This window comes from Amblyomma americanum, chromosome 5 (assembly GCF_052857255.1).
Source record: "Amblyomma americanum isolate KBUSLIRL-KWMA chromosome 5, ASM5285725v1, whole genome shotgun sequence".
Classification (NCBI taxonomy): Eukaryota; Metazoa; Arthropoda; class Arachnida; order Ixodida; family Ixodidae; genus Amblyomma; species Amblyomma americanum.
In genome coordinates this window covers 140647086-140791264 of record NC_135501.1, presented here as the reverse complement: position 1 = coordinate 140791264, position 144179 = coordinate 140647086, and the positions used below count along the sequence as shown (strand labels likewise).

The 144179-nt window shown below is 47.2% G+C and overlaps 3 protein-coding genes and 1 non-coding gene across 7 annotated transcripts in view; 1 reads left to right on the top strand and 3 right to left on the bottom strand.

Annotated features, from left to right (window-relative positions):
- LOC144134236 (phospholipid-transporting ATPase ABCA3-like) overlaps positions 1–8592 on the bottom strand; it is a 58407-nt gene extending 49815 nt beyond the window's left edge. Inside the window, exons 1-4 of the mRNA XM_077667193.1 lie at positions 8577–8592; positions 5238–5518; positions 4186–4452; positions 748–1051 (exon numbers count right to left, since the gene is read on the bottom strand). Of these exons, the coding sequence (XP_077523319.1) occupies positions 748–1051; positions 4186–4452; positions 5238–5518; positions 8577–8592 (868 nt within the window). The remainder of the gene's footprint in view (positions 1–747; positions 1052–4185; positions 4453–5237; positions 5519–8576) is intronic.
- Positions 8593–13535: 4943 nt separating this feature from the next.
- LOC144132787 (amine sulfotransferase-like) lies at positions 13536–20080 on the bottom strand. Of its 2 annotated transcripts, none has more exons than XM_077665441.1 (4): positions 19982–20080; positions 18466–18536; positions 15059–15459; positions 13536–14144 (listed from the first exon to the last, which is right to left on the bottom strand). In XM_077665441.1, the coding sequence occupies exons 2-4, from the start codon at positions 18502–18504 to the stop codon at positions 13586–13588; spliced, it is 999 nt and encodes a 332-aa protein (XP_077521567.1). In that variant the 5' UTR covers positions 18505–18536; positions 19982–20080; the 3' UTR covers positions 13536–13585. The 2 variants fall into 2 exon arrangements, with proteins under 2 accessions (XP_077521567.1, XP_077521568.1); XM_077665442.1 differs by lacking the exon at positions 19982–20080 and adding an exon at positions 19734–19965 and having other exon boundaries at positions 18466–18534.
- Positions 20081–50892: 30812 nt separating this feature from the next.
- On the bottom strand, positions 50893–140014 carry LOC144132785 (uncharacterized). Of its 3 annotated transcripts, XM_077665438.1 has the most exons (7): positions 138352–139998; positions 135417–135452; positions 123221–123283; positions 112708–113068; positions 111803–111945; positions 109129–109350; positions 50893–52152 (listed from the first exon to the last, which is right to left on the bottom strand). In XM_077665438.1, exons 1-7 carry the CDS (start codon positions 138774–138776, stop codon positions 51735–51737), a joined length of 1668 nt encoding a protein of 555 aa, XP_077521564.1. In that variant the 5' UTR covers positions 138777–139998; the 3' UTR covers positions 50893–51734. The 3 variants fall into 3 exon arrangements, with proteins under 3 accessions (XP_077521564.1, XP_077521565.1, XP_077521566.1); XM_077665439.1 differs by lacking the exon at positions 135417–135452 and having other exon boundaries at positions 138352–140014; XM_077665440.1 differs by lacking the exons at positions 123221–123283; positions 135417–135452.
- Positions 66813–66896, top strand: TRNAL-UAA (transfer RNA leucine (anticodon UAA)). The gene has a single exon. It is a non-coding gene; the product is annotated as a tRNA-Leu (tRNA).
- Positions 140015–144179: the final 4165 nt, after the last annotated feature.

The following is a 144179-nucleotide window of genomic DNA, read 5'->3' as shown; positions in this document are numbered from 1 at the left end:
AGCGCGATTATATCGTCTACAAATGGAAATTGCAAGCCATTGATTCCAGCCTGAATGTAACCATGGAACTGGCAACTTTTTTTTCAATGACAACTATCGGTGAGCACTAGAACGAAGCTGATTCAGCTGGCGGAAGCTTCAACAACGAATCTAGAGCAGTCCAGGTGTCTGAACAGACGGCAGTGACTTGATGCACCAGGGTATGGATGTGGTGGAAATTTCGTTTCGAATTGTTTAATTTCCGCCTACATTACTACTCGTTCCCACTACTTGTTACGATACACCTGATGATGCAAGACTCACCGTGCTTGCTCATTGGCTATGGCTTTCTGAAGTTGAGGATTAGGTCCTGGGATTTAATCCCGGCTCTGGCGGCAGTATTTTGACGGAAGCGAAATGCAATAGACGCCTGTGTGCTCTCTGTTGTGAGTGCCCGTTAAAGAAGCCCTCGTGGTGTCGAAACCATACCGGAATCCTCTATTATACCTACCATCTGTTTATACAGCTTCCTAAGGACGTGGCGTGGGTGTCCATCGTGAGTGTGGCAATTACTGCTCCCTTCTTATTTTTGTAACCGTCTGGCAAGGAACTTCCATCACCGTTGTCTCTATGAAAGGTACAGTTGGGGACCGTGGCGGCAGCGAGAATATGAGCTCTGAGGAAAGTACCTATAAAAAGGCCCCACTAACATTTGCTTATTTCCACTTACTCGATCGCGTCCTTATCTGTTATGCCTTCTTTCCTCACCGGTGGCTTTCTCGTCGGTGATGTTGGCGACGAGGACAGTGAAGGGGATGAGTACGCCGAAACAGAAGCGGGTCAGAACCAGGGCGTAGTTCTTCAGGTCCCTCTGCTCAATGTAAGTGGGGAACGGGAACCGCTGCAGCCGCAACTCCTCCACCGAATGCTCGTAATGGAAGCGTTCGGCCTGCAACTCCAGGTGGCGCTGTTGAAGAGCCCCGATGATTGGCAACAGGGTGTGGATCTCTGGGAAGCGCTCCTCGGCCACGGGACCCTCTGGTTGGGCGATAAGCCGCTGCCGGTAGTCCACCTGGCCAAAGGAGCGCGACAAGGAAGCCAGGGGAAGCTCATAAACTTTATCATTCTTATGTTTTTATTGCATCCAAACAGACGCGAACAAGCGCTGGTTCCTTTTCTGTCGGTCTGCGTCGCGGAACAAACTCGACAGGAGAGCCGACTTTACCGAGAAGAGTGAGTGACTTGTGTTTTGTTAGGTGGAGCTTTGAAGCGCATCCCATCAATAGATTAGCGACGTATTGAGTGCGCTTGGTGGTAACAATTTCGCGTCCTATGCCGCTGCTCGTTAAATGCATTTCGTTTTGCAGCATTGTCCACAGGTGGCGCCTTTGTCTGTGAGGAGTTTTGGTGGTAGGAAAAATGCACAAAGGAGCGCTGGTGAATAAATAAAGGGTAGGGGGAGAGCACAGCAATGCGCACATCCTGTGGTGCCAGCGTGGCAACATCGCCTTGCTTTAAATGCATTGAGTTCGTTGGAGTAAGCGCTCCTGACTAGCATTATCCTGGTGGTGGTATTGGTATGCTAAGAGCTCTAGCAAATACGAAACTACAGCAAAGTGCGACTTTCATTTTTACGTCACTGCTGTCACTTGAATATCTCGTACAGATCATGCGCATAAAATTGAACCATTCATTGAATGCCGGCAATTTCCCATTTGCGTTGTTTGTAAGAGAGTAAAATGCCTGAACTGCTAACATCATGAATATTGCCTAATTATACCCATCCCGCTCATCGTTAGTACGGTTTTTTGTATCAGACGCAGCATTGCAGCTTGTTTAGGCTTGCTGTTGTTGAGCGTGTGGTATTACTTCGTATTTTCTGTATCTGCTTACATATTACAGTGCACCGTAGGGCCATGTCCAACATGTACAGAACATTTTTTTTTATTCGAAAATGAAACTGAGCACAATTCAATATGTACAATAATAACTGGACCCATAGCCAGGGGCTAGTTTCGGGTCCAACACAATACAATACAACATATTTGCAGCACGCGGAAACGAACATTTATATTCCTAAAATGAAAATTAGAACATTATAAGATTTGCGGAGAAAAAAATACAGGAATACAAACAAAACGCTCACAAAAAACATATTTCTCTTCGAAACAAAAAGTAAAAAGTTCATACCATATACTTCACATATTCATCAGGAACATTTTGAGGGATCGTACAAAATTTGTTTGTTTTAACCTCATTAGGAATGCCATTCCAGATTAAAACTCCATGAATTATAATAATCTTTGCCCGTAAGTATTGTGACAGGCGGGCAAATTGAAATGTTTTGCACTAGCAGCCCTAGTCTCCCTTTTAGGAGTTATAAAGATACTGTGGGGAAGCGGTTCATTGAGCTTTAGTATTGTATGAATTGTCTGGGCTATGTTTAATGTATACATGGAATGGAAAGGTAGAATGCCGGTGGACTTGAAAAGTGGTTCAGTAGAGTCAGTATATTTTGAATAAGTAATTATTCTTATCGCTCTCTTCTGCAATCGGATTACAGGTTCGAGATATGTGGGGTATGTGTTACCCCATGACTCCATGCAGTAGATTAGCTGGCTTTGTATAAAAGCAAAGTAGAGTATTCGGAGTATAGAGAAATTAAAGCATTCTCGCGCTTGTAATAAAATATGGCGACCATATGCCAGCTTTGAGCAAACTTGCTTTACTTGATTCTTCCAGTGCATATCAGAATCAAGATATACGCCAAGATATTTAAAACTGCTTACTTCTTGTATTGGCTGGTTATTTAAATACAAAGCAACATTCTGGTAGTTTAATTTTTTTCCCCTAGAGCGGAACAAAGTATATTTGGTTTTCTGAATGTTAACGGAGAGGTGGTTGTTAGTAAACCAGTTAAGAACCATTTCCATCTCTTCGTTTATCTTTTTGTTGAGTTCATCGATTGTGTCTCCTATAAATATTAAAGCTGTGTCATCAGCGTACATCACTGCTTGAGAATGTTTTAGTATAGACGGGAGGTCATTTACATAAAGCGAGAAAAACATTGGTCCCAGGACTGAGCCCTGTGGTACCCCAGTCAGCACGACCTGCGCCCCAGAAATCACGTTATTCATTACAACATGCTGTACGCGGTTTGTAAGGTAACTAATGAAAAAATCTAACATTTTCCCTCGGAAGCCATACTTACTGAGTTTATCAACAAGGATTGTATGATTAACCGTATCGAATGCCTTTTTAATATCTAAATACACCACTATGGCAATCTTATTATCGTTGTGGTCAGTATTTATCATTTGCGATAGGACAAGGACTGCGGATGCTGTTGATCTATGCGGCGTGAAGCCATGCTGACTTGGGCATATAATATTAAACTTACCTATAAATTTCTTTATGCGTATACATAGTATTTTTTCAAAAACTGTATTGATGACACCCAGGACTGAAATTTGCCTATAATTACTCGGTTCCGACAGTTCCCCTTCTTTATGGATAGGCACGACTTCAGCTACTTTTAGTCTTGCAGGAAATATTGAACACTCTATAGAGTGCGTAAATAGGTGTAATAGGTGCATGGCTAATATGTCAATATTATCTTTGATTATTTTTACTGGAATGGCGTCCAGACCCGGGGATTTGCTTACTTGAAGTGTGCTTATGAAAACACGTTCTAGCTGTCATCCTTTATCCTTGCATTTCTTGTATTTGATTCGCTATGACTAGAAGCATCGTGCGTTGGTGTAACCATTTTCGGCTTTTCTTTTTCTTTGGAAATGAAGTTATCCGCCTCACCCATTTATGTATTGCGCAATCGGGCCTTCAGGGTAAGAACTGAACAGAAATATTAAGTTCATACCTCCCGCCCTATTTCCTTTGCGAAGATGGGATACCAGTAAGTTTAGCTTCCATAAAAGTAAGTTCAAGGGGTCCAGAGATTACTTCGTTATAGTCGTAGCTTTGTTATAACCGTGTTGACCGACCTCCCGAGGGGAAATGTCATTCTTTCGTAATATCCATTATTTTGCTATAAATCGTTTCGTTAAAACGAGGTTCGACTTAGCTGTAACACCACTGTCCCCATGAGAGCATGCGCCTGCAGACCACGTCTGAACCATACCACCAGATAAAGTGAACCCTCCTAGTATAAACTGAGCAGTCCCATGCCGCAACAGTGCAGAGGCGCACCTGCAGATCGTAGGGCAGACGACCAGCGAGGAGAGACACGTGCAGGCTGACAGGCTGCGAGGCGGTGTCGTTGACGTCGACGCCGGCGTACAGGAGCCGCACAGATCGCTGGGGCGTCTTATGCTTGTAGATGTGTGAGCGCAGCTCCTCAATCTCCATCAGCTGGCTCTTGCTGGGCACCTTCACCAACTTTCTCACACCCAGCTTTGCGAAGGCGTCTTGAGTCAGCCGGTTCAGGTACTTGTTATCCGCGGGAAAGAAGAACACCTGAGACCGAGAAGAGGTCAAGATCAATTAATCTTCTGCGCGCATTGCAAGGATACGAGTCTGAGTGTACACGGTGGTCCTCACGCTCGACTGTCTGCGTGTAGGAACAAGCATATCTGAATATCCCTAATTTAACGTGACCAACACATCAGGCCATTTTCGGAGGTTAGGGGATCGTGACGTAACCTATGAGGTGCCCTGCTATGAGGTTATTGACGCCGCTGTAGCTTTCTAAAAACCCGTCCGTTCAATTTTGACTTAAACTTGTTTGTTTCCTTATTTAAAAAAAATGAACTTCTATGGGTTTCGAAACGTCAACTTGAATTTCTTTGGCATCGTCACTGACAGTGTTTCTTCGTAACCGCGTAAGGAAGATAAATGTGACACCCCTTGACGCCATATGGGACCGAATGCGCCCATATGCACAGCTCTCGCAACAAAGTTTGAAATTACTTCCCGAAGTTCTTAGAATTTATGTGTTTGCAACAAAAAAACAACAACAATGGTTAAAGCCAAATCGTATATAAAGGATTGGGTTAAACCAAGAACAAAGTAGCTGTTCAGTTTAAACAGAGGTGCTGGTGTTTTACTGCTCGATCGGTTTTAAATTCTGTCTTCGATTCTATCTTGTTTGACTTGACCAGTGACTTCATTTCCATGTTACCATGATGATATCAGAAAGGCAAAAGTTCTCCCATCCCGAGTTTAAGTAACCACTTCCAAATACTGTTTTTGTTTCCAGAAATGGGCATCACATCACAAGCACAATTATCCACTTCCCATACCTCCTCTATGTGGGCCTGGTCGCGCTGTGTGTTCCAGAAGGTGTCCGTGCGCGAGGGCTTGTAGATGGTGTCCGCAACCCTCACCAGAGGCTCCCTGACCACTGAATCCTCCTCGATGCCCAGCAGCATAACGAGGATGAAGGCGACCTCCGCCAGAGTGGTGCTGTAGTGGCGTGCCAGCCTCTTGATGTACACATTCTTCCAGAGAATTACGTACAAGTGCTTCAGCGAGAGGAGGCAGCGAGATGTACGCGTGCGGGTAGCGTCGAGGCCACTAAACTCTGCGATGAAAAGCGATGAGCAACGCGATGATTGACACGATGCAGTGTATCACTATACCCAAGTTTTCCTTACTCCTGTGCAATGTGCTGTGACTGAGGGACTTTGAGCAAGAGACTGGTGCCGACGGCTTTGTCGTCGGCCACCATTTGTACGTACCGATTTACTGGGTGTTGAATTTCGTCTGTGTGCGATAAACGAGCGAAATTACCTTCACCTATATAGATAGGAGCATTGGCGTATACAAGCACGTGTATTAAATGGCTTAGAAATTGAGTCATCTGAGAACTAAATAAAGTTTGGTTTGGTTCAGGTGGTTTAACGTCCGAAAGCGACTCGGGCTATGAGGGACGCCTTAGTGGAGGACCCTGGAGAACAAAATTAAGTGCTTTTCTAAAAAGAGATTGTATCACCCTTCCCTTCATGCAATGCTCTGTCTATGTTTCTATTATGCTATGTTCCTGCTTGTATTTTGTAGTCTTTCTCAATTAATCAGTAATTATGCTGTGTCCCCCCCCCCGTCCTAACCACCTTGGCTTGGCCACGCGAGACGTGAGGCTGGTATAAACGAGCACGGAAAAGTCAGCCATATAAAGCGCCGACATTTGCCTGTTAGCGAAACAGATGAGTGTCAGCCAGGTAAGGATGAGACATGAGAGGTGCGTAGGCCAGCAAGAGAAGTTATGGAGAATGTGTTGCGATCTGCGGTCACGTGATCAAGGTGAGCGTGGAACAGGCTGCACTCAGAGGCGTGAGGCAGTGTGCCATATCAAAAGCATTGAAATGTTTTCTCACATATTTGCATGTAGCCTGCAGAAGCCTCTACACTCGAGCATCGAGCGTTGTCACAAACGTTCACGGCCAAAACAAGGCAGTACGGTTAGGATGAAACGAAGGTGTTCATTACAAGCCAAAAGTAACAGCAATTTATATGTGGAGTATTTAATAAAGAGCGCTCTATTTATGCGATAAAGGCTGTTCAAAGGCGTTTTTTCGGATTTTGTTTTCAACAAACGGTGATCAGTGCACGGCAGCCATTTTTTCACGTAAGGCGGGCACAGCCAGCGGATAATTCTCGTCGCCAACATCCACATCAACTAAAATCAAGAAATTAAGTCACTGCACTCAGCGGGAAATGTTTATATCAGAAACATAGTGGCGGTGGTATTTCTAGATTATTGCATCTGGTAGAACCATCCTTGCACACATGTTTTTCGAAAATTAATAAATTTTCAACAAAGTTTGCGTAATTATGCATGCAAGGCGGTGATGTGGTGTGAAAATCTCCTCTGGTGTAACACAACTTTCGTTCACCATGCCGGGTGTGAAGCGGAATAGTTGTTAGGTTTACGTCTTGCTAGTTTCTAGGCCATTGGCAAACGAAACCGCTTACGCAACTGCTGCGTCCCAACTGTGAGGAGTTTCATGCCGATCATAACGCTTTGCATCAGTAATTACGCGGATTGAACTGAACATTTTGAGGCGAGTATCTCGGAAGACTGTGATCCTGGAAGAATCCTAACAAAATTAAGAAATCTTGGGATCCGAGTGCTTCTAAATTTACATTTAATACATGCACGCTAACTGCTGTGGCTAAAACGATTAATTGGTTTTTAGTTAAGTTGCATGCTGATGACTAAACTTATCCGCCCACTTTGCGCCCGCCTGGTCGCAACAAGGGATTTCGTATGGCGTGCATCTTATCTTTTTCTTCTGAAAACCTAATTTTTCACACCCTACATAATGAAACCACCTTGGGCCCTCTCAGGCATCGTCATGTAGAGAAATATAAATCCTCCAACCTGCAAGTTCTCACCACATTAAGTAAAAAGCATCTCGATCGTGACGCAGGCAATCTGAAGAAAGTTGGTAGCCGAATACAAGGTGACAATGACCTAAGGGCCTTTAGAAAATAGCAAACTGGATAAGATTGCGCTATTTGGCTTTGCATCAGTAGAGTACTTCCAAGAAGAGCACTCTGCTCTACTTCCGGAGCATGAGGTCTCTTGCAATATTTGTGCTTCCTCATCGTCCCTGTCACGGAATCAAACGGCCCGTGTACTGTGCGATGCCAGTGTACGTTAAAGAATGCCAAGTGCTCGAAAATTCCGGTGCCCTTCACTACGGCGTCCCTCATAGCCTGAGTCGCTTTGGGACGTTAAAACCCCATAAAGCAAACCAAACGTTCCTTTAACAATACAAATACTCCCGAACAGCCACTGAAGGCTACTAGCCGTTTATTATCGAGTACAGGCAGAACCAGCAGTCTTCGGTTCGGCTGATGGCGAGAGTAGACATGTAATTTCAAACGCCGCGCAAAGGCTCTTCCGAGCGCTCGGTGGAGAACCTCGCAATTCCGAGATGCAGCCAAAGCCTTCGCGAAGAGCAAACAGTGCTTTTGGTGGCCGCGACTATGGAGCGTGCGATATACTCTAGAAGTGATTGCATATCAGTTTGAAGCTCACCGCAGCTACGAATGACAGCAAGTTCCAAGGTTCTTGGACGGGTACGCAGTAGCCAAAAAATCTTCGCAGCGCCTAAGCCGGACTATGTCAAGTAGAGGGTACCTAGGTTTAAACGCGAGGCTTTGAACACAGCATTCACTGAACATCGTGATTACCGGGCAAGCCATGTTAGGTTCCATTCTTGATAACACTTCCAGGCTTCGTCACACCTCAAGGGGAATAAGTCCTTGTAGAAATGTGAAGCACTCTTCACGAGAGCAGCAAGTCTATCTCACCAAAAATGGCAGCTCTCTAGATCGCGCACCGCAAGGTTGGGCTGGGTTATGTTAGGCCTCGAGGTCGTTGACGCCAAGAACTAGATGGAAAACGTTCTTAAATAGGAAGCAGGTAAACGCGACGCGGAGTTAATGGCTACGACATATTACCGTCACGGTGATGATTATAGGTAAGCCGTTTATTCCGAATGACGACCCTGACACGACTACCGCTTTACGAAATACGCTGACGCCTGCCAAATTTGTCACTCGATCAAGTCAGGATGACCCCGTTTTCAACCGCTGGGGCTACCCTACCCTGAATCGAGCGAGTCACTCACCTGGGTCCACAGTCATGGCTGTCGCTACAAATCACGCCTTGCGTGTAAAGGAAGAACGTCAGTGATAGCTCGATGCGGAACAGTTGTTCTCTGCGCGTGTTCGCCAGGACGACTCCTCGTGCCTAGCGGCCGCGAGACGACAAACCTTCTTTTTCTTCTATTAGAAACAAGCACGAGCCTGCTGAAGAAAACCAGTGACATTGGATTCGATTTGGCTTGCGGCTCCATTTGATGCCGATGCTGATGAGACTTGCGATTGAATACAGTCGCTGCGGCACCAAGTATGAATCGAAGCAAAAATCAAACCGGCAAAATATCGTTCTGGGGATTACCTAAACAAAAGGTTCGAATGAGGGTGGCGATGTGAAGCTTTTTAATCCGTTAGCATGAGAGACCTCATCGGGAAATAAAAGCGGCATCGCATGCTTCCAAGGTTACAGGTAACGTGCAGGATGAGCTCCAGAAGTGCATTGCGCGGGAAGCTAGAGCAAACTGGGTCTCATATTTGATTTGATTTGATTTGATTCGACACGTACCACCGGTCACGTCCGGCAAAAGCATCAACAGCTTCGACTGCTATTGCACTGCTAACGCACAATACAGCTAGGTGGCCTTGTGAATTTCTTTTTTTTTAGTAATGCGTCATGAATGAAGCTTAGAACATTGTTTCGGGCTGCAGGGCAAATGTACGAGGAATGCGGTAGTCTTTATTGTAAAATCCCACAAACTAGTCTTATAATATTGCTCGAGAATCCGGATTATGTATCATAGCGTGAGCTTCCACCACGGGCCCACCTCACTTAGGAAACCGGCGCGCACAGAAGTCGTCGTTAAGTAAGTCCGCGACAGGCGCCGCACATCACAACATGCAATGAAACGTACTTTGGACACACCCGTCAGTCGTTGGCTATATGGCCATCACAGTCGGCCCGTAAGAAGGCCAAAAATACTTTCAATTTCTACAGATTTGCTCGCTTCCTTTTCCCTTTACCTGCGCCATGAACAGCAGACAAGAGGCAAGAGGGTCGAGAAAGAGAAGCTCTTAAATTTATAGAAGATAATGAATAATTTAACTAGTGTGTGAATAGTGCCCATATGCTAAAGTATGCGCTGTCGGGAGGGCCAGAGAAAGATGAAAAACAAGGCTCAAGAATTAGCAAAATTAAGTAATAAAAAAGATAAGATGACACGATGCTTGAATATGGGTGAAAATGCAACAAAAAGAGTGCTGTAAAGTTTTAAATGTAGTTAACAAGTCCATTGCCCCGCAGGTGGACATACAAGAAGCTCAGTATGTGACGAATACGCAGGCGTACGCAGAGTTTTTCAAGTTCTTCTATTAGTCCAGTGTGGTGCTTTGCCGATGGACCTCAGACCCTCGCGGATAGATTTTCCATTGAGAGAGGCTGAAGTGAACAAAGGTCCTTTTTAAAGCTTTTCATCCCAGAAGAGCCAAGCGCGTGGTCAGGGAAATCTTCTGCCCATTAGAAAACTGAAGGGCAGCCTGTGACACTGGGGATCAGACCCAGCACCGGCCGAATGCGAGTCGCTCTACCACAAGGGCACCACTTGGGTCAAAAGATGACCGCCCCTAACAACACAGTAATTAATTTTCGAGAACGTGCTGGGCCATCTTTCCGAGGGTTCAGGTACTATGATAGCCGAGCACCAGGCCGGGAGCGCCCTTGTGCCCATTTTAACAGCAGGTACCTGGCGACACCGGAGTGTCTCCTATGGCTGTGCCGGATGTTCAACCACGCGGCCATATGTGAAAGGATGGCCACCTTTACCGACAGGGAAATTTCCCAGAGCGAGCTAGGTAGTCTGTCCGCATGTTGACGTCCCATGGATAATGGCCGAGCACCAAGCCAGGAACGTGCCCGTACGAGTTTCAAAAATAGGTACCCGGCGACACCTAAGCTCCTCCCCCGCCGTGGCGGATGCTCAACGACAAGTCCACCCGTTGTTGGACCGGGGAGCCTAGAAGGAGCGTCATAGGCCCCCTTTCCAGATGGGTACTCTTAAGTGGCCGATCACCCGGCCGGGGGCCATTTACCCATTTATGGCGGTTTTAACTACATGAGGGTGTAGAGTTGCCCTAACTAGCATGTAAACCTTATCAGGTGACAGTACTGGACAGCGCTACGGTTTATGCGGATATGGAAAAGAGCGTCGGCGTTTTTCCCAGTTCCTGTTCCGGTATATTTGCTCATTTACAGAAAAAAAACTTGTTCTCCAGAGGCTCAGCCAACTTTCAAAACCAAGAGTGCACAGGCGACTGATGGGAATGTAATTTTCTTGCGTTAATGGCACAGTTACGTTGTGGCGAAAGAGCCGTGATCTTTGCGTCCGAAGCCTTCATTACTCAAAGCCCCTGACGGATCGGAGCAGAACAACTGCGGGCGCCCACGGACAAAACTGATATCTCCCACCCACGAGCCACTAACCACCCACCTCCACAAGCATCTACCTACAAGAAGGCCTGGGGGAAATTAAATTTAAGGACGCAATGCAAACGCGATAAATCTGGAAGCGAAATGTGCAACCAATTTTTCTAACAGAAATTTGTCGCATCTCATCGCATGACCGCCTGTCAATTTTTCTCGTGTTATTTATCCTATTTCATTGTTCTCAGATTCCTGTCTTTATACACCAGTCCCCGCTTGTCCCGTTTACAAAAGACTTCATACACCATTATCCTATGATTAACAACTGCGTTTGTGTTTGTGTTGGGTTTGATGGCCCATAGGCAGCTAAGGCCATCTTGCGCCAAGCACACTTACCAATTGCACTCTATGGTGCTTTTGGGGCAAAATTCTTTCACGCCATTAAAACCTATTCTTACATTCTGCACCTGAGTGCAATTTACGAGGGTGAGGAAACAACTTTGATAAGCGCGCTAGTCACATTTTCGCCCCACTATCACGCGCACGTCTGAAAGCTGTTGCCACGTGCTCATAGCTTCCACTCCATGGAAGGAGTGGTGAACTATCATATAACCTAACGTTACCCTCGTGGCAATATTGAGTGCTTTTATTTTTGCAGCTATACGTTTCAGAGCTCCATTGATTTGACGGTTTGTAGCACAGCCCAAGGTTGCCGGATCGAATCTCGACCGCAGCACTCACATTTCGGCATAAGTGAAGTGCATGTGTAGTTCCGTACTATGGAATGTAAAGTCCCACAGCTTCCGGTTAAGCTAAGCCACCTGACGACAAATAGGTTGCCCGATGGATTACGGTAGCATTTACTGAATGCGTAAGGCAGCATTTTGAACCGATTTTCTTGTAATGAATTTTTTTCGAAGGAACACTTATTTACAGCATCTGACATCTTACATCTTTGGATTTTTTGTACCTCTTAGGTTGTACCCTTCGGGTACATCCCTGAAGCCTGCTGTGTGGCAGGCCGCCCAACTACCCACTGCGTTGTGGGCAACCTGCCGGGGTGTGTATGCCTGGCACGCTCTCACTTGGGTAAGGGCCTGGATGAGGGGTACACCTGGGTAAAGGCCTTCAGGTCAAATGCCTTAGGCACGTAACGACCGTAAGTGACCACAGTAACTGGTTCTACTGCATGATATTCAGCGCTTAACCATCATAAAACGCCTGCTAATTATTTTATTTCCATCTCAGTATTATTCTGTACGGTGTCACACAGGTAGGGGTTGGACTTTTTTTTTTTTACTTCGGCGGACTGTTTTGTTTTTATTTCAGGATGATACTTTGGGATTTTTTTCGGCGAAAACAGCTCTCGACAAATAAAATACTGATTCTTTTCGGTACCTTAATGTAGCAAATCTGTGTGATAAAAATTCCTTTAAAATCTATCGTAGTATTTTCTCAGTAATTAACGGGCAAATTTTAGTACCTGCAGCTTTAGAAAAAAATGTTTACCTTCAATAATGGAGTGAAGTTAAATGAAGTCAAAACTGAAGTAGAAGTTTACTTGTAAGAACTAGGTTGACATGTTATCCTTGGTTTATCACGCTGCTTTGAAAGTGAGGGCGGGGCTTCACGTGTTCCACGTGTTGCTGGCAGAGTTAGAACTGCCGTTCAGTCGTCGCGGTAGCCAAAATATACTTTCGTGACACCCATTCGCCGTTTCGTTCCAATGTCCAACATGCATTTGATTAACCTAATTAACGGGCTGACTGCTCTGAGCAGGTAATGATAGTGAAGAAACAGTGCTTAGCTAGAAGAGACAGCGAGAGGATGGTGGTTTACGGGCCTGCAGAAGAATGTAATCTAGCGGAGCAACAGCTCCACTCGCATAACTGCGCTGTTTATGCTATAATACCATCGCTGCAGCACGCCCGTGGCTTGCCCACTCAATTTTCAACTTAGGGTAGGCAACTCTCATTGAGCTGCCAGCTAGCTTTGCCTTGCGGGCCAAAAATAATGATCTTTTTCGCTTAGAACTGAACTTCGAAAACTGAATTGGGCGTACTTAGTTTTTTTTCGTTCAAACCGAAAAATTTTACCTTTACATATAGGGCAAGAGCGAAAGCAACCTTTTTGCTAATTGTAAAAGCGTCTCAGCTTTGTGCAAGTACGCACGTCTTCCCAATTACAGCAATATTACACCAACTATACTGGCCAATTTTCACCGGAGGCATCCGAAAGTGTGAACTGCGTAACAACCACAAGAGTATCCGTATGCCGCCTAAACTGGACCGCAGCCGCACTCCTCGCAAGAGGACCTGCCTGATACTTGACATGTTTATAGTGTTCCTCACTGGACATTGCAAGTTACATGAACTGCGCTTAAGTTCCGTGCTTATATACAGATATGACATTCAGGTCTAAGTCTGTACCGCATAATGATATTCAGCAAATATTTGTATGTGTAGTGGCTTTCGTTCCCGTATGAGGGCGTAACGATAGGCTCATGTCTGGAGTCACTGGGTATATGGCCCGTCTCGAGCCTCTCGGGTATGTGACCAAGCTCCAAAAACGACAAAAACTGGCAACTTTTACTTGAGCGCAAATCTCGACTGTGGTACAAAATCAAGGAAGGCCCACATCTTTCCACAGGTCCATGACGTCGCTTCCACGCGTCTTCAGCTCGATCCAGGCCTTCATCCTGGTTATCTGCTCCGGCTTGAAGTGGTTCTTCCAGTCCCCAACCACACCCTTGCGCACGAACTCCCCTTTTCCTTTCTTCTCCCACACGTCGCCGAAGTTCTCCTTCGCCGACTTGATGTACCGCTCCCTGACTTCCGAGGGAACAGCTTGCATGGTCTCCGTCCAGTTCATCAACTTCGCATTGATGGACTTCATGCTCTCCAGACTGGTCGCTGACAGCACCCTCTCCAGCCGCTCTGGGTGCTTGCGAAGGTTGTCGCCGCACTCTTCCTTGTCGAAGAAGTCTCCCAACTTGAGAACCCAGCCAGCCGTGTCCTTCTTGAGTTCCTCGTAGGTAACGAAAAGCACGTTGGGGTCGTTGCGGTGCTCGTACCAGGATAGCAGGTGGTCGAAGTAGTCACCGAAGTCAACTTTGCCCTCCACAAACATGTCGAAGAACTGGTCGAACGTGCCCTCTTCGAATCGGTACGTCGGGAGACGGCTGCGGCACCAAACATAACACTTCTTTCAGTAAATGTGCCCATTTCATTCTTTTTTTTTTCAGGTCAGTCAGCAAAATAAAGACTTTGCAAAGCATTTCATTGCTAGTGCCGCTACTCCCTGTGATCTCATTTCAACATTTTCTAGGCTATAAAGGTTCTCTTTTCAGATAGAGAACTTTCTTAGGCATTATAATGTTGTACTTTATCGATACAGGCCAACCTCAATTTGTCCTTGGCGTCCCCTAAAAGTACGCCTTTACGGTCTTGTGGCACCAAACGAAAAGTGCTTGGGGAAAACAATGTTTTAAAGTAAATTGTGAAACGAAGGGAAACCAGCATTTGAAACAAGTTCATCGAATTCCCTTTGTGATTACAGACACCTGTGGCTGGTTTCTTAAAAATATTATTGACTATTTCTTCATGTTTTGGAAGTAAAGAAGGCGCCATTTTTGAATTCCTATGGTAGTTTCTTCGTATATTGAAACAAACCAGCAGCGATCGAAATACCATACACGTGCATTTGCGGATGCGACAGTATTTTCATAGCATGACACTGCCCGCTGCTGTCTGTCACACTCCTCGCAGCTCAGAGCACTCATGCGGTTATGCAAAGAGGCCAACAGCAACCACTAGTTTCTATTCTGCAGCAGCAAACAACGCATGTGACGGACGTTATGTACAGTCTCTGCGAAAAGTTTGAGGACGACAACTGTCAGTCTTGGATCGGACGGTCTGGCAGTGTTATTTCCCATGGCACCAGTCTGAAGAGGGTTGCAAGGCTACGTTAAGTCCACTGCTACGTTTACCGGCAGCAAACCGTGTGACCTGGGTACTTTTCACAGAGGCGGTACGAACACTTGAGTCAATTCTTAGATGTTTAACTTAGTTAGCGAGAAAGAACACAAACGCGTACCTGGTGTGGTAGTAGAAGGACACGCAGCAGTCGTAAGGGTTGCGAGCCACGTACACGTACTTGGCCTTGGCCGAGTACGGCTGCTTGTCGAAAGGCAGGTGAGTCTTGATGACACCAGGTCGGGCCATAGCGCGGGCTCCTTCGGCGCCCGAGACTTCGAGGAACGGCATGGCCTTCCACCGCTCCTCGCCCATGGTCTCTTGCTCGGCGCCGCTCGTCAGCACGGCGTAGGCAATGTGGTGCATCCACGTGCTCCCGCACTTTGGGTAGCTGATGACAAAGACGTCGTCGTCCAGCGGTTCGTACGAGAGCGCGGACCGAATGACCCAGTCCGCGAAGAGCCGGTTCACGTGAAGACCCATGACCTCGTGGTAGACGGAACGGGGGTCACACGGAGTGACCTGCGAAGATGTTTTTTTTTTAAGTAAATACTCGTAAATCAAAACATCCTACTTCCGATCATGCGCACAAGACCCTGCCAAGTGCCCGCATTGGTTACTGTACTCAGTTTGAATGGAATAGGCTGCGTTTTCGTCTGTCCCAATTCAAAACGAACAGGTACATCAAACACAAATTTGCGCCTAGGCGGATCTTTTGCTCTGAAGAATTTATTAGGAATACCTTTCAACGTTTCGACTCCGCCATTAACACGAACTTTAACCTACGACGCTGGCTTTCCTAAGCGGATGGCTATGAACGAACAAATTTTGCGATTGTACAAAGCGTTCAGGAATGGTTTGTTGGAACGATAAAACAAGACGTAGCAAATAAACGCCCATCTGCTTCCGCAACACAGATAGTGCTGATCCTGCAGGCGCGCCTACTGTATGCACTCGTGCCAGTGTATCACATCATAGCAAGTGTTTGCTTGAACGTTTACTGTGACCACAAGTGCGCTACAAGCGAAGTACATGTGCTTGACGGCAGGTTTCCCTTGGCCACCGGAAATGTTTATCGTATAATGAAATTGAATGTATTTCGGTTTATGAGGGTGTAACGTCCCAAAGCGACTCAGGCTAGTAGGGGCGCCGTAGTGAATGGCTCCGGAAATTTCAACCACATGGGGTTCTTTAACGTGCACTGACACCGCACATTACACGAACCTCAATAATTCCGCCGCCATCAAAATGCGACCGCAGCCAACGGAACCGAACCCGCGTCTTTGAGGTCAGCAGCCGAGTGCCATAACCACCGAGTCACCGCGGTGGCTTTTGTCGGTTGTTTGTATGCTCTAAAACGCAGCCCTGATTTCACTTCCGAAGTGAAGCATATGCCATTTACGCACAGCAAACAGCCTGCTTATACCAGGTGCGTGTAGACTTTTGTACTTCGCCTCTTTTGCCTCTCTTTGTGTGACCAAAACCCGATGAATGCAATTCTGTCCAAGCCACTGCTCACAAAATCGGGCGCTCGAAACAGCTCTGAAGCGGCAGACAGATTTCTAGAACTATTTTGGTCTGATTTACATGGGTTTAACGTCCCAAAGCGACTCAGGCTATGAGAGACGCCGTAGTGAAGGGCTCCGGAAATTTCGATCACTTGGGGTTCTTTAACGTGCACTGACATCGCACAGTACACGGGCTTCTAGAATTTCGCCTTTTCCAAAATTCCACCGCGGCGGCCGGGATTGAACCCGCGTCTTTCGGGCCAGCAGCCGAGCGCCATAACCACTCAGCCACCGCGGCGGCACATTTCTAGAACTGTACCTCTCGGTCATTAAGGCAAATTACTGGTCCTGTTGGTACGCTAACATCGTGAAATTCCTGGCGACACAAGAGGCGAGGACGAAATAAGAAAACAACGAGTGTTTATTACCTAAAAATTGTGCTGGAAGTCAGCACTTGTAGAGTCTTTGTGCTCGTCCCGTGTCGCGCTTAACGTCGAGACTTTCGAGTTTAGTTTCCACTCACTTCGGGGTGGTGATGGCGCTGGCTCCTTCCCACAAGCAGCCAGGCTTTGAACGTTTGTGTTTCTGTGAAGGTTTCGGTGTCACTGTGCAACAACTGCCCGCCGCATAGGCACCACTACCAAAAATATCGATCGTGAATGCATGCCCGGCGCTCAAGGCACACTTCTTGCCGTATTAGTGAATAGGATGCTCCATTTAGGACTCCGGAAACGAAAATTCGCAAGCAACTGCGAGCTTCATCATGCGGAAAATGAAACTCAGCTTGCTGTTGGTGGCTGAGCAAGTTGTATGCTTGCCGATTAGCCAACTCAAGTATCATTCCTCGGAGGATACTACAGTAGCAGATGCGCGTGCGTCGTGACGTACTAATGGCCAATCGATCCAATAATGTCCGCTACATCTGTGTACGAACCTGCACTATCACTTGCGGTCACCGCTGGCACCGCGACTACACAACGCTTCGAACCTGGCTCTTCAAAAATTTCACTGGGTTTTGCAAAATTTGAAACGAATATGCGCTTCTTAAAAGCTGGAAAGCGCAAGCCACTGAAATTGCGCGAGTAATTTATTTTAATTAATCATCACATTACCCACAGCACCTGTTTGGCATTACAGTGGGGAGAAGGGAAGGGGCGGAATAGTTACAGCATAATCATACGACATATTGGCAGGAAATAAAGAAAAAATATTCACAGAAAAAACAATGCAGCGTAATTCGATGAAAACAAAGAATAAAATTACAGTAGTATGGCAAACGATTCATTACATTTTGTTGAAACGACTTCCCGAGGCAACGTTTTGCATTAATTTATTGTTTTTGGAAAAATGATATTACTAAATGAATTCTGCATTTCATTTCTTTTACTTTGAAAGGGTGATCCCTTCTTGCAGATATACAGTCGGAGTGCATCCGCATAAACGCCGTGAACGGCTGGAAAAGAAAGCTCCACAGCTTTCTGGGAAAACTTAGTTTGCTTCCCTTTGTAGCCGTAATGCTCGGTTCACTTGAATGCTAGTGTGCAACTTAAGTGGTCCCCTTAAATGCTTTCGGTGGTGGTCCAGGGTTCGAGTCCCTAACCAGGGCGAAATTTTCTTCAGCCACGAGGTGGTACGAAAAAGTCATGCATTTCCCACCCAGTCGCATGACAGCCTTCGTTGGTGGATAATGAGTAATTACTCTATAACCGAAGTCTATTCCACCGTGGTGGATTCCCCTTGATACATCGAATTAACAAGTCATTGCAGTAGAAAGAGGCAGCAGCCTTGCTATGCGATGGTATTAAGTTAGGCGAGCCCGGTTAAACAAGTGTACAGTGCATTTAATTTCAACCCCAAATTTCCGCAGCTTGAATTCGCGCATGTGGTCCAAGGACGCCGGATATTTGAGGTAAACGGGCTGTTCCGACCACAGTACACAGCGTTGTATGCGCCAACTGAAGTGGGATTCATCCACTGTTTCACATCTTCGCTATAAGCATCCAAAAAACGCTGTACTTACTTGACCACCTTGCGTAGTGGTTTCCTCAGAAGACGCCATGTTGCACACTTGACGTAGCCCTTGTCAGCCCTGTAGAGAAGTCACAATGCAGTACAAGTAGTTAAAATGACAGCGCTTGCTTGCGTACTAGTCAAGAAGGATACACCATGTCGTTTGAGGCAGTAATACCTAGCACAAAAATATGCACTTCACTTTACCGACTCGAATCGAGACCAGTTGTTTTTTTATACAGCATTTTACTAAAGGCGCAGAATAGCTCCTAGTGCCAATTGTGAGGATTTCAATTGGCTGATATTGCACTTTATATGTTGTGTAAGCTCAGCGGAGACCAGGACGGCATAAAGAAAGGTTTATGGGAGTTTTAACGTCCCAAAGCGACTCAGGCTACGAGGGACGCCGTAGTGAAGGGCTCCGGAAATTTCGACCAATTGGGGTTCTTTTACGTGCACTGACATCACACAGCGCACGGGCCTCTAGAATTTCGCCTCCATCGAAACTCGACCGCCGCGGCCGGGATCGAACCCGCGTCTTTCGGGCCGGCAGCCGAGCGCCATAACCACTCAGCCAACGCAGCGGCTAACAAAGAAAGACACTTTCAACCATCCATGGGAGCGTAAACTCGTGAAAATTTTTTTTACAATAAACAGTGGCAGCACTGAGGGCGCACAAGACTCATCATTGTGAGAGGCGGAAACGATGGACAGAATGGGCACGCATTTTGCTACAGCCCCCTCTTGTTTCTGCTTGCACAAGTTGCCAGGTAATTCGCGAACTGTTTCTTCCCAGAACGGAACACTTTCCGAAAACACGTTTCGACCTTCTGCAAACGAAGGTGAATAAGCTATCATCCTCCATCGTTACCTTGTTTCAGTTCTCATGAAGGCGGCAATTTCGACTTCCCCTACTCTGTCCTGCCCAACATCGGTACTTTTCATTTTAAACAAAGAAGTTTATCTGCCTTTGTTAGCCTATTTCCTCTGATTCCATTAGTAGCTTCTTGCGCACCGCACCTCGGCCACTTAAATATGAGTGTGGAGGAGAGGCAAATTGTAATTGCTAATGACTGGCCGACAACAGTTTTCCTGCACTTATTGGTGCTTCTCAGAAGGACACTGACTTGATTTTCGCCCACGACACGCTGTGCTGCTTTTCTTTAGCTGTTCTTCACAGCGGCACGATAGCAGTCCACGCAAGAAACACGACAAAGCGCACACATCTATACGTAGGGGCTACTGCACTCTACAGACAAAGCTGCTCTAACAGCTTACCCGAGGTACGAAAAGACGTTTCCGTCGAGCGATCCCTGGTACACCTTCCCTTCAAAGCGGAGTCAGCTGAACTGAATCCTACATCCTCATGACACCGGCTGAAAAGCCGTCCGCTATTATTCGCAATATTTCCGCAGAATTGCCCTGCATTCAAAAGGAAACGCCTCCTCGAAAGTAATTTTGTAAAAACCGACACATAACGGAAACGCGCTAAAGTGCAATGCACGACCGAACAAAACGACTTCCCTTTCAAGCGGATGCAGCAGGTGCTCTTCGTCGACGTGTCCCGGTCCGTGTGCTCAGCACGACAGGAGCGCGCCGAGGGTATTGCAGGTCGAAAGTGAAGCGCCTCTTCCACAGTGGCGCCCCCGTGTCTTACGAGCTGACGTCGGATTCCACGGCAGCAGAAAGGAAAAAAAGAGGGAAAGGGAGGAAGGATTCGGAGATCATCAAGCGGTCGACAACCGCCGTGTAATAACGGTGTTTTGTCCGTCGCCGCCTGCTGCTGACCTTCGGAGCTGCCTAGCCCTGGTTCACTTCAGTGAACGGGAGGAGGCATTTACACGTGGCGTACGTATCCTTCTGTATCTAGGCCGCGCGTGTCTGAAGGAAAGAGCCGAACAGAACGAGAGGAAAAAACACATAAATATAAAAGGACACCTGATGCAGCCCTTGGCGTCATTTCTGTCTATGTCGCCGTTAGCGGGCATGCGTGACAGACATGGCGCGGTGACTCGATGTTGGGGGCGTTTCGGTGAATGCCAAACGCGAGATCTCCGGTGCGCTTACGTGTGCACGGTCTTGGTGCGCGTGGTTGCGCAGCAAAAAAAAAAAAAAAAAAGCTCGAAGTAAGAATTTGCGATTAAAGTTTTGAATTTCCTTCGTTTCGTAACCTCTGAGGCCTACAGTGTACAAATGCGCCAGAAGTGGCCTATGTATTTTGATATATAATAATACTGCGCTTCTCAGAGCAATAAACCAAGATAATTTCTTTTAAGGTACGTAATTATGCGCGGACACTCCAACGCGCTGTCGATGTCCGATAAAACGCTGACATCACAACCGGAAGTTTTGTTTAAGGGCACTGTACATTGAATGTTTTCAGTGGGTAATTATTCCTTCCAAATTACAATTACCGCTGTTCAACTGCAGTGGCGTATCCAGAAATTTTGTTCGGGGGGGCTCATGTTGCAGGGTGGCCTCCTCATAGAATCTGAGTAGGAATCAAACTCAAGAATAATAACTGCATTGCAATTGACAATCCCATTGTGTATTAGATAGCGGTGCGCACTGTCTAGACGAGTGAAATATGTATTCTTTAGATAAAAGAATGTGATCGTATGTCTTAAAGATCGTCGCAGACATAACTGATACCAATGGTTCCATGTTTCTGCGTATTTAATTGGTAAAAAAAATATTACAAGAAGTCTAAAACTTTATCAGTCCGAAACCAGCAAAGCCGTGCATGGCACTGATGTGAAAAACGTAACGGACATGAAATGAGCAAATGCAGAGGACAAACATTTTAATGAACATTTGTCGTTCAAGAACCTGTAGATTTTTGTACATATCCAACGGCCAGGGAAAAATCTCAATGACGCTGTCCTTCGCTCTAGTCTACTGAACAGCAGCAGCTGTCACCAGTCATGTAGTGCGAGTAATTGCATCGAAATTTTATTCGCAACAGAGAGCACATGCATTTCTGCAAAATATACATTAGAAATGCGAAGATACAACTTGACAAAGGACAAGAAAGTGTCACTGGAAACAAAGTCACTGTATGCATGCACAAAAGCTCCCAACAGGGTATTTAAATACACGTATGTCTCCATTAACTTTACGTATCTAAGCAAAAGTCACTGTATACAATGCGTCAAACAGGGCAAATGGACATCTTGCGCAATCGCAGATAGTAAACTTTACACGCGGAAAGACAGACGATCCAGCAAGAACAAAACTATGATTGCAGAAGTCGCGATATGCATGTACTTGGGCCATGCTGCGGTCGCGACAGCACCATATAGATAGAATAATAGAGGAACAATGCAGAAATCAATACGAAAGTATGTATTTTATAACTGCTTGCACGGCGACAATTATTCTGCCCCCATAATTACGGAGGGTATTCCTTTTATTAAAAAAAACGTAAAATCAGGTAGACAAAAAATGACAAACGAAAGCCACGAATGATGCCGCAAGTTGAAATAACCAATATCCGAGAGTGTAGGCTGGGAAACCCCGCATGGGCAGGGCTTTCAATGAGCAAGGTCAATAAAAATCGGTTATTGATGTCCTCAAAATTTTTGTATTCGCATGGTAATTTTGATCATGTTGCTAACTGTTACAATGAATGGCGCAAATTTCTGCAGTATGAACAGTCGCACATTTTCGTAATTGCCCGTTCGCGCCAGAATGTCTTTTCTAGGTCGAAAAAGGCATTGTGTAGATGACAAAACTCGTAATGACTTCCGGCGCCGGTGGTTGTTTTGGTCAGCGGTGCGTGACAGTTCGAGAAAAATTGTGCTTTCAGCTTTGCCGCTGTCACTTCAGTTATACCCATCGCAGTTCAAATGGCACTGGCAGTGCGCTATATCGGTAGTAAAATCCAAAGTTACCACCACGACAGTCAGCGACAAGCGCACTTAAAAATTAAGTTGTTGCACAGGGACGGTCAGCTGTTGCAGTTTTTGTGGTTGCACCATATCTGTTGCATTCTGGCGCTAAACTCATTCACTTTCCTAAAAGAAATAGCTGTATCTGTTTTACTGACCAGTGATCATTAAGTTTCGTGAAGTTTGTTGCACGTGTTATGCCGGACTACTCCTGGTAGGGAGTTTTAGCGAACAACATCTCAACGCGATAACGTTAAGGCTCCCGCTCAGTGGAAAGGCCGGCGTCATAACGGCGGCGTTGTTGTGTCTAAAAACCACTTCATGCGTGACGTCACGTGTGCATGTCCAGGTTGCAAACAATTGAAAAGAGAAATGGAAATATAAATTAGCGGTCGACGCACGCCTCAAATGACTGAAATTTATAGAGCGATTGATTTTACATAAAGAAAATTGCCATAAATTATAATCGGGTAGCAGCAGTCAGTCACGGCCGACTAGGCCACGTAGGCACGTTGACTTGGCTAAGGTAAAAAGGGGGGGAGGTGATGACTTAATTTGAAGCTTAGTAATGTGGTAATCAGTAGAATGAACTGGAGAAGCGCTAATTAGTGAGATACTAATCACTGTGTGTGGATAATAATAATGCCGTGCGATAATTCAAAGCCAAGAATGTGGAAACTTTGTGTGAGAAATGTGCGAATGTGAACAATGAACAGTGACTGTGTGAAGAGAAACCGCTGAAGGAAGTCATTACCGCGGTCTCGTCATATCCTAGAAGGCGGAGCTTAAGTGAGCCCCTAATTTCTGGTCATCTCTATAGTCTCCTCCGTGCGGACGTGTTGATATTAAAAATTGGTTATTCGGGGGAAAGGAAATGGCGCAGTATCGTCTCATATATAGTTGGACACCTGAAGCGCGCCGTAGGGGATGGGATAAAGGAGGGAGTGAAAGAAGAAAGGAAGACAGAGGTGCGGTAATGAAGGGCTCCGGAATAATTTCGACCACCTGGGGATCTTTAACGTGCACTGACATCGCACAGCGCACGGGCGCCTTAGCGTTTTGTCTCCATAAAAACGCAGCCGCCGTGGTCGGGTTCGAACCCGGGAACTCCGGATCAGTAGCCGAGCGCGCTAACCTCTGAACCACTGCATCAGGTTGCAGCATGAGTATTTTACTCGCAGGAATTTGTCTGAAAAGCGGTTGTATTAAGCATCGTACTGTTCTGTACACATTCGGGATTTGCAAAATTATAGAGGTAGGTTTCAACCCGAGGTGCGTAATTTAATGCTGTTGCCCCACTATCAGAATTGTAATGTATGAATCGTGGGGATTAAAGTCCCTGTTTGACGCATGCGCTGTGAGGATTCATGTACTGGATTAATCTAGAGCATCTGGGGTCCTTCAACACGCTCTGACAACGCACAGAACACGGGCGTTTTTGCGTTTCTCCTCGATCAAAGCATACGGCCACCGCGGCCGGTGTCCGACCCGCGTTATGTGGGCCAGCAGCTATTACACCAAAGCTACTGAGCCACTACGGTGGTAGTAGTTGTACTACCTATAGAGACGCAGTTGCGGGCCTAGTTGGCCTTCTGGGAGTCTTGCGATCAAGGAATAGGTGAAAATCTTGCTTATTTCTTCTCACTCAGAATTAATTCCTTCTTATAGTATATAAAGAAGTCGCAAACAAATTGAAACTCAAATTTTATATTCCCAGTTGGCGTAGCTGGCGGCGGACGTGATGCATGCAGAAATCATTGCCGTTAAAAAGCCGCCCATCAGGTACGAATCCGATAATCTTGAGACCTAACTCGCTTTGCCATCCCACCGTGTACTACAAAGGTATCTACGCCGGCACTGGAATAACTGGTACGGATCTATGATAGCAGCAGCAACGCAGCGAGACGTAAGTACAAAGCAGTGAAAAAGGCCACACAAGCGCGTGTCCTCCTTTTGTCAAACGGCGCTGCTGTTCGTGTTGCGGATTATTATATAAAAAAAAATATCTACAGCGTTAACGACACTCACAAGGTCTGCCGTGTGCCAGGGACCTCCAAAGCCAGCTGTGTAGAAAAGCCTGCTCACTTTAAATTGGAAACAGCGCCGGTTATCGAGCATTGTCGAAGTGATAGCCGACAGATAAAGCGGGCTAAGGCCCGATTAGAAAAGCGAAGACTGTGGACCCCGGCCAGATAGTGGCCAGATAAGAGTACTACTTTCGGTGACTTATCACTAGCTGGGCTGTTTGAGAAACTGCGATGTTTGCCGAAGTGTTAACCTCAGGAAAACAACAATGCCCGAAAGCTTACCAAGAGATATTAGGTGGCTTCTGGATGCGGTTCCGAGTGCATGTGTTAACTGAGACAACTAACTGAAAAACTCTCCTCGAAAGGTGAACACGCCTGGTGTTAGAATTTTACGCTATTTGTAGATTCATGTCACAGTTTCGGCCGAACAGGACGAAGAAATTTTCCGTGGTGTGGTGGTTACTTACACTTCTTTAAAAATGATCCTGCGAAATGGAAGAACCAAGCGGTGTGGCGAAGTTCATGTATTATGCTCAGGTTTCATTAAAGGACAGACTACGTTAGCGCATTCAATCCGAGAAGGATAAGCCTGAAGGGATAACCTCCAAATCGCCTCAGATTACACATACTGAGCATACATACATGGAGATTGGGAACGGATTGGTACTTATCTAAGAATAAAATCCGTTTGGTCTGTTGTGAGTGCATGTACGGTTTACGGATTATGCAGGTTTAACGTCTCAAAGCCGTAGTGAACAGCTCCGGAAATTTCGACCACCTGGGGTTCTTTAACGTGTACTGACATCGCCCAGCCGGGCCTGTAGAATTTCGCTTCCATCGAAATTCGACCGCGGCGGCTGGGGTCGAACCCCCGTCTTTCGGGTCAGAAGCCGAGCGCCATAACCGCTGAGTCACCGCGCGGCTGCCGCTGCATTTACGCCCAGCCTTTATCAATAATACATAGGACGTTGGGTTTCGCTTTACTTACTGAAATATTAATCTTGTTTTGCCAATGCACCCTTCCAAATTTCTCCGGGTTGAAAGGACATTTCGTTACCTCCCTTCTAGAGCTTACGAGCATAATGAAGGTATAGATTTAACGGCTATAAAGTCCATGCACGCCCTCTCCGTATTCTTCCTAACCATGGTTACAACCTTTACGTCAACGCCTCTTGACAGATAGCCGTTGCCTTGTAAACAAACTTCATGGCGGGCTAATCTGGAAACGTCGAATTCATCTGAGATCAGGTGATTCTGAAGGGTATTTTGATTGTTGATATTATAATGAAAGCGGAAATTTTCAAACATCGTTTCTATTCGATTTTCATGGTCAAGGTCATAAAAATTAAGTACTTGAGCAAATATTGACTTCAAAGGTGTTTCAAAGCTTTCTGAAGAATCGAGTCTCCACGTTTATATTTTTGAGCAATGACTGGATAAAAAAAATAGGCCGTGGCTTAGCTCTGGTTAAGCCTGGATATACAAGCGAAAAGGCAGTCGTACCAAAAGGTCGTTGTAACGGCGAGTCTTGGGATTTTCCTCTTCTGACTCTCGTTTCCTCTTCCACACTCGCTTGGCTGCTGCTGGCTGAAGATGCGGCCAAGACACGCTTTTCGGCTTCTTTCCGACGTCGTTTAGCAAGGCGTATTTCCCGTTGTTCAGGCATTTCGCCTGCACGTTTAGCTTTGGCTTTATCATTTGTTCGCTGTTATGCAGCTAAATCCCAAGCGAGTACTTCTTGATCGGACGAATTTAGTTTCTTAGCTTTTCTGCGTAGTCTACCAGCAACCGCACTCTCCTTACCTTCTATGTCGAGTGCGCACGCCTGTTCTCTGGCAGGCGGTCATATAGTCGGCCTCCGCGATAAACACTCGTTTGCGGGGAACGTCAAACGATGACGCAGAGCGCGCGGCAGTGGCTACCTGCGCCGCGCGTGACGTCACGCGCGGCAGCGGCGCAAGGTCAGGCGATGGAGTCGGCGGCGGCCAGCTGCGCCGTACGGGACGTCACTCGTGCTCCGACATACGCCGGCTCGCGCGAAGCGCGGTGTTTACTAGCGTAGTGAAGCTTTTCGCTTCAAAACTGCTGACCCCACTTCTACAGGTCATTGAAAGGGTGCAATATGATGGGGCTGCAAAGGGCCAGAAAAACCTTTTCTCCGCTTCCCCCTCCTCTCCGCCCCTGTTGTCTAGGAGCGGTAATTACACCGAAAGAGTAGTCGGCCAAGTAACTAGAAACGGGTGTATTTTTGGCAAGGACCGCACAAACATCGTATTAGAAAGGAGGATGAAAAAGATTTTCAGCTGAGCTGTAACCAAACCTATGAGAGTGATGTCTTGCAGACCATGAGCGCTGCCGGAAGGAGCGCCGCTAAAGTCCCTGTGGTGGCCGATTTTGAAAACACCGTCGTGGTCTGCCGACCACGGTTCCTGGCTTTCATGCACTTCCCGTCCACGCTTAGTGCCTTGTGGCTCCGACAGCGGCTCACCTTAGCAGCTGAGTCTTCATCTCTGTTGCCAGTGAAGAATATTTCTGTGAGTGCAGCATTACCAGGTGATCGGCGCCCGTGATAATGGTTGCATCTGCGATGTTTCTGCAGTGTGGGAACTTGATTGCTTATCGCAACGCAAGAGCAACGACGGCAGACTTTACGAACTGCAGCTGATTGTAGTTGTTTGTTTCTCGAACTTCGCAACTGCGCATTTGCGCTGAGCAGCTTTGAAGCCCCGACACCTCAATACAGTGAAAAAAAATGAAAAATGAAAATTGTTTTTTGGGGAAAAGAAGTGGCGCAGTATCTGTCTCACATCTCGGTGGACACCCTAGCCATGCAGTAAGAGAAGGGATAAAGGAGGGCCTGGAAGAAGAAAGGAAGAAAGAGGTGCCGTAGTGGAGGGATCTGGACTAATTTCGACCACCTGGGGGATCTTTAACGTGCACTGACATCGCACATCACACGGGCGCCTTAGCGTTCCACCTCCATGGAAACGCAGCCTCCGCGATCGGGTTTGAACCCGGGAACTCCGGATCAGTAGCCGAGCGCCCTAGCCACTGAGCCCCCGCGGAGGGTAAAGCCAATGTCGAAGATTTGTCTTGTTACGTACAGAAACCATGCGCCAAGGAGGGTCGGCTACGCATCCGCGCATCTTACGCTGTTGAGAGCATTTGAAAGCATCGCCGTTAACTTACTACGACAATAAAAACCTCGCCCTTCGGGGCAGTCTCTCAAAAGCTTTGGGGGACCGGCGAAGGTTCGATTATATTACATTCAATTGCAACAACGTAACTCAGTCTGACGGCTGAGCAGGCTGTACAGCAGGCCTGAGGGGAATATAACACGCCTCCTAAGCGGACTTCAGGATCCAGCTGCAAACGCATCAAGCTTGTTCGCTTTGGAAGCACTACGATATGGCAGCGGAGCTACGCTTGGTCTCTCATAAACATTGTGATGACCCCCATAATGCGCAGGTCCACACGGGACGGAGAGGCAAAGAGACACCGTATGGCTCAGTTTAAACAAACAGGTATATTCAATAATTACACATGATTAAGATTATACATCAGAGGCTGGGGCGTCCGAGCTTACGTGCCGACGACTTCATGGGGGCGATGGAGTGGCTCCGGAGTTGGGCTCGAGCGGTTGCTGGCAGAAGCTGCACGCCGTCGGGCTTCGGCGCTGAAGGCCCTCTTGGCGAACGATGTCGTCCTGAGCGTGTATGCAGTAGAATTTCAATAGTCGTCCCTTTCTTCGAGGATGGTTCACAAACCCTTCCTCTAGTGTCCTTCGGCTTGGAAGATGAACAGGAGGCGAGCTTGTAGATGATGACAGCAGAGCATAATTTTACAACATACATATACAGAGAGTTAAACTGGAAAAAGCAGAACTGAATTTACAAAAGAACAAACTTTGCACTACTTTACTCATCGACCGGGCAGGTTAGTGCCTAAGTAGCATCACATTACATGCTAAGCATGGAGCCCCAGCTCAGACTGGACTGCATCCGTTTACATGTGCTTTTAAGCACTTGATTAACAAAGGACTAAGGGCGGTCATTTCCAGTGGCCCGCCCAAAGCATCAATTCTCCAATCCAAAATAACATGCGAGATGGGGACAACCCCTTGGGTTGGGCTTAGCCTCGAACCCAGAGTCTGTTAACAATACAAACTAAATAAACAACAAAAACGCCACCACTCTCTCTCAAGTGAGAGTATACACAGGCTCTCTCTTCGGAGCTAATTCACTAGCGCCTGTCTTTCCACATTCTTGGCGAGTACTGCCTGTCCGCCATGACAGGTGTCCGTCACGGCCCTTCTGGGAATGCGCTTTTGTTCACGAGGCACGGCGGGAAGCTGTGGGTGCCTTCCCGGCGATAGCCCACGTCGAAAGGGGAAGGAGGGAAAGAATGTTGTCTTCGCGGTAGCGCATAGCGTCGGCTGTGGTACGGCGCGCTCTGGCACGCTGACAGCTCCCTTGTCCTGGAATGTGCCCGGGAGGGCCGCACCTGGAACGGCCACGCAAATTGGGGAGGATAAAGCCTGTTTCCCCGCGGCGGCGGCGGCGGGTCCGGTTGTTCTGGTCGTCACTCAAAGAGCATGGCTGGGTAATTGATGATGCCGCTGTCACGGCGGCGGGTCCCTTCGTTCTGGTCGTCACTCAAAGTGCATGGCTGGGTAATTGATGATGCCGCTGTCATCTGGGTCTCCGTCTATGCCGCGCCGTGGAACGCGGAACCTCGCAGCACACAAGGAATGTCACACTCGCTCACCCTCCAGAAGAATGTTCTCCGAACATATGAGTCCCTGCAGCTCCCCTTGTCTTTCTGAATCGCCTCGCACAGTGCGCCCGACAAAACACTTTTCGCTGCACTCAACACCACTGCACAACACCAATGCCTCCGCTGTCATAACTGGCGTCTCCAGGGGCAGCACTGATCTTCTTTTACAGATAAACATGAAACTCAGCACCCAAGCCTCTCCTTTCTAGTCCAAACTGGACGAAATAAATTTACCACAGTGACAAAGGAGCTCCCACTTCTAGCACGATCACGGCACAGACAAAAATATAGATAACGAAAGGAAGTAGGGCAGGTTCTGCATGCGCTCCGCATGCTCTCCTGTGAAGGTGTTACTTAATGACAGAAAGGTTTAACTATTAACTCCGATAACTTAACACATACGCATATAGCAATGTTATGAGCTGCGGCATTACACAATTCTAACCAGTTCACAACTCCGCTCTGTTTAAGCCATTAGTCCGACTTAGCTTTCCGATTTCGCAGCGGATATCGGCCTTCATGAGTCATACTAAGTAAGTCTGTGCCCCTTTGTCTGCTTTGGGACTCGCGAGGGCTCGTGGCAGGAGCCTCTCCTGGCGTTATCTGCGCGGCAACCTCGCGCGCTTCTTCTTCTAGCAATGCATGAAGTAAATCCGGTGGCATTCCGGCCGTCACCTCGGGCGCCTGCCGAACAAATGCAGGAGAGGGCGTTTCTTGCGAACTATCTGCGCGCTCCGCTTCACTTCTGTCCCCATCAAAATCCGCGCTTTCCCTTTCCTCATTTCGTGAATACTGAACCGGTGCCGACTTGAGGCGATTTGCGTGTATCCTTATCAAACGCCGGTTCACGTCTCGGACTCTGAAGTTTACCGGAGAAAGCTTCTCGACAACCTCGCACGGTCCTCTCCACTTCGTCTGGAACTTACGAGCTACCCCAATCTGCCTTTGGCAGTTTTCAATGTACACGCTGTCCCCCACATCAAACGGCGCGTCTCTAGCACTGCGATCGTGCACCTCCTTCCTGCGCTTCGCCGCTTTCTTTAAGGACTCCTTTGCGATGTCCCTCGCCACTTGCAAGCGCGATTCTAGCTCAACCTTATAGTCGTCCAGTGAAGCGTATGGGACACGACGGGGGCCCTCTGGCACTTCACTAGGCTGGTCCGGGTCTCGGCCGTAGAGAAGAAAGAACGGCGATTCGCCCGTGCTCTCGTGTGCTGCGGAATTGTAGCCAAACATTGCATACGGGAGCCACAAGTCCCAGTCCCGCTGGTCGCGCGAAACAAAATGCGACAGGAACCCGGCCACGGTTTGGTTCAGTCGCTCCACCGCGCCGTTGCAAGCCGGATGGTACGGTGTTGTCTGCTTCTTAGCGATCTTAAGCAGCTCGCAAACTCTCCTCATTAGCTGCGACACGAAGTTCGTTCCCCGATCTGTCAAGAGTTGCCTCGGGGGTCCATGTCGGAGCCCGATCTGTTCGACAAATGCTCTTGCAACCGTGTCTGCCTTCTGATCTGGGAGTGCTACCGCTTCCGCGTATTTTGAAAGGTGATCGACAAATACTAAAATGTACTTGTTTCCGGAAGTGGTCGTGGGCAATGGGCCCATTATGTCCATACCTGTCCGCTCGAAGGGAGCCGAAACCTCAGGGAACGGCTGAATTGGAGCTGGTCTTCGTCCCTTGGGTGTTTTTCTTTCGAGACAGGAATGACACTTCGCACAGTAGTCTCTAACATCCTGTCGCATGCCACTCCAAAAGTACAAACGCTCCACACGCCTGCGTGTCTTCGCTACGCCAAAATGACCGGCGCATGGCGCATCGTGAAACGCGCGAAGAACCCTTTCTGTCCACGACCGAGGTATGACGACTCTCTCCCAAGCGGTTTTCTCTGGTCTCCCTTTCCTGGTTGGCCTCGTGCGCCGACACAGGGTGCCGTCTTTGCCAATGAAATAACCTAGCTGTTCGGGGTGAGACGGTGCGTCCTCTAAGCTTTCGATTATTCGCTTCAGGTCCGGATCTTTGCACTGCTCTGTGCGTAATTCGGCGGGGTCGACTACGGGGACAAACTCATCTATAGCTGCCACGGCAGCTGTGCGGCTGAGTGCATCAGCATTCAGATGCGTCTTTCCTGACTTGTGCTCAACTTCAAAGCAGTATTCCTGCAGGTGTAGATTCCATCTAGCGAGTCGCGAGCTAGGGTCCCTGACACTCATCACCCATTTCAGAGGATGGCAGTCTGTGACTAGCTTGAATTTGCGGCCGTAAAGGTAGCATCTGAAGTGCTTTACTGCCCAGACAACGGCGAGGCACTCCCTTTCCGTAGCTCCGTACTTTTGCTCTGTGGGGCTCAGCTGTCGGCTAGCAAAAGCAACGGGATGTTCTTTGCCCTCGATAACCTGAGATAGCACGGCACCCACTGCGAACTTTGACGCATCTGTGGCCATAACGAAGGGCAAATTAAACTCCGGGTGGCGCAACAGCGGTGCACTCATTAGCTTCCTTTTCAGGGCCCCAAAAGCATTCTCCGCGTTTTCGTCCCAGCGAAAGGCGACATTTTTGGCTGTTAAGGCGGTGAGCGGCTTAGCGAGCTTGGCGAACTCCTCTATGTGCCTTCGGTAGTAACCGATCAGGCCGAGAAACTGCCGGACCTGGCGGACGCTAGTCGGGGATGGAAAATCCGAGACACACCTTAGTTTCTCAGGGTCCGGTCGCACGCCGTCAGCTGAAACAACGTGCCCGAGGTATTTCACCTCGTTTTTGAGGAATTGGCACTTAGAGGGCTTCAGCTTGAGACCCGCTCCTCTTAGTCGCACCAAAACCTGCTCAATATCGCGCAAATGGTTCTCAAAACTGTCACTGTATATGATAATGTCATCCATATACACGAAGCACAGCCTCCCCAGAAGACCTGCCAGGATAACATCAGCGGTTCTCTGCCAGACAGCAAGGCTGTTGGCCAGACCCATCGGCATTCTTTTCCATTCATAGTGCCCTGAGGGCGTGTTGAATGCCGTTTTCTCGGCATCTGCCGGATCCATTGCTATCTGCCAGAATCCCGCCGCCATGTCCACTACCGTGAAGTACCTGGCAGAGCCCAGCTGAGAAAGCGTCTCCTGTATATTGGGGATGGGGTATGGATCGATGCGAGTTACGGCATTTAGTTTGCGGTAGTCCACTACCAATCGATACGAGCCATCTGGCTTTTCCACCAATAGTGCTGGTGCTCCCCAGGGTGACTTTGAGTGTTCGACAATGCCGCGATCAATCAGGTCCTGCACCTGCCGCTCCATCTCCTCACGTTGGGAGTAAGGAATCCTGTACGCACGCTGGTAAACGGGCGATGAAGTGCCGGTTTCTATCCTGTGCTTTATAACGCCACAGCAGCCCAAATCCAGGTTGGACGCGGCGAATACCTCCGAGTAGTCGTTCAGCAAACCAGCCAGAGCCTCCCTCTCCCTGAATTTTACGTGAGAAAGATCGAACGACACCTTTGGAGCAGCCGAAGGACTAGCATGCTCTACAGTTGCGAGTACCGTATCGGTGGGCTCACGTTGCTCTATCGCAGAGGTGAAGAAAGCCAATGTTTTGTTCTTGGGAAGGCTCAGTGGCTGCTGGCTACAGTTAACCACCCGTAGGGGCACTCTGTGGGCGTCATTAACTGTCACGAGGCACGCGGCTGCCTTCAGGCCATTGCTGAGAGAGTCGACCGGCTCAAGCACTCCCACGGCGCCGCTCTCTACATCTGAAGGCACAAACGCGCACAAAATGTGCTCCGACCAAGGAAGGACGACCGCCTCCTCGACCAGCCGGACGGCAACCCGCGAATATACCTTCTCCAATGATCCCACTGTTTGACGGGTGTCAATATCGGTAATGCGAATCTCAGCCCCTCTCCTGTTCAAAAACGGAACTTTTGAGCCGCCCGCATTAACCTCTTCCTCAGAGAATGAGACTACTACCTTCCCTTTTCTCAAAAAATCCTGCCCTAATATACCTGACACTCCGTTTGGCAGAGACACCGTGTCCGGGCATACGTAGCAGGGGTGCTCCAATGCAATTCCGCCGAGAGAGAAGTGTAACCGGTAGAGTCCACTTATGCCAAAAGGATCCCCCGTTATGCCTACAAATTTGGTTGCCATACCACCAGACGCTTCCAACACCTCGCGGTCCCCCTTCCTTCGAAGCGTGTTAAAACTGCTCTCCTTAAGCAATGTCACCTTTGACCCCGTATCTATCAACAATTCCATGCAACAACCATTTAACTTGCAACGCACAACAGGGCATGCCTCGTCGGCCACACAAACTACCACCACCTCATCATCCACTGCTCCCTCCCCACGCTCCTCAGGCTGGGGAGGACTAACTAGTTTTTTGTCTCGGTATCTGGAGCCCCGCTGTAGGCTTGCTTAGGGCGTGTCTCGCCTGCTTCTCTTTGTGGCTCCCCACGGCGCACGTTTTGGCAGAACCTGGCGATGTGTCCGCGACCCTGGCAAGCGAAGCATACGATTTCTTCAAAATCTCGCATACCGCGCCTGTAGCTTTGTGGCGGTCTCCGGTTTCCAGCGAATGAGCGCTGTTGAGCGCGCGCTTCAACCTGGCGTTCTACCTGCTGAGATAGCAGCTGTTCTAAGCGATCTAATCGCTCTGTCAAGAGAGCAACCTCAGGGTTGAGCACCGCTCTCTCTATGACGCGCACTCTCGCTGCGGCTGTCGTTAACGCCTCATTTCGTTCCTCATCCAATGCGGCCTCCACGGCTTGGTCGAAATTGCTCGGCTTGCGCGAGAGCACGAACCGGCGCACGGGGTCTTGCAGACCAGCCACGAACAAAGCGGTCATTTCCTCTTTAAGTATATCCTCCGCGTATTTCTTCTTAAGCTGGTCTCCTTCCTCCTCCCTGCTTAACGTATCGCGCGCTAAGCGCTGAAGCCGCGACGCAAACGTTCGCACGTCCTCCCCTACCATCTGTCCGGCGCCACGGAACCTCTGTACTCGCACGTGACGTGGTTCAGTGTCAAAATGCTCAAACGCGAGCTTCTTAAATTCCGCAAATGATTTTGTGGATTTTACTTTTTCGTCTCGCCATGCAAAATCATGAGCAGCTCCTGCCATCTTACACCTCGCCATTCCCAGCATTTGAGCATCGGACCATCCCCCCATTTTCCCAATCTCTTCTAGCATGGAAAAGAAATCGCAGATTGGAACCCCTGTCTTATCTCCCGTAAACGTCGGAATGACGCTTCCTAATGCCAGCATGCTTGCTCCGAGCGACGGCTGTGGAGTGGGAGCTCCCTCAGATAGACATTTTTTTTTTTCAAGCCCTCCGGTGCCTCAAGCCTCTCAAATGGGGGTAAAAGTCCCACAATCAGTCCCGTGATTCCCTTTTGATTACAATTTTGAAGTCATGAATGTCGCAGCATTCAGAGGACATTTGATTTTGAGACCCCACTTCTGACACCAGTGTGATGACCCCCATAATGCGCAGGTCCACACGGGACGGAGAGGCAAAGAGACACCGTATGGCTCAGTTTAAACAAACAGGTATATTCAATAATTACACATGATTAAGATTATACATCAGAGGCTGGGGCGTCCGAGCTTACGTGCCGACGACTTCATGGGGGCGATGGAGTGGCTCCGGAGTTGGGCTCGAGCGGTTGCTGGCAGAAGCTGCACGCCGTCGGGCTTCGGCGCTGAAGGCCCTCTTGGCGAACGATGTCGTCCTGAGCGTGTATGCAGTAGAATTTCAATAGTCGTCCGTTTCTTCGAGGATGGTTCGCAAACCCTTCCTCTAGTGTCGTTCGGCTTGGAAGATGAACAGGAGGCGAGCTTGTAGATGATGACAGCAGAGCATAATTTTACAACATACATATACAGAGAGTTAAACTGGAAAAAGCAGAACTGAATTTACAAAAGAACAAACTTTGCCCCAAAAGCCACAAGCTTTGGGGTATCACAAGAATCATTGGTGGGTGGATGGATGGATGGATGGATGGATGGATGGATGGATGGATGGATGGATGGATGGATGGATGGATGGATGGATGGATGGATGGATGGATGGATGGATGGATGGATGTACGGACGGACGGACGGACGGACGGACGGACGGGCGGACGGACGGACGGACGGACGGATGGATGTATGGATGGACGGACGGACGGACGGACGGACGGACGGACGGACGGACGGACGGACGGACGGACGGATGGATGGATGAATGGATGGATGGACGGATGGATGGATGGATGGATGGATGGATGGATGGATGGATGGATGGATGGATGGATGGATGGATGGATGGATGGATGGATGGATGGACGGATGGAGCGTCCCTTTTGAAACGTGGTGATGGCAGTTGCCACCATGCTCAGCTTTTTTTCTTTATTTTCTTTTAACTGTATTGTAAGTTATTAAAATTCGCCAATTTTCTTTAAATACGTCTTTCTACACTTCAAACCTTATGTCACCTCTCTGCTTTTGGGCCACCAATCTTCCAATCGCTTTTTGTTAATTTCCGCCGCAGATTTATTTACATGACTATTGTTATTTCTAAACCCTAGGTCCTCAGAGTGACTGTGCCTGCATCGACATCGGGATGAATACCATCACATTTTAGCATGAGGTGTTCTATTGTTTCTACAGATTTACCACACCCAGCACAAGTGTCATCTTCTTCGTTAAATTTCTTTTTATAGCCGCGCGTTCATAAGACATCCTGACCTCAGTGGAGACACGAAGTGCTAGAAATTAATCCACAGCCTTCCACGTCAGCCACTCTCATATCCCGTGCGCAGCGCGGGGACCATAAACTTTACATGCCACATACATTGTGGCTTCCCATGTGTTTGAAATCAGTTCATTGACATGACGTCATAAAACAACACAGACAGGTACGCAGGATCGACACCAACGGGTCCCGTGCTGTTTCGCTTCTGCTTTGGTTTTTGTGAGTTAACCGCCTGTCCGAACAGTGTAATTTTATTTTGTTGCAAGGACAGCCGCCGCCGCTGGGGAGGTTCAGTGGAACCACGTGGAAAGTTCATGTGCGCAGGTTGCCATGTTTGCGCAATTATTTTTTTCAAGATGCCTCTAACTGTGGCGGAAGAGTGGTGGTGTTTATATTTTGTGCCCTGAAGCAGAATTTTCTTTATCATATTACCGGAGTCTCGAAAAGAGAAGTGGAATACGCTTTGAATTGGAATATAACGTGAACTTTAATCATTCAAAAAGTATAGATAGTAGCTGTACGCAGTTATTGCAGAAAGACGTTAAGATATACAGGGCCTTTTTTAATAAGAAAACCAATATTTCCAGGATTGCTACACTTGTTACCGACAGGTGGCCACGTATAGCGCCACTACCTAGCGCCAGTGGCTGAAGATTTTGGCTTCCAACTACTTCTGACCCATTTTTCGAAGTATCTCCTTAAACGATATTTTCCTACTACCATTCGCCCCCAGGAATATCGGCTGGGCTGGCGGTGCACCGAATTTCAATCGCGATAAAGCCCAGTTCGTGCACCGCCCATCTCGACGCGGCCAAGTATATCATAAGCGTTGGACGCGGCGGCACGCTACCGCATCGCGCGGTGAACTTCGTATGGGAGAATGCAGATGGCGCCACAACATTGGGCCATCTTCCGCGACTGCCAAGCCAGCGCGGGCGATGCTAATCACGGAGCCCCGTCTAAGTTGTATGTAATTCACACTTTACGTAGCAGGGTGCGCTAGTAGGCTTGCAGGCTGAGAGTTATCTATATAGTGTTACTCTATGTAGGCTTAGAGTCGCTGTATAAGTTGTCAAGTTACTTTACGCAGGCTACGTTAAATTCCTATTTGTCTAAAAACACCGGCTTTTTACAGCTGAATACTCGGCAAATTGTGCACGTTTTTCTTCAATAAAAGTCAAACCGCACGTAACCAGAATTAATATTGTATAGCTCACGAATAGATATGTGAATGTTATCTCACTTATGATATATTAATATATTCATCTTTCGGACACCATGTTTGAATGCCACTTCACTGCAATTTCAAATGCGCCAAAATTCCATAGTACTTCATCTTTCTTTATGATTGTGTAAATTTCCTTTCATTATATTCAACTGAAAGCATCAGGTTTCATTTCCATGTATCTTTACTATCGGCATTGTACACTAACCACGTCAACAGGTTTTTGTTTCTCATGTTTGTTGCTTCTCAGGTTTGCCTGCCTGCCTTGCCTGCGCAGCCAGCCAGCCAGCCTGCCTGCACAGCCAGTCAGCCTGTCTGCCTGCCTGCCTGCCTGTCTCATGTCTAACATTCTTGGATAAAAATTTTAAAAAATGTGGAAATTCTAGAATATTGATACAAAAATATGGAAGGTAATGGTCAATTCTTCTGATATCTGGTAAAGCTTTTTTTTTTTTCGAAGTGTTTTAACCGATCACCTCGAACAGTGCAGACTGCCATAGAAAACCAATGTGGAGCGCTTTTGGCAGTAGCAAAAACGTTAATAAAAAAATTAAGCACTACCGTAGGGTGATCTGTAGATATATCGATTGTTATAGTGATAGCTTACATTACAGTGTCACTGCAATCCGTGGAGCATAACGACAGCGAAAATGGCGTCTAAACAAAACTCCTTATTTGGGCTCACTTGCGCCAAAAATGGACTGAATCACTCGGCGGCGGCGTAGCAACAAGCGTGCTCGGCGTTGGTCGAACAGAATGATCGCCGCTGTCAGCCGTGCTCAACTTAAAGCTGATAGCGAACTTTCGAGATAAAGCGTGCAAAGTTACTAGAACATTTAATGGATGCGATCAATCGAGATAAATCTGGTCGCATCTTGCATCGCAAACAAAGTAACAAAGCGGCGTGCCGGCCTCTTTGAAGAATGAACAAAAAAAAACACTGCAAGGATTCGCGGCAATAGGAAGAAATTGCGTTCAGCAAGGGTTTCCCGCTGTTTCCTGCCTCCGCCATCTGACACTTCCGCGAAGAGCCACAAAATTACTCGTCCTGTCAGTTAGCGAGAAGAACTCGTCATCCGTCGAGGAGTGACACGCAGGTGCGGCAGCAAAAGGGGAAAGGAAGAGAGCATGTTCTCTTCCTTTCACTAATCTAACCTAACCTAACTTAACCTATCGCGTGATGCATCACGCGATAAAGGCAAGGACTCCCGCCGAGAGAGGGTGTTCGGAGTGTTTTCTTGATGTGTTTCTTTTTTTTAGCCAAGCCCCTGGGCTCGAGGTTGTGCCCAAACCTTCAGCGGCTGTATACCTCTATTATACCTTTATTAAAACTTCATTGGTTAGCAAAGTCTACGGCAGGCCACGGAACATGACCGCCCTAACTTCTTTATTTGTGAAACGTATAAAAATGCAAGAATAAGCATTAGACAGTAATCTAGTTAGAGACTGCGTGCTGAGCACGTACTTCAAGAATACCTAGGCTTTAACCGAAACCTTCGGTCGATAAGTAAGGTGTTCGACGGCTGTTTCTTTGTGTTATATAAGTTGCTTTAAGTTACAGTTTGCTCTATTCGTCTGTGTCACTTTGGTTATGTGATATGAAGTTTTCATGTTTGTAAGTACTGTAAATATATGTCTTTATTTAATTTTCTGCATTCATCCATCGTCTCCTCCTTCATCACCGCCGAATCATCCCTGTTTGGAGAGGCCGAAGCCCCTCCGAAGAAATCAGCGGACTATCTAGAATTTACTGGCACTATCATTACTTTCAGCTAGCCTGATATGCTTAAGGGTGTCTCTCGAGATGGAATTAATTTTGGATGATGAAGCAATTACTCATAAATATCCACCGAAGCGCAGCCATGCGGCTGGAACGGTAAGTTAGCTTTCGCGGAAACTACACGGTTGGGGAAAATTAGTCGTGGTCCGGCGACTGAATCCAGCTATCCGGGACCACCTCCTTCCGGAGAGAGTCGTCTTGTCGACTAAGCTAGCCGGGCTCGTGAAGCCAGGCCTAATTGATCAAATACTCTGAGCGGAACCAGTCTCTGCCACCAGCTAAACACACTTCCATCCCCTGACACTTCAAAAAGTAAGTGCGCCGGAAACCTGGAGAACGAGTGGTCAATGTCCCCAGTCACCTATGCAGCCATCCACACGTGCTCGGGCTGCTTGGCCCATCCGCATGCGTGTGGTGTCGTTCCAGGCAACCTGATGTGGAAGATATCTATTGAGGACCACCATTTGAAGCGCCCTCATAGCACTATAGGGAATCTGATGAATATTCCATTGAGACGCTGTTTCCCAAGTTTAGGGACCCGCAGCGAAATCCTCACTTATGAGTCAGAGAACTGCAGCGACCAGCAGAAGATAGCATCAAGAGCAAAGGCTTTGTGTGGTTGGTAGAAGCAGGCGCTGCTGGTGAGGCCTGTGGTGTATGGCTTTCTGACGCTGCACTGGAGTTACGAGAGACGCGCGGCCGTGGAGGACACCGCCGCGGTATAGGTACAAGGTCTTACTTCTTCAGCCTTGTGGAGGACGATATATTGACTGTGTTTCTTTTTCTCTACTTGTGCTAGTGCACCCCGCTTCCTCTTGTTCCCACAGTTGCAGACATGCATCTGAACTGTTTTATGCTACGGCATGCAGGTTGGTGTAATGAAGTTGACACCCTGACATGCAGAATTCTTGGCGTCTAAACGCCATATGTCAGAATTTTTCATCACCGCTTGATATGATTGATCTGACTAGCAGCGAATGTATGGCTCTGTCAGGAGTGCGCGCTTTGTATGCAGCCCACTGACCTTCCCTGTGTATTCTTTATTCTTCCTACGCAGCACAAGACTGCGTGTCTATGACCCTTTTTATGAGTGCTATGGTATCAGCACTGCCACCGGTGAATTTCATCAGCACCCCCTTCGTTTCTCTGAAAACACCCCCTTCATTCATAAGAATTTTTTTTTTTTATATATTACAGGGGATTTCGTTTAATATTAGTGCCGGAGGAAAGGCATGTACACCCATGGCTGTCTTGTGGAAGAAACTGCGATTTCCACACGAAGGAATGTACCACGACTACAACGACGCCTTTGGATTAAAATCACCAAGGCCAGGACGCAAGCATGTAAAGCGTGCAAGACGCTGGCGCCGGATGGTTACTCCAAACGGAAACCTGTGGCCTTATTGTCTGTCGGCGGCGTATATCAGTGGCAATGGAATCGTAATGGTTTCACGATGTCCCGCGTGAGTTGTTGCATCGTTGGATGCTCATATACTTCCTCACAGCTTCTTTCAAGGTTATTGTCAGTGGTAACAGCCACGTAGGTTCTTGACACATAATATGTAGCCCTTGTTTTCTAGTTTTGTCCGTTCATAATGATTTTTTCTTCTGGTGTATAGACAAGTAACTGTTCGCAATCATTGGCAGGAGTGTTGGAGTCAAAATCGTTGCTAGACTTATGCCACAAATCAACCGACAGAAATAGAATATAAAAACGACTACCACTTCAATTCTCCTCTCAACCCCCCCCCTCCCCCCCCTAATTTCCATTTCTTGGGAAAGTTCTGACTAGCAGCTCCCTCGACTGCATATCACCGCAAAGGTTAATTTACATAAAATGGAAAAGTACTGACTCACTCGTAATCGTGGAAGCACCATCCTGTCTCGAAAGAACGCAGAGCGTGTGTAGTTCTCAATCCAGAGACGCAATGCCGTCAATATGAAATGAACACACGGCAGTGGCGTTCAAAAAGTTATTCCGAGTGCTTTAAAGGCGCTTATATATCTACCATAAGAACCTGCATAATGCAGTCTTGGCGGCGTCAAGACCTTCATGCTGCTTGTGGTGGCTCCATTAGGAGCGAAATTTAATTTTCACAGTTCGTTTTACAGCATCACAAATAAAATTCACGATTGTTGCAGCAGTCTCATGATAAGTATCTCTGAAATCTTCAGCTGATTGACGATCCTCCGCTTGATGGTGGTTGTAGAAGGTGGTGGTAATTGTAGAAGGTGCCTCCTCTAATGCAATTCCTAAATAATGTGCGTGTTGTTGGATTCACTTTCGCCAATAAATATTACGGAGAGTACTTAAGACTGCTTGCGTACTTCGAATGCGAAAGCATTGCCTCGTCGGCAGTATTTTTGCGAAGATAAAGATTCTTTTCTTTCTAATGACACCTACTCATTAGCGTACAATCGAAAGAAAACGCATACGCTAGGTTCTCCTTTATCCGCAAGGGAGTAACGTCCATTTGGAAACTATTGCTTGCTTGCTCGCCTCACAATCTGAAGGTCCTTGATTACATTCCCGCAGCTTAGGAAGAGCTTTTATTTTTTTTTTTTTGCTGTAGACGTGATTATCTTATGGTATCCTGCTGACGCCATCTGAGAGCATGGTGACGTCACTGATGAATTTCGCGCTATTTCCCTCTTTTATTCAGGGGACATATGATGCCTTGGCATTAAAACTATTATTAGATGCGGTTGATAGCTCTCTGGAGGTCATCGGGTGGCCTTCTAGTTTCGCGATTCCGTTGTGAACGTCATGATAGGGTACGTAGGCTACAATGGCTTGAAGAAGAAGGTGAAAAATGACTATTTACGTAGATCTGTCCTCTACCGGACTGCCTGTGTCTTATTACGCAGGTTGTGAAAGATATGATAGCTCCTTTGTGACAGTCAATAGCCGCCTCGCACGTCAGGAAATTTTTATCATATTTTCTAGCGCTTAGTGAACACAAGGGACTAGAAAACAAATAGTAATTGTTAGAATGGTTAGTAATAGTTAGAAATTGGTTAGAAATTGTAATGAAGTAGTGAACTATCTTAAGAGCCACGAAGATTCTAGGCACGTTAATTTTGCCTTTTCAGTAGATTGAAAGGAGCTTTTTTACTCGATGCCGCAGGGGGAAATCTTGATTGCGTTGCGCGACTGTATTGAAAGTGGAAACCCTTTGTCATTGCAGAATTCTACTGGCATGTCAACTGAAAGCTTTTTAAACCTTGTTTTATTTTACCTGTCATCGACTGTCATAAAGCATGAAGGTGCAGAATATGTACAGAAGGAAGGCATTTGCATCGGGTCCTGCATCGCCCCCGTTCTTAGTTCTGTCTTTTTAGCATACATTGACCAACGCATTGTCGCGCGGATTAACACTGACAAAGTTAAGCGTATTTTTAGATATGTTGACTACCTTGTAGTAATGAATCTAACACAGTCTGATAAACCGAACGATGTGGTGAAAAATGTGCTCAATGTTTTTAATTCCTGTAGCCTGGGTCTAGCCTTTACAACAGAAATCCCAAACGACGATAGGCTGCAGTTCCTTGATATATACATTAGGTTTGAAAAGGCACGTGTTCGCTGGAAAAAAAAAATCTCAGTTATCAATCGGCGCACTCTAAACTTGTAAAAAGGGGTATTGCCATGAATGCCTTCCGCGCTGCTCTCAACAAGTCGTGCGAGCATTGCATCACAGAAAGTGTGAGGCTGCAAAAGCTTTACCTAGAGAACGCCGGGTTTCCAGAGGAAACTCTGACACCTGTTGCGGGAAAGCTGCTGAAGGAAGTGAGAACTGGGAGGCAATAAAACCGTGACGATCCCCAGCAGCGGACTCAGCTTGAGGCTATGCCGTATGTTCACAACATGTCGCACCGTCTAAAAAAGGTGGGGAAAAAGTGTGGCGTCGATCTTGTTTTGACTGCCCCGAAGAAACTAGTGCGCTTGTGCCCACTCGTGAACAGCGAGGCAAGGAAGCCAATGTGCACTACGAACCACCAAAGCAAGCTCGTACCATGCAAAATCGGTGTTGTCTATAAAATCCCGCTCACATGTGGCAAGGCTTATATTGGGCAATCAGGAAGATGCGTTAATGAAAGACTGAGAGAGCACCGCTTGGCAACAGAATCGATATCGGCGGGGGGAATCTCGTTGTGCACTGCAAACGCTGTCTCATCGAACGGTACCCTGGAGACCCTGACCCTGTACCCTGCACACCAATCTTGCATGCAACAAGCATTCTAGGAACACTAAAAACGCAATCGGAACGGGAAATTTTCGAAGCTATGTGTATTGATAAAGAAGGTGCAAAATGTGTCAGCACCCCATCTGTTTATCTATCAAAAAAAGAATTGTTCTTGAAACCTGGCGTTGCTACTGCGCGTGTGTGAATATCAGCGATTGAGAAGTCTTATATTGAAAGTTTTCGAATAAACGACAGTTGAAGACTAGCGTACGTCCTGTGTATTTGTGTTCTAGTCCCTTGTGTTCACTAAGCGCTAGAAAATATGATTTCAAAAGCTTTCCAACTAGCCCAAGTTTCCGCCTTAACAGGAAATGTTAGGACGAAACAAAATAATTGACGTACGAAACTGTGTAGTAATGGTGTTTGTTTCCTTTCGTCTATTGGAACAGGTATAGCTTATGTCAGGCTAAGTAGCAGTGTTCAAATATCCTAAGTCCTTGTGCCATAATAGGCTAATTAGTGCAGACGTGAAGACTTCGGGATGACGTCAAACCACTTGTGGTTGCTCCCTATCAAGCGGACTCGCCGAAGTTGCCGTCGTATTCGAAATCTTTCAGTCGAAATGAATGTCGCTCAGGCTGGCCTCAGGGTACTGACAGGGGTACTATCAAGATTTTGCCATCTAGTCTCACATTATTCAGGTGTATTCGGTAGTGGATTCAATTCAAGGCATGATGGGCTTTGCAGCAAAGTTATCTCTCTCATTTCTCGGCAGTGGAGATGCGGCAGGAGGTCTCCAAGATTTTTTTTTTTTTTGTAGCGATAGCTACACTACTCTACCTCTTCGACCCTTCAGCGTGGCACCACTTGAGCTCCGTGGCGGCGCCGTTGGTCACGTGGTGCGGAGCAGCTGCTGCTGCCAGCGGTGCGGCGCGCCGGCTAAGCGAAACTGAGCTGCAACAGCTGTGCGCATGCACCGTGTCAAGTGGGACGAAGATGAAGAAGGAACGCCCAGCGAAACGGAGCGGCGGAAGACTGACTTTGCGATTAGACTGAGCGAGTTCCACTCGGCCAGCTGTAGCTATCGCGCCACTCCAGGTTTAAGCAGAGCTAAACCACGGCCGCTTTTTCATGGAAGGCGTTACAGCCATAACTTTTTCCCATTCACGTCTTGGGTTTCAACTGGACCCTTCCGCCATATTTAGTTACCAGGCACGATCAAAGCCATTTATAGCCGAACTTCAAGATCCATATCCAGAAATTATTATCGTCACCCGAGCATAGCATCAATGAAGCTTGGTATCTGCCTCCAATCATTAGATATTTGTTACTGTGTCTCATTTATGTGTTTACTCCATAGATATGCTCACAAAAGTGCGTAATGTAAGCTACTACTTTAAACCACCTTCATGAACTTGGTGGCGGTTACATAACTGAGCCTTACGTGCATCTATGGCACTACTCGGGCATTCATCCCGGGTCCCTCACTTCATATCACTTAGTCTATATATTGTGCGACACAAATCAAGAAAACCTGTTCGAGCAATACTCACCCCGACGTTACTTAACAGTGTCCCGCGTGTTTATGCTTAATTAGTGGAATTTCCCACTTCACGTCTTGGCTAGTGCAGTTTGATTTTTTGCATGTATGTTTCTGCGCTGTTTTTTAATGTATTCTTATGTTACAGTGTTGTTTTTGTTTAATATTTCAAATTTTTACGAGCGTTGTTTTACTGTTCCTTTGATTTTTGTCGTTGATTTTCATTGCGGTGCTAACCTGCAGTCTTTTTTCTTCTTCCTATTGCTTCCTTGTTGACATTATACTCCCGTAGTCTTCTAACACTCAATGTTCCGCACACGGTTAAGATAAATTTATTTATTCAATGGATAAAAACTCTTAAGCGATCCTCGGGAGATCGTTTGAATGCGTTAGCAGCCAAACGTTCATTTTATGTGAGGTTGGCACACTAAAGTTTGTTTAATCCTAGGTCACACACTTAGGTTACTTATATCCGAGATCATCCCACTAAGTTTGTTATATCTGTGGTTAACGCAAGAAAGCTTGTTATATCCCATGATGGCATACTCAGGTTCGTTGTGCTCTGCGTTAGCATACCAAAGTTCATTATATTTCAGGTGGCATACTAAGGTTTGTATATCCGAGGTTAAGTTCTTTATATTAATAACGACGTTCTTTATATTATATAATTAAGTTATGTATCCGAGGTTACTATGCGTAACGGAGGTGGCTATTTCCGCTTTCGCAGACCCTTCTGAAGCCAACGCATTAATAATTAGATATATGTTCTAATGGTACGACGACAGCTGTGTCAGAAATTTTCACCAAAGCAAACAGCCTCCCCACATTCGCATCATGGTTATTTCTCAGATCAGGGCTCTCGCTGTCATTACACATCCTTGTCCAATTAGTCTGAGACCCCAGTAATACAAAGGTTGCTTTGCGCGCGGGTGTAGAGAGGGCTTACTCGAGAATGGAGGAGAGGAACACATTCCCCATCGCTCATGAGGGCGTGATGCACTTGTAGATTCGGAAGCCGGCGAACCGTTTGGAAGAAGGTGTAGTGGTGCAGAGCGAATTTCGGCTTTGCGTACTAATGCCTGGCATCGTGCTGCGTGCCTTTCGTTGTATGTTTTTGCCTCTTTTACTTCGTTCGCTGTGGCAATTCCTGTGCTAATTTTCCTGTATTTGTTCTGTGTGTCGAGTGCCGGTGAATTGCGTCTAATATCTCTTTCTACACTCTTTCTGTCATAAAGCAGATAATGACACGTACCCCAATACATTGGACAGATCACGTGATCGCTACCCGAACCATGGCGAGCGCGAATTCACAGCCAATTTTACACGCTTGAGCATTAGTTCTTGTCCCTGTTTTCCCCACGGTCCTGCCGATTGCCTCGCCGTCCCCACGAGGGACGAAACTGAAAACAAGAGCAGCAAACGCTCGTCTTTTCATCCTCTCTTCTGTGTTTTGTTTTTGTAGCGGGAGCTACGCTGGGCTACCAGTCGAGCATTTCGCAGTACATGGGAGAGGCCTGTTGTGCGCATGCGCCATTACCATGGCATCCGAAGAGGAGCAAAGTGCGGCGTGCGCTTCGCCGTCGCCGCGGCCGCTCCACCGTCAAAGCCGAGCGTGACGTCACGCGAAAGAGAGTTGTGCGCATGCGCCGAAACCATGGCGACCAGAGAGACCCCACAGCTGCGCCACGTTCTTCGTCACCGCCTCGCCGCACGCCGCTCTATCACCCGAACCCCGCGTCGCATTGCGTATGAAAGGCAGATATGCAGTGGGCGTCTGTATAACAACGTTTGACATGCATACAGAGGAGAGTCCAGTAACTGCTAAACGGCGGTATAGACAAGAGAGTATCAACTCTTCCGATCCTGAGGTTGTAGCCTGGCAGTTGGCTTGAACCAAATATGAACGCTCAAGTATGTGTGTACGTGAAACAAAGCATCACCGCTGTCGGACATCTCCTTTCGATCGCGGTGAATAATGGTGAATCCTGCTGTGTTCGGCTTCTGGGAAGCGGCATTATCATCCAAGGAGTCTACGTGGCATTGGGAACGTCAGTCAAGCAGACGATTGATGTGGTTACCACGTGTATACCAGCCTACAGCACGGTTTCACAGTTGTGTGTGACTTTGGGGGATTTCAAGAGGAAACAGGAATGTCTTAGTGTATGAAAGAAAAGTTTGACTTTAATTTAGCTTCGGAAGCTCACGTCCAGACTACATAATGGGAACTCCTATAGAGATTGTATACTAAAAATGCTCTACCAAATCGAACTCCTGTATCGACAAAATTGAGACCGCTGCACGCTACTTCACAGATCACCGGGCAGTCTTCGTCTCTGTCAAGCAAAATGAATAAAAGATGTGTATACCCAATGTCTCGCACTGCTAAACATACAGTTACCACAACAAGCTTGGCGATGGAAATGTACCTCTCGCTACGTATATCCTGGCAAAGCCGACCTAAGCCACTGTCATTTTTTTTTTGCATGACTTCATACCAACTGTACATAACCGTACGCACTTTGATGCTTGGCACTTTGTCTTTCCGCTCCTTCCTGGAGCAGTCAGTCGTTGTAGCTCTTCTGTTGACAGCTGCTAGCCCGCTCCCTTTCTATTTGTTTATTTCAATGCAATGTGATGCGCCAGTCTGTCTTTAATGCTACTACACCAAATAGCGTTTGTAAGCAAGGTATACTACGAATATGTACCTTGTATGGTACTCGGCTGCTGACCTGTTCCCGCCGCGGCAGTCGCATATCGATGGAGTCGAAGTACCAGAGCTCCTTGTACTGTGTGGTGTCAGTGTACGTTTTACAATCCCATGTGGCGTCCCTCATAGGCTGAGTCGCGTTTGGACGTTAAATACTATAAAATTATGAAACCTATATTTTATCCATCGCCATTTCTTTTGCGACAACGCGACAAAAACAACTCAGATGCATGGTACCTTGCTGTAACGGCACGATGGCGCGTCATGAAGAAAAAACATTCTGAAGCATGTTTAACTCCAATTGTTTTTTTCACAGACTCAGTTTTTAGTAGTTTTGTTCCAACTCCTAGGTAACTATTTTGAATAATTTCTCGACATTTTTTTCATCAGCTCACTTCAACAAGATCGCTGACGACCATAGTTGGACATCGTAGGAAATGTCAACAAAGCCGTTTATGTAACAAACATTATTTTACATATCCTAATGATGCTGAGCGCGTTGCCGTACTCAGCGTGTCGCCATATACTCCTTCAGCGAAGCTTCCTGTGGTTTTAATTTCCTTTTGGCATAAGCGTGGGTTAGTAACCACACCATTTCTTTTCTATTGCAGCCCGTCTCCGGAAGTTAAGCCCTCGCAAAAAGCGATTCTTCAAAAAAAAAAAAAAATCCTCAACCAAGGACCGAGCTAGGACCGAGCTGCACCTCAGGTTCCCGCCCAACTTTTGACGGGCACTAATAAATGCTATTTCTCACTCTCTCCTGAACAAAGAACACCGTGACACTGCATCAGTTTGAAGGGATCGAGAACCCACCTTCATAATATCTTTTATTATTTTCGATAACGCGATTTTGATGCTCTTGACCACTAGCCGGTGTAATTTTTCACAATTCAATTAGACACGAAAAAAATAAAAACACTTCAAGGAAGAAAAGCACAGCATTCGCACTGTGAGATCACTGTTGGATATACGATCGATGGGACGTTTGCCTCGTCAGGGGTGATTTTTCACTCAGGTGAACTCGAATGACAAATTTAAGCCTGAATTGCAGCTTCCAGAAAGTAACGAATTATTAAATATGCTAAGCTGTAGCCGGAGCTTCCGGACATAATGTGAAATAATATTTGAGAGTGGCGTATTTGTCACTCGAACTCAACCTCAAAGACACAAAATGACGGTAAACAAAATGCCACTTCTCGTCCAGTGAACACGAATAAATGCACATCTGACGCGGAAGTCAATAAACTCTGAAACACTCAACTACAAACAAACATAAAAGGAAGCGCTAAATCAGCGACAAAAAACAAAGGACAGGGACCAATTACGACTAATGTATTTGACAGCGCAATAGTGGCAGCGTAAATTTCCCTAACCCACGCGCCGATGCAATCGTCCCAGCACCACGTTCTTCTTTCAACACGCGATTATAGTGATTGAGAGTTTCCCTATACTTGTTGACGTTGAACACAAGTGTCGCCACTGACTGGTGGCAGCCATGTTGCAACGTAACCAAGAGTACGCTTTAGATTTTCGAAGCTTATTTTGCGTCGAGCTTTAAAAGGCCGAGTACAGTTGGTTTTTCGTGCCATAGGTTTTTCCTCAAGACCACTTATTCCTGTATGTGTGGTTAAGTGAACCCATCAGTAGATGGTTAGTGAATCTAGAAGCATATTTAAAGTCCAAAAACGTATGCGACTATAATAACGAACCTGTAACAAACACCTAATATGTGAAGCGATCAGCAAATTTATCATAGTATGGTGACGATTTCAGTATTTATTACCACAATGTGTTTCTATTTTGAGTTCTGTTGTTGAAAGGTTGGCGTGAGTGATTCAGCTGTGTGATATTTCTACTCTAATGAAAACAATAAGTACAGATAATTTATTTTGAAGTCTTGTAGAAGTCTCTTTTGGTTTTGTCATCATTAGTCTGAGCGCTTGGATTTATAATAAATGTCTCATTTTCCTTTCTAGAAAAATTGTGCCGTCTCCAATCCAGGGTCCAGTACCACGGAACAGCTACAATTCGAGCCACATTTCAAGTTTTAGAATATTTTTATATCGAACACAGAGAATTTTGCGAAACGCTCAACCTTTTTGTTCTCTCGCTAAATCTTGATGAATGTATTTGCAACGTTCGATAAATTTCACATTAAGAGTTATGCCAGTCATCAGCGAACATTGTGACAATTGCTTGAGATCGTCACCAACACCAAATCCTTCGATGCCAAGTCGTTCGCGTCAAGCCAGTAACCAGTGTTTTGCGCTGCCCAAAAACATAGGTGCTGTCCACAAAATAGCTGTGTCAAACGTACTGCACTAAGCCTCTTTAGTCTGGCTGGGCAGGCCAAGCCAGAACGAACATAAATATCATGCTTCAAGAAAAAACAACAAAACCAAAACTCTTCACAAAAGCACGCGTAGGAACCAAACAAGAAGCTACGTTAAAGCTACTACGCAACGTAAACGCAACAGAGAGAACAAAAAGCGACCCAGAAAAATCGTTCAATGTGGAGTTTTCCTTCTCCTCTTGACCCTCCACTGGAGCTTTATGCTTCGCATGTGACAACTTCGCCGCATACAATGGCACACTTTTCTTTTGCTGTTTACTTGTTCAGTGTGCTCTCGCGACGTACTGAACGAAACATTCGAAGTTGTTAAAACACTTAGTTTCTCTCCTCGACACTGCAAAGTTATTTCTCCACATGCACGCGATCGAAAAAAAAAAAGAGACATGTTTAATGTCTGGTATGACGCCAATGGCCTTGATGTATTTCTAGAGTTAATCAGTGTGAAATAGCAATCATTACTGAAACCAAGCAGTTTAAAGAAAAACTTTGCTAGACAAATGAACTGCTTTTGATAGAATCTGATGGGAAAACCAACACAATCGAAGGTTGCACACCATAATTTTGCATCCTATTGTTAAGCTTTTATTGTCCTAGTTGACGAAGAAATTGAAAAACGTATCTAGGAGCGATGATTTAAAACGTAAAATGTAAATGCAGCTGCCGTATACACTGGTTCACCTAGCAGTGTGAACTGAAGCCATTCTCAAGATGTTAACTGAATACTGTAATGAGAATACTGAAAGGTTTCAGCGGTGGATTTCTCGTCGCGGTCCAGCCTTAGCAAGCTGGTGTTGCGATATAACCACGTGCTCCTTACTAAAAACAAGTTATCACAAAATTACACTGCGCAAAATGTTTACCGCAGTTATAGCAGGTCGCGTACTTCTGGATCATGGCCTTATTCCACAAAGGGAGAGGAATTGCACAACGGAAGCCATTAGAACTTGTACACTATCATGCTAATACACTTTGTCTTTCCAATTTCCTGGCGATGCACTCTTTATGCTATATATATATATACACTTATGAAGGGAGCCAACAGTCTCCGAAGCTTTTGGCTCCCTTCATAAGTTTGTCAAACGGCCCCTCATTTCCTTTACCTTGTCTGCTAATATATATATATATATATATATATATATATATATATATATATATATATATATATATATATATATATATATATATATATATATATATCAACCAAAGACCCTGTTTTAAAATTAAAATTGTCTTTAAAAGAAGCCGTAATGCTGAGTGCACGCTGTCGCCGGCCGATGTAAAATGTGTTGAAAGCACAGTTCTAAGACTTCTAATGAGCTCTCATTGCGCATCCAGAATCACAGGAAGAAGTACGCGCTATAAAACGTGCCACAAGCACGACGCTATGGCACAACGTGTCAGAACGAAGTGGTGGCAAAGGAACTGCACTTTCGGCTCGATTCTGCCCATCAGCCAGCATGTCTTCGACGCACTCCCTGAGGCCCACTGTCGTCGGCTTGAGCGGTCTTGGCTGGTTCCAGCGATGAATCGAGAGTGCTATATTAAAACAGACCCCAAGAAAAGGTAGCCGGTTTGTGTTTGTTCGCTCAGTTCTTGCAGTCCCCAGCATGTAGCTGAATACACACGCACCGAAAAGCTATACAGCACACAGGGTCCTGTGTAGTTCACCCATACGAATGTAGCGGCATCTCCTTTACACGCAGTACACGAACCAGCGTCAAGCTGTCTGTGTTGAGGTCAGCTTCTGATGGGCAGACAATGCGTTTTTTCTACCGCAGACCGCGAGAAGACACACTGGTTCTCAAAATATTCGAAGAAAAACAAAAGTAGCAGGACCAGCACACTTGTCAGCCAAACATTGCTGACGAGCAGGCGGTGCACTCGTCGTTAAAGTTACTAGAACTAGCACCGAACCCCATCCACAGGTGGCACAACTGCCTTCATCATGGAAACTGAGGGGCAGAAGACTATATGAGATCTTGCTGTCCATAGGCCCCACTGTCCCACTGTCCTAATAAGAGAAGCGGCCACGGACACGCAAGGACGATAGCAGTCACAACTTCTGCGGCTAACATTGGTGAACCATCGGCTGCAGATTGTGGTGCATCGGGTCAAACGCGCATGAGGAGTAGAGAAGTCCCGGCGACGGGTAGAGTCCGGGCTCCGTCTTCACCGTCATGGGCGGCAGGTCGTCCAGGGGGGACGGCCTCTGCTGCTGACTCGAGTGGTGGCCAGTCTGCTGCGAGTGCTGGTGGTGCTGCAGTTGCTGGTGGTGGTGGTGTTGCGTCTGTTGCTGCAAGTAGGCGAGCGCCGTCAGGTCGTCTTGCAGGTGGTGACCGGGCAGCGTCGGAGACAGCCGCTGCATGGGCAGCGCCGTCTGGTGCGGGGCGGCGACACCCATGCACATGCCGGGCATCATGGGCGGGCTCGACCGGGGAGTGCAGGGCACTGAGTCGCCGCCACTCACGCGTCCACCGGCACCACTCCTGCGCCGGCAGCAAAAATAAAAAAAGCATTCAATTCAGGTGGAGATAACCGGCAATAAATACTATGCAATAGTTCAACCACTCTATAATTCAGCATAATCTCATGCCACAGAGGTGACAAGCGCTTGTGGGCGGCGCACATATTCAGTAAGTGCAAATGTTTGCGCCGTTCGTAGGTACATATATGCAGAACTGTGGTTGGCAATGTCGCGGTCTTCATGAACGGCGGCTTAAGATCCGGATAAAAAAAGTAAAGCACGATTAGAAAACAATGACCTCGAAGTAACCCACCACAGATAAGAGGATGAGAGAGCGCGGTATAAAAAGCAATATTTTAAAAGAAATGCGGAAGCCGTATACTAAGAAGATGTAGTCACACGGGAACGCAGACAGGAATGCAAGTTACGCTAAAGGTTAGGAAAAGGCACAAAAATCTGCAATGACAATGTAATTTGAATGAAGAAAGGAGTTGTTCGACAACTGAAATTCCAGGTTATGCGACTTACATTTTATTTTTTCCGGTCAATGGCACTCAAGCCAAATCGCGGGGCTAAGATGTGAGAAAACACCGCAAACGGTGATGGCAGTTAAAAAAAAGGAAAAACGAAACAGGAAACAGAGCAACCGAAATGAAACACGCGCGTTGCTCTGCCTGGGCGGCGATGGCAACGGGGCCTCTGCGCCAGTTCATCTCCAACGAGGCCACAGCAAAACAGCCGATGTTTCACGGGCTGCAGTGTTTGCACGATCTACAACAGAGGCTGAGCAGTGGGCGCCGATCACACAAAAACTTTGTTTATGCCGTGCATTCGGACTGCTTTGTTCTGTTTTCTCCGTGGCGATCTTCCCAGCGGCTGAAGGCACGCGAGCGGCGCCGAGGCTGTTCCCAGAAGTTCGTAAGCCACTTCTCCGAAGAACCGCCGCTCGTAAACGGACCGGTGCCAAAGCCTCCCTTCCATCCTGGGCTGTCTTCCTAACTCGCCCCTGCAGCTAAGAACATGGGGTGTCTTATTCTACGTCCTTGTTTTTTGCGCTTTTACGTTCAGCATGGAAAACCAACTCGCCCAGACTCTGCCTTTATAGAACATGGGGACAATATTGGGAGATCTGAAGAAGATTTTTGTTTCATTTATACAAGGCACCACCAAAATATATCTACGTTCTCCTTTTATATAAAGATCTTCCTTTTCCCGTATCTTCACAATGCGTTTCGCGGGCACGACAGCATGCCGGAGGCGCCAGTGTCGCCGCTACATCGATGCCCGCAGCGAACGCTTACACAGATAGTCTACTTTTGGAGATGAGTAACACATTGGCATACTCTTGTCGACCTTGTCCTTTGATGTGAATAATGAGGGCAGAGCTGGCGGTTTTGGCAGCAATTTATATTTTTACTTGCCAAAGAAAGCCATGTTAGAGCCGACGGTAGCGTCGTGCTGTGTTCAAATTTCGCAGCTCTCCATGCAGTCAGATGGGGAGGGGGGGGGGGGGGGGGGGATACACTACACTCGCATGTATTGGGTTCAGCGCCATAGGGAGGGATATTATAGCTCGAACTTGCTCCTGGCATGAGCCGCCGCGGTGGCTCCGTGGCCCACTACGGCTCCCCTCATAGCCTGAGTCGGTTTGGGAAGTAAAAAAAAAATCCATAAAACAAACTAAACCAATCATTCTAATCTTCTTATGTGACTGCACTTGCGTCTATTACACCAAGATTATAAGGCCGTGTACTGCCATTTTTGCTGCGAAGCACACCATTCGAGCGCTTTTCAGAATATCAGTGCGCTTTGTAATGCCGTCATTGTTTTTATAGAAAATCCACCATTAACAAGTACTGGTGGTTTTGTATGTTACGGGCATGTTGCAGTTTGTTTAGGTACTCGTTGGACCACGGACTTTGGACTTTCCAGAAGAGCGACGAGACAGTGTGCATCCTCAAGATTACGTGGTCGCAGCCACACCCACACGCTGTTCTACGAACCGCAACCTCTGCCTTTTTAATTTTTTATTCGCAAGTGCCAGCACTTTTGGCCTATTTTTCTTTTTCTTTACCTGTTTCCTCACGGTCCGCTTTGAGAGTACGCCCGGAGTGGGACACTTACCAGGCTTTTCCGTTCCTCATACCCCCCTGTTCCTTTTGTTTGCAGCTTTGTAAAACTCCTGGGACATTTTGCTGCAATAGCTGTATGTATAATGAACGAACACCGGCCTGACGTCGATCGGCATCTGCGCGGGTGCAAAGTAGGGGCAGATTGGCCTTGGAGCCTACCCACACACCTCAAGCGGTCCTCTGATCCAGCGCCAAAATAGCACTCGCTATCATCATCGGTACTTCCTCGGCTTGTCAGGGCATCGCTGGGGGTCAGTGAGCGAGTCTTACATAGCCGCTCGTTAGAGGGCGAGAGAAGTTGGGTTGCCCGCAGGCATTTTGAAGCCCTGAAACTCCGAGCTTTCTTCTCGGTCGTCTTGTTGAGTCGTTTAATTTATATATAAATATTTCCCTGTTTTTAAATCAATGATCTTTAATCCATCTCCCTCACTGTACAAGTGCACCCCACCTCTTGTCTTTTTTTCTAAATCAACAATAACATGAAGTTCAACATGATGCCGGTGTCATTCAGTACCATGCATGAAAGATTAGCAATGCACACCAACACAAGAGCAGAACATATGTACTGACATGGTTCCAATCCAGGGGCAGACTTACGGGTCGCTCATGGAGAGGACGGTCCCATTTGCAGCACATGTTTCTTGGGGCATTTTCGTCGAAAAAATTGGGTTCCTATGAAAATATTCCAGCTTAAGGGGGGGAGGTAGGCAGGCCCCACCTTCCCCTATAAGCCCACCACTGTTCGAAACGATTAATCAGCTCATGCAAATGTGAATGTTTCAAGCCTTAACCAGCGGTAAATCTACCGGCGTACCACTAATGACGCCATCAGGCTGGTCGGCGCTGGGTACTAAGAGCGAAGTAGGAGCGAAAGAAAGACATCTTTATAATGCATTGGGTCAGGACACTTATTGTGAAGGAAGCAAGTACTGGCCTGCATGTCCTGTACTGTTCTAGTAATGCGACAACCAGGCAATGGCCTATTTCCTGTTGCACATAATTACTCAAAGAGAGCGCAATCAGATTTCTTCGCTTTTTTAGTTTTTTCTTCCTAACTGTCCCTCACTGATTGATTCGTAATTGATTTCGTCTTTGCTCACGCTAGCATTTTCCCCACAGTCTGTTCTTTTAATCATTCCTTTTTTTTCTCATAGCCATGTACTCCACTAGTTTAACTGTATTTATTGATCCATATAATGCATTTCCTGCTTTTGTATGCGTTTCACTGATATTTTTTTCTTATTCAAGTCGTATGTAAATTCCTCGGCCTCTTCATCTTGCCCGCCTGCATGGTAGACAATAGCGAATGACTGCGCAAATACCGATACCACACCACGGACGGGCACTTTCCGCTGGCGGGAAAAGCCATGGCGCCAGGCGTGTACTCGATCACGCGTCGAGAGACGCAGTGTCGGGTTTCAGCTGCAGGGAGCGACCGACCAAGTGCCTCGGAGGAAGACGCGCTGCTTTCGACATTCCCCCCAGGCGGCGAGCTTCGCACGGTCGGGCGCGGGAGGCCTGACGATCCGGCGCACAGTCCTCTGGAAGCGCGAATTGTTCCTTCTGATCGCTCAGGCACTGAAGCATGAGGGTGCAAGTGGTCATGGCCTGTGTTATAGAAGTCTGCACGATGTGGGCACATGCACCTGAAGGTTCGCGCCCTTCATGTCCAACATTATCGGGCAAAATATTTTGAAAGTAGGAAAATTGTAAGGCACGGTTAGGGATTTTATTTATTTCTTATTTACACCAACGATCTCCCTTCCATTCTATCATCTAACATTCTTTTGTTTGCTGACGACTGTGTTGTTTTCCGCGAAATAAAATCTCCCGACGATGCCAACATTCTCCAGCGTGATCTCTATAACATTTCTCATTGGAGTAATGAATGGCTTATGGAACTTAATACTAATAAGTGCAAAATTATGCGAATATCAAGAAGTTCCAACTCTCCACCTGTGTACTACCTAAATAACGTTGCCTTCATAAAAATACCTGGGTGTTCACATTTCTGCTGACCTTAACTGGAAGCGCCATTTTCAGTACATTACTAACAAAGCTAACCGCATGTTGGGCTACGTGCGCCGTAACTTTTCCAAAACTCCATCTTCTTTGAAATTATTGCTTTATATAACACTAATACGTTCTAATCTCGAATATGCCGCAACGATATGGGATACGCATCATGAAAAACTGATAACTTTGCTTGAGCTGGTTCAAAACCGGATCAAAGCTGGATCAAAATAACGATGCTCGTTTTATCCTGTCCAACTTTAACCGTACCGCAATAGTAACAAGCATGAAAGCTAATCATTCTTTACCTCTTTCAGCATCCTGCCGGCAGACATTTTCGTTTGAGCCTTTTTCATAAACTATACCATCACCCCACGCTACGCGATTCCCTCATTTCGTCCCCCAGATACGTGTCAAATCGTACTGATCATAGTCACAAAGTTGGCATTGAAACATGTAACACTAAAACGGCATTTCAGTCTTTCTTGACTCGTACATCACATGAATGGAACCGCCTTCCCGCAGATATCGTCGATATAATTGATAACCAGCATTTTCATCCTGCACTAGCTAACATTGTATAACAGGAGGATGATAATGCTTGTTCTGTAATATGCATTGTATCTATTTATGTATTTTGTCTTGTAACCACTCCCCTCTTTAATGCATTTGGCCCTGAGGGTTCAATAAATGAAACGAGATGAAAAATATCGAAGGTAATGGTCCATGCTTCCCATATGCAGCAAAATCTTTCTTTTAAAGCGTTTCCATCAAAGTAATCGAACGGTTAAGAATGCCATAGAAAACCAACGGGGAACGCTTTTGACTATAGCAATAACGCTAATCGGAAAAAAAATGACTGCCGTCGGATGATCTGCGCATATATTTATTGTTTTAGTGAAATCTTACATTATTTAAAAAATCGGCGTTCATAAACGGTTTCTCGCTCAAAAGTGCTTTTGTCCGGGATTGATGGGTACGAATGAGATGGCGACTGCTGCAAGACGAACCCGTCTTTCCTGTTGCGTCATCTTGGCCGAAACTGCACAGGGCTGCCTGTTCTGCAGGATGCTCAGAGCATAGAGTAAGCAGAGCGAAAGATGGCGGCGCTACACTTCATCCACCATGGAGAGACGCAATGCCGCGAAGACGAGGTTTCTTACCTGACTTGGCTATTGCCGAGCATAAAATGTGGATTAATTCAGCAGGAAAATTGGGACTCTTCTCGAAGGAAACCTCGAAGAAATGCTGCGAAAGTTTCCATATCGGCCTAACAGCGAACTTTCACTCGCGTTCACTCTGTTGAAGTGAAAAACGCAGTGATGGAATAACCTAATCCGGGCACAGATGAAAGGATCGCGGCGCAACTACCGGTTTCGTCGTGCAATCCACATTTCCAGGCTTCTTTCCTCCTGGCTGGCTCAGTTATGTCGAGAGATGCCTAGGTGGCAGATACATTGAACTAAAGGCGCCTTGAAAGTCTAACCCAAACGTGTTGACGAGGTTTTTTTTTTTCTGCGAGCCAAGGAAAAGTACGAAAAGAGGAGCAACCACGTACGTTCACTTGCTTACATGTTGGAAATGTGCAGAGACACGGATTGAAAGCGCTACTATTTATTGTAATGACCCAACGCTTGCGAATTATAAACGTACGCCATTTATACCGCCAACTGAAGTTTTGGATATTTCACCATCAAAAAAATTCATGATTCATTCAGGTAATCCAGGATATACAAAGCGAAAGATATCGGCGTTCACTGTGTTCATTGGCGTTGGCGTTGACAATGCTCTAGACGGCGATGGCTTTGAGCAAAGGAAGGGCGCAAAACATGCTCCCTGGATATGTGGATGCCTTACTCGTGCTTTGATTCGTGGTGAGAGAGTGATGTGGAATGAATGAATTAACGCTGACAGCGTTGTGGCTGACATGAGGCACTGTAGCACTACCTAGGTCGCAGCGTTCATTTGGCGATCAATCTCTCGCGATCAATCATTAACTGCATGCGACTTCCCAGGGTGGCAGGGAGGGTGCGCTGCCTATCCAGTGTGCGGAACGCAATCAAACCAGGCTTTTGACACCAAGGTCATGCACATGAAAGTGAGATTGATGTCTCCACTGACCCACGGAGCCGGTTGTGCGCCTTTCCTTTCGTGGAAATGAACAGCCTTTGCAAAGTTGTCAACGCAAATGAATTCTATGAACGCCATCGGCTCACTTGTTTTGCTTGGTTTTTGAAAAAAAGAAATGGCACAGTAACCGTCTCACATATCTCGGTGGACACCCGAACCGTGCCGTAAAGGAAGGGATAAAGGAGGGAGGGAAATAAGAAAGAGAAAACTGAAAGTTGCATTTTGAGGAAAGGCGCGGCGCTGCGCTGTGGTGGAAAACATGTGGCTCGGTGTGACTCTAGAGCGAGAGAGAGAGAGAAAAGGCGACGGAGTCGGTGGCCACCTGCGCCGTGCGTGACGTCACTCGTGCTCCGACACACGCCGGCTCACGTGAAGCGCGGTGTTGACTAGCGTAGTGAAGCCTTTCGTTTCAATAACCGGCCGCAGTGGCTCAGTGGTTAGGGCGCTCGGCTACTGATCCGCAGTTCCGGGTTCGAACCCGACCGCGGCGGCTGCGTTTCGATGGAGGCGAAACGCTAAGGCGTCCGTGTGCTGGGCAATGTCAGTGCGCGTTAAAGATCACCAGGTGGTCGAACTTACTCCGGAGCCCTCCACTACGGCACCTTTTTCTTCCTTTTTTTCTTTCACTCCCTTCTTTATTCCTTCCCTTACAGCGCGGTTCAGGTGTCCGCCGATATATGAGACAGATACTGAGCAATTTCCTTTCCCCAAAAACGAATTTTCATTTTCATTTCAACATCAACAATAAAAAATAAATTAAAGCATAAATTAAAAAAATTCTTTGCTTAAGACAGCTAACTTTTAAGCTGTGCCCTTAGGTGCTTTATTTTTTAATTAGTGTGCATGCAAACGCTTCAGCACAATTGTTTCGTGAAATAAATTTAAGGCCCAAAAACAGGCTGCGTGAATATAGGCAGCTGGAAAACACCTGTCCCTGTCATTCCTTACATTCACAAAGTTTCCCATGGCATAAAAAAGGCGCAAGCAAAGATCAGGTGCAAGTTGTGGTCTCGGCCCCAACAAAGCTGTCAAAGATCTGTACTATGACTAAACCGGAGAAGAAACGACCGGTTTGCCCTATTAAACATCAAAAACAGTTCACGAAATGCAGGTCAAAAGTTGTGCATCAGATTCCTCTAAGCTGTGATCTCGTTTACATAGGGCAAACCGGTCGATGTTTCAATGAACGTGCCAGTGATCACTTGCGGAATGTGCGCAACCAACAAGGAAGCTTACTTGCAGACCACTGCAAAACCTGCAAATAATGTCGTCCGGAACTAAACAGAACAATTTTTTTTGAAGAGCGGAAAAGACAAGTTTGAGCGAGAATTAGTAGAGGAATATTTTATTAAGAAAGCGGGAAGCGCATGCGTTAGTAAACCGTCCATTTCAATCAGTGACGCTGAGGTGGTTTTTCTCGAAAGGTGTCTTTAGGTTTTAATGTGTTGAACTTTTCTCTGTATAGTTTGTTGTTCCTGGATGTTTTTTAACAGCCAAACAAGAATTGTGTACAATCCAATACATTTAGTTCTTTGACGCAGAGAGGATTTCTCGAAGGTTTTAAGCTTTGACACTTGTTTTAGTACTTTGACGCTGAGAGTATTTCTCGAAGCTTTTAAGTTTTCATGTCCACCATTTTTTTCGGAGTTTGTTGTTGGTCATTCATTCATTATCACACGATTGTGTTAAAGCAGCGATTTTGATTTTGTTATCTGTTTGCCTTGGCTAAGCGTGCGCCTTTGTTGTGAGAATGAATTGTTTTCCGGTTGGTTTTGCGCTCGGATAGTCTTGGGACCTAGTCAAAAACAAAGTTTTCTTTTATCAGGAGTGTAGTGCTGAATGCATGAATGTATCTTCCGGCCTGTTAGAAGTAGCACCTACTTCCTGAATTCTGATTGTTGTTTACAATCTCTTATTCTTGTGTGATAGGCTTCTGCGATACGGCTCGGTTGCTTCATAAAATGCAAGGGTTTGGGCGAATACACCTCAGTCGCAAGTTGGCGCCTGTCCTGTTGTGTTCTTGTGCCTCTTTAGTCCTTGTTCTTTCCGCGCCGTCCTGACATCGTCTAGAAGCTATGTGTCTCTGTTTTCCGTAATATTGAAACATTGTTCGGTGTTAGAGCTGAAATATCTTAAAAATGTTCAGTAGCGAGCTGGCTCTCAGCCATAACTAGAGCCATACCAGCATTACAAGATGGGCTCTATAGTCGGCCAGCAATTAATTTTTAGTAACCGTATTGCTCTTGACGTAGTCTAAAAGCTGCTCAAATCCAAAAGACGTACGATCCACAGCCTTGCGTTTGAAGTGGCGAAGAAGGGGCGCGTAATATGACATTCGCGATCTGAATGGTGAAATTAATACATGTATGCCTGATTCTCGGTGCTGGATCGCCAATTTATATTAGCTGTATTTGTTTACACTGATGCAGGGTTCAAAAGTGGAGGTTAGTGATAAAAACAGAGCTTCAGTGTAGCTAACGCTAAAATGACAAAAATTGGCAGTGGTTTAGCTCCGGTTAAACATAGAGTGACGCGATAACCAAAGCTGGCCAAGTGGAATTCGCTCAGTCGAATTAATAATAATTGGTATTGGGGGGAAAGGAAATGGCGCAGTATCTGTCTCATATATCGTTGGACACCTGAACCGCGCCGTATGGGAAGGGTAAAGGAGGGAGTGAAGGAAGAAAGAAAGAGAGAGGTGCCGTAGTGGAGGGCTCCGGAATAATTTCGACCACCTGGGGATCTTTAACGTGCACTGACATCGCACAGCACATGGGCGCCTTAGCGTTTTTCCTCAGTCGAATTGCAAAGTCAGTCTTTCGGCGCTCCGTTTCGCTGGGCGTTCATTCTTCATCTTAGTTTCTGGACGTGAATTCACTCTCTCCCCCTCCCCCTTTCCACTCCCGCCCCCCGCACTCGACACAGCGCATGCGCATAGCTGTTGCAGCTCGGTTTCACCGGCACGGTGCGCCGGCGAAAGCAGCCGCTGCTCCGCACCACGTGACCACGGCGCCGCCACGAAGCTCAAGGGGTGCCACGCTGAAGGCTTGAAGTGCTGGCGTAGTGTAGCTCTCGCTACAAAATGCGAGCTACGCGGAAGCAGACACTTTTCACCTCTCCTCCGCCGCGTGCGTAAACGCTGCGTCACCGTTGTTCGCGCATGACTGCGCAATACTAACCTGCAGGGCTATCGCTCGATTCATATCACACGCGCCCTCTTCCAGAATACGTGTCATGAGAAAACTCCGCCCGCTGTAGAATATCCGCGTTAAGTAAAAACCATCAAAGCTGATGACGCAACCGTATAGTATTCTTTTTCGCAGTCCAAAGCAAATCGTACCAATTTTCAAGTTTTTCTAAAGTGTATTCAGTGTGGATCTTGCGCATTATAAAATGCTCGTAAAGTGCTGTTAATCGCATAATAAAAATGCACTAAAACATTGCTTCTATAACTTACTTGCACAGGCAATGCACTAGGTGGAACTATAAAGAAACGAAAGAAGACACGGACGGTTTGATCACGGTTTGATTACCCTATGAAGCTGGGGGCGTGAATGGGGAAATATGATGTGCTGATTGCATTTAGTTAGGCCGCCAGAGCTCGCGGAGAACCCGAGTTTCCCTGAACTCAGGCTGTCCCACATAGCGCCCCTGGCTATCGCATGATTAATTGTATAGTGAAAAAGTCAACATACTTGAAATGAGATACAGGTGTTTGTGTTATATTTAGAGGGAGTGGAAGATTCAAGCAAACTAACGCGAGTTCACTCGTCTCAGGCGATATTTGCCATCTTTTGGAGCAAGAGAACGCGTCCAGTTAAAGTGGCGCTCATTTGGATGTGACGACTTAGGGAAGACTTCCAAAATGCGAGGCCGGGTGTATTTCTATTGCATCGAATAAGAAGCCGGAGGCAAGTGGAAGCATTATAAAGTGGTAGTTTGATATTGGTATTTTTCGCCGATAGTGACCACTGTACGTAGTAACAGAGAACTCCCTTGGAGCTCACGACGAAAGATAGGAGCTCCCACACTGGCATCAGCCATAAGGCGTATGTCGCCGGAAAAGCAGTCGCTCTGGTGTATGATCTACCGACGGTCACGTGGTCTGCACAAATCGAGGAGTGGCAGCGACTACTGATCCGGAATTCCCGGGTTCGAACCCGACCGCGGCGGCTGCGTTTTTATGGAGAAAAAAACGCTAAGGCGCCCGTGTGCTGTGCGATGTCAGTGCACGGTAAAGATCCCCAGGTGGTCGAAATTATTCCGGAGCTCTCCACTACGGCACCTCCTTCTTCCCTTCTTCTTTCACTCCCTCCCTTGTCCCTTCCCTTACGGCGCGGTTCAGGTGTCCAACGATATATGAGACAGATACTGCGCCATTTCCTTTCCCCAAAAAACCAATTATTATTATCATTATTATTTTGTAGGTGCTAAGGGTAAAGAGTAGGTTTTTTTAAAAAAATACTTGTTTTGTCTCCGTACTAATCTCTAAAGCTGAAACACCGGGGAACATTATTCAATGATCTCCTTGCTTCCCCGACATTTGGTAGAACCACAACAGCTACCTCTGCAAAAGCAAGTGGCCAACCGGGCGCTACAGACTTCTTTGGAGCTGGCCCTCACTTGCATATCCACTTGAGAAACAACGTAACGAAGGAAAACTGGAAATTTTTGTGAGTTAATCACTGTCTTTAATACTAGTAATTAAACACAAAAAAGTGCTCAGTATATGTTCACTGAACGCTGGCGCATTTTACTCTGTGCTCCTCTTATTTTGTGTGAGAACGCGATTCTTCATCTTTTATTTCTTTTGATTCAAGAATTTAAAGATATGCATAAGGCTGTACTGGCGACTTATTATAGCTCAAGTGGATTGTCTTCTAGACCCCCAACACTCGATATGCGAACAAGAGCTAGTTGACGATTGAGCCTTTTGTGACAAATACTGTGTAAAATGTGTTCTTCCGCTGGACAGTCTGTTCTCTAGCGACTAGCTGATCCAGAGCTTTAAAGTGTCTCAACGGGCGAACATAAAAAGCCAAAAGTGAAATAACCACGTCCTCTGCGGGGCAGGCGTTTAATGCAGCTCTTCTGTCCATCCAGACTCACCATAGTTATGCTTTCAGGTGGACTCTTCGGTTTAAACCAAAAAAATAAGCAAAAATACGTAGAATTCAATTTTTGAAATTCGGCTTTAACCGTTACATAAAGCTCAACATGCACGCGACAGCAATGTGGCTATCGAGCAAGACTTCCGCTCAGTCAAAGGAAAGAAATTTCCCGTTTACATGCGTCTACAAACGCAGGTTTAAAAGGCTAGTGTAGTTTTTCTTTCCAATGATGTGTGACACATTAGTAAAGGTAAATAATCACGTGAAATTCGCAAACACACAGTACTTAACTTGCAATTGAATATTATTCCATATAGTCTCGGTTTCAGCAGGCGGAAACGGTTGCCGCCAATTGCGACGTCAAAAGTGAGCACCAGATCACGTGAGGCATACAAAATCTGCAATATAACAGTTCATGGAGCCCCGCCGCGGTGGCTCAGTGGTTAGGGCGCTCGACTACTGATCCGGAGTTCCCGGGCTCGAACCCGACCGCGGCGGCTGCGTTTTTATGGAGGAAAAACGCTAAGGCGCCCGTGTGCTGTGCGATGTCAGTGCACGTTAAAGATCCCCAGGTGGTCGAAATTATTCCGGAGCCCTCCACTACGGCACCTCTTCCTTCCTTTCTGCCTTCACTCCCTCCTTTATCCCTTCCCTTACGGCGCGGTTCAGGTGTCCAACGATATATGAGACAGATACTGCGCCATTTCCTTTCCCCCAAAACCAATTATTATTATTAACAGTTCATGGTTTACTAGCTAAATTAAATGAAATTGTTTTTTGTAGGAAAGGAAATGCACAATAACTGCCTCACTTATCTCGCGGGACACCCGAACCGCGCCGTAAGGGAATGTATAAAGGATGGAGTGAAAGAAGGAAGGAAGGAAGAAAGAGGTGCCGTAGTGGAGGGCTCCGGAATAATTTCGACCACCTGGGGTTCTTGACAGCGTGCATTGACATTGCACAGGTGGTCGAAATTATTCCGGAGCCCTCCACTACGGACCTATTTGTTCCTCTCTTCTTTCACTCCCTCCTTTATCCCTTCCCTTACGGGCGCCTTTTAGCGTTTCGCCTCCATCTAAACGCAGCCGCCGCGGTCGGGTTCGAACCCGGGAACTCCAGTAGTAGGCGAGCGCACTAACCATTGAACAACCGCGGCGGGTCTATTACAAATTTATTTATTGAGCGCTGATGAATTCTACTTTATTGTGTGTTTACTAATGTCGTACACACCATTCCAGAACAAAAAAAACGCTATTCAATATTAGGTTTTTTTTATTTTAAGTACGAAAATTTGTGCGTTAATTACTGGTAATTCAAGTGCTCGTGTCGACAAGAAATGCAAGGTAGACGTGAAGGAGACTTTTGATCAACAGAAATGCCACATTATATCACCGAAAAAAAAACTGCAATTTGCCCGTATAAGATAATATCCGCCGATACAAACACAGAACTCCGTTCTGAAAAATGCGTTAAAAAATCCCTCCGAGAATTGAAGAAATAAAAACCGAAAACCTCCACCCCTCTGCACTTTTCCTCATCTGTGCAGTTTATGGAGTTGCTATGATAGATAACTCTGAATTTTTTTCCTTTTTTTTCGCTTTGAAGATTAGACACAGAACATTTTAGGGACTTAGTTCCTTCCTCGCTTCCTTCACGATTTATTTGTTTATTGACTCATTCTTTCATTTCAAATCGACAGTAGCAGAAGTATTAGCAAAACACTTTATTTAAGAACACAAATCGAAAGCCTAAAATATGCTTCGTCTATCACAGCAGCATTCGCTGCCACGCATCACTATTCGCTGCCACGCATCCTGCCTCTGTCAGCATGGCAACACGTGTTTCGCGCATGGTGCGTCGTCTTGCATTTCCATCCGCCCGCACTTCGCCGGTCTTGCTTTGTTTGTTTCGCAGCTTCCTCTTATTGTGTTGCCGAGAGACGCAGCAGCAGCAGCAACAAAAGCAGAGCGTAGCCGTACACCTCAGCATTTGTCGGTCTCCGCCGACCAATGGGAGCCGCGCAGACAGACCACAGCACCGGCTCCGACTGCCTTCCGAGTTAGGGACGGCAGTGCCACAAGCGGACGTGCCGCCGGCCGTCAGGTGCGAAAGGTGGTTTCGGATGACGCCCGTGGCGTGAGCGCCGGCATCGGAGCGGAAATGAAGGCAAGAGTGAACGGGCACGGCGTAGTCACTCCCCCGCTTTGCCAGTGGCGGTGGCGGCTTCTCTTGGAGTCTACCTTACACTGGCGCGCAAGGTCCTCGGGAAAGAAGGGCCACGGAAGGGGAGAGACGCTCGCCTTTTGTTCTGTGTTCCTTCGTTTGCTTTCGTCTTGCTAACTTCCCGTTCCTTCTGTTATTTTGTTCTTATATCTTTTTCCGAAGCGCTTCGGCGCCGTGCGCAAAGACGAGTGTGTTTGTGTTTGCTTGGTTGTTCGGGGGTTGCTCTTGGGTTTTCACCGGCGGCATATCGAATGCCAGATCCGGTGTGTGGTGTTGTATTTACCGGAACCGCTGTGGCGCAGCGAGTGGCGGGTTTGCGCGGGTGGGGCTGGCCGGGGCCGACTGTCCGTGGATTGCACACGTGGCACGTGTGGAGTGGGTGACGTTGAAGACGAGTGCGCAATGCAGCGTGGAGTGAGGGTGGTGGTGATGTAAGGGTTTGTTGCCGTTTAGGACAAAGAAAAGCAAGGTTTTTAAACGATCACGAAGTATGAGCCGGGTCGGGGGTCCTCGACAGCTGAAGACAATTTATTGTGCAGTATTTCCAGGTTACGTAATTTGCCGTAAAAGGATGCGTACTGTAGTCAGGTGTCGAAAATCCCGGCTGCGTTTTCTTAGCTGATATAAAAAAAAATCTGTAAAAAAAGTAAAATTGCACTTCCAGGAATTCCTCTACAATAACGATATCTCACAATAATATGTAATTGACACCGTCACCACAGACAACGGGGCACTGCGCTTTAATGCTCTCAAACCTGAAGAGTAGTAAAATGAGTCATGATACCAATCCAACGGTGTCAAAGCGTTTTTGCAAATACATAACCTCAGGTGGTCAAAATTAATCCAAAGACATTTCGCTCAAAAAGCCAAAAAGTAAACTCGAGCCCACTCATTGCACAAATAATGCTGGGTCCGGGAATACGGCTAATTTCTAAACCTCTTATCACATTCTAAACCTCTTATCCACATTAACGAAACTCATCTAACTCGTTTTCAAACTAGGCACGGAACAAAATCACACAACGCATGGCGCCACTGTACAGCACCGCATGGCGGCAGACACCGCGTGTCTAGTCAGGATGGCCGAGTGGTCTAAGGCGCCAGATTTAAGCTCTGGTCCTCGCAAGAGGGCGTGGGTTCGAACCCCACTTCTGACAGCATTTCTTTTATTCTTTAAATAGCGAATTTTTAATGCTAGTGCGAGGCTCTAAACAGTGTTCGCAGGAGACTTGCGAGAGCAACCAAGCAAGTGGTCAAAATGTGTCCGAACGACGCCACCGCAGCAGATGCAAGGTGCGTGCGTGCGTGCGTATGTCGAGGCCCCATGACCTTTTTTGTTTTGAATGAAATTCTTAATTTGACGGGGAAATGCGTCGACACAAGAGAATCATACTTAGTTCCGCAATCTGCCCATTGGGTTGCGAGTAAATTTCCAACCGTGGCGGTTAGCAGTTAAAGTAATGATTGGTCGCGACAGTCGAGCAACCTGGGTCTCCAAAGCCCCACCGATGGCAGCACCTGTCAATGCACGACAATGTCGCGTAGCTAATCCGCTGCACCTCTGCGCCAGGAATGGTTCGAGGACTCCCGTGGATCTATTATTATAAAGTAGAGACTGGTCAATTCCGCATATATGACCATTAATCCATTACCAATCTCTGAACAACTTCCATGCGTGAAAAATGTACCCGAAGACTGGAGCCGATGTGAAAAGTGAAGTCGTAGCGTGCCTAATTCGCATTTGGCAGAACTGCGCAAATAGTCCGTAATTTTTATCAGCGCATTCGCGCAGAAAACTCAGCACTTGCTGCGAGACGCGAATTAAACAATTGGGATACGACGTGCATTTAGACGTCGTTGATGTTAACAGCGAACTGAAAGCAGGAGCGCGCAGGAACCGTTGTGCAAATCGTAAAAACGTTAGTGTTATACTAGAACATTGCACTAATGTTAAAGAAAAGAAAGAACGCCATGATTAAACTAATAAGCATTTTTAACTATAAATGAGGCCACATTGCTAAAGCTGTGCCATGCCCACCAATCCTGGAGAAGAGGATTTTTGAACGGGAAAAAGTTTATGAGCGCAATTTTTTTCGCATATTTTGAGATTTCACTATACCAATCAATATATTCGTAGGTCACTCATCGGCAGGCTTGTATTTTTTGGCTGTTAGCGTTTTTGTATTTTTTTATTTAATTACCCTAAATGCCCGAGCGGGAATTACATGGGGGGGGGGGGGGGGGGTAAAATAAAAGTTGAACACGCATAACGTACACAGTAACAGGGAAACACTCAGATAGTTCGTGCATGAAATAAACACGTCATTTCAAGTAAAAAGTGAGCAGCACCATACCAACACAACCTCAGGAAACACTTCAGGCTATCAAGAAATGTGTCATGGTCAATTATAACGCCACGCTTTCCGACAGATGATTCCAGCAAAGAATGGCGAGAAGAAGCGGTGACTGAAATATCCGTATTTGAAATATACGTATTATAAAATTTGTTTTTGGCTGTTTCAACTTCAGATTTACACAACTACGCGTGCTCGCTGTAATGCTTCCAGTCATCCACGGAATCCGACCGTTCGGCTTTTGAATATAACCGTTTCTTTTTCCTTACACTGCGCTTTATGTGTATAGTGAACCAGAGACCTTGTGTCGACTCAGAGATAGCGATCCCAGGTATATATTTTTCCTTAAGCGAAGTCAATTCGTTGCTGAGAAGTGTCCAGTTTTCATTTGCATCGTGAAGACTGAATGAATGCATTACCCGATAGAAAAGGATGTCAGGTCACTAATCAGCATGTCAGTGTTCGCTTTTGAATAGTCAAATGTTCCTGTTTCCTGCTCTGTTCCTGGCGATAGTAAATTCAGAGCACCGTATGATGTGATCCCCTATACCGTCTAACACATTCACTGATGCGTTGTCTGGTTCTGTGGTCAGCAGAAGATTAGAGAGCGAGAGGATCGCCGCGTGTAGGGACCGAAACAACTTGATGCACTTGAAACAAAGAAAGCATCTCAAGAAAAATCTGACATTCGCGTTTTCTTGTGCTCTTTTCTTGTACGTAATGACGAGGATAACATAGCTAAGTTACGATAAGCATTTAAGGAATTCCATGACGCAAGCGGCATACTTTGAATCTGAACAGGGAGTGAAAGATAGAATAAGCGACAAAGAGATAGGGCAAATATATATTAAATAAATCAAGAAAAAGAACGATCTGAACACTTACAGCAACCAAACTAAACAGAGTAACAGTGCGAATAATTGCTACACTCGTACAAAAAGACAACAACTAAAAAGCGTCTGTATGCCAATTCGAATGCCACAGGAAAAGTAAAAACAAAAAAAATTATTAACAATCATTAATGAGGATGGCACGAGGCTGATATACAACGAATAATTAGGAGGTATCCGCATGTTCTGCAGCCCTGTAAGGGTAACATTGCTGATGTAGAAAATAACGATGCTTCGTTTAAGGACTGAAACATGGCTGAAAGACGACGTTAAGTTGGTTTTCCAGGGCATGTCAAGAAAAGGAAAACTAAATTGATATTGAGAACGCGTATTGAGAAGAACAGAAAATCCCAGGTTTCGTAAGGTAAAGAAATATATTCCAAGTGAACGTAAATGTATAAACAAAGCAGGGTTGGCTGATAGGTGGCTGCGAGAGATAAAGAGGTTTGCGTGGGTAGGGGGGATGCAGCTGACACAAGACGTGCTTAATTGGTGGTCAGCGGAAGATGTCTTTGTCCTCCAGTGTGCGTAGCCCAGTTTATGATAATGATGAGGAGGGATTTTCGAAAAAGGGGGTACAACTGTCGCTTCCCAAAGATGGGGCGCATATCCACATTCAAACCTTTCTACTTCGTTATGCAATACTATACGACGAACTTTGACACTGTGCTTGTGCTACTTGGCAATAGGCGATTTCAGTATACCGGAGACGTGTTAGCGTCGACGTATACCGGTTTACCGGACCCCTCCTGCGCACGCGCAGAGGCTCCCCCTCACCCCAACAATGTCACTGCGCATGCGCGAGCGGGGTCCGGTAAACCGACATACGTCTCCCCTAGTACGTCTCCGGTACGCTGAAAACTTCTAATAAGTAACACACCGTAAACACGAAAGTCAGACGACATCTGACGAGGAAGTAACAGCAGTGGACTGCCGTTCATCCCACTACAACTTGCTCAAGCAGGCCGGCCTCGTTTGCATACGCGCATATCCTAGCACGAGAAACGGTGCCGCTAATGCTTCAAGACCGGCAAGAAGCAAGAAAAAAACAATAAAAAAGACGCAATAATCAAAAGAGGTCATAAATAAACGGATCACATTTCCACGCCACGGGCTTTTCCAGTCGCTGTGCTATAGCAAAAAGAAACAAAAAAACAGAACAAAAAAACAAAAAAGAGAACAAAAAATCTACTAGACTATGGGGCCAAACTTTGATCTCCCAGCGGCTCTTGCACTCTCTCAGAGCCCGCCAAGCCCGAATGACCTCGCCATTGCGTAGAGCTTCCTCTTCACAAAGATAAGGGACCGGCAGCTGTCAACAACGCCGCCTTCATCGCGGCCCTCGCCCTGGTTGGACCCCCTTGTACAACCATGCTGCGGGTGCGTGATCACACTTCTGCCCAGTCTTTGATTTTTTTTCTTTTTCCTCCACGTTTCGTGCCCAAAAATTATGGACAAACCCATTTTTGGAACGGAAAAAGGTTCATGAGCGCAATTTTTTTATTGTAAGGTTTCTCTATAACAAACAACATGCCTGCAGATCACCCGTCGGCAGGCTTGAATTTTTATGCTATTAGCTTTTTTGCTGTCGCCAAAAGCGTTCTACGCTGGTTTTCTATGGCAATCTTAACTGCTTGATGCGAGCGATGGAAACACTACAAAAGAAAGATTTTGCTACATATCACAAGAATGGACTATTACCTTCAATATTTCCGTAAAGTACTGTACAGTTTTCCAATATTCAAAATTTTTGTCTAGGAATATTGGACATGCATCAACGTTTCATTGAAATCAGGCCGACCTGAAAATCTATTAACCAACGGTTAGCGGATCAGTGTTCCACCAAAGTTAACCAGATCGATTCAGGTCATAGGAGCCAAGTAAGCCAAGCGAGCTTTCTTTAACATCGGCATGTCGGAGTGCAGTTTACGTGCTCGAATAACTACCTGAACATGGCAACCTTTTTTGGGCTCGTCCTCGTGCTGGGGCTGAATAATTGATCATACGATTGGTTAATTTTCCCGCTAAACCGACGCACCTTTCATGGGGATTATGAGTTAACCGGCTATTTGGATCAAATTTCGTAACCTCACTAAGCCAAGCGTTCCTGTTTTAAATTCGCACATATTTCCTGAGTGTAATTTTAAACTGCGGAGGACCAGCCTTGTATCCCCAAGAAAACATTGAGCGCGCAGTTACCATTTATTTATTTCAGTTCATTAATAGAAAGCTGCGGGTACTAATTCTGCCAAGGGGCATGCAAGTTAATGAAAACACAACGTCTCGAACACTGCGAAAAGAAGTTAACAACAAAAATGGCGTGTCATTCGACCCAACTCCGTTATTGTATGTTAAAAAATAGACTGATAAACATCTCTTTTATCGAACACGATGGTTGGAGAAAGAGTGTGGTGTGTCAGTAACTGCATTAAACATAATGAAAGGCCGTACGTAGAAAGGTTTATTATTTAAGTGGAGAAAGAAACACTTCCTTATTTCACAGTTCCTTCAGAGTTCAATGTTATTATTTTCCCTTATGATGTGGCAGAGTTCGATTCTGCACAATATAGATGAACCCATGTGCTTTTCCCTGTCTTCTTTCGAGTTTTTTTTTTTTGGTTTAGCACACAAGTGCCAAACACGAGCCCATATTCCAGATAGGTCTATTTGAAGGAGAATGGAAAATGTTCACTTGGTCTTTGCTTGCAAAGCATGACCACGGACGCTGAAAGCATGTAGCAGCTAATAACTAGCTGCAAAGTGACCGTATATGCCTACGCATTAGCTCTGGTGACGAGCACAGAACACCATCCTTTCAGACCGAGTGCCCTCTGTGCAAACGGCGCTTTAACGGAATGATTCTACAGATTGGGCAGTAGTGCATCAAACAAAATCGAATATGAACAAACAAAGCAGTGATACTGCAAAATGTGTGCAAATCGAAATCGAATGTGTTTAGAATACCTTAGTGTTGGATTTCTCGCCTCAACGATGTCTATGGATTTATTTTACTCTTGCACAAGTATATCAAATCCCCACTGTATAGCAAGAAAAGTACTAGCCAACATAATTGTGAGAGCAAAGGCAAGGTGTCAATGGTTATAGATGCAGGATACCTGTTGTAAGATTACTCATTACTAATGTGAACCCTAACGGCAAAGCTGAATACAGTTTCAGCGGCCATGCTCGAAACCGCTGCACGATGCAATAAGTATGAACATTTTTACTATTTTTGTAACCTTTGCCTCAGCATGCATGCGCTCTTGAATGGTTCATAGACGTCCAGATTTCGTCCTACGTTATGCGTTTTAGTTATGCTGTTATCATAGTTCTTAATAAATCTTTTAGTTTCTTTATATTCTATTGCATATTGCCAGGTGGCGTTCGTGGCGCTCGGAAAGAAGACGACGCTCGTGGTGCTCTCGTTTTGAAAGACGTTGAAGTTCGCCGTCTCGCCAACTGAAGGACGTGCTGCCGAGCCCTGCCTTCTAACAGGTCCTCTCTTGTCACCAACACCGTGACAAATCTGGTGGAGGTCGGATCGATCTCATGTCCCGTACCCCAACCGTTAGTCGGAGCTCCAGTCCAATTCCCGTCACGACGCCTGTTCACCGTACTCGCCGCCGGATTCGAGGCTTACCCCCCGAGCCTGTTCCATTCGGTATGTCCACGGAGCAACCTGCCTTGAGCATCCCAATGCCTGGGGCGTCGACACCCTACTTCACGCTCCAGAACCCCCGCATCCCGAAGTCCTTCCACGGCGACATCTTTGAAGACGTGGAAGACTGGTTGCAGCACTACGAGCGCGTTGCCGCATTCAACCAGTGGGATGACGCCGCCCAGCTCCGGAACGTCTACTTTAGCCTGGAGGACGGCGCTCGGATTTGGTTCGAGAACCGCGAAGATCAGCTGGTCTCTTGGAGTGAGTTCCGGCGTCGGCTCCTAGACACATACGGCAGCTCGGATCGTCGCGAACGGGCAGAACGCGCTCTGCAATCTCGCGTTCAGCTGCCCAATGAAAATGTTGCAGCGTATGTCGAGGACATGACGCGCCTTTTCAGACGCGCGGACCCTGCAATGCCCGAGGACAAAAAACTGCGCCATCTCATGCGTGGCGTCAAGGAGCAACTTTTTGCCGGCCTTGTCCGCAGCCCTCCGAAGACTGTCGCCGAGTTCCTCACTGAGTCTTCCACGATCGAGAGGGTTCTTCAGCAAAGAGCTTCCGCGTACGATCGACCCGTATCCGCCGCCTCCGTTTCCAGCGAGTTACCGTTCCACGGCACCGATGCCTCCCGGATACGCGATCTCATACGGTCGATTGTGCACGAAGAAATCCGGCAGCTGTACGGGGCCCCTACCACAGCTCAAAGCTCCATGGCGACCTTTGTCCGCGAGGAGGTGCAGCAAGTGCTCCGGCCGTCCTTACCTGCCGGTGAGGCTCGTCCATCCCCTCCTCCTTTCGCGCCTGACCGTCGTCTCACCTACGCCGAAGCCCTGCAGTCCCCTGCTCCAGCACCGGCGTCCTTCGTTCCGGCTCCTGCTGAAGTGCCGGGGCCGCCTGCACCCGTGCTGCAGTACGTGGAAGCTCCCCGACCGTCCGCGCGCAAAGCCGACGTGTGGCGCACATCCGACAGACGCCCCCTATGCTTTCACTGCGGGGAACCAGGTCACCTGTATCGGCACTGCCCCTACCGCCGTCTGGGCCTCGAAGGGTTTCCCCCCGATTCTCCTCGACCCCGCTATGGCGAACGACCCAGGGCCGTCGCGGATTTTCTTGAAGACCAACGTTGGCAACAGTCTCGTCGCCAGCGGGCTCGATCCCCATCGCCCGGGAGTCGTCCTTCACCTTCTACCGCGCGTTTTTCCCGGGCGGCGCAAGGCCGGTCGCCCAGCCCACGGCGGGAAAACTGCAACCAGCGACCTTAGGGGGTGGGCTCGCTGGACGTCGTTCTGAGGGGGACCCCCCATCGCCGCGGGCACGACATGCCGACGCCTCGCGGGTTCCGAAGTCCGCGGTCACCATTCACTCCGACACAGCGACACTCCCTCGACATAACGACGCTTCGACGGTTCCGAGGTCCGCAGTACCCGTTCGCTTCGACACATCGACACTGACACATGACGGCGCCTCACCGATTCAGACGCCCGCATTCTCCGATACTTCCGACGCACTGACCCCATTAGAAAGCACACGCCACGCCGACGAACTACCGGTGGCACAGCCTGCAGACAACGACGCCTGTGCCCGATCATCCTCTCCGGAGCCTGCATCTCGTGAGCGGCTTTCCTTAGACATACCTGTGATGCTGGATGGTCGCCACGTTCGAGCGTTATTAGATACTGGTGCTGATTATTCGATTTTAAGCAGCCAGCTCGCCGCCGTCCTCAAAAAGGTTCTCACGCCATGGGCTGGCACACACGTTCGCACTGCGGGCGGTCATTTGATTGCACCTCTCGGCATGTGCACCGCCCGAGTTCAAATCCGGGAGTCCACATTTGTCGTCTGCTGTCTTGTTCTGAATAACTGTTCGCGCGACCTCATCTTAGGTGTCGACTTTCTGCGTGAATATGGGGCGATTATTGACCTACGCGATAACAAGGTCACGTTTTCAACTGAGAGTGCTGTCGCCCTCCCCAACGCGCCGCGACCAAGCCAGACACTTCGAGTTTCTACGGACACAGTCACCCTGCCGCCTCGAACCAGCGCCTTCATTACGGTTGAGTGCGAACCATTTCAAGACGGTGACGCCATCGCCGAAACCAACCTGTCATTACTGTTGACGCAAGGCGTGTGCGTGGCCCGCAGTCTGATCCATCTTCACAGTGGCCAGTCACAGGTACTTGCTACCAATTTTTCGCACGAGCATCGGCATCTTTTTCGCGGCACTTCCGTAGCCTTTATCGAACGCATCTCCGATGTTTCCGAGTGCTTCTCCTCAGAACCAGTGCAGCCTCCTTTTCCCCTCGAGAGCCTCGATGTCAACTCCGCGCTGTCAACCAGCCAACGGGAGCAGCTGTGTGCACTATTGCTCGAATTCAGACAGTGTTTCGCCTCCTCGTCGAAAGTGCGTCAAACTACCATAGCCAAGCACCACATCGTGACGTACGATGACGTACACCCGATCCGTCAACACCCCTATCGGGTATCGTCTACAGAGCGCGAAGTCATTAAGTCCCAAGTTAAGGAGATGCTCGAAGATGACGTTATTCAGCCTTCCAACAGCCCATGGTCCTCGCCGGTCGTCCTCGTTAAAAAGAAAGACGGCACCCTCCGTTTCTGCGTCGATTACCGGAAGCTGAATGCAGTCACGAAGAAGGACGTTTACCCATTGCCACGTATTGACGACTCTCTCGACCGCCTTCGGCGCGCTCGTTATTTTTCGTCCATCGACCTAAAAAGTGGCTACTGGCAAATTGAGGTCGATGAGCGGGATCGTGAGAAGACGGCCTTTGTCACTCCCGACGGCCTTTATGAATTTAAAGTTCTACCTTTCGGTCTTTGTTCTGCGCCTGCCGCATTTCAGCGGATGATGGACACTGTCCTTTCTGGTCTTAAATGGCAGTGTTGCCTAGTCTATCTCGACGACGTGGTGGTTTTCGCCGATTCATTTAGTCAACACCTTGATCGCCTGCGGACGGTCCTCGAAGCCCTTCGTTCAGCTAACCTGACATTGAAGCCCCAAAAATGCCACTTCGGTTACCAGGAGTTGAAATTTCTCGGCCATGTCGTCAGCGCCGCCGGCGTGAAGCCCGACCCCGACAAGCTGGCCGCGGTTGCGGAATTTCCACTGCCACGTGACAAGAAAGCTGTTCGGCGCTTCCTAGGGCTCTGCAGTTACTATCGGCGTTTTATCGAAAATTTCGCTGACCTCGCAGAACCGCTGACTCGCCTCACCCGTGACACCACACCTTTTGTTTGGTCCCACGAGCAAGAAATGGCTTTCGCAGAGCTCCGCCTGCGACTTCAAACGCCGCCCGTTCTTGCCCATTTTGATGAGCGAGGTGACACTGAGATACACACCGACGCCAGCAACATCGGCCTCGGCGCGGTTCTCGTGCAACGCCAGGATGGCGTTGAACGAGTCATCGCTTATGCAAGCCGCGCTCTGTCACGCGCAGAGATGAACTATTCGACGACAGAAAAAGAATGCCTCGCCATTATTTGGGCTGCTGCGAAATTTCGCCCCTATCTTTATGGACGCCCTTTCAAAGTGGTCACTGACCACCACTCCTTGTGTTGGTTGACCAACCTGCGTGACCCGTCTGGACGCCTGGCGCGATGGAGCCTTCGCCTGCAGGAGTTTGACCTCACCATTGTTTATAAGTCCGGACATAAGCATGAAGACGCCGACACCCTCTCTCGTGCGCCTGTCGAACTCGCAACCCCCGACACGGACGACGACATCAGTTTCCTTGGGGCTATCAATTCTTCTGATTTCTCAACCCAACAACGCGCCGATCCAGTGCTACGACCCCTCATCGATTATTTGGAAGGCCAGCCAGCCACCGTTCCTAAATGTTTTTCTCGACACCTGTCATCGTTTTCCCTGCAACGAGGCGTGCTCTATAAGAAGAACCCTGGTTCCAGTTCGCGCGCGTATCTCCTCGTCGTGCCGACAACACTTCAGGAGGAAATACTTTCTGCGTGCCATGACGAACCAACCTCTGGCCATTTAGGATACTCTCGCACGCTTTCCAGAATCCGCCAGCTGTTCTACTGGCCCAAACTCGCCACTGTTGTCAAACGCTATGTGCAGAGCTGTCGGCAATGTCAGCGCCGTAAGGCCCCGACCGCCAAGCCTCCGGGACTCCTCCAACCTATTGCACCACCACGCGCCCCATTCGATCAGGTCGGCATTGACCTTCTCGGTCCGTTCCCTTTGTCCTCGGGTGGCAACCGGTACATCATCATTGCCACAGACTACCTCACTCGATACGCCGAGGCCAAAGCTTTACCCCGTGGCACAGCGTCCGAGGTTGCGGATTTCTTCGTGCATCAAATCGTACTTCGGCACGGCGCCCCGACCTACGTCATTACCGACCGAGGAACCTCATTTACTTCCCAGATGATGGCCGAAATTTTTCAGCTAAGCGGGACGACCCACCGGAAAACTACTGCTTACCACCCGCAGGCAAATGGGCTGACAGAGCGGCTTAATAAGACTATGACGGACATGCTGGCGATGTACGTCGATGTACAACACAGGAATTGGGATACGATCATACCGTACGTGACATTCGCCTACAACACAGCAGTTCAAGAGACGACCCGTTTCACACCGTTCCGCCTCCTCTACGGCAGGGAGGTTCAGACGATGCTCGACGCAATGCTCCCTTGCGCAACCGATGACCATCTTTCTGCTGACGCTGAGGAGTTTACCCACGAAGCCGAGCAGGCTCGTCAGCTAGCCCGTATTCACATCACCCAGCAACAAGACAAAGACTCGCGGCGATACAACCTCCGGCACAGACAAGTCTCCTACCATCCCGGCGACCAGGTTTGGGTATGGATACCTGTTCGACGACGCGGCTTGTCCGAAAAACTCATTTGCCGCTATTTCGGTCCCTACAAAGTCTTGCGGCGCGTCAGCGACGTTAATTACGAGGTAGAACCGGACGCTGAACTTTCCCAGCAGAGAACCCGTCGAAAGCCCCGTCCAGAGATCGTCCATGTTTTGCGCCTGAAGCCGTATTTGGCACGGTGACCCACCCAGAATCTTCGTGCCTCTCTTGTGTGATTAATTGTGCTTGTGTGTGCTTGTGTGTGTGCTTGTGTTCGCGCGCTCTTCTGCGCGTGTTTTTTTTTTAAGAGGGGAGGAATGCCAGGTGGCGTTCGTGGCGCTCGGAAAGAAGACGACGCTCGTGGTGCTCTCGTTTTGAAAGACGTTGAAGTTCGCCGTCTCGCCAACTGAAGGACGTGCTGCCGAGCCCTGCCTTCTAACAGGTCCTCTCTTGTCACCAACACCGTGACAATATTTATATTCAATTATATTTGTATTCTCATATTATATTATATTTATATGGTTCATTCTTCTAATATTTTCGTTTCCCGCGCATTAGAATGTCAAAGTGGCTCGCAGCACTATTGAGCTTGGTAAATAAATTCACCCAGTTGACAGATTATAATCACAGACATCTCCACTCAGTGTGAAAGTGACACATTTTCTATTCGCGTATGCTTTATTGTCGCGTTATTGCCTTTTATTTCTCTCCACCTTTTTAACGCATTCTTTAAAATGTGCAAGATGTGCGGATCAAGAAATGTTTAATTTCCTGCTGCATCGTCAATGATTATCTGCAACCCGTTAAAGTACAAATTAGTTTCAATTAGTTTACTTTTTCTCTGCTGCTTTTTGTTTCCCAGTTTTCATAGCACTGCCCTCTCCTGTCCAATCCTATGATTAAAGCTGGCAGTATTATATAAATAAATAAATATTACACCTCCACACACAGCCCAGAACGCAGAATCACGCTCTAAAGTTTTCTGCTTGTTTCCTTCGTTCTTTAAAGCCAACGCTCTTAATTTCTCAATTTACTATTTTCACGTACCTTCGAAAATCGCTTAAACATTACGCAGCAACTGCACTGAAACACTGAAATATAGGAGGGACGAATAACGTGTGTCATGACTGGAAGTAGACGCACCGCTATACTGAAGAAATAAATGAGTGAACGAGTACGTGAACCACCACGTTTCGCTGGATGAAGCAAGCAGCTTCTTAGCAACCGAAAAGTTTGCCAAGAATCACGAAATTATAAATAAATGAACTAACATTTATTGGCAGAAGTTGTGGTCGGAGCTGTTGCGGACGGGGCCCTTACTCCAGGGCCCCAGCGAGTAGTGCTGACTTCTTAGCGGCGATGAGCAGCGTCTCCTGGTCTTCCAGGGAGACGCTGGCCAGCTTCATCGTCCACTGTTCCAAGGCCGCATCAAGCGGCTTAAGGTGGCTGGGTTTGTGTGGAAACATCCAGGTGATATAGGTTAAAGTAGGGATGTCGTCACACCAAGGACATGCATCTACGTATAGCGTTTGGTGAAGGCGATGGAAGCGTTGGAGATTAGGGTATGTGAGGTTCTGAACTCGCCGGAGACGGTAGTCTTCCGAGGAAAGGTGTTTGTGGGGTGGGAGGTACAGGCGCCTGTTGAGACGCAAGGTTTCTAGTCGTGTGGCGTAGTGGGTGGAGAGGGGCACAGCACAGGGTGAGGAAGCCCTGATCGGCGGATGTAATAGCGAGCTAGGGTATCAGCCCTTATTGTTCCAGCCAGGCCCCCGTGAGCAGTGACCGAGGTAATGACAGGGTCTTGTTGGAGAGTGTGTCCCATTAAGAGCAGACCTTGCTTTTGGACCCGATAACTTGTGTAAGCTCGGCAGGCAGCCTATGAGTGGATGAAGGAAATCGAGGTCTGCAGATGAGCCTCACTCGGTTTAATGATGAGGGTGATAACGATCGTTAAAGCAGCCATGTGGTCTGGTGCAAGGAAGGAAGCGGCCAGGTAGAGAGTTTTAGTGCAGTACACTGCTGTGCAGGATAATGTTTGTGGATGGGGATACGGGATAATATCCGACTGCGTGTGGTGTCCTGTTCATACTGTTTGCGAAGATGTCGGAGGCGGAGCTGTCTTCTTGCCGTTTGAAGTTCGTGGTGCACGTGGCGCGGAATATATGGTCGAGGTGCAGATGGGTGTGAATGTCAGTGGAGAGTGCGCCCGCGAGGGTAAGGGTTAGTGAGGCCTGGGGTCGCCAATGTGGCGGAGAATGCCTCTGCCTTCTGAGGTGGTGAGCAGGCGAGTGCGTTAAAAGGTGGAGACCGAAGCGTAAACTTCGGTTCCCGAATGGATCGCTTTACAAAACGTACTATAAAATACTCGATAAAGGAGATTTACGATTCACAGTTCTTTAGCTTCGCATGCATGCCGCACCTTATCTACAAGGCGTTTCAGGACGCCTATTGACAAAGAATAGGTCCGGTCTTTAAGCAGCAAAGAGACCAAAACTCCTGTGTTTCTTGTTTTATGGTTACGCATACGACATTGCGAAACTTGCTTGCGGCCTGTAAAATTGTTCGTGGTTTAAATTTCTGTCTCTGTAACAGTTCAGGTTTCGGCACGAATTGTAACTAGGACATCACAGTTGGGGCTCAGGTCGCGTGAGGCACACACTAACTGCAATATAACCGCTGTTCATTCCTAGGATAGTCCATGATACTAAGACAGGCTGATGCAAGAGTCATAGCGCATTAAAACGACGAATCATTGATTATATCATCATTTTTATCGCAGTTTGACTCTAACAGCAATGGCGTTTCTTTTTGACCGACGCAGAGAATCTGATCGCGACGCAACCGAGACGCGAAATTAATTTGGCGCGGGATTGGAAGCAAAATAAAAAGAGAAGCGTGTCCAGATCTCTTTCTATTGATCGCTGTGTGCGTAAGTGGGTGGGTGGGTGGGTGGATGGATGGATGGATGGATGGATGGATGGATGGATGGATGGATGGATGGATGGATGGATGGATGGATGGATGGATGGATGGATGGATGGATGGATGGATGGATGGATGGATGGATGGATGGATGGATGGATGGATGGATGGATGGATGGATGGATGGATGGATGGATGGATGGATGGATGGATGGATGGATGGATGGATGGATGGATGGATGGATGGACAGACGGATGGACGGATGGACGGACGGACGGACCCACACTAGCGAGGGGACGGCACCGTAACCTATTGATCGATCTCGTGGCTACCTTCAGCGGCATGCAGTGTCCAACATAGTGATCGGCCCCCCTTTGGCATCAATGTACTGAGCTGCTTAATATTACTACATAATGGACAACAAACAACTACTACTGCGATCATCGCCATCACCTTAATGACTATTGTCGACTCGACGCCTTAATTGCTATGGCGGTCAGATGCTCAGACCAGTTTTGACGTAGACTGTACTATCGCACCGCACTTCAGAGCTCAAAGTGTTATCTTGAGGCTAGGAAATTCGGCATCTACCTTAGTAGTTTGTTTGCTGTACTAGTACTAAAAATACCCGGAGGTTGGAGCCGCCTCTATTCAGACAGTAAAACTGCATCGCTGCCATCATGGTCAGCCTAACCGCGTCCACTGCAGGTCAAAAACACCTTCCAATGATATATGATTAACCCTGCCCTGTGCCACCTGCGGCCACCATATACCCACCAGCATCTTAATCTCATCCGCTCATCTGATGGTGTCCCCGATCTTGATCATCCAGAACTGTTTGCTCTTAGCAGAACGCATTTACGTACGGCGCATTTATGGGGAGAAAGTTGAATTAAAGTTCTGGTTGCCACCATTCTGGCGGCTTAGTGGCGGTGTAGTGTAGCCTCCTGGATCCGCGAAAAAAACAGTGTCGACACACGTATCTTACTTGCGAAATCGGCCGGTGATGGCAGCAGTCGTATTTCGCTTTTTTTTTTGCAGTTGTTTTTTCTAGCTGAAGATATCTCCGTTTCCGGTGAGAGCAATTTTTGTGATTAGGGCATTGTACATTATCCATATGGGCCAAATTCAGCTTGTCTTCAGCCTTCCCTTAGGAACCATTAATTTTCATTGATTTGGGATAGGGTAGCCGCAGCTGATACATGATTACGGCTGATTGGAGAGATATGGCAGAGGCCTTTGTCCTGCAGTGGACGTAGTAAGCCAGTAATGGTGATGATGAGATCTTTCCTTCACATTACATGTTCTGCCCATTCAAATTTCTGCTTGTTATTTCAACTAGGCCGTCATAACGTACCTCGCTTTTGTTAATCGCTACTAGCACTTTGTCACTACTCCGCTTCTAATACAAGAAGAGTGGCAGCAGCAATGGCGTTGTACTACTCCTGCACGGCTGCTGGTAATACCTACTGGTTTTATTACCACTATTTTTTGTCTCTTTGACGCCACCTCGCTACTTCTATAGCAGGATACGACTCAAGAACGAAACAGCAGATGCCCCTCAAAGGAAGGCCACCTTCCAACCCCGACCAAAAGTATTTCTGAGGTATGTGGACGACTGCTTCTGCGCCATTGACCGGAAGCACACCCGCACTTTTCTCGATCACCTTAATGCCATTGAGCCCTCAATCAACTTTACTGTTGAGGAAGAGACCGACGGCTGCCTTCCGTTCCTCGACGCCGTGGTAACCCGTGGTCCGAGAGGTCTTAGTTTTCGCGTCTACCGGAAACCGACGCATTCCGGAAGGCACCTAAATTTCAATTCAGCACACCCTGTCAGTCATAAGCGGTCAGTGGTTGCCTCTCTAATCAACCGTGCCAGGGAACTATGCAGTGAAGACGCCGCCCTAAACTACGAAATGAAGACAGTGGAAAAAGATTTGAAAAGGAACGGCTACCCGCTTTCCTTCATTCGGAACACGCAAAGAGTGGCTCTATCAAGTAAGCCTACTGCCCGGGAAGACGAAAGTGCTAACGCACCGAAACCGAAACGAGCCGCTATCCCGTATGTATCAGGGATCAGCGAGGCGCTGGAGCGGATGTTCCGCAAGCACGGCGGCCATGTTGCACATGTCCCAACAAGCAAGATAAGAAATGAGCTTGTAAACGTGAAAGACCAGCTCCCTGGTGCCAATTTTCCCGGCGTGGTTTACAAGGTTGCCTGCGCCGACTGTTCATCAGTTTACAAGGGCGAAACGAAAGATTTCAAGGGACGCCTGAAAGAACATCAGTACGATGTTCGAAAAGAGAAGTGACAACGAATGCAATCGCAGAGCATGCGCAAGAGACTGGTCATGAAATTAACTGGGATGAGGCAGATATAGTGACAACGGAAAAGAATGTATCAGCAAGCCGAAATCTCGAGTCATTAATCATCCAGACTACGCCCAACACAATAAATAAGAATGACGGCACATTGCACCCTATCTACGCGAAATGCCTCAGAACGATAGTAACCGCTACAAAGAGCCCGGGACGTCCAGCTGGTTGCTCATTGTGACCAAGGGAGCCGTAGCGCTCCCGAAACGTCATTATTTGGTTGAGCTTGGTCAGTGACCAGTGAACCTCATCAAGGAAGCTCTCCAGCCAATGGCATTGACCAATTTTCATGATGGGGCTAGCGTGATTAAGCCGCGCTCAATCCCCTTTCAAAAGCCACCCGCTGCGATTTCAGGCTAGTAAGTTTAAGGGGATTAACCTCGACGTCATGAGAATCGGACGACGCCACTGGCTGGAGAGGCTCCTTTGTTGGAGCATTTGCCGCTTCGTTTTTTAGTTGTATCCGACTATAGTAGCATACCGGCGGAGCAGTCCAGTTCTAGGACCAACAGTACGTTCTAGGACCAACAGTACCAGTGGCACAATGCCGGCAGCTGTTCTCAGTGGTAAATGGTAACACGGCTGGGACTGCTTTGCCTCGTGAAGCGCAGCTCGTGAAGTACAGCGGATGAGATCCGCATGCGGGCGCACCGACAACTGCGCAGCCTCACTTACATCTCCCCCCCTCCCCCCCTTCCCCCCATTCAGTCGGGGCATATGCTCTCTCGCTATCGGCGAACGCGGCTTTAAAAGCGTGAGCGGCTGCGAGGCGGTTGACAGCGCGTACATCTCCGCGCAGCACCGAGGCGTGCGGTGCGATAAGATATCCGACTGAGGAGCGCAGACGGGCCACAGCCGAGAACCTCGCGACGACTGCTTTCTTCTTTTTTTATTTTTAAACTTCTTCGGAAGGCGAGATCGGTCGTACGTCTCCTGGGAAGACGTCAAGACGCTCCCCGCAGCCCCGCCCGATGTCCTCTGACGCACGGCGACTGCGTACCAGCGATTCACACATGCAGGCCATAAGAACAATCCGTCCTTGGCAGCCCTAGTTCCAGACTAAAGAGGAAGAACGGCGTTCGAAGTACAGCGATTAAAATAAGTTCGGTTTGTGTCTTTCTTTCCTTCCGTGCGGTTACGATACGTGGACTACGCAGCGTGGACGGAACTCTACAACCCACAGTATAATAGAAAAAATGCGCTTCACATGCATCGCCTAGCTGGTTCATTCTGCTGCTTTAATCGGGCGGAAGTGTTCATCTTTTCACGAAGACCGAAGGAACTACCATGTACGACTCAGAAGAGCAAGGTTCCGGGATAGTTAGTAATGCATTGTACTTAGAAACAGGGCGATGAAACGCGGACAACACCAAGAAACGACACACACGAGCGCTGACTCACAATTGAATTTTTATTTTGAAGGAAAGATGCTTAACCAGAAGACATGAGAGAGTGAGTAACAGGGCTGCTGCAGCAATAACCAGCAATCAGCGTGATCGCGTCACAAGATTTATAAGACAGGAACAAACGAAATAAGCGATAAAAAGACGGTGCAAAGAGCCGCGAAAAGGTTGTCAGGTGACAGTAACAAAAACAAAACCAATGAAAGATTACCCAAAAGAGCGGAGAAAGCGTTAAAGCCATGAGGGACACATAGGGGAATACAAGTTAATACATAAAAAATGAAAAAGGTAAAAGCTTTAAAAACGTGCCCAAAAAGGGGGATTACAAGCGTTAAAATCTTGTAAGACGCTGCGGAGGATAAAACAAGATAAAGGCACTACCAACAAGAAATCATTGAATCATTCAGCTGTATGTGGCACAAAAGAAACCTTAGGTGTTCATCAAGCCACTCGGAACATTTTCCGCGTTTCATCGCGCTGTTTCTGAGTACATGTACGACTACCCAGGAAGACGTCTTTCAGAGGTCTTTATTACAGAGCAGTGACATTGCTTTAATTCAATCTGTCCACCAGATTGTGAACAAACTGACCACAGTGGCAGGTGTGAGCTAAATTTTTAATGATTGGTCACTCGGGAAGAGAAACCTGAATCGCACCAGCCCCACTGGTGGCAGCAGCTGCTATCACAGGGCAGTGGCGCATCGCTTAACTGCTGCAACACAGTGCCAGTAGTGGTATGATGACTGCTAAGGATCTATGAATGTAAAGTCGAGAAAGGCCAATTGCGTACATATAGTCGTTAATTAACCCTTTAACGTTGTCGCGTCATGCGCTTAAGGCAAAGCTTAAGTGTCCCCTCCAATTTTTTATTGGTATCTCCTTTTGTTTTTCCTCTTGTTCGTTATTTGTCCTTCGTATGCAGTTTTAAAAGGTGTATTTTGTATCTGCAGTCACGCAACAAAAAATAAATAATTGATTGGAAAGAAGGTGAAAAAGATTGAAGTTGGCGGAATAAGCCAAAAGGACGACACAGGAAGTGGTAGCAAGACAGTGCAGAAGAGAACCTTGTAGCGAGGAGGTTCACAAAGGAAGGGTTCGTGGCAAGGCGACGTGGACAGGACTCGTGACAAACAGCGACCCGATATAAAAATAGGACAAAGCTACAAAGAGGAAAATCATCGAACAATGGTTTAGTTTGCTGAAAGTGCTTCTGTTGAGCGTTCAGTGCAGCTGCGTGTCTGGCTTTTTTAAGAAGAAAAAAAAAGAAACACCATTGATCACAGCTGTATCATGTATGGGCCAGGTGACGTCAGACGCTTCGCGGGTTTCCATGAAATTTTTTTGCACATTTCTTTCCCGACAAAAATTGTTCAAAAAGACAGAAGCCTACTGGAGTAATGCGCTTGGGAAGAACAATCGTCCTCATGCCTCATATAGACTGCGACGTGCGTGGCCCGTGGGACCTCTGGGCCGGGAAAGAGATTGATGAGCTCGTCAGAGTTCTTCGATGCGATAAAACCGAAGAGGTCAGCTTAATAATGTTCGAAAGACGGGGGCACAGGCAGTGCAGCGGTGTGCGCACCGCCTATTCAACCTGCGCTCAACTGCTTTTTTCCTCTCCCCCTTCACTATTTCATCCGCGCACTGTAGACGCACTGGCGCTCTACAACGCGTCTTTTCAGACTTCCCTCTCTGACGGCTCTGCGACAAACCCGGGCAGTCGCGTGCGGCTCGACGGCCGCGACGCCAGCGCCTTTCATTCAGCGCCATTCAGCGCCAGCGCCCCTGACTCTCACGCTCAAAACATCCCCACGCCACAATGCTCCTGGACTTCGGCGTATTTGTTGCTTCCCTTGTGGGATGTTTCAGAGAAAAAAAGTAAGGGCCTGCTGTTTTTCACTGCTTTTTTATATGTTGAGCAAGCCAGCCTAGTTCTATTCGTCAATTTCCATTCCCTGGCGACGTTATTCCTTGAGCTTGCTCAGTGGCCCGGATTGTGTTGATATACGGGGTGTCCAATTCTAATTAGTACGCAAACTTTTCTAAAGATATTGTGATAGGTATAGCTGCAAAGTGTCGTTTTTGAATCAGCATTATCCGTACAGCCAGATGCTTGATTCCCTGTTCCTCAATATTAATATATTAAACGCCGAGAGCAATCTGTTGATCTTGCTGATTATCAGCTATCTATTAGCTGATAATTAGAAAGGAACGATTAGCTTTCATTTAAATACCTCTATACTGAGAAATGAAACAGATATGCGTACACCTTCTCATAAGGACGTATAACATCTTTGTTCGCGTGCTTTTAAGGCTGTTACAGCAGCAAGCATTCGGTGCTGTGCATAACAAACAACATACAAAATTCAAGAATTGTCAAATCACTTGGCAACCCCTAATTTCGAAATCGATGCAGCGGTCGACGGACGAACAGTCTGCCCACTACTGGCGTCTGTTTTTCAGACGCTTGACGAACGGATCCATCAGAATCAGGCTATTTATCATTAAAAACTGCACTAAACTTCGATTAGTCACCTAGATCTTTAGCCGCTGTGAATAGTGATGAATAGGCTAAAAAACCATCGAATTAAGGACAATCATTTTATAGAGCAGTGCACTAAGCCGCAGTATTAATTTGACATTTCGTGTTACTTTTAAGATCTACTCGCGGCAAAAGTCCACCCCCTCCCCTCCCCCAGCTGTGTCACTGTCATAAGCCTTACGCAACAATATAAGTGGTTCGTAGTTTTCAACGAGCGCCCAACGCGCATCACCTTCTCGACACGATTGCCAGTGCGGCTGAAATATCTGCAGGAGGCTCAGAAATCAATGGTGTACGTTTTCTGAATCCCGGAAGAAAGCTTAATTTCTCACTACTTTCGATGGAGTCGTTGCTTCTAAGCTATTGCTTTATGAAAATAAATAAAAAAGCAATTCTGGTAACCTGCCCCTCGTTTTTGTACTTTTTCCACTCATCTATGGGGCATTCACTGATATTTACTTTTTCGCGCGTAAAACACAAGAGATAAAAAAAATACGACGGAGCTCACCGTACCCCCCTCCCCCGACCTGCCGTCCGGCCTCCACTCCTGCATACCCGTACCTTTGAAAATCGCTCAAAGCGTGCAAGGGCCACGTGAACGGCCCGTGTAAAGTGGCCTTTATTTTTTCCAGCGGTCTTTCTGTTCTGCCTTTCACCGCCTGTCTTTCTCTGCTTGCCATGATACGGACTCGGCCCGCGTGCACGGTGACCCCATTTTGGAGGGGCCCTGGGTTCGACGTCAATATTCAGTACACACGCTGCTTGATCTCAAAGAATGCTGTCAGGTCGTGTGCCGCCAGTCTGAATTTGAGAGTCTCTAAAACTGCTGCTTTTGGCGCGCACTGCAAGGTTGCGCGGGTGCGTAGTATATTAGTTGCGTCTTCGAACTCAGGTCTACCCTATGGTATCCCGAATTCCTGACGCGAGCAGTTGAGCGTATCATAAATTCATTTTAAGATAACGGTCGTACCTCATACCATATCTTCATCGTAACAATGCAAAATACAACTGCCCGTTCCTTATACCCCTCTTTCATACGTCATCGCTAGTAACCAGAAAGGTATCACCAAAAAAACTTATCTATCGCCCACTCACAACGTATCCAGAGAACCACAGCTTTCCTTAATAGATGCTGAAATATGGAATACTCTTCCGCATCATTTGAAATGTACTCAAAGTTCTGTTCCTCCAGACAAAATATTCTTTCAGCACATGCCTACTCTAACGTGAGCTTATTCTACTTGCTATGTACATACGATTCTATAAATGAATTCGGACATGCACGATGTTACTTGAATTCATACAGTTGTTCCTTGTTATGTTTATTTTCTTAAATTTGTATTCATATTTATATCTTTACCTATCTCCGCAGTTCCAATTTGGTATTGTGCATGTGATGAAGTGTTTCCATGATTACACTTGATTTTTTGGACCCATATCTAGCCTCGACTATGGTTACGGGTCAAGAGAGACGAATCTTTGTTGTGATTTCAAAAATGAAGAAAGAATGAATTTGAACTTGGAGACCACCGTACCGCACAGGAGGGACCTACCATAAGTTCCTTTATTTCTTGACCGAAGTCAGCTTGCGTCAGCGCCCCGTCCTGTCTTCTGTTTGCGCTTGTGTGAAGCGTACGCACTTTTTAATTACATATGACGATCAAGGCAAAATTTCTCATTAACAAAATCGGTTAAACCACTTCTATTGGTATGGAGTTACATAATTCAGCAAGCCATGATGATGGCAGGCGCTTCAGGATACCTGGACTAAAGGCGCCTCCCTGACAGAGCAAGCTTCTCATTGGACCCAATAAATGTTTTACATCATCATCATCATCATCATCATCATTATCGATGCTCCAGTTTTAACTGAAGACGAGACGAATCGACTTTTTAGCAACTACATTCAACCGGCATTTCTGCGCGTATAAATTGATGGCGTCATCAGAAGTTTTTATACGGCGCTGCGAATTCTCCAGAGTATTCTAGAAAAATCTCCTCGACATTTCCCCTTCCTCCAGGACAGAGCTGTGACGGCCATAGCGTTACCACGCTTACCAAACCATATGCAGAATACGCGGCAGAGCGATACGCTTTAGCATACGCAAAACTTGAGCAGGTTCCGCAACGTTGTACCGCACGTAGTGCGTGAATAAAACACAGGTGAATCCTTGTCGGTCGACAAGCATTTCTTGCAGTGACAGCGTGATGCGGCTCTCTGCGGTGGTGGAACAATTCCTCCGAACTTTCCCTACCCACGTTTCCCCTAATTGCGAACGAGCGCCTGTGTTCCTCACTGTATTCTTATTGCTTTTGCGCGTGCCAGGGATGGAGGCTAGCGAGGCGCTTTTCCGTGGGTGCTTTCGGACTGTCGCGGTGAGTTGGGAAAAACCAGGCTCACCGGGGGACCAGAAATGAAAGGCCAGGTACGATGCGGCGAACAATGCGACTCGCCGGCAGGGGGAGCGGTATAATACACATCTGGAGCCTTTGTTATCTGCGCCCTGTGGTAGCCAGGGGGTTTATAAAGGGGGTGCGAGGGGGAAAAAAGGGTGTTCCACTTAAATTAATAACCTCCCTCCCCATACTGCTCTTTTATTTTATCCGACCCACATGGAGAGAAACTGTTCCGCCATCGCCACCATTGACGATATGCATCTGGTTTTTGTTAAGCATTGGAGAAGCTGTGTATGCACGTATGAAGGCTGCTGCATTACGAAGGCTACATGCGAGGAGTTTACTAAGATAATGGAGCTTGAAATAGAGGGAGTTAAGAATTTAGCACGCAATGAAGAGGCTCCGTAGACGTCAAAATTTCCTAGGGCGGCGACAGCAAAACAGAATCAGATTTCCCTGAATTAGAACAGCCCGCTTAAAACTGAGTTGCGGAGAGAGGATTCGGGTCTCTCCAGGGTCTCTGCAATTTAGTTTTTTTTTTGGACTTCTTCGGAGATAAGGCAGAAGCAACGAGCACAGGACATGGTAAGTAGAAACTAGCACGGCACGTTTTTATCCCACAGTCGACCTAGTTGGACTGATCATAATGATTTTGATGGTGACAACGGCTATACGGGGCTGCACGTTTTACGCCACGCTGATGAATTGTTCGCGAACATGTTTTTTTTCGGTAATGGCCTTATCTCAAGTGCCGGCATAACCGTGGTGGGTAAACACAAATAAAGCGGAAATAACACCATTTGTTTATATTTTATTTTGCATGTTATAGTAGCTTTTCATCATTGCTAGTTGCTGGCAGCCTAGAACTTCGGCTTGCATCTAACACGTCCTATGTGCACACTTTTATTAAGTGACCTTCAAAAGGTGCTTCAACCTCTTCCACCGAACCTTCGCAGTTATAAGAAGCTGAGAAAAATGTTAATAAACTCGGCAACAACGAAAAGAAAAGTTGCTGTGGAGTCTGGAGGCGCGGTTGACACGGAAACATAGCGTTACAAAGATTTGTGGGTGAGTTTGTTCAGAGGTCCTTTTGTACGATGACAGCGCACACCCAATTCGGCCGCTCAGCGTACGACAAATCAGCCTTCTCGAGAAGACAAATGTGTTTTGAAATCGCCGGTGGACCAGTAGAACCAGGGACACGTGATATGAACACGCATCGCTGAATCCATAGTTCCTTATCCTACTGAAGAGCGAGCACGCATCGATGAAAGAGTTCGCCACAGAAACGGAACCCGCGCAAGCCCAGCCACTGCGGATGGGGTATCTCCCGTCCCGGGAAACAAAAACTGACCGCATCTGTCCGGTCTCTCCAATGCATGCGCGCGATACATATACATGCGCAGGCACATTACTCCGCCCCCCAGTGCAACCCTTTATCCTAGCCCTGCACTCAGTCTGACACGACCAGCATTTCGACAAGTTATAATGGGAGTGTTAGTCATAACTCGTGCTCCCACCCAAGGCCCGCAGATGTCCCCGGTATCAACGTCGCCATTTCGCCAGAGTGCTTCAAACCTCAAGCCATTCTCTGTACCAGTTTACTGTCCGCGCACGCTTGTAGCGGCGCGGCTTTATGAACACGGTCTTTGAACGCGCTCGAAGGGAAGCGGGCAAATTTTTCTCGTTATGTTTACGCCGCCGCGAACCCATTGGGCAACGCAGACACGCTGCGTAGAATGCATGTAGACAACACTCCACCCTAACCCCCCCCCCCCCTTCCCTGGCAGGCACGATGTCAAAGGGTTCGCTTTGGGATGAGGCGCAGTGCGGTTCAGTGCGTTCGAAAGAGAGCGGCCCGATTGGGCCTTACAGCCGCCGGCTGGCGCTTGGGCGACGCGTGACGGTCACCTCGTCACCCGCTTTCATGCGCTGGCCTGACGGGAGTACATCCGCCGTCACAAGCTTAAGGAATTCAACTTTGGTGAAGAAATCCAGTTTATTTGCATCCGGGGACCATTTGAGTGAGGTTTGTTGTTGGAATGTGCAGTCCGCACGCAAATACTCAACAGATACAATATATTTAGTTCAGGCTCGAAGCAAAGACGGCAAAATGGTCATAAAATTAAATGTTTTCGCTTGTACTTCTGTTCCGTAAACTTTTGACACAGGACGTGCTGTCAGCAAGTGAGAAAATTTTAGCCTGAGGAAACTCGGCGCTAATGCAAGTTGATTTCACTTGGAAGGAGAGAACATTGTCTTCTAGGAACGTTCATCAAACTCGCTTGTACAGTCTGGGTCAAAAGTATGTGGACCGCGTGTTTCTCAAATGAATCCGACCGCTCTGCTATTAGCCGGCGGCGGGACAGCACACTTGTGGAGATGAAAGTCGAAAATTTGTTCTTTCATCTCCACACGTGTGGTCTCCAGCAGCCGGACATTAATAGAGCTATCAGCTTCGTTTGAGGAACACGCGCTCCAAAGACTTTTGTCATCGACTGTATTTCCTCTACAGCAGCTAAAATGCCTGTGCTTTTACGTTGGCATTTCAGTGTTGGTGCTCCTGATTCAGTTGTTGCTGACAGTACGCATGCATGTCTGTGTAAACGTTGGTTCACTCTTTGTGAGAAGTTTGAGGGCTACCTTGTTTACAATTATGATCTGAACGGCTGCTCTAGTAGTACATAGTATCGCAAGGACTTCGTTTCTGCAGATGGTGAACCGTTCTTCCGCTTCCTCGAAACATTCGAATTCCATGGAGACTACCAGATGCAAGCTGATGACTCGCAACGAGAAGGAAATATTTTGTTTGGTCTTGATTGGTTTAAAAGAATTCCTTGGTATGAAGCTTAGGGAGAGACCCCCGAATGTATTATTGACGTTATTTACCACTGGTGCCGACACTACATAAATGAGAACAATTATGTGAAAAAAAGTGTTACGCGTAAAACCTCTGCACCACGCCAGAAGCGCAGTGAAGCATATTTGAGAGATGGTTGCTTCATCCGCTTCAGAAGACCGCAAATAACTTACACTCGCGGCTTGGTTGGTGCATACGCGGAGAGATGCTACCGTCGGTGACAGTGTACGGTAGCAACTTATTAGTGAGAGATTGCCTGCAATGTTTGAAACGTAGCATATGTGATTATTGCGAACTCATGTCTTATTCGGCTACCGCTGGCCGCTGGGCCGTTCGCCGAGATTACTGCCCCATTGGCATTCGAAGTTTTTTCCATTCGACACATAGCAGTGGCTGACCCGCTAGCCAACAAGTAATTTCGTTTCCGACTTCCTTTTTAAGGGAAGACGCGGCTTTGGGCAAATGTTTTATTTCTAGATGTATTGAAATGAAATGTTTTGAGCATACTAGAAATAATTTTAAGACGACTGTCACAAAACTTCGGTGTTGTACATTTTTTCCGTGAATTTTGTGAATAGGCTGCCGATTTAAGAACATTTGTCAGAAGGCTGGTTGAACGTTCATTGCGTTCCAACTGGCGTGCTACAGGTCCAGACATTCTTCAGAGTTTTTTTCGCCGGAATGCAAAAATTTTTGTCTTGAAATTTTTTGATGTAGTTCCCATCGTCATGTCCACAGTGCGAAGGAAATTTCACAGAAGAAATTTAAAATTTGCAAATTTGAAAAACTGTGAATGTCTCTACCCGTACTGCGGCCCTAGGAATCCAAGAAGAAAACAAAGTGTCCAACTGGATAATAAAGTCGCGAAGAATCTGCTCCGCAGGGTGGGTATCTAGACAGCAAAACTGCAACGAAGAAAAACGCCCATTGCTGAATCGTTTCTTCGCAAGGAGCAGCCACCGCGATTCCCGAAACAATTTTAGAGTACTTTCCGATCACATGTCCTAGATTCTCGGACAAAAAGTTTGAAAATCCCAAAATTTTAAGATACTGTTATAAACATATTGAAGGTAATGGTCCAGTGTTGTGTTTCGTAACAAAATCGTTATTTTAAAGTATTTCCATTGATTGCATCGAGCAGTTTAGACTCAATGGCGAACGCTTTTTACGATAGCAAAAAGGCAAATAGAAAAAAAAACAAGATTGTGATCAGGTGATCTGCGGATATATTGATTCTTACAGTAAAATCTCACATTAAATAAAAAAATTACGTTCATCAAAGGTTTCTCGCTCGAAAAATGTTTTTGTCCAGCATTGTTGGGTATCAATGAACGTCGGTACTTAGAAAGGAACCTTATTCACTACCTAAACCTCATCAAGAACTTTTTACGCAAGGGGCTATATGCGGAACAAGCGCTTTTTTTTAAATCATAGTACAGAAATCAACAAGCCCGGAAACATGCGTTATTGGTCAAGTGTTACGTTATTTAATGCGAATATTACTAAATATTCTTCGGCATCATTGAACCGGTATTACCGGATCAGAGTATTCGATCATGTGTATGTGTGTACTATGAATACGGAATATGAATGAATTGGGAATATGAATATGAATTGGGAATATGAATGCATCAGCAATTGCATAATTTTTATGATTTGTATAACTCCCTGTATATTCAGTAGAGTCCAATAATAGCGTGTGATAATTTTTAAAGTTAATTTTGATTCAAATATTCACTCTGTACCACATACGCTATAATTGCGTAACGCCAACGGAGGCTCATTCGTTGTTGTTTCTGACTGAAATGAAATTGAATACGAACATGAATTTGAAATTTCTACTATTACCTGAAAATGCGTGCAGGCTCATCACATTCTCCGAAGAAAGGAAGCCACAGCGCTGTGATCATAATCCTGCTTCGAACAAGCCTAGAACCCTTTACTAAAATTCCTATTTGAGTTGAGCAGACGGAATTCTCAGAATACGCAGTCCGTACAATGAGGAAAACATATGCAAATCCATATGCCTTCCTTATTTTTTTCCGTCTTAGTTTTTTTTTTCATGCCTCTCCGCATGCTTTCCATGTGGTTTCTGCATAATTTGCATGATGACATTATACCCAGCTGGTAGGCATTGGGACCTCTCAGTATGAGTTATTCATATGGACCGTGTAGATTCCCTGCGTTAACTCTACATGAATCGTATTGCGGAAAGCTCACAAGGAAAGTTTCGCCAGGACGACCCACCCGGGCCACCGGTTGCAAGTTACCATGCATGACAATCCACCTTTTTCACAAATTGTGGCGCCCTATCTGCAGTGCATAGGTCGAGTGGTTCAAAACAACAGGACGCGGGCCACGCAAACACGATCCCGTTCCACCAAGCGCAAAGTATGTGCTTGACAGGTGCTGTCATCTGTCACTCGCGCTTGTTACTAACATGAACAGCGCATGCGCAGTAGGAGGTGGCAGTTGTAAACCGGAGGAGCTGAAGGCGGAGAGGTGCTCATAAGCAGAGCGACTGCTTGAAATAGAAGCGTACTTAGACCCACATATCCGTTGCGACTCAGGCCCACGTGCATGGCGCTTTTAAGGACGAGGAGGAGAACGGGGAGTTTCCTTGCTTGCGACATGTGATGGCGATATCGTTTAAGGAGGGAAGCCCCGACAAATAGCTCGGACGCCATGATGGTGGACCACGGCTCGCTTCCGCAGTGCATATCGCAACAGGCGGCGACGAGCGGATTAGATGAGCGCGCAGGCTTCCTCCGTGGTCCTGGTCCATCATCATGGCGGCCACTATGTTGTCTGTACAAGCCACCAACCAGTTATCGTCGTAAAATAAATTAAACCGAAAGAAAACGAAGTAGAATGAACTGGATCAGTGGAAACAATTTTTTTTTTGTTTTTGACCAACGAAGAGGACCAGGCGAGTGAAAGTCGGGGAAAGACAGATCGAGCGAAAAGGTGCTAGCGGAATGGCAATAACAAAACTCGACCAATTATTAAACAGCGAAAATCAGGATGAACGAAGCGAAGGAAGAAAAAAAAAGGCGTAGGTGGTGAAATCCTAAACCGCGACAGGCACATGCCAGGCAGTAGCAGCAGGAGCAGGAGCGGCGACGCCGGCGACGGCGCGCCGAGGAAACCCGACACCGCGCCAAGCCAAAGCCGAGCCGAAGCCGACAGCAGCCCCGTAGTCGGCGCTCGGTCCGTGCGGTCGCAGTTCGCCGTCGTGCAGCGGCACCAGTCTGAGCACATTCCAACGCGCATAGCATTGTTTTACTGTGGCTCCTGCACGGTTAGAACTGCGATCCAAACACGACCCACCGCAGTGGCTCGGTGGCAATGGCGTTCGCCTGCTGAGCCCAAGGTCGCGCGTTCGAACCTACCTGCTGGACAGGAGCCGATGTGCAAGAGAGCTCACGTGGAGTGTGATGTGAGAGCCCATCAAACATTTTCAGAAGGTCGAAATTCCCACGTGAAGCTTCGGAGGCTAACGTGGAGGGTAACGAAAAGGGTTCAGCTTAAGTTAAGGACAACACAGGGAGCCACGGAAAGAAGGGTGATTGGTGTAAAGTTAAGAGACACAAATAGGGCGGAGTGGGTGAGGGAACAACTGTGGGTTAATGACATCCTAGTCGAAATCAAGAGGAAGAGATGGGCTTGGGTAGGACATGTAATTCGAAGGCAAGATAACCTCTGGCCCTGAAGGGTAACGGAGTGGATTCCAAGAGAAAGTAAGAGTAGCAGCAAGTTAGGAGGGCGGGTAAGATTAAGAAGTTTGCGGGGATACGGTGACCGCAGCTGGCACAGGACAGGGTTAATTGGAGAAATATGGGAGAGGTCTTCGCCTTGCCGTGTGCATAGTCAGGCTGATGATGATGATGATGAAGTTTCGGAACGTTAAACCGCTGATACCACACCTTAGCTTGTCACACAAGACCTGACAAAGATAGCTCCACAGATCCGAGTTTTACCGAAGGGGGAGCCAGTAGCTTTCTCGGCTAACTGTGAGGGCCGGATAGAGTAAAGTTGTCTGTAGAGTTTACAATTTTTCAGTACGCAACTACACTGAGCTAGCCTAACTAGTTCGGTGAGAGCGAAAATTTGTTAAATTCTGTCGCTGTTTGAAGATCGGTTGTGACAAGCATGATTTTGCGACGTAGCGAAGAATTTTGTTTTAACGCGTCAAAACGGCTTTGCCCACGGAACATAATTGTGGTCGTCTGTATGAAACAAACGAGAGCGGTCAAAGTCGACGAGCGCAGATGCATTCAGCAACTGGGTTAAATGCGACATCATTCGATAAAACCACAGAAAGCATCCTGTTCTTGTTACCGACCTCTTATTTAGATCCTGAAGATCGCAATTGAACTCGTAATGCTAAATGAAAGAAATAATCCTGCATAAATACTTTCTTTACTTAATTTTTATCAAGTGAGCATACCTGTCATTTTCGCGTTCTTTTTTTATATGCTTTCATTCGGAACGTATCCCATGCGCGCTCGCTGGAGGGAGGCAATAGACGAGACGGACAATGGCGTCCTCTGTGTCGTGCACTGTAATACTGGGCATGCCTTTAATTCACATTTCGTTTCTCACACAGACGTCATTGTCAACTTCGGCGGTTCCGATTTTAGGCGAAGATTCAGTAGTAAATTAACTACCACCCTCAACACGAAGCGACTGAGCCCAGAAATGCAAGGTAAATTCTCTGAATCCCACCAAGGTCGAACCGACGACATACAACCCTTATTTTCTTCTACAGTAATGATGATGATAGTATGATGACGCGTAGCGCCATCTAATGATAAGTATGGCGCTCCCATTACGCATTAAGAAGCGATGAGCGCCTTTCATATCCAGCGCATCACAAGCTGAGCCTCGACATGGCAACCCACCGGTTTTCGAGCCGGAAATGAATTAAGCATGTCTTCTACGCTTGTATCAACAAATGCAGGATCCGTTGGAGAGTACGCAGCGGCTGCCGCTAAGAGACACAAGATGGACACGCCTACTTCATATAGGGGCGCAAGGCCAGTTTTGCACCACTGAGGTATCGTTGCAGTATGGAGAATTTTGTTTTTGGCAGGCCCCGAAGCTTTATTTCTGGTGGTTATTAAAGAACTGTCCACTTCTGTGTCGTCCGTGTCCCTTTTGCGCTATGTTTTCTAAGAACTGTTACCAACTAGCCCAAACCAAGCTACTGTAACTCCTAGCTCATTCGAGATATTGGCGTCATTCTTTTTGTCCAAAATGGCGTCTTGAATGTTCGTACGCTAAAGAACAGAGCAGTAGTGTTGGGACTGCCGAGGTATATACCATGAGATGTGCATAACTGCCGGGTACCGTATGAAGTCTCAGATCAGTAAGCACATTGGCTTTCCTGGGAGTTCCCAAGAATAGTGTCAATGCAGATGCACAGTTTCATGTAATACATTGCATGCAATTGCATTTGTTGCGTTTTCCAAGTAATGAATTTCATGATGCATTCATTAAAATTTCATGCTGTAGCTGCAGTGACGCTGCAGATCACGTAAAGTTTCATGTTGTCTGCTTTACACTTCACATGTAACCAGTAACATTTTTTGCCCATTTAGTTTTCGCTTGTTTTTCATTCCGTTATCAATTTTTCTTGTGTACAAATTTAATCACGTCATGAAACATTACTTTTTCCAATTTGAATTTTATCATTATTATATTTGGGCCAATTCTGTAGCAAGTTTGCATGTACTATGCTGTTCTAAATTATTTCGTTTGCAAACCATTCCCATCCGGGACGCCTAGCCTGTGCGTTGATGGTACCTGCGATTACTGAAAATAAAGCGTTGTTGACTATAGACCTTTCCAGTAAGGACTCCTAGGGTGTCGCCATATTGCTTGCTGGACTGTTGTGAGCACATGACGTCAACACAGTGTAAGCGGCAACGAAAACGTTTCGTAACAGCCCAGAGACACATCTCCCTCACCCGGTGGAAATGTCTATATAAAAAAAACAATATTTCTTTAATAACTGTTGAACGGCTGGCAGCCGATATAGTGAGTAGCTTGACGGGAAATATATGCGAAATATAAGCGCAAAGGGGCAGATTCATTTAGATTAACAAAAACTGCTACGTACCTGTTAACGCCGGGTCGGAGGTCCCAGCGCCCAATTAGTGAAAGGGTACCAGCGATCGTTAAATATGCAGCGATAGAATTACACTTAAAACAGCAACAGGAAGCATAAGCAATACATTAGAGAACACTGTTGCGGTCAGCAATATGAGCTGTGTTCAGTGCTATATAGCTACGCTCAACTACACTAACGCTCTTCAGGAGCTCTACAAGAAATAAGAGCTACTCATTTCGCAGTAAAGGTGGACAGTCTAAAACGTGAGGGTCGTTCAACCTGCGTGCGTTGTGAGCCTCAAGTTGCTACCAAATGGCATCAGCTAACAACTTGACATTTTGAACCAAAACTGCGTTTTCTGAAATGCTCATCGCCTTGTCTGCTGTGCATTTAAGGAATGAGGAAATACAAGTCTGACATGACTGGTGCGTTCGTCGTGCCAAGCGCAACTAGCTCTTCTCAGCCCATTACAAACAAATCGAATGAATGAATGAATGAATGAATGAATGAATGAATGAATGAATGAATGAATGAATGAATGAATGAATGAATGAATGCGCTTGCATAGGGTTGCTTTGGAAATAACAACTGATGTGATTTGTGTATTATAATGACAGCCCCATCTCATGGCACATGACAAGTCTTCGCTATAAAGAAGAATGAACGCAAAGCCCAGTGGTGGTAGAGTGAGGTGGACTGCGCATCTCAGGCAAACTCTAGACAGAAAGGATGGACCTGGTACATTTAAGACAATCACCGTCGTGTGAATGCAGTAAATTCGCAATTCATAACTTCAGATGGCTCGGCTTAGAACATTTAATTTTAATTACTGTCCTTCCCTTTTCGGGTAAAGGTAATTGCAGTAATAAGTGATAACACGCCCGCGGCGAGAATGCATTTGAGGGAGCACTATGGGCACTGATCACCGCAATAAACTCTACTTGTTTCATTGCTATAGTGTTACGTACGCTCAACTATACGATAGGGTGAATAAGTGGCACCTCGCGAAAGTCATTGAAAGCAGCTATCATAACTATCATTATTTGGGAAAAAAAGGGCATCGTCTGCAGCACCCGTCACCGGCAGCCTACTGCTAAGCAAGTTAATTCACTATTGTGTAGTTGCGTACCAAGTTCGAAGAATCAGTTTTGATTCTTTGAAAACTTCACTCATTGCCGCTAACATTTGTAACTATTTTCACAGCTTTAATTTTCGGAAGGTCTCTAAGCTTCGGCTACCCATAGCATGGTACTCTCTCAATGACCTCCATTTATCTTCTTCGCCGCTGTCAATGACTTTGTCCTCGATCTGCATCACTGCCTGCCGTCTCCATTGTTTTCCTTCTTTTTCTTTAATCATCTTGTATATAGCGACGGCTATTTTCGCACCATACAAAAGCCGTGTTTGCAATCCGTGTCAGTAACTTCATCCAGCGCGGATTTCGCTCGCCCCTGAGCTCAGTGCCTTATCTTCACCAGCGGCACTTGGCTTCCCCTAATCTTGAAGAAGAGAGTGGCTGGCGTGGAAAAAAAGAAGAGTCCCTACAAATTCAAAGACCTCGCTAAGGCTCGCAACTATGCGCGCTGCGCCTGCCTCTGTCGACCCTGCGGAGGTGAAGCCGTATTGCATCCGTGGAAGTCTTAGGCTGGACATCAGAGGGGTGCCGTCATCTGCGACACAGGAGCCGCACTCTTGTCTCTCAATTGCAGCCCTTCTTAGCAACAAACGCACCACATCCAGAGTCTGGTGAACGGCCACGTTCCATGGATCCAAATATTTAGTCCGGTTCAAAAGTTCACATTGACGAGAATAATTATAATAATTGGTTTTGGGGGAAAGCAAATGGCGCAGTATCTGTCTCATATATCGTTGGACACCTGAACCGCGCCGTAAGGGAAGGGATAAAGGAGGGAGTGAAAGAAGAAAGGAAGAATAGGTACCGTAGTGGAGGGCTCCGGAATAATTTCGACCACCTGGGGATCTTTAACGTGCACTGACATCGCACAGCACACGGGCGCCTTAGCGTTTTTCCTCCTAAAAACGCAGCCGCCGCGGTCGGGTTCGAACCCAGGAACTCCGGATAAGTAGTCGAGCGCCCTAACCACTGAGCCACCGCGGCGGAGCACATTGGCGAGCTTCGGCTTTTACGGCGCTCTGGATGTAAGCCAGCTCTTTATTTGTAACGCGTGGAATGTATCATCTGATTTTTTACACGTTCCAGAAAGGTTCCACAGGGGCGTGTACTGTGATGAAGAACGATTAGTTTATTTTCGTGTTATTTACCGCTTAAATGCGCAGTATTTGGACTTTGCATATGCAAAGCCTGAACCCAGTACAAGGTTTCAGGATTCAAGCTTTTCCTACAACGTAAAGACTGATGAGCTTTTTTTTAATTAATATCTCTCTGACCGCAACTCTAGCAATACACAAAACTGAATTACAAACTCCGACCGCAGTGCAGCCGTCAAAGTTTTTTCCAACCGATTAATAGAATAATGCATTTCAACGTCATTCAGTGCTCACCAGTGCAATTACATTAACTAAGTAGAACGTGTGTGTGTGTGTGTGTGTGTGCGTGCGTGCGTGCGTGCGTGCGTGCGTGCGTGCGTGCGTGCGTGTGTGTGTGTGTGTGTGTGTGTGTGTGTGTGTGTGTGTGTGTGTGTGTGTGTGTGTGTGTGTGTGTGTGTGTGTGTGTGTGTGTGTGTGTGTGTGTGTGTGTGTGTGTGTGTGTGTGTGTGTGTGTGTGTGTGTGTGTGTGTGTGTGTGTGTGTGTGTGTGTGTGTGTGTGTGTGTGTGTGTGTGTGTGTGTGTGTGTGTGTGTGTGTGTGTGTGTGTGTGTGTGTGTGTGTGTGTGTGTGTGTGTGTGTGTGTGTGTGTGTGTGTGTGTGTGTGTGTGTGTGTGTGTGTGTGTGTGTGTGTGTGTGTGTGTGTGTGTGTGTGTGTGTGTGTGTGTGTGTGTGTGTGTGTGTGTGTGTGTGTGTGTGTGTGTGTGTGTGTGTGTGTGTGTGTGTGTGTGTGTGTGTGTGTGTGTGTGTGTGTGTGTGTGTGTGTGTGTGTGTGTGTGTGTGTGTGTGTGTGTGTGTGTGTGTGTGTGTGTGTGTGTGTGTGTGTGTGTGTGTGTGTGTGTGTGTGTGTGTGTGTGTGTGTGTGTGTGTGTGTGTGTGTGTGTGTGTGTGTGTGTGTGTGTGTGTGTGTGTGTGTGTGTGTGTGTGTGTGTGTGTGTGTGTGTGTGTGTGTGTGTGTGTGTGTGTGTGTGTGTGTGTGTGTGTGTGTGTGTGTGTGTGTGTGTGTGTGTGTGTGTGTGTGTGTGTGTGTGTGTGTGTGTGTGTGTGTGTGTGTGTGTGTGTGTGTGTGTGTGTGTGTGTGTGTGTGTGTGTGTGTGTGTGTGTGTGTGTGTGTGTGTGTGTGTGTGTGTGTGTGTGTGTGTGTGTGTGTGTGTGTGTGTGTGTGTGTGTGTGTGTGTGTGTGTGTGTGTGTGTGTGTGTGTGTGTGTGTGTGTGTGTGTGTGTGTGTGTGTGTGTGTGTGTGTGTGTGTGTGTGTGTGTGTGTGTGTGTGTGTGTGTGTGTGTGTGTGTGTGTGTGTGTGTGTGTGTGTGTGTGTGTGTGTGTGTGTGTGTGTGTGTGTGTGTGTGTGTGTGTGTGTGTGTGTGTGTGTGTGTGTGTGTGTGTGTGTGTGTGTGTGTGTGTGTGTGTGTGTGTGTGTGTGTGTGTGTGTGTGTGTGTGTGTGTGTGTGTGTGTGTGTGTGTGTGTGTGTGTGTGTGTGTGTGTGTGTGTGTGTGTGTGTGTGTGTGTGTGTGTGTGTGTGTGTGTGTGTGTGTGTGTGTGTCGCGCAACTACCATGTCTGAACAATTGCACTAACCTTCATGTAATTAAACAACGTCGTCGTTGCTTACGTTCTGACATTTAGGACTAATGGCTGCTGCTCATCAAATACGCCTGCATATTTCTCAGATCCTGGTGGACATTCATTGAAGCTTCAGTGAATGTCTGCCAAATATTTTTAATCCTTTAGAGAATTACAATCTGTCTTGAAAGGTTTACGATCCGTTTTGAATAAAGAATATGCATACTTCGTGCTAGGCTTTCATACAAACTGGGGACATCAATGACCATTAAGCTTTATTTACACGAATTTCCATTTTCCCTGCCATAAAGGTGGGAAAAGAAGCTACTGTGAAAATCCCTATTGTACAAAAATTAAGGGGGCAGTTAAGCTCAGCATTAACGGTCCGAGGCGATTTCGACCAGTGATCCTTTTTGATTACATATATTCATTAGCATACAGTTGGAAGATACCGCAGTACGTGAAACACCACGCGACAAACATATAAACCAACCCCATGTTTGACTTGAATTGATTTGATTTGATTTGATCTTTATTCAGCATCAGGTGATGTTGGGTGCACAGGCAAAAAGCCAGAAAGGCTAGACTAGGCCAGTGCACCCATTCTTTTACAGCAGGGGTGGCAAACATTATGTTACATAACATCAATACATACGTCGATAAAAATACAGATTGAAAGGCAATGGAAGATTACACAGCATATATAAACCACTCGTAGACACCATGTTTGCATTATCAGAAAAAAGCAAAACATAGAACGGTTACTGTCGTATTAGCAAAAAAAAGGTACAGAACAAGCATGACTAGTTAATAAAATAAGTACAAGTGGAAAAACACATACGTTATCTAATTAAATATATCGCGCAACTTTTTCATGGACAATCTCGTAACATCTATGTCATTTTGTAGTAGTTGATTTATGGTAGTTGGCATCTGTTTCCCATAATTGGTACGGCATTTGGCAACTTTCCAGAATTCGGGATGACGTGTGGGTATGAAGCTATGTTTCTATTTAATTCGGCTAATTCAGCCAGGATTCGGATATGGCTTATGACATTTGACCTGTAACATTTGCATAACCTAAACCCATACATGGAGTCCACACGAGTAACGTTCAGTTTTTTGAATAAGTCAGCTGTAGGATATTGGTATGGCACTTTACTTATAATTCTAATGGCACGTTTTTGCAAAAACTACCAACTTGTGGATGTTTTCTGCAGTTGTAGTGGCCCACACTAAGATGCCATATTTCATCAAAAATAGGAATAGTGATTTAAAAAGGAGGGTATATTAACCGATGTTGGGAAAGTCTGGCAGTAGCGACGTACAAGGCCGATGGTGCTAGATAATTTACCGTTCTCAAACCGTACAAGATTGCCTTGCGTCCTCTAGTCAGTAGCGCGTCTGGCTCGCAACCCGACAGCCGTGGATTCCAATTCCGCCTAAAACCAAATATTATCGAACATTTCTTTAAATGAAATCATTCACTTCTAAAAGTTAAATTATGTCAGACACGCGGCGACGTTTAATTCGCTTTACATGTCACACTTTAATCACTTTCCTTCCACGCGTGACGTCACGTTTAACGTAGGCGCTGCGGGGTGTTTGAAATTCCTGCGAGAGGTCATGTGGCTGTGATATCATGAGCCTGACGAGCAATCAGGATTTTTCGCTCACGGACGACGATGCCGAGGCCGGCTTTTCTGCGACACCTGACCCATACGCTTTCACGTGAAATTGTCGATATATGCTCCTTTGGATGCGTTCACGTCACATGAGGAAAATATGGTGTTGTTTTATTTTACCAGTCCTTCGTGGTTAACCCCTGACTACTACCGTATTCGTTATTAGAGATATATAACTTTCCCTGACTTGAACACGAATGACTAGCGCGCTGTTTCCGGACTGCTCCAATTACGTTGATGCAGCCTGAGATTATCTTTCGTTCCTCAATCTGTCTTCTTTATCTAAAAATTATGGCTCACCAGGACACCTCCCCGTAGGGGCGATTCTTTGCCTCTAAAGCTTTTGCGTTCTAACATGTGCGCGCGAGTTTTGAGTGTTGAGCATTGCGCTGCGGCGGCTGCGTTTTTATGGAGGAAAAACGCTAAGGCGCCCGTGTGCTGTGCGATGTCAGTGCACGTTAAAGATCCCCAGGTGGTCGAAATTATTCCGGAGCCCTCCACTACGGCACCTCTTTCTTCCTTTCTTCTTTCACTCCCTCCTTTATCCCTTCCCTTACGGCGCGGTTCAGGTGTCCAACGACATATGAGACAGATACTGCGCCATTTCCTTTCCTCCCAAAAAGCCAATTATTATTATTATTATTATTGCGCTGTCAAATGGTGGCATGACCGCACTGGCTTTCCGCACGAGCTCAAGATGAACAGCGGCCAGAAAATTGGCGGCAAAAGAAGAAGGAAGGACGAGTTGGTGCCAAAGTTCATGATTTCAACTTCTACATTTCCCTTTTTTCTTGAACCCGGATGTGCCCCTCGGTAATTCGTTAGAGAGGGAGTAGCCTTAGACGTCATCATCAGCAGCGGGGAAACCAGCAAGTAGAACCTAGAGGTGGCCACGTCACTAATAAAGCTCCGCCCCTTCCATTCGACTCCTCATAAGCTGTGGTTTTCTCGTAGACAACAGATCGCTATAGCGGCCCTCGTTGCAAGAGTGGTTACTTTAGTGCGGTGCAGCGCGCCGGAAGCCGCTTGCAGGTTGCAGGGAGGCGCAGCTGAACCCACGCGCAGTTGAAATGTATTGACCTGGGAACGCATACGCAACTGATTCCGATAACTCCATTCGTATGACGGTGCTCATGTACAACGTCAGCTGTTTTTAGCTGGCACACTCCGCGTCCTCTTTTTCCCCAAGGCCTCGTGGCTGTGTTCCGCACGATCTGACGTACTGGCGCAGCAATGTCACGCGGCCCAATCGTCATTGGCCCAACGATCATTTACCGGCCATTTGATCGGTAGATCTGTCCTGCAGACGTTTCACGTAGTGCAATTGTTATTAACGGGCATACTATTCAGTGATTAATGGGTGTTTATACCCTTTATGACTTCAAGCCGTAATAAGCGTCACATTAGGCGAAGGCCCCTTTGATTCATTTGGTTTATTTCGGCTTGTCTACGTGATTACTTAAATCATGCTCGCGAAAATGCAGAGTTTTGCTTTGATCAAAATAAACTGAAATTAATAAACTCAAGCAAGGGGTGGAGTTTGGGAAGCACTCGGATGATAGGGCTCATACGGACAACGCGTTATTCAGATTTCCTCATCTTCAGGATCAACTTTTTCATATCCCGGCAATTATTTCTGTCGTGAGCCACCTGCGGCCCGCCTTACCCCCGCATTTCTAGTTTTAATAGCACTTCAAAAGCGCAAGAGTCTGACTCCAATACAAAAGTTCAGTGGGGGAAGCATCACTTGAACAATAAAAGCACCGTTCTATTACCACTACAAAATTTCTTACTTACGGGGATCGGACAGTTATGTGCCCCTTCTCTTCTTAGCAGATTTTTCTATGCAGTCAAGTGAAAGCGGAAGTGACGAAATCTCTGCATATCCATATCTTTTTTTAAATCGGCTAGCCCCTCCGACAAGCTCCACTGCACTGCACGACAACATATGCAAGGTACCGAGGGGGGTTCTGGATGTCAGGAGAACATCTTACTACTTTGAGTTGCTCACTTAATTATTTTCCTGAGTGCACAGTCTACCAGAAGTAGTACGGGACGTTATTCGGTAGAAAGAACTGCGGCCATCAGACTATTGTTAACAAAGTCATTACGCACAACATACAACCGCCTCCTTTCGTCAGCGAAGCTGCTTTCAGTGCGGCCTTGTATACTCACATATGCCACGACGGCGCCTAACATTCCCTCTGACCTTGCGTCTCACAAAAAGGAAAAAGAAAATGAAACGCAAGTAGACACCACAATCCCGTCGGGAGCTAAAATAAGCAAGCGGTAAAGCACAGTATACGGCAAATGTTTGCGTGCTCTATACGGTTTTTTTTTTTTTTTTGCTGAGTTGAGTTTGACGCCGTGCCATTCGAGCCAGACTGGTGCAAGAGTCAAAAAGGCACGGCGCGTTCGCGAAATGCGAGCACCGCACCACGTAGGGAAAAATGTAAACAGCACATTCCTCTACCAGGAGGCGTTCGTTGTGTCCTGGACTACATCGCTTGAACGGCACGGAACCCTGCCGCATTAACGCGGGAGCGGCGGGCGTGCGAGTGAACTGGATGCGGTGAGTCCCGGAGTGGCACTGTCATAAATACCCTCCATCGTTGCTTCGTTCCAAGCGGTGTTCTCCGGTGGTCTCCGCTATGTTTACACCCGACTAGTGACGATCACGTCGACACCCAGTTACCGTAGTCGTCAGGTTGCCGGCGATAGCATATCAACTGCTCTTCTCTCATAAAGGAGGTCTTGGAGGTCGCCCGAGCGCAGTAAATAGCGAGCACTCCTGCTCGCCCCAACAGAGCGCCATATGTTAGTACCGTAATTTCTGATTTATAATCCTCATTTATCATGGAGTCTGCCGCGCTGAATAGTGGCTAAAACGTTTCATTAATACTACTACTACTGCTACTAATGCTATTGCTACTATTACTACTACTACTACTACTACTACTACTACTACTACTACTACTACTACTACTACTACTACTACTACTACTACTACTACTACTACTACTACTACTACTACTACTACTACTACTACTACTACTACTACTGGAGTGCACAAATCCGACGCACAGTTCGCAAAGGCCAGCAGTGAAATCAACTTTTACTGCTCTACATGACGCCCTGACACAACACGGTTTATCATCGTAACTCGCCACTTTTCATTCACAAAAGTAGTTGTCATCAACCTAGATGTGCTACAGTACCACAGCGCGTCATGATCACTGCAATGTCCGCTTTCAAGAAAAGAAAAAAAGGTTCCTGCCAGATCATTGACTGCTATCTCAATTTTCCTCAGGAGAGCACCTAGAGCAAGAAAGCACGTGTGCACACGGCCACACGGAGCCAGCAGAAGCATTGAGCTAGTGCGACCATAAAAAGCTTCGGTATAGCGAGAACACTATTGAGGATGGCATATGTCCTAAATGGGTGATCTAAAAAAACTGTAAAGCAGTAAAAACAAATTTAGTAGCAGTAGTAGTTGTAGTAGTAGTAGTAGTAGTTATTAGTCTGCACGGCGTAAAACATCGTAAAACGGCGTAAAACAGAAATGTAGTGCCAGAGGAGTACTGTATTCCGAAAAACACGGCACATAGTCCACGCGGCAGTAAGTCTGCCTGAATACGTCTTCAGTTCTCTTTTTTTTTTCTGTCGGTTGTTGGGCATCAGGCGTTCTTTTCTTGTTAACCTCCAACAGAACAGCTTTGTTTTTTTCTTCTTTGTTTTCTTTTTAGGTACGTGCCTCGACAGCACGCAGCACAGGAACTACAGGAGCGCTTGCAAGCAAGTCCCTCCAACTTGTGGCAAAACGGTCGTGTGGCAAAACATTCAGCAGCGACGAATAAACACAAACCTACCGCGTCTATGCTTTTCCATGCAGAGCCCTGGTGCCACAGAGCTTCGAGTTGCGGTCCTAGCTGTTTCTATAAACATTGCGTAAACGCGGACTTGGTACGGAAAACGCGTAACAAGACATTGCCAAAACAGGCTGTGAACAGCTCCGGAACCCGGCAGCCTCCGTCGACAACAAGGAACACCGCCGGCAAAAGTGCAAGAATACTGTTTGCACACTTTATGCGCTTTCTTCATTTTTATCACAGAATAATACATTGTCAACAGTAAACATAAAGTAGGTGAGTCCGAAAGAAGGAAGGACTCCCCGCTACACTAATGTACCGCGGGTAAATATCAACAGTAAACAAAAAAAACATCACCAGCGCGGCCTGGGTTATATCTGGCACGCAGGTCGGGGCCACTAGTTGCGAGGTCAGAAGGAACGGCTGCGCCCTCATATAGCGTCTTTTCAGACCGGCTTCCACGAGAGCAGTTATGCAGAGTGTGGTAGTCTGGCAAAAAAAAAAAATGCGCAGAGCCTGCAACAGCTTTGTAATGCCGGGCATGGCCACTTGGGTACTACACCATTTCTTCGGTGAGCGGTCTGGCCACGAGTCCAAAGGGCTATTTTTTCCCAACACAATCTGAACCATCAAAACTTCCGAAATGCACATAGTTCGAAATACCTCTGTCTGTGGTACAGGCTAAGACGGATTAAGGAAAAAGAGGGAACTGCCGTAATACACGCGGTGAAATAACGATAGTTTTCTCATGGCGCGGAGAGACGTCCCAGACATCCCGAAGGAATGCTTTCTCCGTGTGGCAAGAGGATATCCGTACCGTATTGTCAATCCACGCCGGTGAGACTCGCATACGCTTCTGACACGATTCACTCCGTTTCTGCGTAAAAATGCAACCATGTAAAATCGGCCTCAAGAGTTTACGCTATGCGTGTTGTCGAAAAAAAAAAGAACCTCCAGCCGCCTGGTAATGTTACCAGCTGATGGACCGTGCTCGCTCGAGCACACCTTCATGCAATTCGGGCGTTTTTGCTCGTGTCACATCGAAATGATTTTTGTAGCGAAAGCTACATTGGCCACGAACTCGCAGTTTCGCCGTGCTCGCATTCCCACCGTGCTCACAACGCACCACGTGACCAACCACGTTACTGCTCACGTGACCAACCGCGTGACGAACCACGACAACAACATAGCTACGCAACCAGACTAACCTGCACTTGAAATCAAGATTGACCGGGGCTAACCAAGCTATGCCTTAGCTTTCGCTACGTATATCCTGGCGTAGCCGAGCTAAGCCACTCCCAATTTTTTTCCTGCGCACCCGCCTTGCGTAAACTTTTGTGGCCGATAGATTAACTAGAGTACCGACGTAGAGACGCTTGAAAAAATTGGCGGACCATGCATGCTGCTAGGCCATCAGTTGTGTTTACGGTGCAGACATAAATGTACATGTAACCTTAAACTGAATCCTGTAGCCGAAACACCTATGCGTGAAGAGCACTCCACACCCATCGCCTTCGGATTTCACGCTTTGGGTCCAAGGATAAAATTAGCTTTCCCACAATGACAATGGTTCTTGGCTCACAAGAGTGTACAAAGGGAGAAGGCAATAGACGTATCCACTCACCCTCTTCGGTGCGGTGCGTGGTCCCTCTGGCGTCTGTTCTTGAACCAGTTGCTGACCTGGGTGAGCGTGAGGCCTGTCTTGTTGGCCAACGCACGTTTCTCGTCAGGCGTCGGGTAGCGGTTCACCTTGTAGCACTCCTTGAGCGCGATGCGGGACTTCTCCTTGAAGCAGTAAACCGTGTCCTCGCCGTCCCAGATGGTCTTGGGTAGCGGATACTTTCGCCTTCAACGAAGAAAAAGGGAATAGGGAAACAAAGTGGTAGGGTTTTAACGTAGTTAAACTGAGTAGATGTGCGATAGCACTCCTTGCTTGAAACATGCGAAAACAAGGGACGTTGAGGGTGCCAAGGTCCCCCTCAAGATCACCCACTCATTGCCTAAAGCTAGCACGACGCTCCTCCCAGCTATCCCGAGCTTACACGAGTTAATTCGAGGCTTCAGAGAACATTTTTGATCGGAACCATGATAAATGGTGCCTTCTCACAAAAATTAAGGCGAGGTTTGCCGCGGCTTGCAAACGAGGCCAACTGTCCTGGCCGGCCAAAGTTGATTGAAAGAGGTTGGCTAAGGTGCTAAAATCTCAGCTTCCTGAGCCTGCTTCTCCGACTGACCAGAAACTGGGGTAAATTAGCCCTGCCTTGAAACCAACGAAGCTGAACCTAGCTAAAGTTTCTGTTCACCCAGTCGCAAATGCAACTGCCGGGACAAGCATTCAGCATTGCGGCATTCTGTGGTGCACCTAGACTGCGTTGATTAATTTTAGTTCTTATGCATGAGGCTGTCCTGAACAGGATACCTTCAGTCTAGTTCTTGTATTTCACCGCAGTAGGCAGCATGAGGAATTAAGAAATACTGGATCTGGAGTAACCCACCGGGGTTGTTCAGTGGTTAGGGCACTGGGCTACTGATTCAGAGTTCCCGGGTTCGAACCTGACCGCGGCGGCTACGTTTTTATGGAGGCAAAACGCTAAGGTGCCGGTGTGCTGTGCGATGTCAGTGCACGTTAAAGATCCCCAGGTAGTCGAAATTATTCCGGAGCCCTCCACTACGGCGCCTCCTTCCTTTCTTCTTTCACTCCCTCCTTTATCCCTTCCCTTACGGCGCGGTTCAGGTGTCCAACGATATGAGACAGATACTGCGCCATTTCCTTTCCCCAAAACCTAATTATTATTATTAATATTATTATTATTACTATTATTATTATTATTATTATTATTATTATTATTATTATTATTATTATTATTATTATTATTATTATTATTATTATTATTATTATTATTATTATTATCTGGAGTGACTGTACTGTGGTTACATAGTAGAGGCGCCATAATTTAAAACAGAGTTATAATCCTGACATGGCCCCGCACTTTGTTTCGCTTGTGCTTTGCGGGTTGCCAGAACATGCCCAGCTTTCTTGCGCATCAACAACTGGCGTCATCTGTTGGCAGCCAGTAGCGAATATTACGTAAATAAATGAAGATAATTTAGACTTTTAATTCTGAAAAAAAACAACTAATGAAGGCCGAGAGATTCTGCGCTAACATGGTAATTCTAAAGCCCGGCTCGTCTTCCTCGCTGCAAATCCTGACCTATAAATTGCTTCCTGCGCTAACAACTATTTACGACGCGCATAAAAAATATCAGTGGGATGCACCAAAAAATCGAAATTTCCACGGGGGTGATTATGAGTGTTCAGCGCAACGAGTCACGCGATGGCAGTCGAACATATGATGAGACTAAGAAAAATATTAAAAATAAAAGTGTCCCGACCCGTTCCACATAAGTATAACCAGTTTAGTCGAACCAACTATAGAAGCGCTTGCCCAGATTTCCTATGTTTAATGGGGATCGATTCAAATAATCGGTACCAGCTGAGTGCAAACAGTGTAAGCACCAGATGAATTTAATGCTCTGGGGCCGTACTCTGAAATGATCCACGCCATTTTCCATTTCTTTTGGCCTTGACGTCAACGTGACGACAACAGCAGATGTTAAAGCAAAGGGTCAATCGCAGAGAGCCCATTTGGTCTTGGCTACGCCGTTGGCCAACCTTCCCTTCAGCACGTCCAGTCCGGCTGAGCCTCACGGACCACTATACGCCATTTCGTCGCATACACGACGCCGACTTTCTCTGCCGAGACTCGATTAGAGCCGATAAAGCTCGTCGGGCGTGCCAAACGTGCCGTCGGACTCCTTCATTCGTAATCGTCGGTGCCAGCCCGCCAGTGCGACAACGGCTGGAGACACGTTTACGCATGTAGGTGACGTCATGGACGCGTTTCTGTCGCGACGTCTTCTCTAACGCGCGACGTTAATGGCAGCGGTGGCCAATCGTAGAGGATCAAGCGGAACGGAAAGGAAATGGATCCCAACAGAATTCGCACCCTGAAGTCGTTTGGTGTTCCGCAGTTTACCTCCCAGAGAGCGACACATACAGCCTTTGTCAAAAGTACACACCCTCCTCTACTCTCCTCTTGCATATATACTCAAAGACAGTAATCCCACGAAGACCGGAGCACCGTAATTCCTCAACCCTCCCAAGCTTAGGACTGTCAAATATGCTTAAGAGTCCCGTTACACGGCTTGGAAGACAATCCCTGGGGCTGCGTATTTTTGACAAAGACTGTACGCAACAACTGCTGCTGACCGGCAGGCAGCGTGCGCAGGTTACTCACCTGAGCCGGTACTTGTCGACGGCACCCAGCGGGCGGCCGCGAATCTTCTCGGCCTCCCTGTAGTGCGCCTTGTACCACATCTGCTGCAGCTCGGAATGGTACTTGCAGTCGAAGTTGTGGCTCTCCAGGATAGTGTACAGCTCCTGCAAATTGGCGGCGCTTCGTGGGACTTTCATGGCGGTATAAGATCTGAAAACGGCACTGGCGACACATCCGACTGATTCCACGTCAGCACGAACGAGACATCGAGCCGATGTATTATTGTCATTAAAGGCATCGTCTCACCCTAGGCTTTCATTTCTCTTTCTGCTGTTACGAGACAGATTCTCGCCCGCAGCAGCAAAGGTCAAGGAGAAAAAGTGATCAACCCCATACATCAAGCTCGCTTCATGGTTTCTTTTGCTGAGTTTCTGGCATTATTCATGGTGTCCATAAAAAAATGCGTGGCTTGAATTGAAACTAGCCAATTCGGGGAGACCTGTGGCGCTGCTTTCCCTCTGCTCCGATTTTACGACAATACGACTACAGAGTCGTGCCTGAAATACAACACGATGTTTCGTCGTCATGTCGTAAACACATAGCTTTCTTTAGTATATTTGTATATTTCTGTACAGTTTTCCAAGAAGCAAGCTGCTAAAATTTCGGAAGAAATATTAAAAAATGTCGTCAAAAGTACAGTTTGAATTCAAGAAGAAGAGCGTAGGCATTCTTCAAGTATATACGCATCATTTGTTGCAAAAGGTTAGGATATCGCTTACAAAAGGCCGTCGTTCAGTTATCGAGAAGACGTGGGCGCACAATGCTGTCGTGAATCGAACAGCTAGCAGTACGCGAAGCGTGTCCACAGATGCACTCTGTCGGTCCGTGGTACGGCACTCGACAGAGCTGGCCACCCACGGACTCACCTTGTAGTTCTCGCGGTGGAACGCGACGGCTGCCTGCGCCCTGAGTACGGCCTCGTCTGGCCGGAGCAGGTCCCCGGGCGGCAGAGACCACAGGAAGCGAGCCAGGCGATCCAAGTTACGCGCCTGCTGCAGGGCTTCACAGACGCAAGCCACCTGCTCCAAGGTAAACCGCAGACCCTTGCTTCCGCCGACCGAGGATCCGCCGCCCATACTGCTTCCGCTTCCGGACAAACTACTTCCGGCTCCGCGGCCGGACGACGAGGCTGCGGCGAGGCTCCCCAGGGACGAGGACATCAGCTCGGTCAGGCGGCTGCTGGTTCCGGAACCGGTCAGAGGAGAACTGCCATTGCTCAGGCCCACGCTTGATTAAAGTTGGAAGAGAAGGCGAACATAGATATATGCGCACTGACGAAGCAAAGGGTGGATTTGGCAACACACTCAGGAAGCGTCAGAATCAAACATTCTGTGTTTCCTTAGATGACGCGGTGGACAGCACAAAACAAAATTTAATCTGTTCGATGGAGAGCCTCGGTGTGGAAATAGCCAACGTTTAGACCAGAGGTCTTGTCTTCATCTGGGCCCAGACAAAGACAAGTCATCTTGTCGAAACGCTGGCTAGGGCGCTGTGGTTTCTATTTCGACTCTAGTTCCTGTCGTTAAAATTGTGTTGATGAAAATTTCATCTTCCCGCATACCCCCTATCTATGATGGATGGATATGTGACTTAATATGAAATATGAACCAAGAATGAGGGAAGCAAGCAAAATTAATCGACACCAAAGCACCGCTATATGCCCGGTGCTCAGCACACGCGATGCCATCATTTTCTTATTGCAAGAACTTGTGCATTCCGTCGAGCAACTTCGTAGACTCATTCATTATGGCTATGCAGCACAAGTCATAATATGGATATTAGTTCATGTTACCCACTATTTCGTGCATCCTTCTTCCACACTATTTCCGCTGTTAACGAGCACGTCGTCGAGAAACAAGGTAAGGATGGAATACGCAGTTTGGTGCAGTAATGATTCTTCCAGCACCAGAAGCGCTTGCGTGAGCTGCTCCTGTTGACAGGTCCTAGTAGTTTTCAGCATGCTGACAATGCTGCTGCTGGTGGTTTTTATGGTGAAAGGGCATATGTCGCCAAAGAGCGCCATAACACAAGGTTTTTCTTCTACACAAGGTGGGGTCAAAGACTCATTTCCCAAGCATTTCACACTAAATAATGCCGAGCACCAGGCAAATGAACTGTATCACCGGTGGTTTCCAGCGGCACTTGTGATCGAACCCCGCACCTCCCGCATACGAGGTTGACAATGCCGAAATGAACGGAAAAGGCATCTCAGGCAAGCAAAACGGCCACTTACAGGAAAGAGGCATTACAATAATTTGCTTGACAGGTCAAATGGCGCCTACGAGTTACGTGCATGACCTTAGTAACGAAGAGGAATGACTTTGAATGACCTTGGAATGATGTTGACGTGGAAATTGTATTCTCTGCCATAGGACCCAATTCTGCTGAGTGCTGTAAAGAAGACGAAATGTAGAGGCAGAGCAAATACACACTTCGATTTCCAATTTAATGTTCTTGAGAGACAGAGAAAAATTTCATCATGAGCAAAGTTTGGAGACAAGCTAACAGAAGGTGGGGCCCTCAGCTATCTGGGAGGCCAGGGCGGTGAGGTCAAGCTGGCCGTCCAAGCCTATGCTTGACACCGCCTCGTCTGGACACGTCGGCATGGTCGGGTGTCCCCCTGGCAACAAGCGCGTTCATGCGAGAGTCAGAGAACTTATTCTCCGGGCACCTCTGGAAGGCCATCCCAACTCAGAAGAGGCGGGGCCCATTCCACTCGCTTACTGCTAGCAAGATCTCGCACATACAAAAACATTACCGACTCTCCCTCAGAACATACCAGCTACATCACAAAAATCTCCGCCGAGAGGAGGCGGCTTTCTGGCGCCAAATCCAGAGTAACTTTCTTCCACCTTGAACTTGCTTCCTCGATCCCTTCAATGACCCCGAATAAAGTGTTCTATAATAACAACCTAAAAAATAAAACGATGCATTTTCTGTGGCCTTAGGTGGACCTATCAAGTTCTTTCCGATCGAGTGAGTGCAGTAATATGCATATCCCCACTTGCCAACATACGGCTTTTGATTTGCTGACATTCTTTCGGCGCGATCATGTCACATCGGTCAAGCCAGTGCATATTCTTCGTATATTCTCCGGCACAAATACGCTTTTTGTGCCCGGCAGTGACGGGGCAAGGAGGAGGAGTACGAGGAAGAGAAAAGGCAGGGAGGATAACTGCAAGAAAAACCGGTTTGCTACCCTGCACGGGGGGAAAGCGCTGACGGGATACAAGGACGAGGAGAAAACAGAGTAGTGCTCAGAAAAATGAAGTCACTTCGCAAAGTCAGCAAGAGTTCAGTAGTATCACAGCCTATCGTGCAGGCCGTAAGTTCTCAAGAAGCGGAGCAGTGCCTTGGAGGCCTTCACCGCCGACGATCGCCGCGGCCAGTGGCCGAGAATCTTCATTTCCCTCAGTGGGCGTGGATCTAGACGCTCCAGCGCTCGGCAGAGAGACTGCCTTTCGGCGCTGTAGGCAGGGCGTTCCATTCACACAGAATGTGGGCTATAGTCTCGTCACACCCGCAGATGGCCCATGCAGGGCTGTCAGCCACACCGATTAAGCAGGAGTAATGGTTGGTGAAAGAACCTCAGGCGACACAGCAAAGTTGCTTCATGTCGTGGTAGGCCGGATGGAAGCCGGAGCTGCAGATCTGGGTCCAGGGATTTCAAACGTGAATTCTAAAATTTGCCTCCATTCCACGCGGTAAGCGCTATGCCCCGCGCAAGTGCATGCGCGAAGTCTGCCGCTGCGTCTGATCTCGGAAATGGGGATCGGCACAAAATCGGCGTCGCAGTAAGTTCGCGCGATCTCAACCGCGCGGTGATTGCCTGCTATGGCGCTATGTCCTGGTAGCCATTGACAGATAATGTGCCCTTTATTGATGGCGGAGTGATATAGTTGTTGGATTTCAGCGACCTGTTGTTCATGGGCTCCACGGCGAAGAGAAGCTCGTAAGCCTTGGAGGGCCGCTTTGGAATCGGAGACAATAGACTTCTGCTGAGGGCGCTGCTGATTAATGTGCGGTGAGCTGTGCACTCGACGAATAAGTCTGGTGAGCTTTCGTAACTCTGATTTCTGTAGTCTTTGCGGGGGTGACCACGGAGCCCGAAGAACTGATGGAATTCACTGAGCCGTTGAGGTAGACGTGGAGGCGGTTTGAACGGTGCTGATGTGAATATTCAAGAGTGATTTGTTTTAGGGGTATCGGCGATGAGCCGATCTCTTCGTGGTGCCAGGTATTGAAAGAAGCACACGTTTCTGGTGCAGGCTCCATAGTGGACCGGACGGTCTAGATAGAGGTGGGTGTAAAATGGGACGGCAGAATAGCGCGATGTGCATCAGTGGGGTTTGTAAGGGATGTGCACGGTCTGGTAATAGGGAAGACTGGCAAGGGTGCGCTAAAAACCATGCAGCTGGCCATTACGTCGGTCGCTCAACGTTGTAGTCCAGGTGAAGCACGAAATGTGAGTGGTATAGTCGAGCATGAATTCAGCTCAGCGCACGTGAAGCAGCTCTCTTACGAGCGCCATCTCAATCGTCAAAAGCTGAGACCAATGGAGAAGTATCTGAACGCACATTCACACTAGCTCCGTGCAGGCTCAACCACACGCTGAGAGGAAGCGACAGCTTGAGAGAGCGGAGGGCGTCGGAGCCACCATCTAACTTTAAGCGCTGGAAGACGATACCCCCGACTATATTTACGACCGCCAGCGGCATACAGCGTGAAGACGCCTCCTCACCCATTTTTCCAGCCCCCCCCCCCCCCCCCCCCCCCCGCTGCCAACACGGGCGACAAGCGTGAGCTCTCTTTATTTTCTCTTAATTCATTTCTAGCCCTGGGTGAATCGGCGCGTTAACGTGCTTCTCCGTAGTACTCGGGAGAGGAACAGAGACGAACGGGGCCACCACGGGCTAGCCTTGGAGCTGCTGACGATAAATGCTCTACGTCGTAACCCTCCCCCTCACACTACAGATTACCAGCCCCTCCACTTCTTCCTCATAGCCGGCCATGGCGCTGTGCGCTCCCCGTGGCCGATGTTATCGCGAGGCTGGCAGTTTCGAATTTCGACCGCAACACGCCGCCGCAATCGGTCACCGCACAGTCATCCCCCCCCCCCCTCCCCGCCCACTATACGCGCCCAAACTAACTTTTTCTTCTTTCCTTCTGCCGTGTTTTCTTTGTCTTTCCATATTTTATCCCCGTAGAAAAAAAGTGACGAGCTCTGCCAGCCGCTGCCACTCACGGCTTTAAAATAACAACGCTGCCACGTGAGGCACCTACTAAGCGCCCGATTCTCCCACAATGCGCTTGAATCGTTCCACATCTTCTTTGCATAGCGTGAACTGAATGGTGATGATTAGTTGTCACTATGTAGCTAAGGCGGCTTGACACAAAGTGGAGCCACAGACCATGTACTTCAACAGGAGCCATAGTGTGCCCTCTGATGCCATATACTTAGCGATGACCCGCTTTCTGAAATCTTAATCTCATTCCGAAATGAACTTATCCTGAACTGAACCGAGGAAGGCCAAGCGCCTGTTTAGGAGAAAGCTTGTACCCATTAGATACCCATTGGAAAATCGGAGCGTACTTGGTATAATTAGGGATCGAACCTCGCACTTGCAGCATACAAGACGGACGTTCAAGCAACTAGCGAACTGCTGCGGTCCTCTGCGTCAAGTTCGTACCGCCCTGGAGCTTGCACTCAAGCAACACAACAGAAAAGGTACAATGAAGACAGACAGGGCGAGTACCAGCAACTCTTCACTGACAGACTGCGCTGAAGTGGTTCGTACTGTGGTTGTATAGCGTTCCACGCCAACATCCTCGCCCTAGGGCGGCAACTTCCAGTGCAAGACAAATTTCAGGGCATGACTAAGGCCCCTACTGCTATTTTCCAATTAACCCTGTAATGCACCCCCTACAGCCGACCTACATCCATAATCTCATTTCCTCACCCGGCTGCCTGCCAACACTTGTCATAAGTTTACCATGCTTCGCAATCCACTTTGTTATCTGCCATCAGTTATCGCCTCTCCGCATTACACCCACTGTCTCAATCCTGTTTTCTCGTCTTTATTTCAAGTAGGCTTGAATAACACGACTCATTGATCACTAATCAATGCTACTCCCTTCCTGTTGGCCAGCGCCTGCCCCATTTTTCTTTCCACATCTGTCTGTGTCCAAAGTACCGGCGCTGAAAAATTGCTTTAGACTGACCGCTTGAAAATGAACCATTTGTGCTGACTCTCGCTTGGGGTAAAGTTAATTCAGGGCGTTGTGCACTCTATATTAATACTACTGACAATGCAAAATTTCTGGATCACCACAGATACACGAGGGCTTAAAGCAACCGGGTCCCATTTGGTACCTGCTCGGTTTGATTCCAAGCGCCCTAGGGTACCTGCCAAGTTTTAATGGATATAAGCCTTCTCCCTGCCTGGTGCTTGGCTCTTATGGGGGGAAATGCTTGAGAAAAAGGTGTCAGACCACAGCCGCAACCCCCATCCCGAACTACACCTTCCAAATGTGGCCCATAAATGCACAATACCGCTCCTGTCCTCAACAAAAAAAAAAATTCGAAAAAAGCGAAGTCGGCGACGTGATTGTTTTTTTCTATCTTTGCAAATCTCGGTTTCGGCGAGAGTGGTGTACTTGCAATTAAAACACGGTCATTATCAATGCAGTCCAACTTTGGTTTGCCGTTCATACGCCTCTTCAACCAGCTCCTTTTTAATCCACATAAAGCAAATCTAATGCCTGAGTCAAATACTTTCTCCTCCAGACTTTCCGCCCGAGGCAACTATCTACTCCGCCTCTTCCACATGCTCTCCTATCACCCCTACGGCCGCCAAGCGTTCTCGAAGGCTTGTGAGATAAATGCACGACTTGTTAGGCACAAGTCCGTAAAAAAAAGAAGTTCAAAAGTGTTAAGATCACAAGAAAAAAGATATAAAAACAAAACAAGAGAAATACCTCCCGGGTCAACGCGTAAGGTCCCAGTCCCTTATCTCGCGCCCACTGTGTCCTCGTCCGTCAAGTTGACCCCCTCTTGCACCATGTTTCTCTCCTCATCCCCGAGCTGATATCCGGCTATGCGTCGCTACTCCATCGCGCATGTTGACGGCTGTTTCTGCGTGCATCCGTTCATCGCACGCCGCCCCAGCCACCCGTATAAGCATTCGTTACATGGTGGCCAGACAAAGAAAACTCAGACGAAACCCGGTGGATCGTTTCAGTGTCTTTTCTGTTGCTGCTGATGCTGCTGTAGCTAATGCCCGTATGTGCAGAATTGGTCACTCCCCACTTTACATTCAGAGATTTCTGGGAGTCCTCATACCAGTCCTGGCACAGTGGTGCACCCGCTAAGTGATGCGCAGTGCTACTGGCTGGCAGTTAAACAAAAGGGATGTTAGGCAGTGGCGGTGACGTGCTACAGAGCGCAGTGCTACAGGCTGGCAGTTAAACAAAAGGGATATTCGGCAGTGGCGGTGACGTGCTAAAGAGCGCAGTGCTACAGGCTGGCAGTTAAACAAAAGGGATGTTCGGCAGTGGCGGTGACGTGCTACAGAGCGCAGTGCTACAGTCTGACAGTTAAACAAAAGGGATGTTCGGCAGTGGCGGTGACGTGCTAAAGAGCGCAGTGCTACAGGCTGGCAGTTAAACAAAAGGGATGTTCGGCAGTGGCGGTGACGTGCTACAGAGCGCAGTGCTACAGGCTGGCAGTTAAACAAAAGGGATGTTCGGCGGTGGCGGTGACGTGCTGCAGAGCGCAGTGCTACAGTCTTACAGTTAAACAAAAGGGATGTTCGGCAGTGGCGGTGACGTGCTAAAGAGCGCAGTGCTACAGGCTGGCAGTTAAACAAAAGGGATGTTCGGCAGTGGCGGTGACGTGCTACAGGCTGGCAGTTAAACAAAAGGGATGTTCGGCAGTGGCGGTGACGTGCTACAGAGCGCAGTGCTACAGTCTGACAGTTAAACAAAAGGGATGTTCGGCAGTGGCGGTGACGTGCTACAGAGCGCAGTGCTACAGGCTGGCAGTTAAACAAAATGGATGTTCGGCAGTGGCGGTGACGTAATGGCCTAATGCGGTGGTCGGCGAAGCTGATATGTTCACGCCGCTGTGGTTTCGAAATCCACTCGTGGTCTTGGAGTGTTTTGCCATGAAGTGTTTTGCATAGTAGGCCTTTACCCCCGCTGACAGGTTGTCCACGTCTCGGTGGGCAGGTTGCCAACTGCCGGAGTCCTCGGAAAGAAAAACATCGGTGAAATCTGGGATTGAACGTTTTAGAGCTAGCGCATTAAAACTGCCCTGCCCGCAACGCCTATGGCACAACGGACAGGCATGGACTACAATTTCCTCATTGCATTCTTGAATTAGCGACCGGCGGTTGAAATGTTGATTAGCGCCAATTGTTCTGTGCAAGGCGCGGTTAACTAGTTAGTTTAATAGCTTCACTAATTCATAGCTTGCTCACACCTAGCGAGGACGAATGAACAACTGAACAATAGAAGTCGTTTCGACGAATTATTAACCATGCAATTATTAAGCAGGAAGGTCATTCAATAGAAAAAAATGTGCACGAGTGAATAGTTTATTCGAATTCGATAAAGTTAAAAAACTACAGAAAATGGCTAACAATAATAATATAAACACTATGATTCACGCTCTAGGAGCACTAAAAGTTTAACCATGCGTATTGACTTTAAACACCGTATCATGAGCGCAGAGGCGTATCAAGTGCCATACCTAAAGAGAGGGAATGTGTGGACGAAGGAAGGAGCGGAAATTGTCTTCCGCGGGCTGAACTGGAGGTTACGCATGTTAACCAACGTCGCACACATTGGTATCCACCTTTCAAGGAAGATGCGCTCACTGAATTCGGAGCAGATCCGCCTCACCTAAAGAACACTTACGATGACTTACTTGGCATCAAAGCGTGACTGAAAGCTTAATTTCACGAGCTCTTCGACAATAGAGCCGCGGAGGAGAAAGACAGCGCCTGAGGCAATTTTGGAGCGGAATGGCACCACGGCTCAACGTTCCCCATGGATATACAGCCTGCGAAGCGAGGCGCGGAATAGAGACGTATTTGTGTTTCGCGCGAGTTGGAAGACTCCCGCCAGAATTCTTTAGTTTGTTATGCGGCTTGTTTCTCTCTGTCTCTCTCTCTCTCTGCATTCCTCGTTTTGTTTTCGAGCACATTTCGCAACCCCGAGACGTCTGTGTCTTCTCTCTTCCTTGTTTTTAGTTAAGCTCGAGAAAACGACACGCCATTTCAAGTCAAGCGACGTGTCGCCCGGACAGAGCAAGCACGTGTCATTGGTGCGCCTTCACTAGGCTTGTGAAGATAGTCCGAGTAACTCTGGAGAAACATCATTAAAAATAAAAGCAACCAGATAAACGAACTCGTAGGCCTCTACCCTTCTTACTCAACGGTCAGGAAGTGGCAGTCGTATTGGCGCCGCGGCCCTACCCCGTCCCCTCCCTCAACCCTGGCAATTATAGAGTCCACTACCAAATTGCAGGGATACGGTGTCCTCAGCGGCAGTAGGAACCGCGGGATAGGGTGCCTTAGCCGATGTAGGAAGTAGCGGGGATTGTGTTCCTGGTTTGACATAGGACGGAATTAAAAGCAGTTGGGGAAGCTGTTGACCTGGCGTGAACCTACTTAGGCTGATGATGATGATGGACATCCCGATACGAGTCATTTGAACGAGAACATCTTCGACGGAAGTCCGCCAGGTTGGGTTTAAAAAAAAAATTGGTGGTGGTTTAGCTTTGCTTAAACCTGGAGTGACGCGACAGCTACAGCTGGCCGAGTGGAACTTGGTCATGTGACCAACCACGTGACGAACCACATGATCAGCCACGGCGCCGCGCCGCCGGCAACTGCTCCGCACTCGTGACCAACCACGTGACAGCGTGGCGGCGCAGCCACGCTGAAGGGTCGAAATGCTGCAGTAATGTAGATATCGCTGTAAAAATTGATAAATACTGACCCCAAGCGAATAACTTATTTTACTCTAAGCCCAACGTTTCCGTACCAACTCCGTCCCTTCGTCGGGGATCAATGAAATGCGAGCCAGCAGCAGCAGGGAGCAGACCTTCACTCTCCCTTTGTTAAAACGTGGCGATGTCAGCGCCGCTAGGGTTACATGACATTGCCGAAGGCATTCTCGACAACGACCACTACTCGGTCTACGTGGATCCTAGTCTCACCAGATAGCGCGTGGAAGCGGGCGTTCCAGTTGCGACATTCAAAGGCAATGCACGCACGCAGTTCTATCGTGCTGGAAGTGTCATTATGACCCTCGCTGTAAAAGGAACGGGAACGAGCAAAAACCCGAATGCATGTATTATCTGATAAACTCCAAGGATAACCGCTTTGAGGATCACAGCTAGGTTTTAGTTGTATTGTAACATTACTGCAGCAAGGCAGCGATTTTGTTTTATATTAAACACCTGTCTCCATCCTTTTCAGCAATGTAGGAATAGCTGATTCATTTCTCTGGACCTCCCAGGTACCTGTGAAATGTTCAAACTAAGGTCAAAGGAAGGAAGTAGGCTTACTCAAATCCGGTGAAGGTCGCAAACAGTATTTATCCACAATTGTTTTTTGTTTCTTTACTCAAGAGTATGAAAGTTGCGCCTCTTCTAACACACTTTTTTTTCTAGTGTAAGAAGGCATTTTCAAATACGCCGTTAGTATTTATGAACTCTGATGATATCTCGTGACTACACTGCATCGTATATCGTGAACAAGCGGAACCAGAATCACCTCTGAAAAATGACACAGTGACGCCTTTCATTACAGACATAATGAAAAAAGGACAGTAAACAGTTTTGAGAAAAAAAATATGATCAACACTCCTCAGAATGTCAAAAAGCATGTTCGCTATAGTTGACGGCGCTATTCACGGTGCTAGTTAACAAAATGCCTCTAGCCCCAAGTCTATAGCTTCGGCAGATGCTATTTCTATTACCGCTTTTTATAAAGAAAGAACCCTGCCGCTGGAACAGCACTACAAATAAAAATCAGCGGGGTTTAGTTCTGGTTAAACCTGCAGTGACGCGACAGCTACTAGCTGGCCGAGTGGAGCTTCGTCACGTGACCAACCACGTGACGAACCACGTGATCAGCCACGGCGCCGGCAGCCGCTCCGCACCACGTGACCAACCACGTTACAGCGTGGCGGCGCAGCCACGCAGAAGGCTCCAAATGCTACCGTAATGTAGCTATCACTACAGTAACCTATGGAGCTTTCTTTACAACAAACAGCAATAAATGACAGCCACTTGAGTAAAGCGTCCCATTTAGAGCTAGGTGCTTGAGAAGAGGAAGTTATGAGCCCAACGTCTGCATGGCAACTCACTCGAGCTTAGTCCAAGAGCAGGATTGGTGTCCACCAGTGATGCCTGTCTGCAGGTCGGACCTCCTGCACACCACGCAAGCGAATATCAGTGAGCTGTACCACCCACAAGAAATAACAATCTCATAAAATCCGCCACTGGTGTAGAGAAAAAACACTCAAAATAAGCGCGAACGAATTTCAGAGCATTGTTGTGTCCTCTGTATGAATTTCACTTTTATCCTTACGCTGTTTCTTTTTTTTTACTCTGGAATTCAGTCAGTCTTGCAGCTGGCCATAAATGCTTCAAAAAGAAAGTTTTCTCGTTCATGGCCACGCCTTTGCTATGGTGACAAGTGCCCAGTTACATTACTCGGATTCAGATACCAGAATGAATTATTACAACGTGCACTGACATCGCACAGCACATCTGTGGGCGACTTTTTGCGTTTCGTCTCCATAGAAGCGCTGCCGTTTTTACCCGCAGCGGTGGCTCAGTGGTTAGGGCGCTCGACTACTGATCCGGAGTTCCCGGGTTCGAACCCGACCGCGGCGGCTGCGTTTTTATGGAGGCAAAACGCTAAGGCGCCCGTGTGCTGTGCGATGTCGGTGCACGTTAAAGATCCCCAGGTGGTCGAAATTATTCCGGAGTCCTCCACTGCGGCATCTCTTTCTTCCTTTCTCCTTTCACTCCCTCCTTTATCCCTTCCCTTACGGCGCGGTTCAGGCGTCCAACGATATATGAGACAGATACTGCGCCATTTCCTTTCCCCCAAAACCAGTTATTATTATTATTATTAGTGCACGTTAAAGATTCCCAGGTGGTCGAAATTTTTCCGCCGCCCTCCACTACGGCACCTCTTTCTTCCTTTCTTCTTTCACTGCCTCCTTTATTCCTTCCCTTACGGCGCGGTTTGGGTGTCCGCCGAGATATGTGGAACCGTTACTGCGTGATTTAATTTTCTCAAAAACCGATTTTCAATCTTTAAAGCATTGAGAAGAAATATACAAGGTGTTTCATCTAAAATTTTACATAATTTTTAAAAATAAGTTTTTTTTAGTCAGAATACCGATTTTCATCTGCATAGCATCGTCATCGATGTAGTACATCGGAATACAGCCGACACGTGGTATCTACCAGGCAAGGTTAACTAATATTGAATAGTTAGCTCTTTAACTATTGCAGTTGGACTCCTTAATTATTGAGAGGCGCGTAGCCCGCCATGAGTAATATCCATATCAGTTTTTTAGAATTTCGAAAACGCAGTTACCTTCGGCGTTGCGGCCCAACAAATTTTGGCTATATCCCGCCAGAATACATGCGCTTACGAGAAACGTGAAGAAAAAGCAACCCCTCCAGTGCACGTAACTCGTCGAAACAGCCAAAATTTGTTGGACCACAGCTCCGAGGGTAACTGCGTTTCCGAAATTCTAAAACCCGATATGGATATTCCTCACGGTGGGCTACATGCCTCTCAATAATTAAGGAGCCTATAGGAGTAATAGTTAATAAGTTCACTATTCAAGATTAGTTAACCAGCCTGCTAGGTAGCACGCCTTAGCTGTATTCTGATGCACTTAACCGCTAACGATGCTGTGGCGAAAGAAAGCGATCTTCTAACTCAAAAAGCCTAGTTTAAAAAAATTTGTTTAAAGTCTTGGGTGAAACACCCTGTATAGCTAAGCCACTGAAAACGAGCATCGCGACGCCGGAATGAGCAAAAGTTGCAGGCCAGCTCCGAAATATCGAAAAGAGATACTGAATCCGTGCTTTTTTATTTTGTTTAATTTCGCTTGCGAATATAAACAATTTTTATGTATTATATCACTACATGACACTGTTTGGCTGCTCTGTGATAGGAGTGCTACCTCGCACTACCTTTCAACCTAAGTTGGTTTGTTCTTCATTAATTTCTCTCCTCATTGCTGTTAGTCCTTTTCTTATACTTATTCCTGCTTGAATTGCTTACACAAACTGTGCTGTTCGCGGTATTCCAATTTGTTGCCGCTGCCTGCCGGGCCTGTCCTTCAAGACCCCTGCGGATTTGACAGGCCTATCATGTATTGCTGCTGTGAAAATCTTATGCGAATAAAGTTTTATTATTATTATTATTATTATTATTATTATTATTATTATTATTATTATTATTATTATTATTATTATTATTAACCCTTCCCATGGTGCATTGCAAAAATTAACCAACGCTGTTCGGCTGAAGCAGACTGGTAGAACCCTCCAGTAGACATTTTTTTTTCTTTATTGCCTGGCTTTGGCATTGCACAAGAACGACTAGAACAAAATTACAGGACACGATGACGCAGTGCAGAACAATCCAGCAAGATAAGCCAGGCGAGTAGAGCAAGTTCTCACCATCTAGCCGGAAATTTATAGCCTTTGTAAGTATTTTAATAGCTTGATTCATGTTCAATGAAACACCTTGTGTGCACACTTGCCAAACGATCCCACACATTTGCATACCCTTTTAGCAACCAATCAGTTTTGTCACCTGTTCAATTACCGAGGATTGATGGATTGTATACAGATACACATATTTCCCTACTATCACCTCCGCCACCCTTTCCTTCATTTCGCAGTCCAGCTGTCCAGCCAGAGTAAGACAGCCACCACGCCTTTCGTTTGCTCATAACTCCTCTTATTGATAGTATTGAGAACCTGACTGTGCTCCTGTCTTTTATATTTCAGAAAGCCTGCGATATCGAAGCAGTTCAAAGAACCGCAGGTGGTCAAAACTGACCCTCAGCCCTTCAGTACGGCAGACCTCACAACCGGCAGCTTTGATATGCCGCACACAAACCCTCTCAACCGAGGCATCTTTAGTATAAAAGCGTCATTAACAAGCACGCCTTGCTCCATCTTTCAACGGCCCAGTGTCGTCACATCACGCTTCATTACCTCGAACTCGCTTACGATTACGGGGCTACGTGCCGCCTCAGCTCTTCGCCAACTCATGAGCTTGGGAGCGTTACGTTCCATGGGGAGTCAACGTGAAATCATCATTAAAACCGAAGCCAGAAGCCAGCGCAGCCGGCTTCAAGGAAGACGTGACTAAGAAGCAACGTGGCTAGCGTGCATATCGACTGAGATCGCCTCATGAATGGAGAGCTGCGCGCCTTTGAGGAACACGTGGCTGTGCGGTGGGGGGGTGTTAAATTTGCGCATGCGCAGTTTCGCGACGCCCGCTGTAATGGAAGCAATTTGTAAAATGACTTCGGGAGACAAGTTACAGTCATCAATGGCAAAGCCAGTTAAGGGATGTGTACTTTTCAGCGGCAAATGAAGCATGAACTTAGCTTTTTAATTGCAATATTGAAAAACAGCAGACTTTATTTCCACGAAACTAAGTACAAGCACAGCTTATCTTTATTCCGAAGGCCCGAAGACCGTGGTTTTCGGAAGTATTAATTGATCCGGCTTGTATTTCTACTCCAACAGCGATTGTTGTTTTTTTTCGCCCGCGTTTAAGTGTTCGCTTGTGATGTGACGCTGACTCACAAGTGTTTTGAAAACGAAGTTGTCTTCTTTATCTTATTTTCGGAAATTATTTTTCTTCATTATTACGCCATGAGCATGAGAGTTTCGTTCTGTATCATTAGAACAGACTTTGGGCGAGCTGTTTCTGCATCTCTTCACATCAATTACGCTGATTCTGATCCTATAAGAAATATTGTTTCTAATATCAGCAAAAAGAAGTCATCAGTCAAGCCCATGCCGCAGCCAGGTACCAAGAGATCGTGGCCGACTCCAAGCCTTGGAGGTTAAAACTTCCTTGGATTTGATTGAAGAAACAAAGTTTGTATTCTCTTTCTCTCTCTAAGAACAAACTGCGCCTCAAAAAGACGAGATCTTGGATTTGAAGTACTAAATTAGGGACCCTTCCCACTCCTTCCTGTTTAAAGAAGAATTAATATTCTGTTTCTTCATCCCATTATAACGCCAAGCCAGTTATACTACAGCAGCACGGGTTGCGTAAGCATTAACTGCATGACGCGGTAATTTGTCGCGCGACAGCATCGCGCGATGAGCTGAGGGCAACCTGACCGTTGGTTTGCAGAAAATTTCGCCCATCGCCTTGAAGTGTTTCGAAAATCCAGCCAATAGCATTTAGGCGGCAACCGCGTGAAGCGATGTTCCTGGTGACGCGACGTGCAATTGCCGTTGAATATACTGCTGCTGCAGGTACACCCGCCCGAATCCACTAGATTTAGCGATTGAGCGGCGCGTTTTCAGTGTTGGCCGCCGCCTCACTGTTCGGTCACCCTGAGTCATCGGGGAAGTATAACTGTGCTAGTACCAAGCTTTTAAGACTAAAACGCATGAATTACGTTAAAGGCACTGATGAAAATTCTTCCGGTAATGCATTGCAGTTCTAAGGGCCATAAATCAATGGCGCCGAACTGCGTTCTCATGTGCTGAGGCTTGAAAAAAGTGACAATTCAACGACCATTACTGTTCTATTATTCGCACCAAGGCACTATTTCTAGGCACGGCTCAGAGGAAGAGAGCATGGGCAACTTCTTCACTGAAACCGCTCCGAAAAAATAAAACTTCACTCGCGAAATAACTAGATCTGAAGTCAAGTACCCCCAATATCTTCTGTCCTTGGTTAGTCTCGCAAGCTGCTTCCGGGAGATGAGCGAAATTTTCTGCAAGCCCAAAAACTGAGAGACGCGAAGGGCGACACTGGTTCCGCGGCCCTCAGCTCATCGCGCGATGCCATAATCGCGCGGCGTGGCGTGCCGCCGCAAATTATCGCCGCATGCTGTCAGCGCTGAAGGCGTTGCGGGTGCATATGTGACTTCCGATCTATTTTGAGAGCGCAGCTCGTTTTTCAAGAGCTGTTTCAGCGAAACTGTCGACACTCGGTTCGTTGCTTCAGACCTGGCCACATGCGTAGAACCTGCCCTTTCACAAATCAAGTGGAACATGCGCCTGCAGGCGAAGCGGCTCACCGATCCGGCCTCTGCAAAACTGACGACTACGACATCACATCGCCAACTTGCCCCACAAAGCAGAAGGCAACAGAAAATATTCGTCGTGGGTACTCTAAGCAAATGACTGAGAATGTGAATACATCCCCCGTGCAGACCTCCAACCGGTCTGCAACTCTCCAGTCGGATGATGACAAGTGGCCCAAACTCTCGTGCCACAGACGCTTGAAACTGCTACCCAGCAGACTTTATAGCGATCATGTGCGTAAGGACCGCCGGCGTCAGCAGGCTACAAAACAGTGTCGCATCCCGGAACCTCCCAACGATGACATGAGGGTAGTTGATGACCACATCGCGCGCCATTTGGCAGAGGTCTCAAGGCTACGACTACACCGTGAACTGCTTGCGCGCCGTAGACATTCAGCGGGATCTGGCACCGCCACTAGAAATGACGAATCAGCACCGAACATGTCCCGCCCACCGGCTTCATTCAACGCTAATCCCAGAGTATCGGCTTCATTCCCTGAGTACTCTACAACATCCCTGCTCCGCTTCATGGTGAACCAGTTATCCAACCTGACATCTGTTCTCTTGCAACGCTTGGACTGCTAACGGAAGATGGCACGTTCCGGCTTTTCTGGTGTGCTCCAGTGGAATTGCAGAAGCCTCTCCACTAAAGTGGTAGAGCTCGAAACCCGTCTTCGCTTGCACAAGTTGCAGGTGTGGGCCATGTTACTGCAGGAGCCCCATGCTTTGCCAGCAATTCCGGGCTTCAGTTGTTCTGCGTCGCATTCGATGAACGACCATCGTGTGCACACTGCTTCGCCTCCAGAAAAGGCGCCGGTGTACATTGACACGAGTTCCTCCCATGTATGCCTCTCTGTGGAAACCTGGTGCACCTCACACCAGGAGGTAGTTGCAGTTGCTGTGAAATTACACAAGGCAACTGTTGTGGCGGTATCTTACTACGTTAGACCAGCGGGTGGCGCTTCCTCCCGTATTAATCTGGGCTGGTTATTGACCGTGCGTAGGAAATACCCCAGGTGTCCGATTTCAGTCGGTGCTGACTTCAACGCCCCACACCCAGATTGAGGGTACCCTACTTCGAGCCCCCGCGGTAGGCGTGTGCGGGATGTCTTCGCGGATGCGTTGTTTATTCTTCTAAAACATTTGGTTTAGTAACGCGGGCTGTGCGTCGGAGTCACAGTGCCACCTATGCTCCTGATATAACGTGGTGGTCTGGCCCCGGCACTCCCTCGTGGCACCTTGAGCCTGACTGTTGGGGGAGTGACCACCACCCTATCATCACCTTTGTCCATCCATCACGTACCCGCCGGTTACGCGAGTGTACGGTAGTCAACTGGGATTGTTTCCGCACTATTCTCCAGTATCTCCCTGCGGAGTCGTCACCATCGCTTGTTGACGGCATACAATGCGCGCTAAACAGGGCTACCGCCTCCACCTGGGCAGACATCGATCGACCGGTTCCACATATCGGTCTGCTAAACTTGTGGGCTGCTCGCCGACAGGCCGAGCTGGCAGCTTCACGCGATCCCACATCAGCACAGACACGTATAAGACTGAAATATATAACAGCTAAGGCTGGCAGTTATGAACGCGATCTATCACTGCGGCAGTGACATGCGTGGTGGGAGCAGTTATCTGCTAAGTCCTTGAATCCATTTCTCTGGAGAACTCTCCGTGCAAGTGAACAAGGTCACCGTCGCCCCGACGCAGCTAGCCCCACATGCTTCGCAGCTAACTTGTCTCCGGATGATTTCGCCAGAGAAGCGGCAGGGAAGTTTTTTCCAAAATACGATGTCTTGCCGCCCTCAGCTACCATTCCTAGCTCGGCAGGGATTCCAGCGCGCGCAGATAAACTGTCATCAGCAGCAGACGCTGAGAGTATTGCGTGTCGTTTTTCTATGCCTGAGTTGCTTGCAGCAATAGATGAGGCTAAACGAAAGATATCGCCCGGTCCGGATGCCATTCCATCTGAGGTGTACAAGAACGCGAGTTGTGCTGTCCTCCCTCAACTTCACGACACCATTAATAAAGTATGGCTGAACGGCTCTGTTCCTGAGACCTGGAAATTGGCCACTGTGATCCCAATTCCAAAACCAGGGAAGCCACCGACGGACCTTGGCAACTTCCGGCCTATTTCCCAAACATCAACGCTGTGCAAGCTGACAGAGAAAATGCTAGCCACACGACTGTCGTGGTGGCTGGGGCACCACGGTTTCTATACCACCCCGCCCAAATTAGCTTCCGTCCATTCGTCGGCACTGAAGATGGTTTAGCTGTCTTGACGCCGCAATTCATCAACCCGCCGCCACAGTGTACGTACCGTTCTTGCCATGGATATCGGAAAGGCTTACGATAACTTAAGTCATGCTGCATTTCCCTCTTCGAGTACGCATTTTTATAAAATCCTTCCTTGAAGGCCGAAGATTTGCCATACGCCTCAGTGGTGAGTATACATGGGATCATTTGTCTCTGTTCGCGGTACCCCCCAGTGCTCGGTACTGTCACCAACGCGGCTATTGCCTTCATTCCTCTTGCATGGCGCTTACGCGATGTCTCTGACGTTAAGTTCTTACTATACGCCGATGATATCACAGTGTGGAGCACTCACCATGACCTGCTAAATCAAGCGGCGGCCCTACAGTCAGCCTTAGATATTACAGCCCATTATGCTATGTCTGTCGGCCTACAGCATTCAGTGAGCAAAACTACGTTCACGTCAGTGGCCAACCACTGGGGACGCCGTAAACTCGCTGCCACGCCAATCCGTCTCCAACAATCTGCAGCCCGACTTCAAGAATCTTAGAGATTGAAAATTCTGGGTTTGTCGATACATCAGTCCGGAAGGGGCACAGCCTGGCTTTATCAGGCTAAAAAGCAGGTGTTGCAGACTTTGGGCCTAATCAGACGTATTGCTCCCAAAACCGGTGGCGCTCGCGCCCATGTCGCACGATCTTTTGTGAAAGCGGTTTTGCAGCCGCGCCTCATTTACCAAGCACAGTTCCGACACTTAACCAGGGCTCAGATAGATCGTCTGGAAGCCGTCAATCAAGAGGCTATGAGAACTATCACTTGCCTTTCACGCATCACACCGATCGTGGCACTTCAAGAGAATGCTCAGCTTTACACCCTTGATGAGCTGGTGCAGCAGCGCCGTGATGCTCGTAGCCTTAAGGCCACCCTTTGGCACTCACCGCAAGCAGTACGGACTTATGCTTCTTCACACACCATATATACTCTTGCCGCCACCCTTAGTTCTTCTTCCATGGGACTTTGTGCATATGAGAGACAATAAATGTACCGATCTACGTCGACCAACCTCATCTTATGCGGAATCGTCCTTACCCGAGCGAATCGCGAAACAAGATATTCACCTTTCCCGCGGCTCAATCATTATATATGTAGATGCCTGCATCCAGGGCTGTGAAACAACGACTGCATTTTACTGTCCCTGCAAAGCCTGCACTTAACAAGACGGCCAGGTTTCGATCCGGGAAGCCCCCTTCTTCCTTTTTGTGCTGAACTGGTTGCTATACAAGACGCGCTTCGCTCTGTAGCCGCAGTTACCTTGCTCCCTACAGCCCACATTATCATACGTACTGACGCCCTTGAAGCAACTCGTCTACTCCGAAGTTTCAGCCGCAGCCCAGAAATCTGCCAGAATACACATCGTCTGGCGGCTCGCATCCCGCCTCGCAAGCCATTCGAATTAAGTGGGTCTCACGTGACCTGCTGAGTTCCCAAAGCTCTGCCGATTCTGCAACTCGCTTGGCGACCCCACCCACATCAATGCCTGAATTTCTCAGCATGGATAATGGTACCCTCCATCTCACAAGAAAGGAACACATCCGGCGCCGCAAACGTGCTCTCGTCCCTCGGTGTGCGATAACCCTGCCCCGAGGTCTTACCCGTGCAGAGGAGGTTGTGCGCCGGAGGATCCGGGTCGGGGTTGCCCTCACTCCTGCCGTCACTCGGAAGTGGCCTCAATTTCGCCACTTATAGCCCCACCTATAGGGTGTCCTGTCTGCAACTCGCAAGATACTGAGGCTGATATTCACTTGTGGGTTTGCCCGGCGCTGAAGCCAACCAGAATTCGCCACCTGCCACCAGGAGGCCTGCAGCCGGACAACCCGCCCTCATATATTGATTGGACGCAGGGGTCACATCACCGCTCCCTCCTCGCCTTCGTTAGATGGGCCCACCTTTTCTCCTTCATTTGACACCCACCTACACTTTTCTTTCTCTTTCTACCCTCCCTACTCCCCTTATGCCCTGAGGTATTAAATAACGTTAAAAAAAATCACCTGCTCGTAAGCGTTCAAGGGATGATCACAAAAATGCCAAGATTGTGACGTCGCACCACACTCTCGGTGGTGGCAGTTCCTTCATCGATCATAAGACGAGGCCTACTTATCTCTTGCGCCTCTGCTGGCTTCAGTGCTAAAGGGCAAGTGCATAAACTTTAGAAATCGACGAGCTTAAATGGGTTGAATGTGCGAAACTTGCCGGTAAAGCATGCGAAGTCCTTTCGGGCTAGCATTTCAAATGGTGAGGTAATCGCCGACTGAAATTGAGACTGCCATCAAGCTTCTCCGCAGCGCACAGCTCCAAGTGGCTAGGGGGGCATCATGGCGTCTTGGAAGATAGCAGTACATATAAAACGCATAAACGCTTGCATTCAAGGAAAAAAAAAAACCGGCGCCACTGAAGACAGGCAAAGGCCTCCGTGCGTTGTTTGGCAGCATCCAACTAGGCACGGCAGTGAGTGGTTGGCGGCAGCGGAAACTGACGTCACACCGAGCCTCTCCGCACTTCTAACATTGCTGTGAGGAGAAGCCTATAATTTAATATTCGATTACGCCAATATTTTAAATGCTAGCGCAAAAACACTTGGTATGCTTTACCTGCAGCCTATATAGGTTTGAATCCTCCTTTATCCCTCCTTTATCCCTTCCTTTACGGCGCGGTTCAGGTGTCCAACGATATATGAGACAGATACTGCGCCATTTCCTTTCCCCAAAAAACCAATTATTATTATTATTACAGAATTTTCAAAAAAAGTGGTGCAGTTTCCCTTCAATCGAAATATCTGAGCAGAACAATTTTTTTTTTCTATTTTGAAAATTTTGTGCCTGACGTGTTAACATTCCCGTCCTCGCATTATTGGAGAAGTATCCGTATGCTCTAAGTGCCTGGGATGTAGTGCAGTGTGAGGACTTATGCACTTTTGAGCCTTCTATTGGCAGCCATGTGGAACAGTCTCGGAAAGAAAAAATTTGAACATTTAAAATCTGTAAGCTACCGGTAGAGAAATATTGAAGGCAATGGCCCATTCTTCCGATATTAGCAAAATATTTCTTTTATGGTGTTTCCATCACTCTCATCAATTAGTTAAGAGGGACATAGAAAACCAATGGGGAACGATTCTGACGATAGTCGAATCGTTAATAGCAAAAAATCAACCCTGCCGACTGGAGATCTGCGCATATATTGATTGTTATAGAGAAATCTTACAATATATGGAAAAAGCGCTCTTGTAAACTTTTTCCCGTTCAAAAATACTTTTGTACAGAATAGTTGGGCACGTACGAGCCAATACTTATTCCTCGCAAACATATGGTAACCGTTTAGACTGGCGCGTGATTTTAGCACTTTGGGGACGCCAGAGCAGAGCTCGCTTCTAATGCAAAAGTGCTGATAGTGCAAAAGAGCATGATAGTGAAAAAAGTTCCAAATCGACATCTTCTTTGGAAAATTCTTTGTGGCTCAGTGAAATTGTAGGATATCGTTTTAGAAACCGACGCCTATTGCTATTGACAGCAACGCTCGATATGAACATCCTATCCAAATTGTATTCAATTTTCAGTTTTGTTTCCTTCATCATTAGCTAAGCGAAACCCAAGCCGCTACTAGCGGAGGGATTTTGTTAGTGGACATTACGAGCGGTAACTATGGTTACCGCTCGCACTGTTCACATCTGTGCCTTAAGTCCGCTTCCAAGTCGCGGTTTCTTTTCTTCTCCCGCTCGTGAAACCAGCTGGCCCAAAATTTCTGCCTCTTTAACTCCGTCAGCATATAGTTCGAGTAATATCTAACAGGAGGGTCCTTTCGTGAATTTGTTGAAGTTTCCTCGGATTTCTTTGCATTGGTGAAAAACGTGGAGTTTAAGTCGAAATAGTTTTAAGCCGCGGCACTCGAATTAAAACTTATGACGAGTGTTCACATCCGGTCTATAGCAAGTTGAGCTCGTTCAATTTTCGTCGCTAATAGTTTTTCTTTACCTCCCTCTTGCGCGGTAAATGCGCATTCCGGCAGCGATGCAAAACTTACCCTAATATTCAGGAGCGAAGTACTTTGCTTTCTACACAATTTTCTAACAGTTCCACACATCAGGATCAAGGCACCAATCTGTATACGCACAGCATTGCCCATACATTATTACGAGTTCACTCGCTTATACTGTGGTTTAACCGAAATGGGTCCGGTAGACGGGAAGAAGTAGACTTGTTTCAATGATTAGGGCAGCACCCCAAGATGGAGTAGATTTGAGTAAGGGAGTAATTACGCACTGGCATCAACACAAGCACAGACATTGGCTACAAAGAAAAGCGTACAGCTTTCATAGCAACTTCGCGGTGAACGAAAACTCTGGATCAAGACAAATTTCAACTCCGTAGCTTTCCTTTGGAGCCGTACGGCTGAGCTTGGTAGGATGCTAATGTGAAATTACTCTTTTAGTAAACAGTATACTTATGAGCTTGGTAGGATGCTAAAGGGAAATTACTCCCTTAGTAAAGAGTATACTTATGAGCTTGGTAGGATGCTAAAGGGAAATTACTCCCTTAGTAAAGAGTATACTTATGAGCTTGGTAGGATGCTAATGTGAAATTACTCTTTTAGTAAACAGTATACTTATGAGCTTGGTAGGATGCTAAAGGGAAATTACTCCCTTAGTAAAGAGTATACTTATGAGCTTGGTAGGATGCTAAAGGGAAATTACTCCCTTAGTAAAGAGTATACTTATGAGCTTGGTAGGATGCTAATGGGAAATTACTCCCTTAGTAAAGAGTATACTTATGAGCTTGGCAGGATGCTAATGGGAAATTACTCCCTTAGTAAAGAGTATACTTATGAGCTTGGCAGGATGCTAATGGGAAATTACTCCCTTAGTAAAGAGTATACTTATGTACACTTGCTGCGAGAGGTTTACCGACGTTCTGAACCAGGAGTGGCGAGGAGTACTTGCCAGTAATCTGCAGGCGCCGCGCCCCAGTTCTGCCAACTAGAAGGGCGGAGTGAGGGAGATGAGGAGCTTGTTAAGCGAAGAAAGCAAACGTTGTGGCATTCAATTCAAGCCGCAGAAAAACGTAGCCTTTTTTAAACATAGGCACAAGCGTACCTTTCTTTAACAACGACAGCTGCGTGAATGTTTTTTTTTTCTTTCAGGACCAACGGTGATGTTTTTCGTAACACCTCTAACGTGAAAACTGTATACTCACCTGCTGGCGAAAGATAACTTCACACAGATTTGTGGCGGTGTAAGGCGAGGGCGAAAGGGGGACAATGGGAGGCAGGCGGTGGGGCGTGGTAGAGCTACAGTTGAACCTCGCTATAACGAAGTTCAAGGGGCGATTACTTCGTTATAGCCGTAGCTTCGTTGTAGCCCGTGTTGACAGAGCTTCCACGGGAAAATGTTCATTATTTCGTTATATCCATTATTTCGTTATAACGAGGTTCGACTGTATTGCTATCACTGCCCACATTAAAGAAAGGCATAAAAGCCTGGAATCTTTTTTTTCTTAGAACAAATGAAAAGCGAGAAGTCGTAAAAAAATAGAGTCGTAAAAAAAAGAACCTTTGCATGCTCATGCCCGTGTAAGCATCGACGAGGGCAAACTTAATCGCACGTAGATATTCCCTTATTTGGCCATTTTCATAACACGCCACATTTTTCGTCACTACGAGTGACGTTATGCAGGAAAGGCACACAATGCCAGCCGCAATTGTGACGGCTTTTTATGCTCACTATATCGTCCTCAACAAGGTAATCATAAAAGCTTTCTATGTAGAACGCACAGGCACTTTCCAGTATTTTACACTGTAGCAATTGCGCGACTCATTCACGCAGTTGCATGATCGTCGTCATGCATGCCTGCTGCTGTCATAATGATGCGCAGGTCAATTGCATCAAAAACTCCGCCAGAGTTCGATGTGTTACTCCAAACAAATGAAACCTATAGCCAAAAGTTCGCCAGTGAATACTGAAAGTCATCCTGAAGGGGCAATATCAGCATTCTGAGGTCTTTTTTTTTTTTTCAATGTTTAACTTGGTGTAAGGTATCTCTCGAAACCTGATCGGTTTTGAAGCTCCCCCTCACTGTCGGGGTGGTGTTGTTCAATGTTTTGCCATTTATAAGAGATTATTTGATTTCTTTTACCTAATATGACTGATTTACTGTGGCACGAAACTTGAATTACGTCAACAGTTGCGCCACAGGAACCGCACTGAACTGCTACAGTCTGAGGCGGTCGCAGCCATTTTCAACGCCATATTTTTTCCAGAATAATGTGTATTTGGCACCTTCTTTATGACAGTTTGAATAAATTTAGCGCTGATCACCCATATTTAATAACGTTCGCATGGCGCTAACCTTGAGATGTCTCAATAAGACTTTCACTGCAAAGGAAGCTTTGAAAAAAGGGCAACACAGGCTCCAATGCAGATTCTCTACTTTGGGGTACAGAATACCAGATGTCAAAGTAATAGGCTTTCGCTGTGGGTTTACTATTACCAAGCCTATAAACAAGGTAAAGCGCATCCCAGGAGTGTTCTGCAGTGAAATAACGCCGCGGTGGTGACTGCTTGACCCGTTTTACGTTTAATACAAATACAGCAAACATTTTTATTTACAGTAAAATCCTGTACTTTATATAACAGAATACGCATGATGACTATGTGCGCATCGTGAGTTATTTAATAAATAATATAAATTTCACCTAATAATGAAAATACAACTCCTTACTGCACTGAAGAACAGTCGTCAGTCGGGTAATTTTGGCAGCAGCAGATATGTAAGCCTATATGGGGTTAAAGCGGCTGACGCTGTGCATGCACGGTACAGATGCGGGGACGCTGTTTCAGCTGCAGAGCACTGCCCGTGCGCACGTGGGATAGCGGAGCATCTGGAAAAAGGTATTGTCGCTACAGGTTGTCCAAACCCTGCTACGACACTATATCCGACGAAGCTACTACTGGTACCTTTAGAGAGAGAACACCATGGACGACGTCCGGAAGCATTATGGGACCGCGATTTATTAAATGTTGACAAACCGCCCTTTATGAATGAGTGACAACCACAGAAGAAACCTGCGGGCGTTCGACTCAAATTATTCACTTTCCGTGTTGCCATGATTCGCAAAAAGAATTCGTAAAGCGGTTAATTGAAAGATCTGCTGTAGTGAACCAGTGGCACCCCAAGCCTAGAGACTAATTGCCAAGGATGGAGCTTCATTGGCAACACCCTTAAAACTGCCGTACTTGTCCTCTATAGCAAAAATAATCCTTGCAACATATTACTGCCTACTGCTTTCGTGCGCGTCAATCAAGCAAGGATATTCAACTGTGGCAGCCTCCATCGCTCGTGGTACGTCCACCGACTTGCCCTGCTCTCGTCTGCGGTCGGCATCGTATCGCGTTATGAGCACAAGTTTATCCTCAAATAAACCCAGTAATTTATATCTTAAAAGAAGAGCAATACTACATCCTAATACCCAGCACAGGTCCGCTCACTGCTTCTGGATGAACCACCAACTTCGAAAAGCTAATGAATATGCACTGTGGGCAAAGTACCAATGATTCCGAAAACGTGTCCATGCTACTCCCAAAGTCAAGGCCGAATGCATCGCCCGTCTCCCTGAATTCATATTCTTTTACCGCCCCTGAACGCTGTATCGTTTTCTTCAGATTTGTATCAAGCATAGCTGTATATAAATGAGTGCGTTGTTCGGCCCGTTTCTCGTTAATGTTCACGCGAGAAAACCAGCAGAAAAGACCGAGCAGACAGACAAGACGGTGCTGACCCTCTCTTTGTCGCATGCTCCAGGGTCAGCACTCTGTATGTCTGTTCTACGAGCACCGTCCTTTACGCTGGCTCTTCGTACGGTAAAGCATATATACCCACCACAGCGGGTCAGCGTCCATAGCTGACAGCGTCGAACGGGAGGAGACGGACGACGAAGCCGCCACAAGCTCAGCGTGATGGGACATGCCGTTGATGAGCTCGTGTCCTCCTCGCCTCAGCAGGTGCTGGTGTCCAGAATGGTGCCCGTGTGGCGAGTGGTGATGGCGACCTACCGCCGTCAGCGACGAATCCTCATCTTCGTCGTCATCATCATCGTCCATCAAGTCGCGCCTGGCTGCACTGTCGTAGAGAGACGCCGACCCGACGTCCATGAGCAAGGCGTGCGAGTTCTGCGTTATGGCGCCGTGCAGGTCTTCGGGGTCCTGGTTGAGGTCCATGGGCGACGAGGACGACCGGTAGCGGCAGCTGTCGGCCGAGGAGTCCGTGCTGCCTCCGCCGCTGCTGCTCAGGGCTGACGTCGCCATGGCGGACAGAGGTAGCAGCCGAGAGACGAGCACGTCCTCGAAGAAGGCGGTTGACCTCAAGAGTCACCGGTCCTCGAGACTCTGTGGTCGCCACGTTTAGTACCCTTTTACATCACGGACCGAACAGCGTATAGACTGCACGACCCGAGGGAATGAACCTTTCAGCAACGTTCACTGACAGCTCTCACGGTCTAATTACCGATGCCACATGTATCGCATCTGATGATCAGACCAAATCGGTGGTCCATGGGGCCTTGCAGGCGTGATGATGTTCTTTGTGTGGAGCGAATGATAAAAGCAAGGTCAACGCTTTTAAATATTTTGATCCAAGAAAAAGTTCCGAGTGAACACTTGCTTCAATGAGGCGAGACCACAGATGTGAAGTGGACCACACGGCGTCCGATGGTTCCACGCTGCCAGAAGGCCCCGTGATAATGTCCGTGTCAAACAAAAACGGCCACTCTGGCGAGCTCCTGTTGTTTTCTTGTAAGCTTGTGGACAGTTCGGGTCACGTATTTCCTGGATATACTATGGTGTGAGACACGAACCTTGATGCCCGCTCGTTTGCAACTGAAGTCTCTCAGAAGAACATCCTAAACTGCTGGGTCCAGTGACAGGCTTGACTCTCGAAAGGAAGCGACATGCGGGTTCACGGAGGCAGTGGCACAGTACTAGCTGCGTGAAAGTTCGCGTGGTAATGCAAAAGTTTCTCCCAATGTCTGCTGCTATCTAGTTCTGTGCGACGGTGTCTGTGGGCGAAAATTAACACGTCTTCAGTCCTAAACCTTCTGTAGTTCTCTTTTCAAATGTTTCCTTCCTTTCCGTCTTATCAAGCTTGTCCTCGGTCTCAACTCACAAAGTCCGCCTTAACCGGCTCTCGCGTACCGTTATGCCATAATTCAACTTACCAGTCCACTCCCGCCGCCGAATGTCACGCCCTTTCAGGCTGGAGAAAGGCTAGCTGAAGCAGGGACGGCCAGCACAACACTCACATGCGAAACGGGCGGGTTTCGCTCACAGCAGTGGTCGTCGAACGCACGCAGAGACGCAGAGCAGAGCTAGCGGCGGCGTCTAATACAACGACGTGGCCACAGAACCATCGCGGACATCAGAACAAGCAGAGCGAAGTTCCTAGTATCCGGGTTGGTTTCACAACGCACGCTTCGCTTCCAGCGAGCGCCCTTCACGTTCGATCGATGTTTCTCGCTCGGGAACAGACGCGCAGTACGTAGCACACTGGAAAGTCGTGGGGCAGGTCCAGAAAAAGCCGGTCGAAGCAAAAATCACGAAAATAAAACAAAACAATGAAGGGAGGACCGACTCCACGCTTCCCATTGGCTGCCGTGCAGCGGCGGTGGGCGGTACTCCAGTTAGGCGTTCGACCAATGAGGGAGCTGCGGCATGGAGAGGAGTGAGAGAGAGACCGGACGTCGGGGCGAGGAAAGAAATATTCGTAGCGGGCAGCAGACGGGAAAATGCGGTACCCGCCAGCCGCTTCACAGCTTTGTCCAGATTTTTCTTTTTTTTTCGTTATTTGCTCGCCCGGGGAGGCTGAAAAAAGACGTACGGTTTGACGGCGGGTATATGGGGAGGCAGTTTGTCGCCAAAGCTTGTGATGTGCGCTTCGCGGTGCGAAGGCTTTTTCGTCGCCCTTGATAGAGCTGCTCGCATTGGACGCGTTGGCGCGCTTTGCTACGCGCCTAGTGCGTTTACTGTTCGCTGTTTTTTTTTTTTTTTGCCGTTCGAACGTTTCATGCTGCGCCCTATGATTGTTATTATTTTTTCTGTATTTCATTAAAGTTAGGCGAGGCCTGCTCACGCTTTCTTTGAGGCTTTTGAGCATATTTCAGCCCTTATTCGTAGCAGCCGGTCAAACGCTTCCAAGAGCCCTGCTGACGTGAGCGCCAGTCGGTTTTCGGACTGTGTGATCGCGATCACATCTGCAGTATGGATGCCGGATATTTTTCCTTTTTGTCGCCAAGAAAAATTTCAAATTTCGTGAGCGCAGAGTGGATGACTATAATGCAGTCCAAAACAAAGTCATTATGTCGTCTTTTTCAGGTCCTGACAACAGTTCCTCCTTCAGGTAACCATCAGCAATAGTTAGAAGCAAAGTCGCAGTCCTCGCAATAGCCACAAAATACACAATAGCCAATCCCCTTTTGGTGCTTTCAACATGTCGCTGCATCGGTGAATTCATTTTTGTGTTTTTGTTGTTGTTTTCACAGTTATAGAAAAGTATTTCGGCGAACTACAGTCTACGCCATACGTATCCGTCTGCTCATGTCCAAAATTCTTCGACAAAAAATAGGATTACTGAAAAACTGAATTTTCTGGTATAGAAATATTGAAGTTAATTGTCCACTCTCCCTTTATGCAGCAGAACCTTTCTTTTAAAGTGTTTCCATCGCTAACATAAATGGTTTCCGGAACGCGTTTGACAAAAAGCAAAAACGTTAACAGAAAAAAAAAATTTCAGCCTGCTGACTCGAGATCCGAGGTTATACTGATTGTGACCGCGAAATCTTACTTTATGTGAAAAAATTGCGCTCATAAGCTATTTCCCGTATAGAAATTCTTTTGTCAAGAATTGTTGTGTTTCACTCCCCTCGAACGAACATAAATGCAGAAGAATTTCCCGTGATCGTTTACCTAGTTAAATGCACACGTAATCTACGTTGAAACTTTATTTACACAGCTGATGAATAAAGACTCGTATTATTTTCGTTTAAAGAGATTCAAGAGGCGATGAGAATAATTCTTGCAATAGCATTTCCAACTCCTTTTCTTTTTCGTTTCTTTTTGGTTTAATGCTCATGGCGTCCCATTAAGTTAAGCGTGATTTAAACAACTGAGAGCTGAGCTTGCGTTCTCACTCATACACTTGTGCTGGGCAGGCTTTAGTATCCATACGTAAAAGAGACAGTCTTCTCAGTTGTCGCTGTGGACGCGTGTCATTCGAAACTGAACAGAAATATGAGCTAAATTTCAGTACAAAAAAGTTAAAAGAAGGAAGCCCAGCGCTTCGTGAGGCCACCTGCCGGAAAATATGACCGGCTTGTCTCGATTTCATGGAGCGATTTATCATTATTGAAAAGTTGAAAGTTCATTCGTTATATATTCCGTCCATTTAAGTCGTTGAATCAAGACCACTGAAGTATACAGTGCTACTGCCGCATGCGTGTGAGAGATACATACAGGGCGTTTCACCTAAGACTGTAGACAATTTCTAAAAATATGCTTTTTTGAGTTGGAAGAGCTCATTTTTCGACATAACATTGTCAGCGATGTAGTACGTCAGAATTCAGTGAGGACTTGCTAACTAGCAGCCAGGTTAACTAATGCTGAATAGTTATCTTCATAACTATTATTGTTAGGCTCCTTGATTATGAGCGGCGAGAAGTCCACCGCAAGCAACATCGATATCTGTTTTTAGAATTTCGAAAATGTGGTTACCAACGGCGCTGTGCGCAACAGATTTTGGCTATTTCTACGAGTTACGTCCACTGGAGAGGTTGCTTTGCCTGCAAGCTTGCCGAAAGTGCATGTATTCTGGCGCGAGGTAGCCAAAATCTGTTTCGGTGATAGCGCCAAGGGTAAGCGCATATATTCTAAATTCTAAAAACGGATATGGATATATTACTTGCGATGAACTACACGCCGCTCAGTGATTAAGGAGCCTAACAATAATAGTTAAAAGTCTATTCAGTATTAGGTAACCAGCCTGCTAGTTCGCACGTGTTATAGCTGTATTCTGACAATGATGTCGAAAAAATCGATTCCTATTTTATGGTTTCCCATTGTAAACTTCCCGATACAGGGGAGGGGTAGCGGAAGAGGCCTCCTTCGCCCCATTCCCCCTTATATCAGCCGCTGAACGCGCTTGCAGACGATTCATCGGTTATGGAGTGCCCTCTATGTACTTCACCCTTTCATCGAGATAATGTTTGCGTACCTAAATTCATTACTGCCGCCTCTTAACCACTAAGGGAACAAAAAAGGCCTCGTTATATGCAGCGTGTTTACCCAACTATCTCAAGCAATAACCAACAGGTCGTACGGCCACTTTCTTTCCCCCCCCCTCTCTCTCTCTACCATTTTTCGCGTTCTACATATATCACAATGGGTGCAATTAACGCGTAGAAAAACACTATTTTTGCATTTTTATTCTCCAGCTGCATCGTTTGCTCTGCTCGCGTGCACATATGAATGGGGTCAGACCTTTCGAAGCGTATATGAAATGGATGCTGGTGCTCTACAAGTGGCCTACATGTGCACATGTGCTGCATTCGCGGAAGACGTTTACGGATGCAGACGCAGCCTGCTTCTACATGGTATGGTAAGGAATCTCGGAGTTAAAATTCCGAAGCTACACGCGACCTTTCAGTGACTACGCTTAGTGGAGGGCTCCTGATTAATTTCTCGCCTGATACGCACTGACATCGCCTCCATCTAGATACAGCCGCCGCAACCGGCCGCCGAACCAGTGACCTTACGCTTAGTAACCGAATGCCAGGCAGTGAGATATGAGGGACACTTTATGGAGGTGCGGCAGTGTGTACTGCATGACCTTTCCCGCCCATGTCGTCTTTTTTTGTTAGTCTAGCGTTGCTTTTGTGACGAGAACCGGCGTATTCAGCATGGTATGGACGATGTCAGTGCACGTTAAAGATCCCCAGGTGGTCGAAATTATTCCGGAGCCCTCCACTACGGCACCTCTCTCTTCCTTTCTTCTTTCACTCCCTCTTTTATCCCTTCCCTTATGGCGCGGTTCAGGTGTCCAACGATATATGAGACAGATATTGTGCCATTTCCTTTCCCCAAAAACCAATTATTATTATTATTATTATTGCTTTTGTGTATGTAGCGTATGTAGCGTCATCTCCCGGAATATTAACGTATCACTTGCCATAATTTATAAGCAAATTTAGATCCTGCTCTTGCATACATTTATTCAATATTTCCTGCTAAAGTCAACTTAGTTGCATGTAGGTCCAGTAGGAAATGCACGTTGCGTAGACGTGAGAGGGGGGGGGGGGGTCTTTTCATTTATTTTAGAAGTTCCTGGTAGCTGCGGCTGATGTGTATACAGTATAATATGCTGCTGATTGTCATGGAATCGGATTCAGTGGCAAAGGGATGCGCTGACTGGATGTGTGTACTGATCGTATCAAGCCGTATATATACGCGTTCGGAACGATCTCACGCCCTTCTTATCTCTCTCTCCGCACGCCAGTTTCTCCTCTTTCGTTATGTACAACCGATCCCCATCGCTGTTAACACGGCGAGCTTGTAGAAATCATTTCTTCTTTACGTTTGCAAGGCTGTTCAAGCCCTTTCAGGACACTATTCGCGCATTTGTGGTCATGACAACACTGTGGCGAACGTTCCGGTTGGCATCTC

Bases quoted from the DNA above. Each gene is read 5' to 3' on its own strand.
- LOC144132787 (XM_077665441.1), bottom strand. From the start codon at position 18,504: ATGGCGTCTTCTGAGGAAACCACTACGCAAGGTGGTCAA. The intron at 15,460-18,465 runs GTAAGTACAGCG...ACATCTTCGCAG, and splicing joins CCACTACGCAAGGTGGTCAA to GTCACTCCGTGTGACCCCCG. The intron at 14,145-15,058 runs GTACGCGTTTGT...TTGGTGCCGCAG, and splicing joins TCCTTCTACTACCACACCAG to CCGTCTCCCGACGTACCGAT.
- LOC144132785 (XM_077665438.1), bottom strand. From the start codon at position 138,776: ATGGCGACGTCAGCCCTGAGCAGCAGCGGCGGAGGCAGCACGGACTCC. The intron at 123,284-135,416 runs GCAAGTACTCCT...CGTGGTGTGCAG, and splicing joins GCGGCGCCTGCAGATTACTG to GAGGTCCGACCTGCAGACAG. The intron at 109,351-111,802 runs GTGAGTAACCTG...TCTTCGTTGAAG, and splicing joins GTCGACAAGTACCGGCTCAG to GCGAAAGTATCCGCTACCCA.